This window comes from Echiichthys vipera (genome assembly GCF_963691815.1).
Source record: "Echiichthys vipera genome assembly, chromosome: 16".
NCBI lineage: Eukaryota > Metazoa > Chordata > Actinopteri > Perciformes > Trachinidae > Echiichthys > Echiichthys vipera.
The window spans coordinates 24,419,728-24,563,906 of NC_139841.1; the positions used below are offsets into that span (position 1 = coordinate 24,419,728).

The 144,179-nt window shown below is 42.1% G+C and overlaps 7 protein-coding genes across 14 annotated transcripts; 4 read left to right on the forward strand and 3 right to left on the reverse strand.

Annotated features, from left to right (window-relative positions):
* Positions 1 to 2,462: 2,462 nt before the first annotated feature.
* tnpo1 (transportin 1) lies at positions 2,463 to 29,240 on the reverse strand (the record flags this gene model as incomplete). Of its 5 annotated transcripts, none has more annotated exons than XM_083930460.1 (25): positions 29,123 to 29,240; positions 28,876 to 28,998; positions 25,314 to 25,389; positions 24,585 to 24,734; positions 23,562 to 23,668; positions 18,384 to 18,517; positions 17,570 to 17,651; positions 16,048 to 16,170; positions 15,459 to 15,577; positions 14,870 to 14,930; positions 14,037 to 14,208; positions 13,645 to 13,797; positions 13,321 to 13,546; positions 12,982 to 13,153; positions 12,683 to 12,769; positions 12,440 to 12,547; positions 11,390 to 11,548; positions 11,212 to 11,299; positions 11,027 to 11,125; positions 10,794 to 10,889; positions 8,090 to 8,165; positions 7,137 to 7,236; positions 6,979 to 7,053; positions 6,627 to 6,766; positions 2,463 to 5,611 (listed from the first exon to the last, which is right to left on the reverse strand). In XM_083930460.1, the coding sequence occupies exons 2-24, from the start codon at positions 28,978 to 28,980 to the stop codon at positions 6,659 to 6,661; spliced, it is 2,676 nt and encodes an 891-aa protein (XP_083786586.1). In that variant the 5' UTR covers positions 28,981 to 28,998; positions 29,123 to 29,240. The 5 variants fall into 5 exon arrangements, 4 of the variants coding, with proteins under 4 accessions (XP_083786586.1, XP_083786587.1, XP_083786588.1 ...); XM_083930461.1 differs by having other exon boundaries at positions 28,876 to 28,995; positions 29,123 to 29,144; XR_014593563.1 differs by lacking the exons at positions 2,463 to 5,611; positions 6,627 to 6,766; positions 8,090 to 8,165.
* A 3,533-nt stretch (positions 29,241 to 32,773) lies between these two features.
* Positions 32,774 to 42,380, forward strand: LOC310958536 (MOB kinase activator 1B). Its single transcript, XM_083929513.1, has 6 exons — positions 32,774 to 33,049; positions 34,506 to 34,672; positions 37,601 to 37,694; positions 38,148 to 38,281; positions 39,936 to 40,099; positions 40,224 to 42,380. The coding sequence occupies exons 1-6, from the start codon at positions 33,036 to 33,038 to the stop codon at positions 40,299 to 40,301; spliced, it is 651 nt and encodes a 216-aa protein (XP_083785639.1). The 5' UTR covers positions 32,774 to 33,035; the 3' UTR covers positions 40,302 to 42,380.
* Positions 42,381 to 43,747: 1,367 nt separating this feature from the next.
* dck (deoxycytidine kinase) lies at positions 43,748 to 49,608 on the forward strand. Its single transcript, XM_083929328.1, has 7 exons — positions 43,748 to 43,937; positions 44,194 to 44,309; positions 46,070 to 46,263; positions 47,368 to 47,515; positions 47,668 to 47,783; positions 48,138 to 48,237; positions 49,338 to 49,608. The coding sequence occupies exons 1-7, from the start codon at positions 43,823 to 43,825 to the stop codon at positions 49,362 to 49,364; spliced, it is 816 nt and encodes a 271-aa protein (XP_083785454.1). The 5' UTR covers positions 43,748 to 43,822; the 3' UTR covers positions 49,365 to 49,608.
* Positions 49,609 to 50,619: 1,011 nt separating this feature from the next.
* On the forward strand, positions 50,620 to 82,808 carry LOC310958429 (electrogenic sodium bicarbonate cotransporter 1-like). Of its 4 annotated transcripts, none has more exons than XM_083929361.1 (27): positions 50,620 to 50,906; positions 56,357 to 56,430; positions 57,350 to 57,526; positions 64,264 to 64,396; positions 65,768 to 65,928; positions 66,009 to 66,188; positions 66,424 to 66,522; positions 67,196 to 67,272; positions 68,149 to 68,306; positions 68,390 to 68,477; positions 70,798 to 70,952; positions 71,500 to 71,616; positions 71,899 to 72,073; positions 73,756 to 73,889; positions 74,921 to 75,183; positions 75,675 to 75,727; positions 75,844 to 76,029; positions 76,950 to 77,063; positions 77,718 to 77,879; positions 78,464 to 78,642; positions 79,544 to 79,616; positions 80,436 to 80,504; positions 81,539 to 81,712; positions 81,793 to 81,957; positions 82,080 to 82,173; positions 82,488 to 82,565; positions 82,678 to 82,808. In XM_083929361.1, the coding sequence occupies exons 1-26, from the start codon at positions 50,890 to 50,892 to the stop codon at positions 82,529 to 82,531; spliced, it is 3,321 nt and encodes a 1,106-aa protein (XP_083785487.1). In that variant the 5' UTR covers positions 50,620 to 50,889; the 3' UTR covers positions 82,532 to 82,565; positions 82,678 to 82,808. The 4 variants fall into 4 exon arrangements, with proteins under 4 accessions (XP_083785487.1, XP_083785489.1, XP_083785488.1 ...); XM_083929363.1 differs by having other exon boundaries at positions 82,681 to 82,806; XM_083929362.1 differs by having other exon boundaries at positions 82,488 to 82,561; positions 82,678 to 82,802.
* A 13,910-nt stretch (positions 82,809 to 96,718) lies between these two features.
* Positions 96,719 to 98,405, forward strand: LOC310958462 (neuropeptide FF receptor 2-like; the record flags this gene model as incomplete). Its single annotated transcript, XM_083929419.1, has 3 exons — positions 96,719 to 97,043; positions 97,331 to 97,430; positions 97,517 to 98,405. 3 exons carry the CDS (start codon positions 96,719 to 96,721, stop codon positions 98,403 to 98,405), a joined length of 1,314 nt encoding a protein of 437 aa, XP_083785545.1.
* A 13,563-nt stretch (positions 98,406 to 111,968) lies between these two features.
* Positions 111,969 to 120,565, reverse strand: LOC310959125 (putative global transcription activator SNF2L2). The gene is made up of 6 exons (XM_083930365.1): positions 120,454 to 120,565; positions 118,346 to 118,575; positions 115,676 to 115,781; positions 112,785 to 112,886; positions 112,501 to 112,645; positions 111,969 to 112,323 (listed from the first exon to the last, which is right to left on the reverse strand). Exons 1-6 carry the CDS (start codon positions 120,547 to 120,549, stop codon positions 112,181 to 112,183), a joined length of 822 nt encoding a protein of 273 aa, XP_083786491.1. The 5' UTR covers positions 120,550 to 120,565; the 3' UTR covers positions 111,969 to 112,180.
* A 7,264-nt stretch (positions 120,566 to 127,829) lies between these two features.
* On the reverse strand, positions 127,830 to 137,678 carry LOC310958733 (KN motif and ankyrin repeat domain-containing protein 1-like). The gene is made up of 10 exons (XM_083929812.1): positions 135,227 to 137,678; positions 134,655 to 134,807; positions 134,009 to 134,117; positions 133,733 to 133,909; positions 133,524 to 133,611; positions 132,676 to 132,895; positions 131,186 to 131,328; positions 129,924 to 130,124; positions 129,592 to 129,690; positions 127,830 to 129,499 (listed from the first exon to the last, which is right to left on the reverse strand). The coding sequence occupies exons 1-10, from the start codon at positions 137,550 to 137,552 to the stop codon at positions 129,437 to 129,439; spliced, it is 3,579 nt and encodes a 1,192-aa protein (XP_083785938.1). The 5' UTR covers positions 137,553 to 137,678; the 3' UTR covers positions 127,830 to 129,436.
* Between the last annotated feature and the right edge of the window lie 6,501 nt (positions 137,679 to 144,179).

Consider the following 144,179-nt stretch of genomic DNA (forward strand, 5'->3'; position numbering starts at 1 on the left):
ATTTAAACGTTTTATCTCATAATTTCGACTTAACATGATCTTATTCATTAATAACTATGACTTTTCATCTCATAATTTAACGTTTTATCTCATAATTTCGATTTAACATGAGCTTATTAGATAATATGTCATAACCATGACTTTTATTTTATCATTTTTAATTAACATGATCTTATTAATTAATAATTATGACTTTTTATCTCATAATTTAAACGTTTTATCTCATAATTTCGATTTAAAATGTGCTTATTAATTAATATGTAATGAACATGACTTTTATTTCATAATTCTTAATGAACATGATCTTATTCATGAATAATTATGACTTTTTAATTTCATAATTGTGATCAGAATTCACATCATGGTGTTTATTTCACTGCACCTTTTCTATTTGAGTCTGTCGACTTCTCTTCCATCTCTCAAACGTTAGCATAACATAAGGCCTGGTTTGCATATTTAAACAGAACATTTCAGAAAACTTGTGATACAAAAAATATTTGTCTTAAAACTGGGGACGTGTCATGGATAGTTTACCCTATTGATCCGTAGTGTCTGCAAAATTTATTGAATTTTTGTTTTCTCATAAAAAAGTCTCTCTCCGAGTCAAAAATCTTCCCTTGAGCAGAACTTACATGCATCAAACTTTCCAGTTTGATTCCCATCTATATTCTGAAGGTGTTTTTTACAAAGGGCTTTGTTCATGTATAATTCATAGCCTGATTTACACAACATTGTATTCCTAAAAACGTGGCCCAAATGGATTTTTAACGCTGCTATGAGTGATAACAGGAGATAGCCAAACTCCCCTCTGTAAAACCCTTTGACTCCAATATGTAAACACAATTAAACTTTGAACCTGGCTTTGTCCAATGTTCACTTTTCTCTTGTGAAAACGTATGAAAAATAGCACATGTTTCATATGATAATGCCTCATTTGCATATTAAACATAAAATCTCAGAAAACTTATAATACAAAACATATGTGACTGACTGTAAGTGATCATTTGGGGAAGTTTCATGTTTATCTATCAGTTAAAATTCAACTGTACTGTCTTAGCCTGAAAACCAGATGAACCTGCCAAACTCATGTTCCACTTGTTGTATTTGTGATTAGTCTGGTGAGGCCCGTGTCTCCCTTTAGGCAGCACCGGCGCCTAACAACTAGGAACTAGAGCAGATTCAGTGTTTTATGCCATTTGGGATGTTGTATTGTCAAATACACTCACACTGGAATTTATAGATAGACTATTTAATGCCAGTTAAGTCCTGAATCTACCTGAAATCTACCTCTGTAATTAAAAATGCACCTTAAAATCCACATAGTATATTGTAATATATAGTGTTTTAAATCTGCGATACTGTACTCGGGGATAAATAAAGTTATCTATCTACCTATCTACAGTAAATACATAAGTGGCATTTATCTAATGACACATAAGGGGAAAACATTTTATTAATAAAACTGCCTTTATCCTGTTTTTCCTTAATAAATGCACTGTTAATCAATCAATCAATTATACTTTATACATCCAGAGGGTAAATTATTTTACACGAGGCCTGTGAATGTTCTCTTTCGTCCAGGTCGTCGTTCTCCTCAAAGCAATTTCAGTCAAAAACAACTGGACTTGGTTATTTGTGTAGGAAGACGTTTCACCTCTCATCCAAGAGGCTTCATCAGTTCATGTACGCATCTGACCAGGCTGGGACTGGACCAGGACCAGGATCAGGACCAGGACCAGGCTGGGACTGGTCCAACTAACTGGTGTGGACATCCAGGTATTATAGGTTCCCATTGACATCATCGGCCTTGTGAGAGGTTAAATACCTGGATCTCACACCAGTTAATTGGACCAATCCCAGCCTGGTCCTGGTCCAGTCCCAGCCTGGTCCTGGTCCAGTCCCAGCCTGGTCAGATGCATACATGAACTGATGAAGCCTCTTGGATGAGAGGTGAAACGTCTTCCTAGACAAATAACCAAGTCCAGTTGCTTTTGACTGAAATTGCATTGAGGCTATTTTAGATGAGCTTGATACAAGCTTTTAAAGCCCTGTTATGGAACATTTAATAATAATAATAATAACGTGATAGGTGAATTGATTACTCTAAGAATTGCCCTTAGGTGTGAATGGTTGTCTGTCTCTGTTCGTCTCTATGTGCCCTGTGATAGACTGGCGTCCTGTCCAGGGTGGACCCCGCCTCACGCCCGATGTCAGCTGAGATCGGCTCCAGCCCCCCCGCGACCCCAACCCCGGGATAAGCGTTTGAAGATGAATGAATGAATAATAATAATAACACTAGACCCACAGCACTAACATCTGATAAACCCTCAGCCACGGACTGAGCTGATAAAAGATGCCATGACACCAGGAAGACTGAGCACACGTGTCAACATCCCCGTTTCTACCTCCTCCATGGTTCCTTGCACGTTAACACACACACACACACACACACAACACAAACATAATGTAAACAATTTATTGGAACAATGTACAGATTCAAGCAATGGTAACCAGTCACATCCACTATATCATCTTACAAATATTACAAAATTACTACAGTACAATATAGATTCTTTGCATGATCCAAAATATTTGGTGGCCCCAAAAGTATTACCTTTTTTTTTTTTGTAACTTTTTTTTAAATTCAGCAGCTTATTAAAAAAAAAAAAATCAAATCATGTCTATCAAAATGATGATGCTTTTGCTTTTACCAGCAAAAAGGATGAAGGCAGATCGTCTAAATCGAGTCTGAAGGCTAAATGAGAATACAGGAGTTCTTTGAGCAAACATTCCTCAAGATTGGTGGGTGCTTTATTAAAATACAAATTTCCAGTAAAGCTTCATAGAAAGTTCAACTTATATTTGCAAGTTATGTCTATAACGTTATCTTTTATCCACGTATGTCTTGAGGCTTTACCCGTTTCTTTAGATACTGTGTATCTATTGCAAAACACCGACAAAACCCCAAAGTATTTGCTCTCAAGGCATTGTGTACACATTACACTAAATATTTACCATAATCTGATAACAATCACTTTTGGACAAAAAGTACATGAAGTATGTGCAAGCTACCATTATATTCTTCCCCCCCTGCCTTGCAATTGTAAATCACATTTGACAGCTAGCAGTGCTGCACACATAGAACATTAAGGTCGATTAACACCCATGGTTACCCCATTTCTTATACGAAGGGTGAGAGTTTTTACTAATCATCAGTTGTTGAGAGGAGATGCATAAAAAGGCGTACACGTCGAGGGGAAAATGAGAAAACAAATAACACTGAACACAGACAACCTGAGGTTAACACATAGAAAACACGTATTCAAGTAGTGGAACACGACTACGATGTATAGCAGCAGTCAAGTCAGAAATACAGCACGGTAATGGTGGGGACTGCTTTGCGTGTGTTTTATAGACCTACACTCTCTCGAGGAAAGAATAACAGGACCGTGCACACACACAGACACACACACTCCCCATCGAGCCATGATTACTCCCATTTTTTTGCATGCCAAACAGCTGGAATGTGACAGACAAAAATCACTTCAAAACACAAGGTGATGTGGCACATACGAGCATTTGCCTCTGTATTCCATGATGCATCATATCCTATATCGTTAAATCGAAGAGTTCAGTTATAGATTTCAGATTGCGAAAGCTTATCGGAGACACCGAAGTAGTCCCACGATCTAACCCCGTTGCATCCGGATACTTAGTGCATTAGGTAAATACATTTTTAGCAGCGATACTTAATCATTAATTATCTGTTAACACTAAGGTCATATTCCGAAGGGGTTTGGCTACATCATTCATTTCAAGCACTTGTCATTTGAATTCCAAGTGCACGTCGTATGCGTCGTAAAGGTTTTAAAATACTGCAGTTCTTGCTCTGACCAGCAGAGGAAAATTAACCGGTGGGGCGTTAAAAAAAAACCTAAATAAAATAAAAATTAAAAAAATCTTCTTATCTCTCCAACCCATCATGGAATACATGCAGGCTATCTGTAACTTAAACACGTACACACACTTTATAAAATATAACAGCGCAAAACGACCAGAGAGACAATAACATTGTTGTAGTTTCACAGTATTTAAAAACTATACATCCAGCTATGGGGGTAAACGTTTAGGGAGAACACTCCGGGCAAGATTTACGCGGAGTCAGAAAAGTCCCAGTGTTGCGATACATACATGGTTACTATGTACTTTTTAAACCTTTAAGTGAAGCTCCCCCCTCCCTCCCATAAATCCCCGCTATATGTTTGGGCTGTGAGGGGCCACCAACATGCAAGAGATGAAAGTACCCCACGAAAACACAACCACCCAAAACATTATACAGTCATCCTCAAGATCATGCTTTGAGCACAAGAAGCCAAACAACCAAGAAGAAGAAAACTTCAGTACATCGAGAAAGAAACGTCTTAAACATTCATTTGATGGACTGCGCGGTTCTGAAAAGCCAAAGTCACAAAAATCACTAAGACGGGATTTGCGTCTCCTACGAGTTTCTCCTTCATATTTCCTTCACGAGGCCCCGACTATAAAGGATCTTAAGCGTCTAAAGCTTTGCTGTGCTTGCCGATGAATGTCCGCGTCACATTCACGCCGCAAGACCGAACTGAGAGATCCACTCCGACGTCACACCGCAGCCCGGATTTGACACGTCTCCTAAATTCAGTGTAAACCCAGTCATGCTACGTTACGGCCGTTTGCCGTAAATTTTTCTGATAGAGGAAAAAAAAAAAAAAAAAAAGTGTAAATAGATAAATCACAAGGTCAAAGAAGAACCTTATCACAGGGCAATGACAGCTGTCAAATGCAACACACACCACTAATGTTCCACAGCTTTTCACAATGATACGAGCATGCTACCTATTCCCGGAAAACCCTGCGCTCTCGGGTGACGTAATTAACAGCTTTGCCCTGATAAAGAACGGAAACACGGAAACAAAATCAGATAACTTGATAACTCATTCGTTGTGATATGCGGCGTTGAAAACGTATAGATTCTCCAGAGTCAAATCCAAATCATAGCATCAGCTGCTTTTCCTTAGCTTTAAGCTATCCTCGTATTAAGAGAGAGTACCTCCGGATGAACCTTCAACTTAACTCTTACATTTTTTTAACAACGCTTTCCGACTCCGCTGGTAGAATTCAGTCGTGTTGGGAACTATGACGCGCCATTTACCTGGCCGACATGATGATAAATCTCCTCTGAAGACCCTTTTCTACACCTTTCAATTCAAGAGCAAATGCTTTACAGAGTTTTGCAAAGTGTTGCTTACATTTCTTTTTCAGTAAATCAGGTAACAGATTAGAGGTTTTAAAAAAAAAAAAACAGGTGGTAGAGTTCATTATTTCCGATTGAGATGTGATAACGTGAATTTTCCTCCCATGATAAGGTTGTTCTGGCAGTCCCTTTTCCCCCCTTGCCTGTGCATGGGGGCACTGAGCACTGCAGCTACCACCTCCCTCCCACCCCAGTCCTTCAGGTCGGGGAGGGGTCCGCACCCCTTCCCTCCCCTCAGCAGGCAGACCCTTCCCCCCAGTAAAGGGTAACATGTTCCCTGGGTAAAAGAGGTTCCCTATATTGTCTCCCATAGTATATGACCTGTGCAGAGAAAGAGAGGCCTCATTAGAACGCAACACAAACTTACAGCAACATTTTTATTTTGATTAAATAGAGTTGTTCCGATACCAATACTGAAAATGCTGGATCAGGTATCGGCGAGTACGCGTGTCTCTGCACCAATCTGATACCATGTAATTTAGCCCCGAAAATAATCAACTTTAAAATAGTTTAAACCAAATAAAACAGCCACTTTGCCCATAAAACGTGCTGGTGAGATGATTGTTTTAGAGCAGCAGGGAAGAGCTGATTTCCAGTCTGGTCTGCTGGTGGAGAGTGTAATGTTATTCAGAGCTAATGTTATCAAATTGTCAGCAATTTGGCAATAATTTACACTGTTAAAAAAAACGACCAGTTAAACAGCAACGTGTACAGAATGAAAGGCTTCAGTTTTGAGGCGTGGCACTAGTTGCCAATATCAGTGGCTGTTGCAGTACTGTTTTGTACAGTGACTGTATTCAATTCAATTTTATTTATAGTGCCAAATCATAACAAAAGTTATCTCAGGACACTTTACAGAGTAGGTATAGACCACACTCTATGACTTATTTATGATAAACATAGACCCAACAATTCCCCCGTAGAGTACAGTGGCAACGAAAACCTTCCCTATAGTAAAATGTCTTTTATTTTAGTAAATTAGGGCTGCACTTGAACCGTTTTCTTTAAGGAATTGTAATTTATTCCATTGATTGATTGGTGTTCCTTTACTGTTATGACACACTGTCAAACTATCTAATAAAAGATAATAAAATAAAGTCGTATGGCATTCATGCTCAGTATGTATTTGGTCATGTTTCACAGGGTTTGACCTAAGCCAGGCCGTACACGATGATACAGGGCTGGTAGTTTACAGCTATGACTTTTAATTAGTACTTAGTATTGGACGATATGCAAGTTCAGGTATTGGAATCGGAAACAGCTTTAATAATGAATACTGGAATCGTGTTTCAATGTATTTTCTACGACAGCAAATGATATCAGAGAGGAAACTGACCCCAATGATGAGGCGCACTGCTGTGGAAACGGTTACACCCCGTAAAAGGTTGCCAGCCGTTCCTTCAGTGGCAAAGGGAACTGATCTGAGAAGCGCCTCCAGTTGTCCTCTCCCACCTGGTTCTTAAACCCGTGGAGGATCTGAAATCAAACACCGGGAGAAGTTCAAGTTGTAATGGCGTGCCCGGTTTCAAAATAGATCTTGTGTATGACAGGGTTATTATAACTGTAGACACTGCCATTCCTCCAATTGGCCACTGGAGGACAGACAGGGCAGACTTTGAGAGCAAATGGTCATAAATTATGAATATTTAGCAATTTGTGTGCAGACATTGAGCATTTTCAGCGTTTACCTTGTAGAACATGTCTCTGAGATCGTCTTTTGGATTTACCCAGGAGGCCACTGCGTCACAGAAGAATATAAAATCCTGTTCCAGAGAAGAGAGGTGAGGCAACATTTCAAGTGACGGAGCGACTCACAACATGCTGCATTTGTATTGCTGGAGCTCACCTGCACTACACCGCCTGGATTTACACTGATCATAGTGCAAATTCCTCTGAACGCAGAGTCTTTCTCCTCGTTGTCTCTTATATTTCGCAGAGATGTGCACCTGGCAACAGGGACGGCCACATTTAACATCAGACATGTCAACGAAGCAATTTCACTAACAACTGCAACTATGAATGACACTAACATTATATTTGTGAGAGATAAACAAATGCAGTCTATTCCCTTTTTTAATACAAATGTTATGTTTAGGTGTTTTCTTATCATCATGAATAATTGTCCTCCTTATGTTAGATTTATATATACATACATGTGTCTATAATGATCTGAGAGATAACCACAACAAGTCAAGCATGCACACAAAACAGATTAAAATATAGATTTTTTTACTTTTAACAAAACTATGAGCTCTTCACTTGTATCTATGAGCAGTGTGTTCAGCAAAACATCAAATAGCACCTTGAAAATAACATTACTTTTTGGACTAGAGAAGGTTGGGGGTCATTTTGGGACAGGCACATGCAGCTGGGTTACTACTATACGAGAAAGGGATTTAGGAATGCCCTTTTGCAGCAAAGACTGCATCCTTTCTCTGTTGTTGAACCAGCAGGCATGTGACAAATCTGATCCCATGCATCTTTTAGGTTAGCGACAGTTAACAATGACAAAAAAAACAACTAGAAAATTAAACAAATCAATGTATAATACATGAAGGTGCTACTGAGGCAAAAACAAATCACAAGTAGGACCTAAAAGAGGACAGGGTTAGTCACATGGTTGGCAATGATTACAAACTGATAGGAAAAGAAAAAAAAAACAACTGAAAAGACTTCTTTTGAGAAGGAGAGAGTGAGGAGTGAGGAGAGGAGAGCAACAGGGGAGAACAGGAGACAGACGAGAAGATAGGAGGAAAGCAGAGAGGAGATGAATTAAATAAAAGATTGAATAATACACACCAGGGTCTTATAAACTGCTGTAGCATGGGTGCCACCTCTTGAGGACAAACGTAACCAAGACGACCAATTGTTATTGCTAAGGTAACGCAATCACGGTTACACACCACCAAACGCCAACCAAGACATGAGCAATGAGGAGGGGAGGAGAAAAATAAAGAAAAAACAAACAACTCAGAGACATAAATCAACAGAATCTGTGTATGATAATAAACAGAAGATTTCACTAGTGTTGATTATTACTGCCCCTTCATTCGTGGGGGAGGAATGTAAAATATGACACTCTAAAAAAAACATACAACACGTTTAAGGGAGAACACATTGACAACTTTGACAGGACATTCATAGAAAAAGGCAAACAATGGCATCTGCTTTCACAAATCATATGGATCGAAAAAGCTAAATTCAAATGTGTTATGATTGAAATCCATTAGCTTGATTTAAAAATGTAGGTCTCAATGTAAAGACACAGGCTAGCTAAGGTGTAGCGTGTGCACGTGACTGGCCTAAAACAAGAGCAGTTCACTTGGGCTTTTCAGAGATTTCTCCCTTAAACTCACAAATGTTAATTTTCCATAACAAAACAGAAATGTTGAGGTTTTTTTTTTTTGTTCTTTTGAAAAGAAATGAGAGATTACTCCAAGCCAACTACATGGAGGGAGACTAGAATCCAGCACAGCAGGTTCTTATGAGGCAGAGAAGGAGGGAGGACCTAAGTTTAAGAGACACAAAACTATGCAACATTCTCATTAACAAACAGGCATTTATGAACAGTCCAATGACACATGCAGAAAGCAGATGGTATGCTCATTAGAATAAAGTTCAGTGCAGGATAAGCTGATCAGAGACAAACTGAGAGGGGCCACATCCACCTTTAACTGACTGTGGTGACACATGGTCGATTTCAATTGAGTTGGTTTAGTTAGTTAAAGGTCCCATATTGTGAAAAGAGAGATTTGCGTGTCTTTTTTTAATCATAAAGCAGGTTGAGGTGCTATATAAATACTGTGATGTCAAAATGATAATATACAGAGCTCAATAGTATGGCTCTGAAATGGAAAATCATGCATTTTCTGCATCACTAATAATGTCTTAACCATCAAATACCACGAGCTACGAGATTGTGAAACTATTGATTATGCTCCTGTAGAAGTCACAAGTCTGAATGATATCACTTTTTTAAAGAAAAACCTGTTTTATTAGCGATCTTATGGCGAAGTACTACACTACCCATAATGCTAAGTGATGCTATCAGCGACATTTCTGATTGGTAGAGCTCTCTGTTGCCATGGAAACTAGTGTTGTCAAAACCAATAATTTTGTAATTTCAGTCAAACATTGGCGGTGCATTACTGCAGAATGAAACACGGAGAGAACAAACTGCCAATCAAACTGTGACCCCTGCTGGAATGATTAAGAGTGTAGTATGTTGTATGTGTATGATTTTGCTTAAGAGTGACGCACCCATGAGAGCCAATCAACACGGCCCAACATGCCATAATATGCCTTAATCAACCAGCTGAACCCGACTTTATGCATCACAGTAGCACGAAGTGTCGCTACAGGAGTAATTTCCCGGCTGTCCAATCAGAGCAGACTGGGCTTTTTTCATAAGGGAGCTTAAAAAGAAAGGCGCTAAAATGGAGCGTTTCCGATAGAGGGTGAATACAGGTATACATTTCTGAACATTAACGCATGTAAACATGTTCTAACAGAAATCCAAAATAGAAGTATGAACCTGAAAATGAGCAGAATACGGGACCTTTAAGTAATTGTGTGTCACTGTTGCGTTTTCAATTAACACACTGAAAACATGCAACAAATGTGGAGAAAGTTCACAAACATGAATCGATTCTTATGACACGACGAGTCACAATTATCGTGTATCCTGCATCAAACATTGGCCATTCTTAACAACATTTAACATCTATTGGCAGATATGCATCCACATTTAAAGAACAGTAAATAAAAGCAACAAATAAACCGACAGCAAACAAACAGGAACACATCTACATAGTCCCTAGATGTTCTTTTTGGGCAGGGTACACTTCACACTTGAATGCATCGTTTTGATGAGATGGGTCTCTTTGACTCATCAAATCATCATTTCCAATTTAAACAGTTAAAACAAGAGCGCAGTGTAACCTTTTCTTTTTTTTTTTTTTTTAGAAATGATCTAGGCTAGGTACCTTACATTTAGTCCGATCAGGTGTTCTCTCAATCATTTGTGAGTAGTTATTGTTTAAGTATTCAGAAAATGTTTCTCATACGGTAACAGTTAACTATGTGAGGCTGTGAACACGATCTGTATTTCTATCCCACACACTGCCTGTGCTTTGCATTTGTTCTGCTCCAGTACTCTAATGGTGCAGTTCACGTTAGTTAATTCCAAGACTGGGCACTTACACGATAGAAGAGTTTCAAGAATTTCACACCAGGTCTTGCCCTGGGTTTCATTTTCTTTTATCTCCACTTACTGGTCACACTGCCAGGTTGCAAATCAGTAGCTGAAATATTTTACATACTTTGCTGAAACCAGCCAAACCTGTAAGGGCCCATGGCTTGGGAAGGGTTTTTTTGAATAGCGATTAAGGGGCAGGACAGGCACCCTCCTGAGTGTGGTGAATCCTGGCTGAGTGAAGTGTGTGAGCACCTCCCTGTGTGTGGCGACCTGGCTGGCTGGCTCAGCACTGCCACCGAGTGGTACCTGTATTTTCCAGAAGAGTCTTTGGGGTATTGGGCCTGTTAATGATCTCCACCAGCTGGTGCAGCACCATGGCAATGTACGGCTGCATTTCAGACCCTAAGGGTGTAGGAAGAGTTAGAAACGATGGAAAGATATCCGATGAGGGTTTACTCTGGGGACTGTATTTTGATAACACAATATACAGTGTATGTGCTGACATATTGTGGTAATTTGTTGAAACTTGAGACACTCACCCATTTGTATAGATATCTCTCCAATTGCCCATGTTGCATTGTTGCACACTGATATTAATTCTGGGTTTAAATTTGTACCCAGTATGGGCATAAAATCAGCTGGAAAAAGGAAAGCGAGTCAACTTAGCAACTGATAAAAAAATGATTGCCAGACAGAGTTGAAGAGTGAACTGCACAGAGCATACCGATGCATGGTTTGACGTGCTGGAAACAAGCCTTGGTTAAATCCCCCAGCAGAGCAAAAGAACTCTGACGCACTTCTGGCATTTTGTCCTGAGCAGTTGGAGAAAACAACAAAAGGTGAACAATGCAAGTGACTCTATCAGCTGATGAGATAAACAGGGTGTCGTTCGCTTGCTTCACCTGCATGCACTGATACATGAGGGTGAGGATGTTGCTGCGAGCAACCAGCTCCTCAATAGTGCCTCCCAAACCCTCAGCCAGTCCACTAAGAAGATCCAAAGCCACGATCATGAAGTCTTTGTCAGGGGCCTCATACTGGTCCGGCTGTGACTGATAAAGCTAGAGGAGTGAAGAATAGTAGAAAATAGGATAAGAGTTGAGTTAAATGAACATACATAACTAATAGATAATTAAATTATATAAAACTTAAGATATAAAGTTAAGTCAGCTCTCCATAGTGAAACTACATTCCCCTTCCACTGATTAAAGGTATAAGTTACCCGTTTCTGTGCATTAAACATACATTACTTTATTTCATTTGGCCACTTGGGGGCAGTGCAAGACGCTGTAAATGCAACAATAACACATTATAACGACATAAAGTTATTATAGCCATAAAATCAAAACAATGAGCTGAACCCTCAGGACCCCATAACACGCTGGTGGGTTTGAAAAACATGTTTTCCTTTTTTTAAAGTAATAACAAAATTACACATTTTACCTTTGCAAAAACCTGTTAAAGCAGACATTATCATCAGATTTTCATCTTTTTGACTGTGCTGTAATTAAATTATGTTAAATTAACTTTCGTTTTTCATTTATTTTGATTTATGGCATTATAACTGTGTTATACTGAACAGAGAACATTTGAGCTTTCCCTACTTTTAGCAAGGACTGTGCTGTTGCCATAGTGATGCAGATTTAGATTGAAGTGAAAAATGAGCCCACTGTGAGTGAAACCGACCATAAACGGCTCGAGGTTCAGGGGGTTAAAAGCTCTGTGGAGTCGGCTACTAATTTTCTGCAGCTTTGTCACTGCGAGCAAATCCTTTCATGCAACATCTACTAATTTGATTCAATATTAATCCAAACATATTGATTAAAGCAGTTTAGCCTGGCTGCACGGGAGGTAGCGTCAAGAATGTAGAGGTCCGGTAAGTAGTAAGTAGTTAAAGTGTAGTGAGAAACAGAGTGTGTATGTGTACACAGCTGAGGATCCTACACATTTACCATGGCTTGAGCAAGGGTCTTCTGGACCAGGTTGACACAGCGTTGGTACACGGGTTCACAGTAGGGCAGGAAGCCACTCTGCAGCGCAGTGGCTACAGATGACAGACACTGAGGAGGCAGGGGGGTAGATACAGTCAGTGACCTGTTCAGACACTGTTACCATCACAGAACTGGGACTGACACAATTGACTCACTACCAACTGAATGATTCTTGCAGAAAGTAAGTTCACATCAGAGACTCACCTCTAACAACGGAAAGAGATCTTTGTCCTCATCTTTCAGCTGGTTCCATTTCTGGATCAGTGGAGGCATCAGCATCTGGATGTATTCCTAACAAATAACAGATTGAATTAGTCTCAAATGCAAACACAGCGTGCAACTTAATGCATAAACCCATACATTAAAAAAAATCCAGGATGATTCAGGGATTTGTTGATGTCTATACTATATGAGAAATGAGGAGGAAGACAAAATAGTGTGCTACGTTTATATTCACATGAAAATGTGAAGTGAAACAGAGTATACTTTTCAATTTTTCATACCGGTTTATTCAGATGGTGCCCCACTGAGTCTGCAAGTGTCCCTATGGCGTCGTAAAGAATGAGCAGATTTTTGTGCTGGTACTTGCTGAAAGCGAACACCAGTGTGTCCAGGATGAATGCTAGGTAGGGAACCAGCTCCGTACAAGCCTCCTCCTCCAAAGTGGCAAAGGCACTAAAAAGAAGACAGGGAAGAAAACATCATGCAGTAAGGCCATTACCTCTCAACAGCTGTATTAAATCTGTATGCATCACCCATAGGGACAAAACGAGTGGGCAGCACCACTCCAAATGAAGTGCGGGGTTCCTAATGTGCTGTAAAATGGCTTCATTTCTTCTCACCTGCAAGCAGCCTCCTGCACACGCTTGTTGCTGTCCAGAATGCGCTTGAGCAGCTCCGTCATTAGTGGCTTCAGGTAAGTATCTGGAGGCTGGCTGACAACCCAGTGGGCATAGCGGCTCAGGGTCCAGCAGGTGATGGAACGCACCAGGGCCTTCTTGTCAGACAAACACTGGACGAGATGAGGAATGAGCTCAGGCAGGTATGGGATCATGCCCTGCATACAGCCTGGAGACAGGGATAAGAACAGTGTCATGTTTTCTGATTCCCTATACCAGGGATACCTTACTCCCTATGTTTTGTCTCCACTTCTTCCTATTTCTTACCTTCAGCTATGGCACCCAGCACGAGGATGCCAGACTCTTTAACTACCCACTCTGGATGGAAGAGCAGCTCCTTAAGTAGGGGCAGAATGTGCAGCAACAGATCATCCCTGAACACGTTGGCCAACACGTCCAACGCTGCAGCTGAACACTTACCTAATGTTTGGTGAAAAGTAGGGAGACATACATACAAACATAGAAGTGTGCGGACAAACATCATACAGACATCACGGGTACAGCAGACACAGAGAAAAGACAAGTGATCAATACACTTATGCTCCCTCGACCTTAGTAAAGAGAACAGGAGATGGTGAAAAGGGACCATTTATAATCATGTGGAGGCAAACGTTGAAAGGAGATCTAGACGGCTCCGTTTGCACAGGCACTGAACTCACGCAGGTTCCAATCAGAGATGGTATCATCGTCATCATCCAGGTCGTCGTCCTCATCTTCGTCTTCCTCAATGCCATCACCCTCATGCTGCTGGGCAACTGTGCGGGAACGATGGAAGCGCGGCCTGATGTCTTGCTCGTTGTCCGGAATGGCTTCGTCTTCCTCGATGTCCCCCTGATGATGAACGTATGGGTGAAAGAAAGACATGTATGTCGCGGCTCTATTATTTTTAACAACCAAAAATCGCCAACACATGTCATTGAATCCCCTTATATATTATGACTTAATGGTGGACTATCACACACAATGCCAGTGCAGACAGAGGTCCTTTATTGGTCTAGTAAAACACTTTTGCAGTCCCACAGTTTCTTTCTCCAGTATGTGAAACAGAACTGTTGCACAGTGCAGCAGGAAGTAGTTAAAGCTATATAGTGGCTGTTAAAGAATGTATAAGGGTGTAAAAAGAGAAATATAATCAGTGGCCACACAGTAAGAAGCTTGGTCGTTGGTTTAACTCATCACCATCATCACTGATCCCTCTTTGTTACACACTTATGGTTGAATATAAACATCAGTGGAGTAAGCAAAATAAATGATGTACCCATAATGAGCACCCACTCCAAGATGGGTGTTTATTTAGTGTTATTCACACCGCTTCACTACAGTATGCACTGTAACTGCAAGTTAGCCAAAAATACTTTTTTGGTACAGACTTCCCATGTATTTGTACACCACAGTCACACAAACCACTTAATTTAACTGCATGTCATCCTGAGTGATGGGGCAATTCATCGTCTAGGTACCTAGGTACAAATATTAGGCGATATAAACTGACCTTGAGCAGGATTATGTCAATCTCAGAGTACTTCATCCCGTTGACAAGCACTGGAGTGAGCCTGGAGCAGGGGCCAAAAGAAAAAATGATGAGAACAAAGGGCAAGGACAGGTCGGAGCCCACAAGTAATCACTCACGTGATTCCTGCTGTGGGTGCACTTTAATGTGACAGCGTGGTGACAGATGTTACAGCTGAGGTCAACAGTCAGGGTTCTTAATCAACCGTCTTGAGGTGAGGAAGAAGACTATCATCCTGGTACAAGGTCTTTACCAACTTACAGTCAAGGTTGCTATTAATCAACAGCTTCCAATGTTACCACTGGATTGTCAGTCTGTGTATTGTATGATCATAAACATTTGCGTGCGTGCGTGTGTGTGTGTGTGTGTGTGTGTGTGTGTGTGTGTGTGTGTGTGTGTGTGTGTGTGTGTGTGTGTGTGTGTGTGTGTGTGTGTGTGTGTGTGTGTGTGTGTGTGTGTGTGTGTGTGTGTGTGTGTGTGTGTGTGTGTGTGTGTGTGTGTGTGTGTGTGTGTGTGTGTGTGTGTGTGTGTGTGTGTGTGTGTGTGTGTGTGTGTGTGTGTGTGTTCTTACTGGGCGAGGTGTCCACATAGCACTTCCTTACACACAGGCTGTTCCGCCAGAGTAAGCCAGAACTCACAGGCTTCCAAGGCAACATTTTCATCTTGGTCCTGAGTTCTCTGTAGCATGTACTGAGATTAAATTAAGAGGGATTTAATATTTCATACTTTACATTTTTATAATGTAATATTTCATCCGACAAATACCAATGCAACTACATCTGCGGCATAACACAAGCAGCTTCGACCCAAGATCCACAGATAACATAGTATGGGACCATTAAATTTAAATTTAAGAACAACAACGGAGGTCTACGGCACAGAGGAATAAGCTGCATCAGGCTTTAGCTGGACAGACAACACTTATTAGTAGGATCAAGTCAGAATTGTTTTCTGTGGTTTACGGGAATTGTTGACAATAAGATAAATATCAAAATGTTGTATATAAATAATGTGTATGTATGTATATGTATATAAAAAGTAGTAAATCACCTGACTTATCCTAGAAATTCTTATATTAATTATTCATCTTTACACCAGGATTTAACTAAGCCTTACTCTTCTGCTCTCATTTCTTCAGCAACCCCCACAAACTCACTCACCTCTATGATGTTATGCATGTGCGGCAGGAGACGATCCAGGCGAACTTCCAGCAGCATGACTAAAGCCCTGCACACATTCTTCCTCACTTCTGGCTCCTCATCTGTCGCCAATGCAAACAGGTTCTAAAGAGAAGAGAAGACACCAGCGTCACATGTCTTCTTCGCACTGTGTGGAACAACACAACATTCTCTTGGGTCATAAATATATTAGTATGAATCTTGTTTTGTGGTAATTTGCTTTAACATGGATCCAAGTTTCCATGTTGCATTACTACAGACATCTTATCTCTGTAACCGTTCTGCTATTTTGTACTTCAGCCTCTTCAAATTTTATTACTGCTTGACATTTTAAGGATAGCACATGTTGCTATTAAAAGCACCAGGTATTTTGTTACAATATTATATACAAATGTTACCCTGGACAAAATATTACACTAGCGTTTTATTTTAAGTTAAAGACCACTGTAACCGTGAGCCTGGGAGGAGGGGCCAACTTTGAAAGTTGTGTTCAACTGACAAATCCTACTCATTCTGCCAGTAATGTTCTGTATTTCTCCTCCCAAGCCCTAAAGAGTAATCGCACACAAAACCCATTTAAAAGGCTAGAAAAAGAAATACATCAACTAAAAAGGTACAACCCAATCATCAATGGAACCTTTTACATGGGCTTTTAAATAAAACATGATTTTAAGAAGAGATTTAAAACAAAGGCTGAACAAAGCGACCAGTTGAGAGGTAAACCACAGACAAACTCTCAGTGAGCAGTTAGAGCAGCAGCTAGTATTTAGTGAAGTGAGAGATAGTGGCCTGAGGGAGGGAGGCAATTGTCATTGGGGAGAGACCGTCTGCATTTCTATGTCCCAGTACACGTAGACACACTAAGGGCGCACTCACACTGTCCATCCGTACCGTGGCCAAACAGGTTTTACAGGTTAAGTCTAGTTCGTTTGACCAGTGTGAGTGCAACCGTACCGCGCCTATTTGCGGCACACTTGCCGGCCACGGCCCGTTTGGGAGAGGTGGGCTTTTGCAACGCACGTTTGCACATGTAAGAGCACGAGCATGCGCACGTGTACGAGCACGAGCATGAGGCCTACGCCGGTTCTGACGTCATTTTATGTGCACCTGTTCGGACATTGAAAAAAGGAAGGACCATGCATTGCCATTTAAAACAATGGTGGTCACGTTGGTGTGATGCGGAGCTGGAGCGTTTACTGCAGATTTGGTCAGTTGAAATATTCAAAAACAGTCGGAAAAGACGCACAAAAACACTGAGGTCTATGGAAATATTTGTAAACAAAGCGACACATCACCATGACGTCAATCAATGCGCGTGACGTGTTACGACGTAATGACGTATAGGCAGCAAGAAGCATTCGCGCAAGGCCCAGGCAGTGTGAGTACAAACGGGCCTGGCCCACGGGGGGAGAGAGAGAGAGGGGGGGGGGGCACAGTACGGACAGACAGTGTGAGTGCGCCCAAAGACAAACAAAGTGTAGAGCTGCGGTACAGTCAGACTTGCCTCGATGAAAGGGTCGATGTGCATCATGAGAGCCTGGGTCCTGCTGATGATGAACTGATTAACACAGGCGATGGCATGAGACCTGCAACACAATAACCAGCACTTAAGAATCGCACAAACATGTCCGACTCACGTGTCCCACACGATGAATGCAGCCCCTGTCTTTTTGCTCTGCTCCGTCACCACTGATTTGACCTCCAGATATGAGGAAGTCTTTTCTTCTGTCAACAGGCCCGGCGCATAACCACAGATTGATTCTTCAACTGTACAATTATTTAAACCTCTAGTCTGTCATGTAAATATACTATACGTGGGGAAAGAAATGCATTCGCTGCTTAGAACATACTCAGATTTTAAAAAGGTCATAATTTTATGCAACAAACACATTAAATATTGGAATTTTAATTCATGTCATTAGAAAGCATCAGGCAATAAAATGGTACAATAAACTGTTGATCATGTATCATGGTGGTACAATCTCCTATCCTGATATACAGTAGGTCATTTCTCTAAAACTACATGCATCATGATATAGCATGTTTTCTGGTAATGCTATCAATAGTCTAGTCCTGTCAGTTCGGCTACTGGTTTTCTTCAACACTGCCATAAACACGACATAGAAAAACATAGATGATAGAAACTTTGATAAAGTTGTGATGCTGTATATTGTCACATCAACCAGCACAGATATTCCAAACCAATATATCACTACTACTTCTGTGTTTGTAGAGAAATATGTTTGATGTAGGCATGATTGAAATGTAATTTTATAGTCAATAAAGAAAAATGCGTGTTTAGGAAGACAACGCGTTACCTAATCTTCGGACTGCTGTGCTTAAAAAACTGCAAAAACTTGGGGATCATGATGTTCAGAGGACGATCCAGTATGTCACTGTCCAGGATCTCAGCAGAGTCCTCGCAGATCTTCTGCAGGGCTCCAAAAGCTCCCTGGGGAATAAACAACAGAGAATGTGATTGAAACGTGACTGTTAGGACACCCACCCTAAAGACAGGTCCCACTGCAGCTACACTCAAGGCTCTGTGGGGGTGGAATGGATTTTTTTTTTTACCTCATTTTGTTTTTCTTACATTTTTGCAATATATTCTCAACATATTGTTAATGTTTTTATATTCTATTTGCACAGCAGTGAACAAATGCAATACCATATGTGTTTATATAAGGACAGGCCATATAGAGGGTCTTGTTCCAGTTTTTGCACAGTGTGAGTGCTCAAAAATGTGTTCGACCCCAACCATGATTTTCAATAGAATGCATCCCCTTCTGCTCCAATAACCTTCAAACAGTTGGCAGGCAGTTACACAACAAAACAACACGACACACACACACACACACACACTAGCTGTCTCTCTCGTCTCTTTCTTAATACTAGCTGTGTGACTGATGGTTAGTATGCATGTTCACAATGTGCTGCAGACTCCAGGGTCTCTCACAAAAATGCAGCACGAGAAGCCGTTACTAGAGACAGAACAACGCTGATACCGACGGTGTCTGAAATGTGTTTCCATGGAAACCGCGCCTGTGTCAGCATTCCTTTTAGATGACAGATATAGAACGGTCTCGAAAAGATTTGGAGGAGCCGAAGGGATGAGAAAAAAAGAAGAGGAGGGTGTGAGGAGGAGACTGTGTCAAGGTCATAATCAGGAGGAGACAAAGTGTAGCCAAGGTGAATATGTCATTTGCACTTATTAGTATACAGTATACTTAATTCCATTTTGCAGGGTGGTGTAGAATTAATAGGGTAAAAAATACAACACATGGCATATTATTGAAACAGACGATGGAAACTAATAATGACAGATTCAGCTGACTGAAAAACTGTAGTTGTAAAACATATGTTGTGGAAATTGAGACGACATGAATAATCCAATTAATAGAAAAAAAAATGTTTTTTAAAAACTACAGCTACCAGCTACTAAAAGGTAAACAGTTGCTGCTTTTCTCTATTTAATATCAGTGCACACATGATTTCTGGAGATGTCACGCTGCTTTCTGGGAAGTTATGAACAGCATTTTCACTGCTTTCTAATATTTTATAGACACATCAAGAAATAATTATCTTAATAATCCATATCAATGTTGGTTGGTGGCCCTTGTCAAAGTAACACATTATGTAGCAGCCTTGAATTGTCCGTTCAATCATGAAATGCAGCTTTTCATACATAGCAGAATGCAACAGTAGTCAGAGCCGAGATGCTAATCGGGTGCTCAGAAGAGGAAGTATTGGCCCGGATACCCGCCGGCTACACCGGAAATCCCAAAATATTAGCTGTTACCCCCAGAGATTGTTTTGGTGCCAAATCCGTGCAAAACCGACAAAGACAAGGTCTATTATCATTTCAGATCAAAGATACACATATCAGCTAATCAGCGAATTGTTCATTCATTCATTCATTCATCTTCAACCGCTTGTCCCTGTCGGGGTCGCGGGGGGGCTGGAGCCGATCCCAGCTGACATCGGGCGTGAGGTGGGGTACACCCTGGACAGGACGCCAGTCTATCACAGGGCACATAGAGACGAACAGAGACGGACAACCATTCACACCTACGGGCAATTTTTAGAGTCACCAATTAACCTAACACATGCATGTTTTTGGACTGTGGGAGGAAACTGGAGAACCCGGAGAAAACCCACGCAGACACGGGGAGAACATGCAAACTCCACACAGAAGGGCCCCAGCCTGGATTTGAAACCAGGAACCCTCTCGCTGTGAGGCGACAGTTCTAACCACCACCCCACCGTTTCGCCCATCAGCGAATTGTTCGCCTCCAAAATTTTCAAAATCAGTCAGGCTCTTAAGAGTAGTTATGCTTTGTTTTGTCAAATGAAGGAATGAATGAATGAAACATGCAGCATCAGATTTGCGCTCTGTAAACATAACCTACTGAAACTATAACTCGTCCCATGTGAGAATGTATGGAACCGGACACAAGACCGCTCCCACTGACGTCAAAACATAATTGATGCGTTTGTTTGCCTGTGTGTCAACAGAGAAGGGCAAATAAATGGGTGTGGCCTTCAAGCATTCCAGTGACGCTGGAGCATGTAAAATGTAATACTCGCTTCAAGTCCTGCTGGGGAAGGTCATTAAACGTGAGAATGCAGGGAGAGCACATGCATTTAGTCAACTAAACGGCTCCTTAAGACACCTGCTCTGGAAATGTGAATAATGTCACAAACAAGTGCTGAGGTGACAAAGCATTTTCATATACTCGCACGCTCGCTCGCTCTCTCTCGACTTGATCCTCGCAACTACCTCCTGTCATTAATCACAACAGTAAAACTGCTCTCAGGCAAAACCTATATAAAGCTGTCCACCGACATTACACTCGGCATCCAACACACCTGCTCCTGTCTTTTTATAGAGCTTGTGGAGAGGGGTACAGCGTGGTGGCACAGGGGGTTCTTCCTACAAATGCTGCTCTGAAACCATTAAAAAATGCTATAGCTGCAACGGCTGTTGTTACCAAGGTGATGAGCCGGTGTTGATTTGCTTTTCTATAGAAATGCATGTACGCTGTTGTATACATGAAAATATTTTAAAATATTATATAAATATTTATTTAAGAGTTAACAGCTGCACACCGCAACTATACCTTATACCCAACCCTCAACAACCCCCAGACATCAGCTCAGTGTGGACCTGTTTCAGTAGCAGAGTGATGTGGATCGTCTTGGATACATAAGCTGTACATGCACAACACAGAGGACATGCAGGCTGATCAAATGGGCCAACATGCATCACACGTTTCTTGTTGCTTGGATTACAGAGTGCACACTGCTCTGAAACTGTACACCGGCAGTCACCAAACATATTCCCAAAATAGATATCTGAGTGCTGTCGGCAGTAATGGTGCGGATTATTTAGTCTCTATGCCTCGATGGCAACAGTAGGCACCTTACAAAAATGAGTTTGGCGTAACAGGGATACTTTCTCTTTGTCTCTAGTACATTCACAAGGTCTCCTGGACAGTAGACATAAGATATGTTTCATTAAGAACCACAAACTATTACTACAATACATGTATTAATTCGGTGTTTATCCGACGCCAATCCAAAGCGACATACAATACAAGCCGCGGCGGTTCAAGGAGAAGCCTTTGAGAATGACACTCAGTTCAAGGTGGTTCCACCTGACACAAATACCACAAGGTTGCAGGTGCAGAGCAATGAAACACGTATAGCTTTGTTTATATATAGAAGAAGACATTATGTGATACGATAGTTGCTCCAAATATTTTAAGTCCACTTCCTACATAATACAGCAAGCTCAGCTTCACAAAATACCGTCCTGGTGTGGCAACAGCTGATCTTTATTGTCCCTTTAAAACCTCTCCTCTCGTAATAATTTAAATCGATTTTGAAGTATCGCTCTTGTCATTGACATTACTGAGAACATTCACTCCTTCCATTACCACAGTATGTAGCCACACTGGTGGCTCTGTCAGGCTGTGAAAGTAACGCTTAATAGAAGCAGCAATGCAAAGATCAATAGCAGTGCAAAATACCTCTGCTCCCTTACCACAGGGACGCTGAAGATAAACATGGCGAACAACAAACTTTAGAGTCAATAGCCAAAAGTACTGAGCACTTTTATAGCAAGATTAGAAGACACTTTTTTTTTCACCCAACAGCACAAACATCAGCATCTTCAACATCAGACACTAAGAAGCTTTCCAGCCTCCAAGCTGCTTTTCAAAATCATAGTGAATCTTATGAGCAGTTGCTACATTTGGTCCATGTTCAGTGTTAAGCCTTGCACACACATACACTTCAAGATCCTCTGCAGTAAATAGCTGACCTAAATCTCAGCTTCTGAATGAGCTTTATGAGAGAGGCCGCCCGTGGTGCGACGAGGAGCGGCATTTTTCTGTCAGACATTTCAGACAGCGAAAGATATGGACAGTCCTGCTGTAAGAGGTGATGGGCACTTCTGCCAGGATACATCCAATGTGATATATCCCACCTTCTCTATAATGGCTGATGTCAGAGGCACATGAGGCTGACAACATATAAATGACCAGGAAGTTTATGTGAGACTTAGCATGGGTGAGGGAACCATTACACAGATCAGATGAGCCAGCATCCACTACAGGATAGTGTAACTGAGTATTCATCCACCATTTCAATGTATTAACTGGAGACACACTGGTGTGATCAAGAACTCAGGACATCAGGTACTTCTACTTGATGAAATCAACAACTAATGTAGATAAGTAGAATACCGTAAATCAAGAAGAGGAGTTAAAGATTTGCTTCAAAAACCAAATAATAAAATAGTGACGGACGAAAGAAAACAAAACAACAATTTGCTGTATGAAACAGAACAACCGTGTGTTGTTTTGGCCGATAAGCACATTATAAAAGCTATTCAGGGTGAGGATGTGTGTCAAGTCGGAAAACGGGGTCATAATGGTCGTCGGGTGAAAAGGATAGAAAGAGAATATTTGATGCCATGTTGAATAATCTGCAGTTGTGGCTGCTCCAGCTGTGAGACTGCCTTCAGCTCATCTGGCCAGCAGGATGCGATCCAGATGCTGCTTTATAGTTGACCCAGCTCTCCTCCCTTTCCACAATTACAGACACTTAAATATCTCCCTTTCTCTCCATCGCTCACACTCACGCACAGCTATGACAAGAAGAACTATGTAAGTCAAAAACCAAATTTAACACATTTACATTGCATATCAAAATATATAAGAATAATAATAATAAAGCCAAGAAATCCTGCAGTATCCGTTCAAATGGTTTCAATCTAACATCTCTGATTTATGCTGAGAAAATAAACAGATATATGCAAATAGTTAATCCTATTTACATTGTCCCGTTAGAGCAGAATTCTACATTTTTAGATGCATCAGCATCCTTTAAATCCAGGTATTCCTTTTTTATCCCCCCAGTCTGACCTGACTGATGAGCAGAATATCCCATAATCACAAGATCCAACCTTCGTCTCCCGTGTTCGTCCTCACCTCACACGTGTTGTAGTCCTCAGAATCCAATAGCAGGCAGAGTTTGGGCAGAAGCTCGGGCCAGTTTTGTAGCTCTCCCTTGGAGGCGATGGTGGTGATGAGGATACCTGTTTCAGGTTACAGGAAGAACTTCAAATTAGTTACACTGGTGTGACAAAACTACCAAGAATGCACAAGATTAAAACAAACCCAAGAACACAAGCGAGAATCAATCAAATCCAGACTTTCAACACGTCTTTAATCCATTTCCATAGGCTCCGTATAAATATGCATTCAGTTAGCACTGTCCGAGTAACAAAACAGCAAATAAATAGCTTTGGGTTGAATGGCTGTGTGGTTTAGTTATTAGCTATGCATGCGTGGATATCACCATGTTTCTGCACCGTTAATCACACTTAAAACTGAATGCAGCAATAATAGCGGAGAGTAATTAAGAGCAGATTGACAACAGCTGTGATATAGACTCAAACTCAATCAAAGACTTGTCCTTAACATGCTGATATCTTTTTGGGGCTCTGTGCTAAATTCATGTCCAACAACATTTAATTACATCTAATATCAACAGGAAATGTCATCCGAAGATACATGTAAGGCATCGTTTGGAAGGAAAATAATCTATTTTTATGGCTTAGATAAACTACGATAGTAGTTTAGCATGGCAGCCAATCAGCGGCTATGCCCCCCCCCCCCCCCCCGTCACACACACACACACACACACACACACACACACACACACACACACACACACACACACACACACACACACACACACACACACACACACACACACACACACACACACACACACACACACACACACACACACACACACACACACACACACACACACACACACACACAGTAGTTTTCCAAATAACTGATGCACTCATCCGTAGCAGCAGCGAGCTACACAGATATGAACTTTTGTTGATATGAACATGCACGTTATGATGAGTGATCATTTCATGGAGCATCTCTATGAGCAAGCCGTCACATTCAGTGCACCCAGAGGATGTAACATACCCACGGTGGCCCGGATGAGGGGAGAAGAGTCTCCTATGTTTTGGAGGCACTCGCTCTTGATGAAATCAGACACCCCGTTAGGGAAGTTCTGATAGTGGGCTTTCACATTGTTCTTCAGTATCAGCCCACTCAGGGATCGTGTTGGTTCATCTTGGGGGGGAGTGGAGAAAAGACGGATAAGTGGATCACAGGATCTTACTGCCTTCATATTCTTTTTCATTCAACCAAACATGCAGCAGAACATAAACACAGTATCGCTTTAACTGGGGAAATGAAAAAGGGCCATACTAGATACTGAAATTAACTATTAACTAATTAACACAATATGTTTACCTTGTGAATGGGTAATTAACTAATATCTGGACTTAACACTCTAAACATCTCTAAATGTTTGTCCCTTGTTGCATCTAAACCAAGAGCAACAGTGCAACAGCATCCTAAAATGTCTTAACACCACTTAACATTACGGTCATCTACTGTGCAGACAGTCTAGCCAAGAGTTAAACGGTGTGCCAGGAATTAGGTTTAAAATTAGAGTGACCCATATTCTGAGTGCCACATCATCTGTGGCAAAGATGCCGTCGGATCACCTGAGTCATGGCCAAGCAGACCTGTCACTGGGCAGTTACATAAAAACGACATGTCTGACGTTCACACTGTCCAGTGGCGTCAGACGATCTAGGAACGCAGTACAGATAAGGCAAAAGGACACGCTGAAAGGGACCTTACCTTCTGATTTTAACTTTGTCAAAACAAATATCAAGTAGTTGTTAAAGTCCGGATACTGGTTCAGCTGCTCGAGTCTCTGGGAAAAGTGGTTGAGGAAGACAAGACGCTAGCAGCGCGTATGGCATGTTAAAATGTTATGAGCACATAATCGCTGCAATCTGTTACATAGTAATAATGGGAAAAACAGATTATTTCATATTGAAGATATGAAGATATATTGAAGATTTGAAGAAAAGGGTGAAAGTTAGTGTGATGAAGTGGTGTAATGTAACAGTATAATGGTGTGTGTGTGTGTGTGGGGGGGGGGGGGGTCATAAACATGTCATGTGACGGACTGAATACTGAACACTGTATGTACGCAGACAGATGGCGTATTTAGGGCTATAACATCAGCCAGTCTATGAGTTAATGATGCAGTGCATATGAAGCATTACGTAAGCAAGTCTTTTAGGATCAGCGTGCAACCAGACAAGAAGACACAAGGGCCAGCAGCGGATAAGAACTGCTCTCTAATGCAAAAGTACGTTGTGACCTGTACAACACGCTCTCGCTCAACGTTTGTGACAACAGTGTAAATGTATACTGAACTTTAAACGGTATGCAGATAAAATTACTAAACAACACATCTTCAAAACGACTTTAATTCCTGGTATTTTAAGTCTAAAGCTTGCCGATTAGGGCGATACGGTGGAGTGGTGGTTTGCACTGTCGCCTCACAGCGAGAGGGTTCCTGGTTCAAATCCTGAATGGGGCCCTTCTGTTTGGAGTTTGCATGTTCTCCCCGTGTCTGTGTGGGTTTTCCTCCCACAGTCCAAAGACGTGCACGTGTTAGTTTCATTGATGACTCTAAAAATTACCCGTAGGTGTGAATGGTTGTCTGTCTCTGTTCGTCTCTATGTGCCCTGTGATAGACTGGCGTCCTGTCCAGGGTGGACCCCGCCTAAGGCCCGATGTCAGCTGGGATCGGCTTCAGCAACCCCGACAGGGACAAGCGGTTGAAGATGAACGAATTAGGCTTGTCGGGGTGCCATCGTGCCATAGTGGCGTGTTGAGCATGGACAAATGTTAACAGTTCTCTGTGGCGTGAAATAGAGCAAATGTCACATTGAATGCTTCAATAAACGTAGCAGCATCCAGGTTTTAGTTCATGTTTAATGCTTAACAAATTAGTGTGCTCAGAGGATTTACCCGATTCAGATTTCAGCTGTAATCTAACATCTCTGAGTTGATTTGAGTAGAATTAGTCATGAGAACATTGTGCATTTTTGGATGCTTGATTTGATTTCATGCTTATTATTGTCATTGTGTTTACAATTTCACACCCTGTGTTGTTGATATTTATATCTGTACAGAGTAGTCAATGTCTGCTTACCTTTGTTCTTTTTGTTACCTGTGTTTTAAGCTGTATGTATATATATTTCTATTTCTGTGTATGTCTATTGAAAGTGAAAAAAGCTTGCTTGGCCATTAAAGCGGATTTTAAATCTGATTCTGGGCAGTTTTTTTTGGGATACACCATGGATGTAAGATTTCATCACAATACGTTTACATCGCATAAACGATAATATTGAGCCCTACAGCTTAGTGTAACGCCCTGCCATCTATTTTAGAGACAGATGTTTTGTTGCCCAGTGTAAGCCGATTTATGCCAAAGGGCAGACAATATTTGGTTATTGAGACATTTCTATCGTCATCATTGATACAATCATCATTATAGAAGTAGTGTAATACTCTATATTTTAACTCAACAATACTCTTGTTTGCTTTGGAAACATAATGTCTGACATTTCCCACATAGTTACAATTACATTTTAACATGCAAGCGTAAAAAATGATTATCAGGTTTAGCTGAAAGCTGAACAGCACTTCTCCCAGTGTTGTGAGAGGCTGAGGTTATGAATCATATACAGGAGTGTTGATGTATTTTGTTCTGCTGGAACATAATGCAAAGAGAGGGTGTATATGGAGGCGATTAGCTATGGTGGCTATATGCGACGTTTGCTCGTAGGGTAGTGAATTGTCATAATTCACCAATCTCTAACGTCATGAATGGCCAGCTGGTGAGTAATTCAGCATGGCACAACAGACGGTGATTTTAACATTTACTAACCAGACTGGATATGTATGACAGATGTCTGTAATTCAGTTCTTCACAGTCAAAAAAAACATTTCAGATATCCACAATGACATTCTTACAGAGTACAAATGTCGTCACATCTGCCCTTTGTGTGTATTCGGCTTTTAATTCAAGATATCCCCAATTACACTTTGAATTACACATGTCATTGAATTCTTACTAGGAAGAACTCCCATTTCAGATACCTACAATCTAGTTGTTACTGGTCATAATTTTAATTTCAGATATCCATATTTTCATGTTTACTAGTACAAATGTCGTCACTTTTGCCCTTCATGTGTATTGGGCTTTTAATTCTAGATATCCCCAATTACATTTTAGATATGTATATATGTGATTTAACTCCTACTAGGCAGGACTCCCATTTCAGATTCAGATATCCAAAATGAAAAAACAACCCAGACATCTATAATGTCATTTTTACTATCCAGAATACATTCTAGTAAAAACGTTGAATGTGCAGCTGCAATTTCCCTGGTAATAATTACATCACAGATGTCCAGGATGATCATTCTGGATATTTATATAAATGTAACTGTGGATACCAAGAATAAAAAAAAGCCCAATACACATGAAGGGCGAGAGTGACGTCATTTCTGGATATCTTTAATGGTAACTGTAGATGTCAATGTCATTGTGGATATCTGGAATTATCAGGAATTCAATTTAACTGAGAGAAATGATGTTATTGGCGTGAAAATGTGATTAAAGCTAGGAGTGTGATTCTCTTAAGGGAAGTAAGGGAAAGGGAAGTTTGGGGTCCCCTGCTAAAGCTGCTGCCCCAGCGACCCGACCCCGGATGAGAGGCTGAAGATGAGATGAGATGAGATGAGATATACGTTATTTAACTCCTACTAGGCAGAACTCCCATTTCAGATTCAGATACCCAAATATAAACAACCCAGACATCTATAATATCAGTTTGACTATCCAAAATACATTCTAGTAAAAATGTTATTACGTGCTATGTTACATGTTCAAGTGCAATTTTCCTAGTAATAATTACATTCACATTATTATAATTAAAATGTAATAATGTGAATACCAAGAATTTAAAAAAGCCCAATACACTTGAAGGGCGAGAGTGACGTCATTTCTGGATATCTTTAATGACAACTGTAGATGTCAATGTCATTGTGGATATCTGGAATTATCAGGAATTCAATTTAACTGAGAGAAATAATGTTATTAACGTGAAAAAATGACATTAAAGCTTGATATGTGGTTCTGTTAAAGGTTAAAACGGCTCGTTGAGGGACAAACTGACACCTGCGCACGTTACCTGTTTATAACGGTAAACGTTAACCAACCCGAGGCTAACGTTAGCTACCGTTAGCCTGTTGAGTCTATCCGACGTCTATTCAGCGCTAACGACACCAACTAGCAAAGCATGTTAAATCCGTATCGGTCTACGGGAAAGGATACTTGCTGGACGGATCTCTGCGTGGACGTATCTGGCGACTGAGACTCTTTCAGCAGCTGTAATATCTGTTGGAGTCCTTGCTCGTCTGGCTTCCACTCACACTCCATCTTGCTCTGCTGCTGCTGCTGCGGATAAAGACATAACATCAGAGGATTTGCCTTCAAACGGCTCCGGACTCAACGACACGCTAACGCCACATTATCTACACACGTTAAGTCGTTTTTTTTTAAATACAGGGAGGGGTTTTACCTGTCTTGACTTGGCCGACGTACTCGAGTGAAGCGGACTTTCAGTTGAAATGTGACCGTCCGTCTGGGTTTGCAGACATGGGCCTTGTTACAGCGGGCACATCCGTTTTCGCAACAAGCTGAGAAAAGCTGCGGGCCGTACACACTCCCGACGCATATATGTGGCACGGCGAAGGGAAGGAGGCTGGGACACACGCACACAAAGTTTAGAGGGTAGTGGTGTGACGCATGCGCAGTAACATCTGGTCTCAATGAATAAACAAATGCAGAAATACATGTAAAAATAAATACAGGAATTCATAAATGAATGCATGAATAAATAAATACAGAAATAAATGAATTAATGAATAAATGCTGAGATAAATGCATGAATAAATAATTGGGCTAATGGCCCAATTATTGAAAAACGGATGCTTAAGTGCCCTCTAGGAGACAAAACCCGTGCTAACGTGCCCTCATGGAGACCAAAACGCGTGCTAAAGTGCCCTCTAGGAGACAAAACCCGTGCTAAAGTGCCCTCTGAGAGCCCCAATGCATGCCAAAGTGTCCCCTAAGAGACAAAGCGCGTGCTAAAGTGCTCTCTGTGAGCCAAAACGCGTGCTAAAGTGCCCTCTGTAAACCAAAACGTGTGCTAAAGTGCCCTCTGTAAACCAAGTATGCTAAAGTGTCCTCTAGGAGCCAAAATACGTGCTAAAGGGTCTTCTAGGAGCCAAAACGCGTGCTAAAGTGCCCTCATGGAGACCAAAACGCATGCTAAAGTGTCCTCTAGGAGCCAAAATACATGCTAAAGTGCCCTCATGGAGACCAAAACGCATGCTAAAGTGCCCTCTAGGAGCCAAAATACATGCTAAAGTGCCCTCATGGAGACCAAAACGCATGCTAAAGTGCCCTCTAGGAGCCAAAATACGTGCTAAAGTACCCTCATGGAGACCAAAACGCATGCTAAAGTGCCCTCTGGCAGCCAAAATACGTGCTAAAGTGTCCTCTAGGAGCCAAAATACATGCTAAAGTGCCCTCTAGGAGCCAAAACGCGTGCTAAAGTGCCCTCTTCAGTGGCTAGGACGCTCTTGATGTGCTGTGCTCTTCGTTTTCGCCCCTGCCCTTCAAGTCTGTGCACGCCACTGCTGGAACATGTAAGAAAAGTAATTTATATTGAATGTTTTCAATAATATTTAGAAAGAAAACTATTATAAAAACATGGGAGTGGTTGAAACAGTCAAATCGTATTTGAAAAATGAATACATGTATATGTGTATACAGTCTATCCGCGAGCCATTTGAAAGCTCTGTCAGTGAAACCATCACGTTATTTCTAGCGCCATCTGCTGGAACCCTCCAACAGCGCAACTCAAGTTCCACTGCGCATGTGTCACACCCCGAACCTCTTTTTGGTGTGCCTCCTTTTATTAGCCTTGATATCTTTATATGCTGACACACGGCCGAGTGGTCCTAGTGCGGGACAAACTAAGTCAATTAGTTCAAAAATCGGCATAATGTTTACAATGTAACACCTCCACCTCCAAAGGAATCATCTCGAACAAATCCCGCTCCGTTAGAGACAAAATGGCGACGAGAAAGAAGAGAAACGGTGAAAGATAAGAAAGGTTTGGAGCGTCACGTACAAATATTATAGATTTCCGATAACATTGAACGCAGCATGGCCTCCCAACCCCAGTGATGTCACTGTTGTGTTCAAGAGCATACAGTCTGTGGGGAAATAGTGTCTTCTAGCGGCTGCTGGTGTTATTTTTATTTAACAAATACAGCTATGCAAGATTTACACAAATATAATTGATTTAATTCATTTCCAAAACAACATGAATTATGAAAACAACGTATGATGTAGACAAATTATCACAAAATTCATACAATAGAGATTGAGTAAGGTAAAAGCAGAAGTATCCAGCAGACCCAATTCTCTAAATATAACAATTTCCTTTTTTTAATTTCCTTTTTATTTCTTTTTTTTACGATTGATATTGTTTAGGCATCAGGGCACAACATAGATTTGTGAGGACAATACATAGACTATATTACTACTACATATTATGTTTTATTATTACATTATTACAGAAGTATATAAAATATTATTAAAATATTATATATTATATTACGTTGTAATGTTTGTATTGTCTTCTAGTTTATCACATAAATTCAAAAAGCTAAATATAATGTATTTGTCTAGTCAAAGTGTTGGGGTGAATGTGGTGAAAATAATGTTTTCTAGTCAAATGTTTTGGTTTTGCCCAATATATTTAATATATTTATTTGAAATATTAAGTATTTTTAATGTTGTTATTATTATATATAACTCGAACCTTATGGCGTTAATAATGTGATTAAAAAATAAGCAGTTCAGTCTAATTGTCAAACTAATAAAAAGGTAAAGAATAGAGAAAATGTGCTTGTATATGTCAACAGCTTTATTAAAAAGAGTTGACATAGATAAAAATAGTATACAGGGAACAGTACACAGGGGGAATACAGAGAACACGTGCCAGGGGTGAGTACAAGAACGTTATACATATTACAAAAATCTATGGTAGCAAGCAAGCAATGGGTTTTCTCAGAAAATTTACTTTCATGAATATGAAATTTTGCAAGAAATAAGGCAGATTTATTCAAAAGTAACATTTTCCTTCTTTCTCAGGGTAATTATGGAAACCAAAAACAACCCCTGGTGGGGAGGGGTTGCAGTTCGGTGGGCTGAGGATCTCGTCTCTGCTTTTTGCAGATGATGTGGTCCTGATGGCATCGTCGGTCAGTGACCTTCAGCACTCTCTGGATCGGTTCGCAGCCGAGTGTGAAACAGCTGGGATGAGGATCAGCGCCTCTAAATCTGAGGCCATGGCTCTCAGCAGCAGACCGGTGGATTGCTGACTCCAGGTAGGGAATGAGTCCTTACCCCAAGTGAAGGAGTTCAAGTACCTCGGGATCATGTTCACGAGTGAGGGGACGATGGAGCGTGAGTTTGGGAATGGGAGCAGCGGGGGCGGTGTTGCAGTCGTTTTACCGCACCGTTGTGAAGAAAAGAGAGCTGAGACGGGAACAAAGCTCTCGATCTACCAGTCAATCTTCGTTCCTACCCTCACCTGTGGTCATGAAAGCTGGGCCAGGACCCAAAGAACGAGGTCTCGGGTACAAGTGGCTGAAATGTGTTTTCTCAGGAGGGGGGCTGGAGTCTCCCTTAGAGAGAGGGTGAGAAGTTCAGCCATCTGTGAGGAACTCGGAGTAGAGCCGCTGCTCCTTTGCGTTGAAAGGAGCCAGTTGAGGTGGTTCAGGATCATCTGGTAGGGATGAACCCTGGGCGCCTTCCTAGGGAGGTGTTCCAGGCACGTCCAGCTGGGAGGAGGCCTCTGGGAAGACCCAGGACCAGGTGGAGAGATTAGATCTCCACACTGGCCTGGGAACGCCTCAGGATCCCCCAGTTAGAGCTGGTTAATGTGGCCCGGGAAAGGGAAGTTTGGGGTCCCCTGCTAAAGCTGCTGCCCCCGCGACCCGACCCCGGATAAGAGGCTGAAGATGAGATGAAATGAGATGAGTTGACCCTTTTTCTCCAGTAGGTGGCAGCATAACACAGAAACGCGCCTGATCTGCCTTGAACGTCACATGAAGAAGTTGCGCATTACGTCCAGTACGCTGCTGCCTCTCAGCGTACAGAGGAGCACCCAGTGAACCAGCTTCTCTGTACAAACTCATGCATTTTCTGTCATACGAGCGTGTGGATACAGTTTGTTATTTCTCCTACGGTACCAATATTAATTTTTGGAGATTTTACAAGGAACCGCGCCGCGTACGGAAGCCGGAGAAGGACGTTTGAGAGTTTTAACAAACAACCCCTTTCGGTTCTGCCTCCACTGACTCTGCTCGTTAGCTATTCACCAAGAGAGGGATTTTCTACGGTCCCGAGGAAACATGAGCTTCCTTTTGTGAGTAATAATTGTGTCGTGGATGATTTATTTCTGCCCTGTCGTGTGGCTTTGTATTCGGGTAAATAGCAGTAGCGCTACACCGCCCGTTAACTAGCGATAGCATAATTCGGGCTAAGACTACTTGCTGGAGACACTTCCGAATATCTGATGTGATTCACGTTGCGTTTCTGTAAATTTTAGGAGAATTAACATCGGAATCGACACTAAGTTATCTGTAAAAGTATTATGTGCTGCCCGAAAAGCTTAAGCTACATTGTACCGACCCCAGAGCACAGTTAAACTGAGGGGGGGTTTCAGTCTGGCCTGGGTATTTCCTGGGGTGAAGACTTTGTTGTCATGAGCTAATCCAGCCCCGGTGAGACAGCACAGTCGTCGCTCATCAATATGTGACTCAGAAATTGGGTCAAAGTAACAAGAGTGTGTCTTTGATATTTAGTTGTATTTATACAAAGGATGAAATCAAATGATGCAGGGTAACATTTAATTAAAGGCACCCTATGGTGAGTGTTTTATGTAAACTGGAAGAAGACACAATTATAAGTATGTAGCAATAATATCATGTGCAATATCTCTATTACATTATGGTATGTCATTTGCACTTCACTCCTAAGACAATTTCCTTTTATATTTCACCTTTTTTATGCTCTTTTGTTATTGTAAATGTATCATTTTTGGAGCAATCTGGACTTTCCTTCAGGATTAATACAGTTCTAACTTATCTTATTGCGTTTAAACCCAACATTCAACCTCAGAGAAGCAACTTTACTTTAAGTTTGGCTACCTAACTTATTGAACGCTCACTTTTAAACATTTAGAAATTGCTTAATACGTGTAAATACAGCATGAGCTAAGTTATCCTCACAAATTCCTCCCTTTATGTTTAACTGTGATCGATTAAATCAGGCAACTGAGTGCAGAGACACATTTGATTCCTAATGGTTTAATGCTAAGTTGATCAAAAGCACATTTGCACTGAAGGAGAGGTCGTGGACATTTTACTTAAAGACCTGGGTATTTAGTTCAAACACTCAACACTATAAAAATGATATTTTTCTCCTGCTCTGATCTAGAGAAATGCTCCAGGATGTTGATTTTGGTATAAATTGGTTTTAATAGATGTATATGCTCTAATTAGTGTGTGACCCACCATGCTTTGATGACTCAAATTCTTGTTTAATGGGGCAGTGAGCGGGATTGAACACAATACCTCACCAAATGGCCTCATTACACACACAGAGAGACACACTGTCCCGGCCCCACTCTCCGATTCTGCCAAACGCATCAAGTCAACGAAAAGCTCAACTCTTTTGTCAGCTTTTTATGAGCGTCTTGACTTTTTGTCAGCAAAAGTCCCTCACCTAGGGCCACGGTGAACTCATGATTTGTCATAATACGTGACTACCTCCTTATTAATCACACCTTTTGTCTTCCTCTTTTGAAATGTGACTCACAGTGGAAACCGTTCATCCAGGACGTTCAAACCCAAGAAGAATATCCCGGAGGGTTCTCATCAGTACGAGCTGTTGAAACATGCAGAGGCTACACTAGGAAGTGGAAACCTGCGCATGGCAGTCATGTTGCCCGAGGGGGAAGACTTAAACGAGTGGGTCGCAGTCAACAGTAAGCACCAATTTTCCCCCCTTTCCCCTCTTCCTTGGTACACCCTGGCAGAGTGACTCTACCTTCACACGCCTGTTTTAAGTTTTTACGTTTGCATGCTTCTTAGTAGCGCTGTTCCTGAAATCGCAGTGAATCCACATCAAGAGTCAGTGGAGTGAACTATCAGGGTTTAAGATCCTGGCATTCCCTATAAAGACCATGCTCATTCATGCTGGAAGAACCACTGTGAATGTTAAATAGACTCGATTGTCTGTGCCGTGAGAGCCTTGTTTACCTTCCTCTAAATTGAGACAAATGGATGGGGAGTAGAAGACGAATTTCCTCTCACGCCAGAGGGCCTTTAGGGTTTAAGATGTTCAGTGTCTCAGGGTGTTAAGTCCCTTTACCTCAGCATAAGGTAAAGTGATCAGGATTTGAGCAGTCTTTTTTACACTGGTGTTATTCAGGTCACAAAGTAAATGAGAAATGCTGTCATTTAAGTTCATTGCAGTAGATTTGGATGGACTGCATTTCATCTTTCTTTAAACGTTTTGATGCATTTTGGATCTTTTTATACCACAAGAAAACATAAAGCCTTAAATAGGGCGACTGTGGCTCAGTGACAGAGTGGGTCGTCCTCCATTCAAAAGATTGGCGGTTCGATCCCCGCCTCCCCCGGTCCACATGCCGAAGTGTCCTTGGGCAAGACACTGAACCCAGAATTGCTCCCCGTGCTGCGCATGAGTGTGTAAATGTGGTGAGAATGGTTACATTAGATCATCAGTGTGAATGTCTGTGTGAACGGGTGAACATGACAAACACTGTGTCTTCTGACTACTCAAGGCGCTTTATAAGTACAAGTCCATTTACCAAATATATGACATAGAACGTGCTCTTATGCTGGGTTTCCGGGGTTACCTTACCACTGCCTTTTGCACTACCATCATTCCCACTAAGCCAAAGTTCCTCTAGGTATGTAAGGATATGTAAATTGCAGTTGCAGGGTTCATTTGATTACATTCATTTATATATTTGCATTTATGTGTTCTATGGGTGTGTGCGGTAAGGGGCTACAGCTTACGTTTGTAAAATAGCAAATAAATGAACCTTGTTTCCTTAAGTGTAGCTAAAGCAGGGTGTACTCATCCACTATTTTTACACAATCTCATTGGAGAATCTCAACAGGCTTTAAGTGTGCCAGTGTGATGTCTTGTCTACGTCATTATTGTAATATTTGTATAGTCCTGTTTCATAAAAAGGCCAATTGAGATGGATGGATGTTAGTCAGTGCTGCAACACAGCTGTTTTAAAGTTGCACAATAAAGGGAAGTTAGAACAAAACTGCTGTGAGTAATGACTTCTCCCAACACCAAGTTTATATGACTTTCCTCATGATCGCTGTTCACAAGAGGCAGCTTACTTCATGTTCTTCATTCTTCTTCTTCTTTTTTTTTTTTTGGCATTCATGGTGATATATTTGATAGAAATAGATGGTTAAGACGTTCAGCGGAAGTCTCTGGTCTGAGTCATACTGGGAAGGTTGTTTAGTAGTATGCATCTTAAACACCAGCAGTGCTTTTCATTTTATTTTGATGGAACAACTTTAGCCGTTTACTTTTAACACCTGAGCATCTCTGATGTTCTCTTATGGCCACGATGACTTTGGCACCTGTCTTGGCAGAGCCTTTATGTTTTTCCCATTCTCTCACCAGTGGTTGTGTGTCACTTTATGAATCATCTGGGGTTTTACTCAACATGCATAGACAATAAAATGTTCAATGAGAAAGACCAGCAGGCTATTGCTATGAAATTTACATGTTTCTGTATTGAGAGTACCTCTAAGGGCGCACTCGCACTGTCCATCCGTACCGTGCCCAAGCACGTTTCACAGCTTAAGTCTAGTTCGTTTGACCAGTGTGAGTGTACGCTTGCCAGCCATGGCCCGTTTGGGAGAGGTGGGCTTTTGTAAAGCACGTTTGCACGTGTACGAGCACGAGGCCTACGGCAGCTCTGAAGTCACTTTATGTGCGCCTGTTCGGACATAGAAAAAAGGAGGATGGACCATGCGCGGACATTTAAAACAATGTTGTCGCCTTGCAACGTCGACTAAACGAGGCCGTGCCGCATCACAATGAGTCCAAAAAAACACAAAGCCAAAAAGGTTACCCTGTTTCCTGCTCTGCTTTCTATAATTTGGCCAAAAGACTGCGCGTTTTTGTAAACAAAGCGACGCATCGCTGGGACGTGTAACGGCATGATGACGTATAGGCAGGCAAGAAGCATTCGCACCGCGGTCCAGGTAGTGTGAGTACAAACGGGCCTGGGACACGGGGGGAGGGGGTGGGGACAAGTACCCTAAAGCACGGGGCACGGTACGGACGGACAGTGTGAGTGTGCCCTAATTCTGTTCTCCCTCCCTGGACTGCTTTAGATACATTAACAGTAGTGGGGGGACATTAGTAGTAGTGTCTACAGCAGTGCAGAAGGAACTTAAAGCCACAGCTTTAAATGTGTATTCACATCCTTTTTTAAATGTATTATTGAGCCTTGTCCTTGTTATGAATGTAAACGCTTCTGACAAAAAAACATTTTTTTATTGAAGACAAGTACATCTGATCAACAAACAGTAACTGCTGTCTCCTCAAACCGAACCTCACACATCAGCTGTTCAATATGAATTATTCCTGTGAGATTAGCAAATGGAGCACCGACACTAACGCTGCCAACACTTTAAATGGATCTCTTCAACTGATGGGAAGCCGAAGTTGGCGCTGTGCCCCTGGAAATGAGCGATAACACCATTTGTTCCAGATAACTGGAGTGTGCACTGGTTAACAGTTTGGACTGGGGCAGTGAAGCAGGCTGGGTGAAGGACTGTGGGGGACCTTGATGGCAGCTGTTTCTGCTATTTGCACAGTTGATTTGAATATGTTTTTTGTTTTTTTTCAGCTGTGGATTTCTTCAACCAGATCAACATGCTGTACGGTACCATCACAGATTTTTGCACGGAGGAAAGCTGTCCAGTCATGTCTGCTGGCCCTAAGTGAGTTTCTCATTGTCGCTCTGTGAGTTTGTAGTCTCATAAAACCAACCCACAAGCTTTGCTGCACGCATCTCAGTCTGTTGAGGCTCAACGGGGCTTAGGGGTGGGGTGTTGTTAACAGGGACAAAATAACTTCACTTCACTATAGTTATATTTAAATTCAAAATGCAGAACAATTGTTGTCGTCATTGTGTAAAACTACCATAAACCCCTTAGTCAGTAGTTTTGCTTCCTGCTGCCAGGATCAGTAAATACTCTTCCACGCCAGTATCTCGTGAGCTCACAAGGTTTTTGCTGACTTCTGTCACATTGAAAGGGTCCATATGGGAATGATGGTGTTGTTAAAATGAAATCTGAAATTTTGTTGTACATTAAATGACATCAGTGATGAATAAGTGTGGAAACCATAAATATTTTTAAAAACCTAATGTTTGCCATCTTCATCTCCTGCAGGTATGAGTACCATTGGGCGGATGGAACCAACATCAAGAAGCCCATCAAATGCTCTGCTCCCAAGTATATTGATTACCTCATGACCTGGGTGCAAGACCAGCTTGATGATGAGACACTTTTCCCTTCAAAAATCGGTATGCTGTGTGTTCGTTTTCTCCATCTCTTTCCTTCGGTTTCTGTTAGTGCTCAGCTCTCAATAAGAGCAATTTTCACACACCCGCTGGACGTCTCATTATTAGGTGTGTGTGGATTGTTTTACCCACAGTGTGCCTCAAATGGTTTTTACTAACAAGCAAACATTTTCTGTGAAATTCAACTGCTTTGCAAAATGAACGGATCTGAAATTGCACAGAGTACAGGAGCTAAGACAATGAAATGCAGTGTGCATCTAACCAGATGTGCAAAAAATGCAGTTAAGTGTAGAGTCATTTATACAATTTACAGTCTAAAATATACAATGTGGAATAAACAATATGGGGTATGAATACACTACATACGCCAAGTATGGACAGTATTAACATGGGCATGACTATGCTAGGATATCTACAGGAGAACATAGCAAGCAGTGTAGTTTGATTAAAACTAATCCAGTGCAAATGACGCATGTATATAAAGATTTAAACTCTGGCGATGGACGAAGCATTATATAAATGGATGGATTATTGGTTTAAGTCCTTAGGGGAGATCATCTGAGTTGTCAGCAGTTAAGCAGATGTAAATATTGTCTGTTTGCTTGGTTTCATATTTCATAAATGCCTCCAGATAAACATTAACAATTTTCTCCGGTTCACAATGTGGAGGGGCACATTGAAAAGAGTTAACATACATACCACAGTTCTTAACCTTCCAACTAGCAGGGGCTTGTACTGTGCTAGGGTGGAGCCTTAATAGAGTTGGGTGGCAGCCAGACCAGCACAAATAAATGTCTATCTATCCCCCATTATATCTTTGTGGAAGGAGCCAATGACTAAAGGTGTGAGGAGGGAATTTTCCCCATTTTCCATGAATAGAATATCTATTACCTGTATTCACTTTGTACCAGGAGGACCTCAAAGACTCCTCAGGGTACCTTTGAACATGTTTTACCACGTCAGGGCGACCATCAGCCTCTAAAGTATAATTGAGTTTAGTTTAGTGTCCAAATGAAGAGTGGACCGTGTGCATGTTTAGGTGGTGCTTCTTGTTCTGTCCGTCACCAGCTTCTTTTGTATTAGCGATGTCGAGTTGCACTGCAGCTCTGTGTTCACCGTATGAAAGAAGCTCTCCACCAGGCTTCTGCAGTCACTGCAAAACTGCACAACACATCGAGGTGTGGGCAGCAGGGCTGTCGTAACATCAGATGAGTGTGTTATCACCACGAGGTGGTTCTGTGTTGCACTCATGACTGTTTGCACTTCCCTTATATCGTGCTGTGGCCTGCCTGTAAAGACATTTGTAATCCAGAGAACACACTGGAGCTGCATCTGCCTTCATCTCTATGACCTTGTCAGCCTTATCAAAATGTAGAGAAATAGAAAAAAAGGCAGTGATTGTGTTTTCTTTGTGTCTGTCAGTCCTCCCAATGCTTTAATTGTAATTAAACCTGAAGAAACCAAGCACAGTTTGTAAAAAATAAATAAGATTTTGGCATTTTTAAACTCCAAAGCTCTTAATGATCCCTTTTCCTGAACGTGTTAACATCAAGTCATGTGCACAGCCTGACCACTGACTGTACTATCTATATCTCTGGTTGTATGTGCGATGAAAATCTTTATACTAGTTTTTCTTTCTTCCCCTCTCGTTCCCAAGGTGTCCCCTTTAAGCGAAACTTTATGTCGGTGGCGAAGACCATTCTGAAGCGTCTGTTCAGGGTCTACGCGCATATCTACCACCAGCACTTTGACTCTGTGATGCAGCTGCAAGAAGAGGCCCACCTCAACACATCGTTCAAACACTTTATCTTTTTTGTTCAGGTAAAGAATCTCACGTGAATATTGGCCTTTTCTGTATTGTTATATCGTATATTAGCAATAAAAAATAATATAGCATACAGCCGATAACCTGATCCGTTTGCTCCTTTACCTTTGTCTTTTTCAGGAGTTCAACCTCATTGACAGGAAAGAGCTGGTCCCACTTCACGAGCTGATCGAAAAACTGACAACCAAGGACAGATAAACAGAAATGTAATCCTTATTTTATTGGTCTTCTAGTTTTTGCACAGATACCCACCCCACCCTGGCTGTACGTATGCAGTATATACTATATTTCCATTTGGGGAAATGTTTTTAATAAGGCCGGGAAGACGGAAGGGTCTTGCCAAGTTTAAGGCGCCAGGACTAACGCAATCAGGGATTACACACTCAATTGAACAAAACCGCAGATTAACATATTGGAGAGAATGGTTTTAGCTGTATGGACAGATCCCCCAGTATTCAGTCATGGCTTACATTTAGGATCATATACACACATGCTCATTAGTTTTCTATAATACAGCAAAGAGTTTCACTTGGATTTATGGCGACATGAGGCATTTCCATGCTTAGATGATTTCCATTTCTGTATTTCTCACCTGCAGGGAAGAATAGTGCATAAGACAAGTTGCTATATAATGATGGGAGGGCTTTGTTGGTGTTACGGCAAGAATTTAAGCCGGCCTTTTAATCCAATTTCACTTTAGCGAGTTATTTTATTCATTGATCTACAGAGATGGATCTGGGTTGCGGTCTGCTTCTTTCCACATCAGTACGAGCCCATATCTGTCAATACAAAATAATCCTAAGTGCCTAGCATGGCTCATAATTGCCCTATATCAACAGTGAGAGCTGTCAGAAGATAAAGGCCATATACCACTGACTTGATTGACACGACATTAAATTTTCCACGCCACCTTTCTTTAAGTTCCCGTCGCTCTTAATCCCCTTTTACGCCCCTTTTCTATTTGTACCGTACCTTGGTTCAAAAATAGGTTTCTCTCTTAAACCATACTCCTTATCAACATTCTCCTTATTTAGTAAGAAAGTCTTTTTACCAAGTGTTCTGTGCAGGTTATGATAAATGAATGTGTTTAAGGCCGTAGAAGTGAGGCTAGAATAGCGTCGTGTTGTAGCAGGGACTAAAAATGAACTAAAGTTTTAGCATTTCCTAGTGATTATGTTCCTGTATACTAGTTTTCCCCTCAAAACGTGGAAGTAGAAACAAATTTTTAGGGAAAATAAGGAATCCAAAACCTTAAATTGTACATAAATGTCCTGAAATAGACGTAAAGACGTGCGTTTAAAGCCACAACCTACACTGTTAAGAAATACAAGCATTTTTTAAATTGGATTACGCTGCATCCCTCGTTATCTCATTAGCCATAAAGCACTTTGAACAATTCTCCTGACCTCTTTCGCCTGAATGTTTACTCTGCATAGACTGTGCTTTGTGAGAAGCTGTATCATGTGACTGATCATAGTTCATTTCCTCCCTCACATTTCCCCAAAACGAATGTCGACTCGCCGAAACCTCCTCTGAAAATTGGCTCCGAGGCACAAGTGAGGTTTCTCTACATGCTTTCGTACGGTCTGGATTGTTTGTCGCCGTGCCTCAAACAGCAGACGCGAGTACCCTTCCCGATCTCAAAGTGTAGTTTACTATGCAATAATTGACGCGACACTAAAAAGGGTTTACCAGTCGGCTCACGTATACTTTATCTAATTATCCTTTATAGTGCTTAGAGTCTGGTGTGTGATCGAATTCTTTCAGGTTTGGTTTTAAAAAGAAGAAAAACAGTGAAAGTTTTATATATCTCTATATATAATTTGTCAGAGAGGTGTAATACTTCAATGCACACGTGTAAATACTGAGGGTATTACCTGTCTTAAAGATCCTTTTCAGCGAGCATGGAGTGGTAGCTTTTGGTTTAAAGAATGCATTGAGTCTTTTTAGAGGCTGCACACACCCTTCCCCCCCATTTGGATATTAAAATCTTGTTTGTTTTAATCGTTGAGTATCTTTTTCCACTTCCTTAGCTTACTATTATGAATGTTACCGCTCACCAGAGATCTGACAATGTAAGAGAAAACCAGTCATCCTGAGAGCATCTCATCCTGATGAAATGCCCGTAACATAGCCTATTGCCTACAGTTTTTTTCCCTCCTCGACTGTAATAATTGATGAAATGTTTGTAAATAATGGCTTGGCAGGGGTTTTCAATGCTACTGAATTGATTTATGCTGTTTACAAGGCAAATAAAGGTGGTCTTGACTCTTTGAAGGAATTGTACGTTTCGTTTTGTGCCATGTAGCGTGAGCTCAGGGCGGCCACTGTTACGCACACTACTTCATGTACTTCACAGCTGAAAGAAAGAAAGAAAGCATGACTTTAATAGTCCCACAAGGGGAAATTCCCGTTATACTAAACACACACACACACACAGACCCAAAATAAACACATGCACAAACAGTTCCTATTTACATGAACGAATGGAGAGATGTTGTCAGGCGAGACGGCGAGCGTTGCTTTCCCCAGTACACGTTACAAATACAAAACACAATTCAAAAAACCTGATGCATTGTTTTCAAATCATATAGGTATGTATGGGTACTTGTGTTGCCACTATTTGTGTAGGTTTACAAAAGAAACATTTTCAGTGTGTGCCTTCACATGTGGTAGAGTATTTATAATTTGTGCAGTGGTAGAAAGTAATACATGTGCTCCAATGCAGCATGATTCAGAGATACTTGTACATTATTTCCATTGTACAATAATTCTACTCCGCAACGTATGTCAAAGGGAAATAGTCACATTTAAATCCACAACATTTATTTAACAGCTGTAGGTAAGTTTTCAGATTTGACGTGCAAAATGTCACATTTGAAAACGTCAGTCCAAGTACTTTGGATACTTTGAGCGCATGATGTTAATACTTTTACTAAGAGTTCTTAATGCATGGGGATTTACTTGTAATTTAGTTTTTTTACAGAATGAAATGACTACTTTTTATTAAATAAAGGGGTTTAAGTACTTCTTCCACCCCTGCCTGCAACACCATAAAACACCTGATGATGTAAAGAAATCCTAAATAAAGCATGCCATATTTAGTTCCACAAGGGGAAATCCCTGTCATATTAAACACACACATAAATCATATTAAACACACACACACAGCCATAATACACACATGCACAAACAGTTCCTATTTACATGAATGAATGGAGAGATGTCCGGGCGAGACAGCGAGCGTTGCTTTCCCCAGTACACGTTACAAATACAAAACACAATTTATTAAATGAATACCAATATTTGTGTATGTTTACTAAAGAAACATTTTCAGTGTATGCCTGTGGTACATGTGGTAGAGTATTTATAATCTGTGCTTTTACTCAGAGTTCTTAATGCGTGGGGTTTTACTTGTAATTTAGTATTTTTACAGAATGAAATGACTCATTTTTATTAAGTAAAGGGGTTTTAAGGACTTCTTCCACCCCTGGCTGCAACACCATAAAACACCTGATGATTCAAAACAGAGGACCAGATGGGGGCACAGGGACACGTGACGGGCAGCAGCTGCTTCCGGGGCGGAGTCAGCGGCCAAACCGACACTTCCGGACTTCTGTTGCCGCCAAACCTCAAACAACAACAAGAAGCGTTTCCCCCCCTGAAGCAGCTGCAGAGCCCGCTTTAATTAACAAGCAACACTTATTACTCTGCTGAAAATGGCTTTTACTCCAAAGAGGCCGTGTCCCGATGCAGTGAACGACTCAATGAACGATTCAATGAACGACTCCATGGAGAAAAGGATCCGGCGGATATCAATCGAGGGGAATATCGGTGAGCGCGCATGCATTTGACATTATATACCAACTTTAACCTTAACCGCGAGCAGGTGGCACGTTCACCAAGCTTAACTAACATTGGGAAGTGATTTCAGGCAGTGGTAATTCTCTATTAATGTGTTTTTTTAATATTAAAACTACTATTGCTGCCTCTACGGAGCTGTATGTCAATGCACTCCGTAGCTGAGAACCATGTCCATGACTCTATGTGGTTACACTGAACTTGAGTTTCTGGGTCCTTTTGTGTTCAGCGGCGGGCAAGTCCACCTTTGTGCGCCTTCTGGAGCAGGAGAGCGGGGACTGGGAGGTGGTACCAGAGCCGATCGCCAGGTGGTGCAATGTCCAAACGAAAGGCAGTGACTTTGAGGTATCCACATAATGTGTTACAGCATCCCTGCATTCTGTAATAATGGTCCTAATTCAGCCGGCTGACACTTTAGGGGGGAAATGCTGTGACGTTGCTTTACATTTTGTGCTGACACATGCTTGTTGGAGGCAGAACAGTGTGTTTATGAATATGCATCTTGCACCAACATTATAAATCAGGGGTGGATTTCATTACACACCGTCCTGCAACAACTTCTGATTCAGCATGCACCGTACACGTAAAGACAACTGGGAGAGTCTTCATCGGTATTTAGAGTGCAGCTGTCATCTGTGCACATATCTGCCCTGGTCATCACCACCACACACACCCAGAGGAACAGATGGTCCCACTCCGGACAGATGAACATGCCATAATCAGGGCAAGCATCTCTAACCTCCCACACAGCCTTACCCTCACCCTCAGACTCATTTTTCAGTGGTTAACACGCCCATATACCGCTACTGTGGGTCTGACAGATCCACCTGAATATATAGCACGAATGACACATCATACCATGTTTGTACCATGACTGAGAATATTTAAACGTGTGTGTGTGTGTGTGTGTGTGTTACATACATAGACTCACATCACTTTTATAGCTGGCAGGAAATGACAATTATTTTCATTGTTGATTCATTTCTAAGCTGTAATGTTTGGTCTAAAACGTGTGAAAATAGTGAAAAAAATGCAGATCACAATTTTTATTTGTTGTTCAAAGCCCTGAAATATTTAGCTTATTGTCATAGATGGCAAAGAAAAGCAGCAAATATATGCAATTGTATTTTAGGCAATTTTGCTTCACAAATTATTGTTATTGTAATTATTAATATTGCTGCAGACTATTCCCTTGTCAGTCAATTAATAATGTCCATTTGGAAATGGTTTTTGCTTACTATATCTGTTAACGTGACCCATTTAAAAATGTTTTACAGAACCCCGGCTTTACCAGTTTGAAGAACAGCAACACTTTTATATGTATTTATTTTTCATTTACATGAAAGCTTTAATTCTGAATAATAGTTTAAAGTTTAAAGGCAAACTCATCAGAGAGATACATTTGTGTTACTAAACGATCCAAACTGTACTGAACACTGCACTTACGCTGTGTAGTACAGTGTAAAATGATAGCACAGGGGCATTATCAGTATGCACAACTGTTGAGGAGTCCACTAAAGGATCCTCTGCTGCCATGACTCTGTAACACACGGTGTGCACGGCTACAGTAGTTGGTCAGGCGCCCTCTGCTGATCATGAGACGCACTAAGTTCACTTCAATCATTATGTGTCTTTGGTGTGGAATGAGTGAGTTAAGAAAAGCCTGTCTCAATCATTTGTCTTGGATGTTGTAATTCACTATTTTAGGATATGGAAAAACTTAAATGTTCTTGCTGCATTGATAGAAAACTATGTGTACTAGCATTAATATAATAGAAGTATCTTGTAGCTGATTAATTACTCATGTTAGAGTTTATGATACAAGCAATGCATGCATCACCTGAGAGAATTACACTGGAGAACGATAAATCGAGAAAATAATGATCCTATAAACATTAAACAAGTCAGCGAAGACATCCAACAAGTACTTCAGGTGTCAGCGAAGAGTTTGCTATACTGTCTTTAAATATCAAGCAATGCTGTGCTTGCACAAACACTTGGACGACAGTGCACCAAGCTCTAATTGCAGCAGTTGCATTTACCCCCATAGAGAGGTGTTCACTCGACGCACACTCTTAAATTCACCCTCGCCCTTTATGTCCCAGGAGCTGACCACATCTCAGAGGAGCGGAGGGAATGTATTGCAGATGATGTATGAGAAACCGGAGAGGTGGGCCTACACTTTCCAGAGTTACGCCTGCATCAGCCGGGTGCGTGCTCAGATCAGGTCAGCCAACGGGAAGCTCCAAGAGGCTGAGAACCCTGTGCAGTTCTTTGAGCGCTCCATCTACAGCGACAGGTATCGGTGACAACACTGACGGAGATCTGCATGTAATGAAAATCATGTCATATATATTTTTATATGTATGTGTGTCGTTTTTAAGTTACTTACAAACCACCCACAAAGGTACAGAAATGTATTTGTGAGCACTTAAAACCCTTTGTCATTTATCAAGCTAAAACATAACATTCTCCACTTCCAGCTTCCCTAATTAGCCAGTTTGTTGCGTTTTCCAATTTTGCATGAATGGAAACTCAATATTTCGGGGTTTGGAACATTGGTTTGACAAAACAAGGATATTGGAAATGACACAGGCCCTGAATTTCATTGCGGATATTGAACATAATGTCACGGATTCCTGCAAATTGAGCACTTGTAATGCAGGAAATTCCCATCATGTTTAGCCAATGTTTGCACCGGTGGGGAATGCGGGCCAATCCTTTTTTTTCTTTATCAACTAAGTTATTAAGTGGAAAGAGATGAAGCTGAGGAGACACAGGGCAGGGAATGGATAGAGCATGGAGAGAACAGGGAGCCATCAAAAGAGAGAATTGGACACTGATGCACCTAAAGGAGATGAGCACTAAGGGAGGAGAAGGGGACAACAAATTACAGACACGTGTGTGTAGATCAGAGAATCCCTTAAGTTGGAGGATAGCGGCAAAATGCAATCTGAGGTAAGAATAGGACAAGTAAGGCCTGTAGCTCCTCCACCAAAGTTTATAAATCCCCCTTTTTCAAAGCATTTAAAGGGGGAATTCCCCACTGATGACGCCATGGGCTCTGATACATTGTGATAAACATTTTCACTCTTTTCTGATATTTGATGCGCAAATGTATTAAATGGAATGAGTTATGTAAATATGTTATAAATTAATAAGTAGTTGCAGCCTTTTATGCAATAAATAACCAAATTTGACCCAGTGTGTCATTTACTGTATCTGTTTGGAGAGTAACTTTTACGTCATCGTGGCTCATGATGCAGTCAATCTTTTATTTTATAAATATATATGCTATTGGAAAATAAACAATAATGTGCATATGCAGCTGATACTAAACACCGATCTGGTCCTTTCTTCATTTTAAGAGGCTGGAAACCAATAATTCCCTTTCATCCTCCAGGTACATCTTTGCAGCCAACCTCTACGAGAGCGAGTGCCTGAATGAGACCGAATGGTCTATCTACCAGGACTGGCACGGCTGGCTGCACAGCCAGTTTGGCAAGCACATCGAGCTGGACGGTATCATCTACCTCAGAGCATCCCCAGAGGTACTCCCCAAAGTCCTTAGCTTCGTTTACATTATTCATTTACATCGGAACAGAATGATTTGTTTTGGAAAATGGAGATCAAAAAGCAATTGAAATAACAATGGTGACACTTCCTCTTTGCTGTGTGTGTGTGTGTGTGTGTTTGTGTGTAGAGATGTTTAGAGCGGTTGCACCTGAGAGGCAGAGAAGAAGAGCAAGACATCCCTCTGGAGTATCTGGAGAAACTCCACTTTAAACATGAGAGCTGGCTGCAGCATAAGACCATGAAGTGAGAGCACACATGCAGTGCACACAGACTTTTTTATGGCACAACTATGCAATTATTTGACTGATGGCTAATCTGATCTTAGTCTTGAGAAAAAGCCCCCCCCCCCCTTAATGCAACAAGTTACCTGAGTGCAAAAGACTGAAAGGGGTTTGGAGACACGTGATCTACATCTGTAACATTAATGTTTTAAAGACACCCATGAGGCTGTACAGTGGATCCTTCTTTGGTCCATTGTTTAAAAGATTCAGTATAAAAGATCAACCAAGTTTAAGAGTTCATATCCAGGAAACGGCATCATTTTTCATGTTGCTTAAGCATCACTAACGCGTGTCCCATGTCTCCTCTGCCCCCCAGCATGGAGTTTGAGTATCTCAGTGACGTGCCAGTCTTGACCATGGACGTAAACGAAGACTTTAAGGGGAACGAAATCAAGAGCGCCGACATGATCGAGAAGGTGAGTGACAGCTGAGATTCAAAAGGGTCAAATAATCTTTTCACATTTGTCTCCAACAGGACTTGAGGTGGAATTATAAATGAGTCAAACAGCCATTTGACTTCTACAGTTACTAACCAGCTGCAGCATCAAACATCATCAAACTGACTTCATATGTTATATGAAGATAATAGAGGACACATATAATGTATTGCTTTACATACAACTACCCACCTTTTAAGTTGAACTTGGCTCCAGCTCCCCAGCTTCTTGTTAATGCATCAGTAATTATCTGATGATGTATAAAACGGATCATTGAAAAACTCTCCAATTTTAGTCATTTTTGTTTGTTATTGAGCTGTAAAAGTCTTGATAGTTTTCACTTGAAAATAAAACTTTTAGGACTCGATAATGGACAAAAGAACTTGATAAGATGAGAGATTTTTGCAGCTAGGGGCCATTCTACCCCCATAATGAATATCAAAACGTTAGATTTTTTCCGATAATACTTCTGTACTTGAGTAAAATTTTGAATGTAGGACTTGTAGCTGAGCATTTTTATATTGTGGTATTGTTACTTCCGCTACATTAAAGGCTCTGAATACTTGATCCCTGTGTTATCTGTTCAGGTTTGAAGACGTTGTCACTGTTACCACTTGCAGAAATATGAAATTTCACCCGTTGAAGCTCAAATTTTTGCACAAACAGACCCGGGAATCTTTCCAAACATTTCTACCCCGGGATATTCCAGAGAACAAACACTGAAATCAGACTGAAAGTATTTCAAATGTGTTTTGGGGGGAGGTGATGTGAACTGTCAAGTGTGATCTCTCTGATACTGAGGTACACACCCAGGTGTGGAAATGAGGCCTGAAGAGCTGGTTATGTAGCAGTTTCATGTTGATTGTAAACACTGTTGCTTTTTAGCGATTTCACTACCATTTCCAGTTAGAGACACACACACAATGCTCTGCAGTTTGCACAAGGACAAATAAATGTGTTTTTCAGTGGTTGTGAAGTTGGAACTAAACAAAGAAAATGAAATGTATGATTGTAGTATGATCACTGATATTTGCATTTACAGATTCTAACACTTTGACTCTGTTCTGGTTCTTTTTCAGGTCAAAGAGTTCTTGAGCACGTTGTAAAGATGTAACGATCCCTTGGTGATGGGAAATTCTTCTCGTGTGTAAAGGACAAAAAGCTGATTGGAGTTGTATGTCGTATTAAATGCCTTAACAATGAATTATTTTTCTACACAGTACAATCATCACAAATGATCTGACCTGTAGGACTTTTTTTACCTATTTGCTTTTTTACAGTGTTCTTACATCTGTTGTGTATTTATAAATGTTTTGTGTGCAAATGAGAATGCATTTCTATTAGTCCTCACAAATGACAATAAACTTAAAGTACTTTCATAATTTTGAGTGTGTTGTGGTCTAACATGTGGTGTTTGGGTAGTTGCTGCATGATGGTGGAAATGTATCTCAAATAAAACTATATTAAGTTAAAACCGGAGACCCAGACATTGATTTCCACACATATATAATATCATAACTGGCCTTTATAGCTCAGTCCTTATACAACTCATCCAGAAGATGTCGCCAGTCCCCCATGACAACAGTCCAGTGGGCTATTTTTGACTGCGGAGCTTCTTTACCTGATTTCTCCAATGGGATTTGACTCAAGCAACCTGAAATGGGTGTCTTAAATTTCACTTAACCTTAATATAAATACATATATATATATATATAAATACAAATGGCTAGCTATATATATATATATATATATACATACACAGTATATTTTAATATGCAGAGATCAGAAGGCATAGTAAGGTGTAGTTCCTGGTCTTATGTACAATTTAATAAAGTTTAAAATAGGCACAGACTAGTGTAAGTTAAGATAAAATATATATGTGTGTGTATATATATACACATCCATATAGAGGGTGTGGTCTATACCTAGTTTGTAAAGTGTCCTGAGATAACTTTTATCATTTGGCACTATAGATAAAAGAGTTGAATTGAATATATGTGTGTATATATATCTATATAGATGTATTTAGATATATATAATGAATACACGTGCATTTATTTATAACACTGACTTCAAGTGAATCTGTTTGGAAATCCACAATTATACAGTGATCCGCGCTGTTGGGGTTGTATGGAATCAGACTTTAATGTTTTTGATCTATTTCCCATTATTCGACAAACTTGGTGAAATCAAATTCACTGAAGTAGAGAAAGGATCAAGTTGAAGTGTTGGGAGCGCCACCCAGGCGCAACTTTATGACCTCCGCCCCCCTGTGTGGCGTCACGCAGGAGGAGGGATGGCACTTTAAATATGGAAAAAGACACGCTGCGCTCTCACAGTCTCCGCACGCTTCCAGCCTTTTCTTCTCCAACATGTCACCTGGGAGCGACCTGATCGGCTCCAGCACCATGTGAAGACCGTGCGTTTCCACTTCAACTCGGTTTTTGTAGATTCAAAGAAACCATTCCAGTGAGTTATACCCCGGCTTCTACACTTCTTTGTTACTTCTCTCCACCGGGGGAAGCCCGACAGACAGAGTGGCTGAAGATTTCAACACAAAAACAACCATAAGAGCACCGTGAACGACACTGCCGGACGGCGCACTGATCATCTTTGAAGGAGTTTGTCGCCATGAGTTCCGAGAAGAAGTAAGTTTATGATCTTCCCTTTGTTGAAGTGTGTGTCTATAACCATGCTGGGGGAACTTTTGTAGCATGCAGTCATCACGTTAATGGCATTTCCTGCCCAGGTGTAAAAGCACAAATGAAGCGTCAGGTGAGGTGAAACTGGGGGCGCGTTATCCGGTATCACACCCGACTTTCTGTCCGGAAACCGGCTCTTTTAGTGGCTCGTCTTGTGTTTCGTTGCTCACTGGTGCTGTACATTTTTAGTCAAACTGCTGTGGACTATAGAAGAGGTTACTCATGAAGTGAAAGGCTTTCATTGACACCAGTTAGCCGGGTAAGCCACTGTTGCGGCACCGCTGGGGCTCTGAACGGCCGGTAATCTTTTTTTCCAAGAGCCTGTCACTATCGATTAGTCGCCGGGAGCGCAGGCCGAGTTGCGGAGAGTTGTCTGTTTCCAGTGTGAAGTCACGAATACAAGCTGTGTGTACGCCTCACACACCACGTGGTCCGTGAGTTTACACCCCAAAAAACTCCACAGTCGGCTCGGGCCAATGTGTGCGTCCACGTTGCGCAATGACGCAAGCGCCAGAGCCTTCGCAGATCAGACTCGGGCTCTTCCCATCAAACGTGGAAAAACACTTGTGAGGCTGCAGGCGCTTTTCTGACATGCACCTGGGATTGATCAGCTGTGTTGGTTAATCTCAACTACAGACAGTGTCAGATAGCTATAGATCTGGGATTTACAGTATCCCCTCAGAATAGTTTCCATGCAGGGAGGTTCAAACCCCCTCCAGGTAGCAGAACGTGAACCAAAGCCTGACTTAACCTGGGTTTAGATTCCTCATTCTTCTGCGTCATTTGTTGAGATTGTGAAATCTGTTGCAACAGGGAAATTCTCTCTTATTTTGTTCCATCCTTTCATTCGTGTCACCCTTCTTCTTGGTTGTTTACCGGAATATCCAATGCTCCTTTTGTGCTCTGCTGAGTGATGCTCAGTGCAATTAGATACCCATCCATTTCCTCATCTCCATTTCCTTATCCATTCAAGTGAGGAAATTCCAAAAGTTAAAGGCAGACCTGAGGGCAGACTGACTTCAATTGTTGCGTCAAAGGTGCGTAATGACCTGAGGGCAAGCACTTGTTCTTTGTCACATATGACATCACTTTCATTTGTAGAGCTATAAACCGCTGCCACAACCTTTTTAGGTTCAATAAAAGTCATTTTCAAGCAAAAAGAAATTGGAAAATACTCATCACAGCCATTTATCTCATGTGAGGCGGATGTAAGGTGATGACTGAATATAGTTGCTGACAGTAACTGGCGTTCTCTTTCCAAAACAACTCTCAGCTCATGAAACTCGGGTCAAACCAGGCAACGTGGCCCAAATATGAATCCAGATTCTGTTCCCGTCATGCCTCAGATGTTTTCAGATACTGATTTTATTGTACTGTTTAGCTGTAATCTCAGAGAGTTTGTGAACAGGCCACGGTTTCATCTCCCCAACTTACACGTGTCGCTCAGCTCCACGTTGTTTCGTCGCTCCGGTTGGTTGTAGGCAGAGGTGGATTAATGCACAGGCTGCAGCCTAGGGGCCCCAGGTGTGCAGGGGCCCTGGATTGGCCAGACTGACTTTTAATTTACTACACTAGGGGGAAAAAATGCCCCCTATTAGGACCCTTAGAAACTTAATAAAAAAAGTAGTCTCTGATTGGATAGATACTGGACACATTTACCCAATCATGTGGCCGGGTTCATACGGTCAGTTTTGTTGTCAAATGATACCTCACTCACTGTCATTGGACAATGTAGTGGCAACATGTCGGAAAGCAAATGTGAGAGGGGAGCATGGAAAAGAACAGCGAAAGATCCTAAATTGACAGGATTTTTCAAGGTTAAGGACTCTTCTTCTGTCCTGGGGGGGGGGGGGGGGTCTGATAAAGCATGACTAACAATGCGGTGGGCCCAAACAAACAGTAGCCTAGGGGCCCATGACTACCTTAATCCGCCACTGGCTGTAGGTCATAGACTGTTGTAGGTCTATGCAGTTGTGTCCTGAGGCGTTCTAGTCCGTGCCGTTGATAACACCCTTGGAAAATGAACCGAGAGATTTCAGATGTTTCATGAGGTTCAGTCTGAGGATGCCGGGCTGGGGAATTGCTCCCTCTCTGTTTCTTTAATCAGTGGATATTTGAGTTTTGGATTGTTGGTTTGGAAGAAACGACACTGAAATCCCTTTTTCACGCTAGGGGACTTATATAGCATTTTTCTCCCTGCTACTTTTCATAGATTTTTAATTTGGTAATGAAAATTGTTAGTTGCAGCCCTAAAATTAAACACTAAGTGATCTCTCCCTCCTGTATCACTCACCTCCGGCACATTTGAAAGGCGGCTTTAGAAAGTTTGTTCTTTGAGAAGTTTCTGTGGACTGATGAACTTGGAAAAAGCTCATTTGAATTCATGCGGACAGCTGTCTCTGTTCTCTCCGTCAGAGTTGACTAAATACATTTTATTGCCACCTTTTCAAGCCCGTAGGTTTTTATTGTTTGGCACACAACAGTTAGCTTTTGTGAGGGTTATCACTTTTCAAGCTCATCCGAGATCATCGGTCGTTCTATCGATTGTTGCACTGACTGTGCCAGGGGGGAACCTACCGTCATGGTGAACCTGGTTGGTGGGATTGGGTGCGTCACTCTGTAAAGAGATGGGGATGATCCCTGATCCTGAACAGCTGATCCCAGGCTCCTCACGCACCGGCAGGTTTATCCAGCCTCACGAGGTCACCGGGAACAGAAGCGAAGTGAGAAGTTGCGAGATGAATGCAGCTGTCTGCTCTGAACCTCATCCAGCTTTAAAAAAAAATATACATATATTAATCAGGCAGAGGAAGTCATAGCAGGAAATGAAAAAGAAGATCAAGAAGATTTCCTGTTTACAATGACGTTAATGAGGAGACATATGCTCTTATCTGTTGTCATACTTATACACAAGATATGCAGTGAAGTTCAACTTGATATGACGTCATTTAGACTTAAATGCTGCAGAACAGATCTTGCGGATCCTGATATCTCCTCATTCTTTCCTCTACATTTAATCTCACTTTACATACCACATAATTCACTTTTAGTTCAGCACTCTGTTCACAACAGGAATGCTGAACTATTCCCTTGCATCCTGTCTGTCTGTCTGTCTCCTGTGGTATGTTTCTCATCATGAGGGTCTCCTTGTCTGAGGCCTCAGTTCGAGGTGGTTAACGTGGCCTCTTAGAACAGCCCTAGCCAAAAGTCAACCTGCATTATGAGTTTCCTTCTGCTCTGCTGTGTGGCCAACCTTTTTTCACTGTTGCATGACCTGGTTCCATGCATACACACCATCGCCACCACTTTGGTACTCTGTTACTGTTTTTGTTTTGCTGTATTACGATGACTGGTTAAGTGTAAGTTCTTCAGAAAAGGAAACCGGTGTGACAAAAGTAACTCCCTGAGGTCAGCGCTACTTGTCTGTACGCTCTGTCCCGGAGCAGAACAGAACATGCACAGAGATCTGAAGCTAAACGATAGCTTTTCCAGGGCTGTGCAGAAACCTAACCCCTCGTTCTTTTTCTCTGAGCAACAATGGGCAACAAAGGAGGGGGCAGAGGCTAATCACTGTATTAGTATTGCCTGTGAAGTTGGCACCAAGCCTGGCCACTCCATCTCTTGTTTGATCTGGGAGCTGATGGTCTGTTATCAGCGTTGTGCTTCTATCTCTCTCAAGGACAGATACCATATCCACAGGGGAAGTTCAGATGAGCTCGCGGTGCAATTGGAAGAACAAGTTGTATCCTTCCTGACTTTGTTTATGTACGCTGCTCCCATCCCCTCATTTTATGAACTGTGTCATCCCCAGTTGGGGATTGTCCAGTGGCAAATGGAAACTGTTCATATGTTTATTTACATTCTTGATACACGTCCAAAATCCAATATTTGTTTTTTTGACGTTTTGACAAAACTATTTTCATAAAGCAGCCTGTCGGATTAGCAATGGCAGATGGATTCCTGATTTGATATAGACACGCTTACGCAGTCCCAGAACAGTTTGAAGGAATCTCAACTCTGATCTAAACTGTCTGTGTCCTGAGATTAGGCCTCAGTAGTAATGAGACTAAACGAAAAAATTGGTTCCTTTTCGTAGCTGTTTTGGAAAACGATTACTTTTAAGACTGGGGTTTGCCTAAACCACCTTTCCTTTCCTGGATTACTCCACACTTTGCTGGACTGGACGAACCACATTCCTTCCAACCTTCCAAGAAGGTCGACACTTGACTGTCAAAGGTCACGTAGCCTAGGAAGTAGTATCTGACATGAGATCGTCTTTGTACACCACAAGGTCATTCACAAAAGACCTTTCATGCTAGCCTCACAGTGATTAAAAACATGGTGCAACTTAGGTTTATACATCCACAGGATGTGTCACAGGAAAATAAGATGTTTTGAAAATCTCTACATGCATTGTGGGTGGAAGTGACAGTGTGGTCGCGTGGGTGATTTCCATAGCACTTTGAAGCTCGCCAGGTTGACTGATTTATGAAGCCTTGTTATGCAGCTATTCCTCGTTGGTTTTAAAATCGTTCCACCTACATTTTTGCACAAAATACCACAGTGAGTGCGGTGATGAAGTCCAGACGTGTCTTCATATTGTTCTCACCGTAACACATGACCGTCTCTTGTTGTTGTTGTTATGCCATAGATGGGTAAACGGAAATCCGTTTGCTGTATTGTAGTCAGTTTGAATTGTTGTGGTTGTTTAGTTTTTGTTAGCAGAGAGAGATGGCCAGGCAGACTCTCTCGTGGAGCAGTTTGTAATTTACATAGGCAGTAACATGCAATGGCGACTGGTGTTACTCCTGGCTTACTTACTAAGAAAATTACAGCCAAGTGGGGTCAAGCACGCAAACCTTTGGTATCAGTCGAGGCTGCAACTGTGCCAGTCAAAGTTCACTGCCAAAGTTGAACTCCACACAATGTGCTTTGCCACTGGAAGTGTTAATACATCACCCCTTGGCTTGAAGAGAATGGAAGTGAACGCGTGGGGAATATTGGTCAATGTTAATTCACACGAGGTTGACACGTGTGAAACTAGTGAAATGGCTCGTCAGGTTAATATTCAGCAGCATGACTTTGCTGAGTAAGGAGTTGCTGAACAAGAGTTGAAACTGTTAGCCATAAAAGTGTGATGTGTGTATATATAACACTACATTGGTTTTTGGCCTGAGGGTTAAAATTGACACTCCTTAAACTGTTTGTGGTCTGAATACATTTAAAGATGTTGTTGGGTCGTTTGTTTGTGTTATAACGATAGTGATGAAAGACTGAACTCCGGCAAATTGTTTTGTCGGATTCACATAGTTGTAAGCGTATTTCACTCTGCCCTACAGTGTGTGTGTGCGTGTGTGGTGATCCATAATGATTGTTTCTCTTATTTTGCCTTGCAGAGTGGAGGATGAGGCAGTCTTGGACAGAGGAGCGTCCTTTGTCAAACACGTCTGCGATGAGGAGGAAGTAGAAGGTAAGATCAGTGATGAATGCCAGCATATTGTCTGGCTGACGGGTCATGCACTCCCATGTCTTTCCGCACATACTGTAATGTGAAGGTGAAAACTAGTTTCCCTGTAGCAGCAGCAGCAGCAGCACAGAATGACATATTATATTAGATGAATATTTTACTCTTTAGCTCGACATTTCTCAACAGGAAGACGTTTCCTCAAGTGCTCTAACCCCGTCAGCTAAAGCCACAATAGAATTTTTCTCGAGACGCCCACATGCATTTGCATGTTTCACAAACCAACACTTAAGGGCGCACACAAAGAGAACCGCGTCAGAGCTTTTGGCATTATGTCAAGCCGTTTGTGTGTACTGTAGTAGTTGCAAGACCCCGTGCTTCCTCCATGGGAATGTGGTGGAAGTGCATCGTTTAGCGTGCACCCCGGGTGGTCTTTGGTTCCTTCAAGGACGCAAGAGTGAGAACTGAGGTGTGAAAGATATCATTAAAACCCGCAAGACATGTTTATGGCATCCATGGTTGAATGGAAAAGTACATGGTTGCTTCAACTCTTGAGTCCGTTAATCCCAGTATTTGTTTGAGTTTTCTCTTTCCCTCTCTGTCTCTAATTACTTCCTGGAGACATTAGGTCATAATTTCCTGTATGAGCCGCTGTGATGAAAGTAGTTGACATACATTTGATTTTTGCGGTTTGACAGTCTGTCTCTTCCCGATTGGGAGTTAAGCACCAAAACACCGATATCGCTGAACCTTTACAACCTCAAAAAAAATATTCCTCGAAGCAGCCTTGTTTGATAAGCAAACATTTCACACCAAAACCCAGCGGCAATACGGGTTACCAGCATTCCGGATTAATGTGATTTCCTTGTAATCGTGGGTGTAATCTGACCTGCATTCCCTCTATTGTATTTGTGTTTTGTGGCAGGTCACCACACCGTGTACATTGGTGTGCACGTTCCCAAGAGCTTCCACCGGAGGAGACGCCACAGACGAAAGTCTAGCCACAAGGAGAAGCGGGAACGAGCGGAACACAGCACGGAAGGATACAAGTCAGAGGGGGAGAACGCAGACGAGTCCCCGGCAAGCATCCTCAAACCTCTCAGTGAGTTCTGACAAAACCAAATTCAGTGAAGGCATTTAGAGCCACGTTATCAATAGGTTTTATTCCTCTCGATCAGTCGGGTGAAGTCCTGCAGCGTTCTGCAAATCTCGGCCCACAGGACATCAGTGCTTCTGCAGTTAAGGAGGTAGCGTTGGCTGGCAGCCAAGAAAGCGAAAAAAAAAAAAAATCACCAGGCAGAAACCTACACTCAAGAGAATTAGTGGAGCGAGGGAAGGTGAACACGGTGAATACTAATCTTAAAATGACACCGGATTGGCTTAAAGTGTGTAAAGTAAATACGAGAGGGGTATTATCTGTCTCCTCGATGATTAACACAGTACTTTGTGGGATTTGTAAGGGAGGATTCTGGGAAGATAAAAACCAGGTAGATGGGAAGAAAGAAGTAGAGGCAGCATCCACAGCAGGAATTCTCTTCCACAGTGGGTGAATACACGGCACAAACGAGACATAAAAATGGTGCAAAACAATGGAAAACATAGATAAACACACCGTAGACTGGATATCTAGTAACAGTGTTAAGTGTTTGTGTGACTGTAGGGACAAAACTCTTGTCTTCCTGTAGTCTATACCTGTGTTCAGAAGGAAGGGGAACAAAGTGCTGGTAGAGTGAATAACCTGGGTCGTGTGATTGTGAGTGGTTTGCGGATCGGGGCTGAGGTGACACAATCGGATAGATTGACGGTGGGAATACCAATAAGCTTGCTGGCTAATGGAGCTTCTTCTTATTGGCAGCTGTAAGCATATAGATAAAACAGATGGCACCATACAGGAGGAGGAGGAGGAGAGAATTGGACAGACAGATGTCAAAATGTTTCACAAGCTAGATGAGGATATTGCTGTAACAAGTATTGAGAAGAGCAAACTGTCCAACAGCTGCAAACTGAAGTGGTAAAACAGGATCTACCAACGGCACTAAATGAATGTCAGTCCACAGCGTGTGGAGGGATGCAAAATGCACATGAAGACGACTGTTGTAGGAAAACACACCAGATGTCACTCCTCTTATATGGAAGCTTAGAACAGTGGCATGGTATAACCATTAATCCCAAGATAATTTTCTAGAACAGGAGGAATTATAATTCAGTCTTTAGATAAAGGCCAGTTTTAACCCATTTGTCTCTGGCGTTGGCAGTAAATGAGACATATAGTTGCGTGAAGATCTCTTGTGTTTTACCTCTAAGCGTCGATGAAGGCTCTGAAGCACCACGCAGACCTCTTGGGTGGGTAATTAAGAGAATAGCAAACGTTACACTCTGGTAAAAAGCTTCCCAAGACATGCAATTATCACAATATTGGAATTCACCTTCAAATGAAAAAGCCTGTGATGTGCTGACATAATGGGAGAGTGTTTACTCTCTGATTTTCAGCTGGTGGAGGGTAACCATTAAGGTCTCAAAATGGGTGTGTGTGTGTGTGGGGGGGGGGGGTTGTGTCCTTACTCATCAGGGCATGTGTAGGCTGCTGCACCATGTACCTGAAGGTTGCTTAAGGTAATGCAAATCAAGAATTATAAGATATCACTGAGCTGGTAATTCCAGTTATATCTGAGATACACCATCACAAGTTTAAATAAAGACTGGACAAAATGTGTAGTATAATGTGGTTAAAAGGGGATAACCACAGCAGAGAATTCACACAGTAATTCAGAGACACTATAAAGAAGCTTTAGCTTTCCTAGCGACTTGTGCAGACAAGCGTGCGTTATGCAACACGCTCTCTGTGGACGTACAGGAGAGAAACCCTGGAGGTGATCTGCAGTGGGAGCGTAGTTCTTATGCACCACCCTCAGATAAGGTAAACTGGTCGAGCAGCAGGAAACTGTGCCAAAATAGTTTGGCAAAACGGTGACAGTGAACCACAGAGAAGGACGCTTTTGTGTGTAGCTGTGTGAATCATGCGTTCGATTACAACAGGATATCATTCATTCTTTGGACAATGATACGATATGTGCTGATATCACAGGGTTTTAATATAATTCAGGTGTCTGCGATTGATATGAGACGGTATTAGCTGCCCATTTAACACTGTTACAAAAAGCAACCAAAATACAAATGGACAAGTCTATTACTGAGCTCTTCCATCCATCTATCTTCAACCGCTTGTCCCTATCGGGGTCACGGGGGGGCTGAAGCCGATCCCAGCTGACATCGGGCGTGAGGCGGGGTCCACCCTGGACAGGACGCCAGTCTATCACAGGGCACATAGTGACAAACAGAGACAGACAACCATTCACTCTCACATTCACACCTACGGGCAATTTAGAGTCATCAGTTAACCTAACACATGCATGTCTTTGGGTGTATGAGGAACCCGGAGAACCCGCGCAGACACGGGGAGAACATGCAAACTCCACACTCACACTCTTGCTGTGAGGCGACAGGGCTAACCACCACACCCTCGTGCCATCCTGAGCTCTTCCAGACATTTTAAAAACAAACAAACTATTGTTCTTAATAAAAAAGATAGGTGAAAATAAAGGTGCATCCTACAGCTATGTATCTATATTTTCACTTTATATCGGTGATATTGGATCGGTGCATTATTATACCCCTAGCGTGTAATTGCTTGGCAGAACTGAAACCTGAGGATAAATGGATAAATGATAGAAACACTGTGTGGTACAGATCAGGGTGAGACTGGAGTATCAGGGGTGTCATGAGGGTGTTTCATCATTTTATTTTTTATTTTTTTAATACTCAGCAGCTGATACAGTGGTTTGTGATTCAATTGCTCACTCAACATTTATTCAGGACCCAGCTACAGATAGGTCTGTTTTAACAGATATCAGATCGGTAGAGATGAGAACGTCCTCTACCTCATCAGTTTTAATATCAGTCAAACGAGCAGAACATTGTCCCTACATTCTACCTTGAATGAATTTACCCACCTGCATTACGATCACACCTTTTGTCAGTCATGCCGGCATCGCATTAAGCTGTCAGCTCACAGACTGCACGCGGCGGACACAGCACTTGAGTAATCCTCTAGTGCTGCTCGCTCCTCTGACGCTGTAATCCTTCCTTGTTGCACCTCACACCCAGGTGTTAACCAGACTGTGTGCTTAGTCATGTAAGGTGCCCAGTATGATAAGAGTTTTGCTCACATTAATCACTCTGTCTAGATGTGTCTGATTACTTCTTGAGTTTGGAAAAGTGCATTGTAATGGTACTTTTCCACCGATTACAGCCTTTTCCAATGTTAGAAATCTCCTATGTAAGGTGGCGAAAGAGACGGACTAAAGATTAGATTAACTATTTGTTTTTAATAGCTGCTTTACGACTATCCACAATTTAGTATTATCAGTGTTCTAAAGCTTTTATATATCATAACGTGCGACCTTAATGTCAGTGGCAGTCAGCCTTACAGATATAGTCTGTTTCTTTTTTTTTTTCTTCTAAATATTTATGGTCTTAAATGAATGTCCTTAATTTGCCCTGTAGCATTTTATGTGTGTATGGTTCAAACATGGGCAGCATTCGTTTAAATGCAAACAGTGTTGATGGTTCATCCATAGAATCAGACAGTAAATCAGCAGGCGGGCGGGCGGGCGGGACAGAAGTGGAACCAAACTAAACACTAACGCAGGGTTTGAAGTGTGTGGTACACTTTAAAATGTCCCCTCTAACACACACGCACACACACACACACACACACACACACACACACACACACACACACACACACACACACACACACACACACACACACACACACAGACAGACAGACACAGGCTCCTACTTCTTTCTCACTCTACGGTATCACTGCAGAGGATCTGAGCTGTAAACAGTCTTGTATGGTTGAGTGAGAGGACAGACTCTTCTGTATGAGAGCCACTGTTGAATAAACATTTTTTCTCCTCAAACCACTTCAGTGATCCCCCGCAAAGATTTTAACATTAGACTCTTTGCCCTTTTTGCTGAGTAAGAGGGCACATCGCCACTTGCCGACTTATCCTTCCACCGTCCCTGTTAACTCGCCTGCTTCAACTATGAGCCCCTTATGACTAATTGGCACGTGGCGTCAGGTCTCAGATCAGTTCCCTAAAAGCAGCATGTGTGAAAATGTCGAGGTATGTCGTTCAGGCTGACGAGCGCCTGCCAACAAAAGCCCCAAATCAAAACACACACACGCTGCGAGACAGTGCATACAGAGCCATCCACTTAGATTTTCCGCTGTTTTGCCCTCCATCTGAATCCCCATAATCCTGTTGACTCTGGCAAAGCCTGTGGAGCTGTCCACTTAAAAGTTGTGTGTAACCACAACAAAGGGCTGGTTTTCATTGATAACACCCGTTGTGAGACTCAAGAGGTGAGTGGTGTTGTGTACACCGTGTGGCGTCGATACGTGTTGTGTTTAAAAGTCAGTTTCTGTGAGGCGACCAGATGGCAGAAAAGGCCCTGTGGCCATGAGGACAACTGAAAGAGCTCTCGTGTTTTGTGTTTTGGGCTGTTGGTGGATGACGTCGGCGTTTGCGTCACACAATAATGTTGGTATACAAGATGGAGAGGCAGCATTTCAAGTGTTTCCAAGACATTGATTTTGACCTTCATGTCGCCTAACGTTAGGTTTTTCTAGCTGCAGGAGAAGAGTTCCAGCCGTACTATTTTTATAAACGAGCATCCTAAATTAAGCTCGGGTGCGCCGTGTAGGGATTAAAAGGTTACAGGCACTGTTACGTTGGCGAGGTGTCCACCTGTGGAATCCTGACTGGGCGCAGTATATCAAGAGAAAGCTGCAGGAATAGCTTCTTGTGATTTACCACGTAACCCGCGCAGTCTCATCACTTCAGGTTGCACAACTTTCCCAGAAGTGTTTAAAGGGGAACACCACCTAAATTAAGAATCCCAGTGGGATATTTCCACGTCCTTGGGGAAGTTACATCAATATTTGTGACCATGAGCTACTCCCCCTCAAAGCCAGACACCAGAGTTGGACTCAAACTTGTGATGTCATTAGGTATATAGTCTGAAGCTGCTCCGTAGACAATGAATGGAAGATCTTGTCGACCTACAGAATGTTTTTTTTTTTAATACCCAAATGAGCTTTATTCTATTGTGGTGAAAAGGAAATGTCCCTATTTACTGAATGAATATTCCCCTATTAATGTGTCCTCTCGGGGTTGTTTACTGATATGTCTGGACTGCCTTAGACCACGGGGATCGCATATGAATTTTGACATCTGTCTCCTTACAATAGACAATCACGTAAGTCCCTATAAACACATTGCTTCATCTAAATGCAGATAAATAATAACCAGACCGCTTCTGCTACCCAAATCTTGCGCCGTCACCTACAGATTCTACATATGCGGAATCTGTTTATAGAGATTGTACAATAGATGATCCATTAAATATAACACATGAAACACTAGCGCTCTCCTTATCGTTGTATGATTGGGACTTTATCAGGGAATCTTGAGGTCATTGCTGCTACCTCTTTGTTTATCAGTGAAGGGAAGGATGAACGTCGACCGTATGCAAGGTTATTCTAGTTAAAAGTTGGTGTGAAAGTTCAGTTAATTTCCCTAAAGCCAAGGTTTTTTTTCCCCCCATTTACTAAACTAAAATAAAGAGGAAATGTCTTTATTTTAGCCTGTCAATATGTTAACATTTGTCAATTCAATTAGCACATGGAGGCATTTGGTGCGTATGTATTTTGAGACTGGGATGTCGAGTCACTTTCCTGTTTTCATTTTTAATTTAAGTGTTGTATTTTGTAATGTAATACTTCTTCTAAACGTATTAAATCTCGCCCCTGACAAATATGATTTTATAATTTTAAAACCCTGAAAATGAATAAAAACTAAGCCAACAAGCACACTCTCTGGAAACTTAACTGAAAATGAATTGTAAACATTTAAAACCAAAATAAACTGAAGACAAATGAAAAAACTAGAACAGCTCTGACAGGAAGTGATCAATCAATGGGTTTCGCGTTGACACGGCCCTCGGCGCTCCTTTCTCAGAAGGAAGTAAAGGCAAAGTTCTTTCTCATGAGGGTGTGTTGCTAAAGTCTTTCCTCCTAGTTAAACGTGTGCTTTTCTTTTCACGAGTTCAAGTCGGTCAAGAGGCGTCTGGCATGCTGTAGAGGGGCAGGGCTTTTGGTTTGTTTTGTTTTTTTCAAATTCCTTGTAGATCAATATATCCAGAAACAATCATGGATGCAAATATATACCCCCATTTCCTTTTTCATATGTCTACATCCTTGTTTTTCTCAAAACATACCTTTGCATTTTGATTTGCAGTCTAATGACTCTGATTATTCAACGCGCCTGCAGTTATTTGGAATTCTAATAGTGAATATATTTATATTTCCTGATAACATGACTTCCATGGACCTGTTTTTGTCAATATTTGATCAGTGTCTATTGCATAATCCCTTGAGACACTGCAATTCATTGTTAATACTGCCAGTGAGACTGACTTCCAGGTACTTATTTGCAAAGGTGATGCAACCAAAATGTAATTTATCTCTATCTATGTGTCCTTGGCACCTTGTGTTCAGGTATTATTTGATTATGACTGACATTTATTGCAGCAGTTTAGTAATCGGGGGTGTTTGATGGTATCATAACTTCATGAACAATGCGCATGGCTTAGTTCTTACTTCAGGTTAATCCATGCACAGCCAACTTAACATTACTATGAGTATCCAACCTCGGTACAGGATTGAGGATTGACTTGCTGGTCCCTAAATTGCCTCTTTCTCCCCCACAGTTTCTCCGGCTGAGAGGATCAGGTTTATCCTGGGAGAGGAGGACGATGGTCCCCCGCCTCCTCAGCTCTTCACCGAGCTGGACGAGCTACTGGCTGTGGACGGGCAGGAGATGGAGTGGAAGGAGACAGCCAGGTGAGCTGCTGAGACAAATGTCTTTTTGAGGCCAGGCAAGCAAGCTGTAAACCCCCACCCCTTTCTACAGGTCAGGGGTAGTGTAGTTGAATATTTCCTGCTTCACAATGCGGTCAGCGGAAAACCATTACTTATGAATAATCGTGTTTTGTATATGTAGGGAAATGCCCGTTCTCCAGTGAACTCCCCGTCTGGTCTTATCTGATTTGAGATTTGTCGTACCTGCCTCAGTGTGACCAGGAAAAGGAAGAAACTCCCACATGTCCGGAACAAAACTTAATTTTACAGTTAGCTCTGGAGCACATGCCATTTGGGCATCGAACTCTCCATTGTGATAGAGGAAGCTTTAATCAAATTGAAAGTCGGGCTAGGTAGTAGTGCAAAGGCACAGTCATGCAATACGTTTGGGAAGCAAAATCAGGGTTTTCACGAAGACAGATGAACTCCTTGAGGTCGACAGTGTCTCCGTGGCCAGGCTCTTTTCCTGGTAAGACGGCTGGTCACAGGCGTGTGGACCAAAGCCAGGGAGAGATACTCTATCCCCAGAGGAAACCCCATCCGCAGCCCTTGGGAGAATGGCTCTTTTGTAGTGGTGACATGAGGCATTGTTGTTAAAAAGAACCCTTGTCTTGAGTCTTGCCTTTGAGGCTAAGCTCTTCTGTGGTAGTAACAAAGTCTCTCTTCTCACATTTAGCCATGTGCGGTACAGAAGTCGGGCGTGCACTGTATTTTTCTCACATCCACACTGTCCTGCATCCCCTATTCTTGCGCTGTGAACTGTGGCCAGTTGAAAACACCGTGGGGTTGTTTTGTAAAGAAAAGAGGACCCATCTTGTCTCCTTTTTGTTTTCAGCCCATATTTGTTCTTAAACTCATAAAGCCACTGTTATGTATTTTTAATTATAATGTTCAGTGACCTTTTTACTTTCAGGAACCCGTTTGTGTGTATTCTTTTTTCCCTCTCTCTGAGGGCTAATCCACACGTACTCGGGTATTTTTGTAAGCGTAGCCTTTTTTGAATGTGTTTTGGCCTTTCATCAAGACGCAAATGCCGTTTTAGATCACTGAAAAAGGATGTTTTAGAAAACTGCCTCTTCAGTGTTGTCATGTAGACAGAGAAAACCCAGTGCGTTATCTCCTTTTTTGCAGCGTCACAAATTGGGCAACATTTTAGACAATGGCAGACATGCCCAAAATAGTGCTGGTTCTAAGCGCTAACAGGACTTTTTACACATAAATAAACAGTTGCTCTTTCGCTATAATGAGGAACAGAGGCGTCTGAATGCGCTACGGAGCGATTGACGCGCCATTCCACGCCGGTAGCACAAGCCCAATACCTTAAATCCATCTCAACCCTCTCCTCCTGACCAGATGGATCAAGTTTGAGGAGAAGGTGGAGAAGGGCGGTGAGCGCTGGAGCAAGCCGCACGTGGCCACGCTGTCCTTGCACAGCTTGATGGAACTCAAAACGTGCATCGAGAAAGGCACCATTATGCTGGACCTGGAGGCCTCCTCGCTGCCGCAGATTGTCGGTAAGTGAACCAAATTACCTGCACCCTCCTTTAAAGGTGATGAAGACCCCCAGTGTTTAACTCCAATCCATCCCTAACAGAGGTGATCACCGACAGTCAGATTGACAACGGTCAGCTGAAGGCCGACCTGAAGGAGAAGGTCATGTACACACTGCTACGGAAGCATCGCCACCAGACCAAGAAGTCGAACTTGCGCTCTCTTGCTGACATCGGCAAGAGTGTCTCCAGTGCAAGTAGGCTGTTTACCAACCAGGAGAATGGTAATGCAACCCCCCTTTTCTATCCCTTTTAAGCCAAACAATTGCACTTTTTTTCCTCCTTTGTCATCTGGCGTTTTGTTTCTGACTTACACTAACTACTTCTGTAGGATTTCCGTTTCCTAATCTCATCCTTCTGGTCTTTTCTCTGCTTTTCCTTCCCCACCTTGTTTCCTTGTCTTTCTCCTTCTCTTCGGGTCTATCCTGTGTCTGACCTCCTGCATCTGCGGTGTTAAAGCACGCAGCTCCCTTGAGCACCACCCTGTGCCTTTTTTAAACCCACACGACCCAGAAGAACCATGTGAGGTCTCGAGGAGCTCCAGCATGGGATACCTCTGTAAGTGAGGTCACAGCACTCCTACTGAACACAGCATAGTTCATGGAGAGGGACTGGAGATTCACAGTCGAGCTCTCCTTCAGTCTATTATATTTTTAAAAAAAATAAATAAAAAATAGTTCAATGTGTGTTTGTTCAGTGCTGCAAACTTCAAAAAGGTCAACTTAGAGGCACACAAAGAGAGAATAGCTTCGCTCATTAATTCTCAATGCTCTCAGCTAAATATTTATTTGGCACCGCAAAGCTAAAATGTTGTAGACTCTGATCTCTTCACATTGGCAGTAAATGGACCGTATCAAACTGAGCTCTAAAGTTTACATTCTCACATTTCTGCTGACGCGCAGAAGCAGTGGACCTAAGACGACCGTATATCCAATCTCTCCTCTCTCTCTCTCTCTCTCTCTCTCTCTCTATCTCTTTATCTCTCTTTCTCTTTATCTCTCTGTCTTTCTCTCTCTGGAGCGCCTGAATGAATCTGGCATTAGTCCTAAAGCTTAAGCCTTGCCACATTTAGCTAGGTCCAGAGTTTTCTGGCTCTCTCCGTGTACTTTCCTCGCGCCTTTTATCTTTCTGGGACTCGTCTTCCCTCCTCTGCCAAAAAATGTTTAATTTGAGGCTTTGCATTTTCACCTTGGCCTCTTTCGATCCCAACAGTGTCTTACCTTTTCTACAGGTAGCCCAACTACTACCCACAGAAACCTCACCTCCAACAGCCTGAGCGACTTCTCTGACAAACCAGAGAAGGATCAGGTAATCTGTTTGTGTCTCCTTTGTATTGCCGCACAGAAAGATGCTATTACTATGCAGCCTAATAATAGATCACACATAAGGTCTCCATTCACAAAGCAGCACTGTGCAGTGTCATGTGATGGGCTATGTGCACGCACAAGCTTGTGAGCCTCATGTATTGACAGATAAGACCCCAGGCTCACTCTCTGCTCTGTGCTCCTAACAAAAGCCCACTGTCTCCCGTCTTTGTCCTGTGAGTTTCTATCACCCGCGCGTGTGAGTTTCTCTCACTGTCATGACTCATGATCGAGTAGTGAACTGTCATCTGGCTTTAGTGCGGTCCGCAGAAACACTGCACACAGATAAAAGCTCACAGAGGCGGTTAAACTGTAACAGCAGGAATTGCACTCCTGCATCAGTTAATGAAAGTGTAGATTTGTCAAAAGTGGACGTAACATGAAGGCCTTAGTTAATCATCCCCGTGCAACACAGTGTTTTTCTTTCATCCACAACTTATGTGTTTATTGTCTACCTTGCATGTCAGCTTAGTGTAAGACTGTGGATGCAATTACACAGAAGTGGTAAAGTGTGTTTATTAGGGGGCATAAAGTCAAGCTGCTGTTGCACATAATTCTAGGACAGGACAGGACGGGTACTACCTGTACCAGTAAAACACTACGTCAAGTATCCAACTTGTTACTGCCACATTTTTATCGCCACATTTATTTTAAAATGTCACATCCATCTTTGATCGTGCTGCATGTGACAGAGAAAGGGAGTTTGTGTGTGATCCCCCCCCCCCCTCTTACGTCTGTATCTTTTTAACAAATAACTTGCATTCATTGTTACATTTCGCTAAATATATCTTTTCTTTCCCTGCTCTCTTTGTCCCAACAGCTGAAGAATAAGTTCATGAAAAAATTGCCCCGTGATGCAGAGGCATCAAACGTGCTGGTCGGAGAGGTGGACTTCCTGGAAACTCCCTTCGTGGCGTTTGTGCGTCTGCAGCAGGCTGTCATGCTGGGGGCTCTGACCGAGGTCCCTGTACCCACGAGGTAGAGAACACAGTTTAGTCTGTCATGACATCAATAAAATGTGCCGCCTCAGATTCTGACTTGTCATTTTTTTTGTTACGTAGATTTCTCTTTGTCCTGCTGGGGCCCAAAGGTAAAGCGAAGTCCTATCACGAAATCGGAAGAGCCATTGCCACCCTGATGTCAGACGAGGTACTTTACTTCTATCCTAATTTTGTCTATTTACTTTCGCTGTTTTTAAAGTTTACTCTTGACACTGTGCGTCGAGATTAGTGTGGTTTTGATGCGAGGTAGCAGTGCTCCGTGGCGCTGACAGGATTCTATTTCATAGCACGCACAAGAACTGCCCGTCTGCTTGTAGGCTTCTGCAAACGCCTAGGCAAGCAAGCGAGCAAAAGATGTTTATTTTACACTAACATTTCAGAGTCAACACCGCTATAACACTCTCATTAGCCCACTGCATGCATTTTGAATACACAGTCCTTATTGCAGCTTGTATTTGCAGAAGGCCAAATACACGACACACAGCCAGGAGCAGGACAAACTGGTAGACCAGTGACACACACATAAAACACACTCCCAAAATATTCAATCTTTTCACACATGTTTGAAATAATGCAGTCATAAAGTACCTGTTGTGCCCTTCAACAAAACTACTATATCTTCATAAAACAACTGAGGGTTGAACGGGTGAACTTATTTTGAACTTGTCTTCTGGGCTAAAAGATGAACCAACATCGAGTGCGCTTTATAAATTATTCTTATTCTTATGCACAGTTCTGTTTACATATGCTCACTGTAATGCCAGAGGCAATTTTTTTAAGTTCTCACATCAACCAGTTTATTAAACCACTCAATACAGTCCTGAGAAAACTTACAGATGTGTCGCAGTTAGGGTTGCAAAGTTTTGGGAATATTAAAAGTTTGAAACATTAAATCACCCCAAAATTTCAAGTTTATTCCTGTTAATTCAGACTAACTGCACTTACCATGTAATAAGCAGACATAAATATAGACATTTTGTGTTCTCATAAGCAAAAGTCCCATTCAGATCGTAACATGAAATTAAGACACTATCTGAGACTTATCTGTGAATGTGATGGAGGAATGCACAGTGCTCGGTTAAATGTAGTTATTATTAATAACCCCAAAATGTCCAGTTTATTCCCATGGAAAATGTCCGTCACACATGTACATCTGTGATTATCAGCTTGATGGGAGACGATAGACTGGCTCCACTGATCTGGAACTCCCAAATGTTTCAAATCATTTTTAAAAAATGTACACACTGTCTGTACATGATTACGGCTGTCGGCGCCGCTGAGACTGACGAGTATCATTAGTTGTGCAGGTATTTGTTTATGCAAAACCCCGGGTTATGACCAAAGATGGAAAGATAAGAGACGGTCAGAATTCAGCCTGTGGGGAACATGCATGTCTGTACCAATTTTCAGGATCACCCCAGTTGAGGTGGTTCGGGCATCTAGTAAGGAAGCACCCTGGGCGCCTCCCTAGGGAGGTGTTCCAGGCACGTCCAGCTCGGAGGAGGCTTCTGGGAAGACCCAGGACTAGGTGGAGAGATTAGATCTCCACACTGGCCTGGGAACGCCTCGGGATCCCCCAGTTAGAGCTGGTTAATGTGGCCTGGGAAAGGGACGTTTGGGGTCGCCTGCTAAAGCTCCTGCCCCCGTGACCCGACCCGGATAAGCGGTTAGAGATGAGATGAGATGAGTGACCATTGAATAGATTTTTCAGTCAAAACCACAGACCTCATGGTGGCACTATAGGTGGGACAGGATTACACCTCTGCAGTCCACTTGCCAAATCCCTCAGCTCTCTAGATATTGTCGTATTAATCATCCCAGCAGTCTGCCTGGCCAAGCCTGAACAACTTGTAGCTTAATTGTTAAGCTGTGTGTTGAAGTTGTGGGAGACAAATTTGTTTTGGTGTCGTCAGAATAAATTCAACACAATAAAGCAAACAGTGCAGGCAACGCAGGCTTTTCCCAATATATTTTCAGCTCTGTCTGCTCTGACTTAACCCTCTGTGTCGAACAGCTCATTTCTTTACCCTGAGAGCACCATGCCCACGGATTCCCACAGGCCTCTACTCTTCCCAGTATATCTCATATGTCAACACAGCAGCATAGGAAGTGTTTTTCCAGGATTTCCTCAAGTTAAACTTTAGCCTCTCGGCTCTCCAGTGACAGCGGTGTCGCAGGTTTATCAGATGTTTGTGTGTTTGACTCGTCAGCCCTGTAGTACTCTACCTGCTTGTTTCTGTGACCCCGGGGTGCACTGCACTGCACTGCACACAAATAAGGACTTCTTCTTTGTGTACATTGCGAAAGAGCTTAGAAAACCCTTGTAAACGTAATGGTGGGGCTGGTTTCATGATTTGCATTTTAATGACATACTGCACTCCAAGTAAAAGTGAGAAGGCAGAGTTCTTGCACATTTTGGCCCTGTATACATTTAAGTACATGTTATGTTATTGATTGGCTGATTACAGGTGTTCCATGATATTGCCTATAAAGCGAAGGACAGGCAGGACCTGCTGGCTGGTATCGAGGAGTTCCTGGATGAGGTCATTGTCCTGCCCCCTGGAGAGTGGGACCCTGACATCAGGATAGAGCCACCCAAGTCTCTGCCCTCCTCGGACAAGAGGTCCGTCCTAATCCACACAACCCTAATCCGAATGAATGAAGTCACTGCACATGAATCTGTTATAAATCCATCCTGTAACATGATCTTCTCCACATCACATTATTCTCTTTTTCTTACAGCGATGTTTAGTTTTTAGGGTCTGAAAGTCAGGGAATAGGTTTTCAGTAGTATTTATCTCATGTTTGCTCATGAAAGCTAACATTAGTGACCGTTAACTACTGGTCATACCGAACCACCTAAGGCTGAATAAATACAAAATGTTGACAATGTGACTGAGCATAGGTCTTATATTGTTTTAATATATGTAGTGTACATATGTGTCACAAAGTTCAGAACAATAATCTGCATAGTACATTAAAATGATCATGCCTGTATCGCATCATTTTAAATGGCCATACGTGACATATATTTTCATAACATTAACGTTTCTTGTTAAATGTCTTTTGAAGAAAGTATTTGTAAAAGCAAAATGATTCTATTTGCCCACACAGTTGTTTGTTTTGTCGAAGGCTTGTGGTGTGTGACCGTTTGTCCTGTGTTTTTAAAGGAAGAACATGTATGCTGGATTAGAGGCGCCTCAGATGAACGGCGACACTCCCCACGACGCGGGACACGGAGGGGGCGGAGGACACGAGGTTGGAGAGGAGCTTCAGTGGACGAAAAAGTAATTGAGAGATTGGTGTAAATACAGAAAAGTCAAGAAGAAATCATAATTGCAGTGTGAAGATATGCATCATAAAGTAAAAGTCATAACTTGTAAAATGGTTTCTTAGTTTCCAATGAGGAAATATTGCACGTATGACTCAAGAACAGTTAAAGTGCTCCATTATTGCAGCTTTCCTTTCTTTGGAAACCAAATGCACATCATGTGTAACTCATAAAGCCAAGTTATGCCATGGAAATACAGTGTATTGCACCCACTAACTTGAACGGCTCTGTGTTTAAGGTTCTGTGGAGGTCTTGTCCTGGATGTCAAGCGGAAGCTGCCGTTCTTTGCCAGTGACTTCTACGATGCACTAAATATCCAGTCTCTGTCGGCCATCTTGTTCATCTATCTGGGCACGGTCACCAATGCGATCACATTTGGAGGCTTACTTGGTGACGCCACAGAAAACATGCAGGTAACCCCCCTTTTTTATTACATGAACAACAAGGAAGCTTTGTGTCTGCAGATGTATTTTGGTGCACATGCAAAGGGAAAGCGGTTGTTGTATACAGCTTAGGCAGACAAAACAAGTCTCCCCCTAACCTTGAACCAACATTACTTCCAAGTTGTGTTATGACTCTTGAGAAAGTTCCACTAGGTGCCTAAAACATTAACTCTGACCTAAAAAGTCCTCAGTATAGGTCAAACATTTCCCCTGATACAACTGGATAATATCTTTCATGAGACCCTCCCAGACTCCTAAATGCCCTCTTCTTCCAAACCCCACACCCCCTGCTAGTTACACAGGCTTTCTGTCTTAAGCTCTAGCCAAGATAACCCATCGTGGTTACGTTTTAGAAAGCTCCCTCCAGAGCCAGAGCCACAGACAACATTATATAACTGTTTACACAGTTTAACAAGTAAACTGAACTTCATGTGTAGGAGTGGTGTAGTACTACCTTAATGTACATGAACGGTTAACACAGCACTTCTCTCTGCATCAGAAGCAGCCTATAGCATGTTGTTTCATCACTTCCAGATTCTAGTGATAATAAAGTAGGCTGTGTTTTGCAGAGGTGCCATTCTGAGCCCTTATTTTGGTCCCACAGCGGGAAAGTGACTTGATTTAAGAGATGTTAAGTACTGGTACGGGGCAATGTATTCTAATGAGCCGGCACGTGACATAGGATAATGTTTTCTGATCCAGGCAGCCCACAAAAAACTGTCCGGGATGTCTTATTTCACAGTTGTGCACGAGCACTGAAAAAGAGCATTTTTCACACTGTATTCCCCTTAAGATGATATGGCGTTCTGCGTTAACTAATGAACAACAGAAAAAAAGAGTGCACTTCAGCTGATAAGCCATTCTAATTTGGAGCTCAGAGGCTCATACTGCATCCATCTGTTGGACCTGCTGTTAACAGGACCGCATACGGTTGTGCAATTGTGATATAATAGCATCCAATGCTGCATCCTGGTGTTCCTGGTAGCTGTGTGTATAGGGTTGTCCCTCCTTGGCATTGGCTGCTCCCCTGGCAACCGGCGGCCTCCCGCTGTAGCAGCCCTGCAGAACACCGACCTCAGGGATTTGCCCTGGCTGTAAATAACCACAGATCCAGATTACTCAGCCGCTGCAGCCTTGTCATGCCTGCATTTCCAGTGACACCCCCCCACCACCACCTCTGAGCACTGCAGAGGGAATCCCTGCACTCACCTGACCTTTCTCCGCACAGGGCTCAGAAATACAGTACAGCCAAGTTATCAATTACTCATCTATTTGCTGTAGCATTAGGCCTGTAAAATACTCAGCTGACACAACTGGAAATTAAACAGGCCTGTCCTGATGGGCCAGCCTTGCAGCTGTGTGATGTGTATAGGGAAAACAAAGCTTCCAGCTGAGTAAGCAGTATTATGGTTTTGCTTTTCTGAGGCTCGGAAAGAGTTGGACGGGGGGAAAATTTGAAAAATGTGCCGAATACTGACGAAAGAAACGTGTTTTTGAACAATTTCTTTCCAAGGCAGTTTAATACGGAGTCATGCTCAACGTATGAATGGCCAGTCTCACCTCTTTTGTATATTTTGAAGGCCAAGCATGTGCCATGAGCTGTGTGTGTGTGTGTGTGTGTAAAGGCTGCATGTGTTTTTCCATTTGTGCAGGGTGTGTTGGAAAGTTTCCTGGGTACGGCACTCACAGGAGCAGTGTTCTGTTTGCTGGCTGGTCAGCCCCTGACCATTCTCAGCAGCACGGGCCCGGTGCTCGTCTTTGAACGACTGCTCTTTACCTTCAGCAAGTGAGTAGTTCAATCACACTCATTCAGACACTTTAAAATCAAAGAATGTTACCAAGGTAAAAAAGGGTTGACAGTCACCTGCAGTAGAGTGGCAGATATAGTTTGTTGTCATTCCCCAAAAGTTTTTACAGAGATCTTGTCATTGTGCCCCTTTTTTTTAAGTAAAAAAAAAAAATTAAAGCTTGGAAATCTACGGTACATAGAGAATTCACAAGGCTGGTGAATTTGCATAAATGTTTATTTTAACAGTATCTCAGTGGAACTCTTTGTACTTCCTGTAAATCTGCCAGCTGTTTGTAAAATTTTCCACATGTTTTTTGCTGTCAACTTCCTGTCCCGATTGACTGTGACCACACACACACACACACACGCACGTTGTAAAGAAAAATAGACAAATAAATTGTGCATTCAACAAACACAGGTTTCCCACAGGTCCTGGAAAACGGTACAGTCATGGAAAACACATGGAACAGTGTCCTATAAAGTGTGGAAATTGATTTCAACACTTTCCGACTTCACTTTAGCGGAGTATCGGGAAGATTTACCATGTCTTTTCACAATCCCACCTGACAGGATTAAAGGTGTTTAATGCTGACTGCTCCCTCTTCCACTGTACTCCCTTCCTCTACCAGAGAGACAGCTAGCATTACACAACACCCTGATTATATTCCATTATTAATAATTCACTCTCATTTAGTTTTACTCTGACTGAAGAATGTTGTGCTGTCTGTGTCCGCCAAGTGTTTCCATGCCCCTCTAGTCAACATTTGCTGAGTCAGCAGCAGCTGTTAGCCCGTCCACAGCTGTTGGATATCTATGCCAAAAGTGCATCATTTTTGTGTAGAGGAAAAAGCTGCCGACAGCTCTGGGTGTATATAACATACTGTAAATAATATAACTAATATTTACAACACTTAGACAGAGGTGATTGAAAGAAAATTGCAGGAGGGATTATAAGTGCTTTGAAATAAAACACCAAGGTGTAAGGATACACTTGTAGACAGTTAACCTAAATCTGTTCCTCTCCTCAGAGACAACGGGTTAGACTACCTGGAGTTTCGGCTGTGGATCGGCCTGTGGTCGGCTTTCTTATGTTTGGTGCTGGTCGCCACGGACGCCAGCTTCCTGGTACAGTATTTCACGCGTTTCACAGAGGAAGGCTTCTCTGCGCTCATCAGCTTCATCTTCATCTACGACGCTTTCAAAAAGATGATAAAGCTGGCCCACCACAACCCAATCAACTCTGAGTACGATGCCAACCTCATCACGCTCTACGACTGCAGCTGCATGCCTGGTACGTAGTCTGAACTTTTTCTGCAGCGAATAAAGAGAAATTGATGGAATGGCTGATGTAAGGCGGGCATACAGGAGTGTCAACGTATCTGGTAACATAGGCAGTATCTGATACCACCACTTGTAAACGTGAACCATTCATTGCCTAAAAACTCCTCATTGTCGAGTGCCATGAGAGTCTCAGTATCACCAGAGACGCCAGTGAAAGTTCCACAGTCGTATTTGTTTTTTTCCCATTTGGCAGTGATGTTATGTTTCTATTCTACATTAACCCAAGCTTACTTATTTGAGCAGTGTATACAGTGGTGATAACAAATGATACCAGTATGTGTCAGCGTTTAGATACCACTGTTTACCTCTCAACGGCCGGTTTCTGTGCCACCAGTGACTTGGCAGGATTGTTTGGGAGGGATACTGATCCAAAATGGCAATTGTGAAACTGCAGGTCATGGAGGCATTCTCATTTTTGTCGTTATTGTTTCTCTTTACTAGGCAACTCATCAGATCTCCTTGATGTCCCTGCATGGATCAACAGTACTGATGTGGTATGCAAGTGTCCTTGTTTTTGTGAAATTTAGTAACATGGCGTCAGAATTTAAAGAGATGTTTTTTTTCCAAATATTGTTGGTTAAAAGAACCTCTTTTGGTTTCTTCTCTCAAGCTAGGGAATGCCACCTGGGCGACCCTGACCAAAGAGCAGTGTGTGAAGTATGGAGGTCAGCTGGTCGGAGAGGCCTGTGGCTATGTGCCTGACATCACCCTGATGTCCCTCATCTTGTTCTTTGGGACCTACACGTGCTCCATGGGTCTGAAGAAGTTCAAGACGAGCCGCTTCTTCCCCACCACAGTGAGTGAAAGCACCCATCATGAATATTTGGCTTTTTAAAAATTATATTATTCTGTTCCTGAGTAAAACTGTGAACAGTGATACAGATGTTTGTGGATTTACCCAAACTGTTAGCTGACAACTCTCAGTGTAGTCGACAAGCTCAGATGTTCACGCTATTAACAGTGTTTGAGGCACAGAAAGCATGAGACTCAAGCTCAGATCCATAAATTCTTGTTCCTTAGCCATGTTAGCAACATGAGGCCGCACCCAAGTACAGTGGTGATTTGAGCTAAATGCTAGCATCACCATGCTAACACACATATACTCCGCAATGCTAAGACAATGCTAAACATGCTCAGGTTAAGCAGGTACAATATTTGCAATGTTCACCATCTTCGTTTTTAGCATGCTAACATTTGCTAATTAGCACAAAACGCAATGTACAGCTGAGGCTCATGGTGTCCTTTTAGCTTTCAGGTATTTATTTTCAAATCTAAAGTATAACATTATTACATTTCCGGGGTAACATAAATGTCTACCAAATTTCAGGGCAATCCATCCAATGATTAATTGAAATAATAAAAAGCTACCATTTTGTGGATGTTGCAATATAGAGCACCAAACTGTTTCATTTGCATAACCATCCATTTACATTTTTTTTCTTGCAAATAATGTGTCTCTTTAACAGCCTCTTGTCTGGTTTAAAACCTGTTAGTGAGTAATACATGAACCACAATGTTTACTTACCACAATGGCCGGTCTAAGTGCACTCGCACTACCAGAAGCACACACTCGGCAACGTAACACCTTTATCTACCAACCATGTACTTTGACAGGGTGTAGTTCCTTTTTCAAACACACAAAGAAAAATGTCACTCGAGCTGATATTTCATAAAACAAAACTGTCAAACCTGCTGTAAATGTTTCTCCTCTTCTAGGTGAGGAAGCTCATCAGTGACTTTGCGATCATCTTGACCATTCTTCTCTTCTGTGGCGTGGACGCCTTTGTCGGCGTGGACACTCCGAAGCTCATAGTGCCAAGTGAATTCAAGGTGCATACCACGCGTGGACAAAGTACTTGTAATAGAAAAGTGATGTACATTCACAAAAACAGCTAGCCATTACAAGTTGTGGTGGAACTGTTTTTACCTGAATGACAGCTGCCGGCCAGGTGCAGTTTTCTCTGATTACACTGATAACGATCCCTGTTTCTGCCAGAAAGCCTCTGAAATTCTCTTAAATGCCAGTATAATGCTTTTCTTTGTGGCGTGCCTGGTAAGCGATACATGAAACTAAGGCACAGTCAGTCTTGGAGATCGCTAAGTTCAAATGTTCCTCAGCTGGCATTTAGACCATGTGGATGGGAACGATGGGGTAGAGACGCTGGTAGCTGCATCAAATAACAACTAGATTATTGGTGATGTGAGAGCACACACACCGTCCTGCAGTTGTAAGGACAGAGCTAGCTTTGTTTGACAGATTTGTCATGTAATAATGCACCAGTAATTTCCGACTCTGTTCAGTGTTGAGACTCTCTGTAAGTGTAATGGAGTAATCACCTCGGATTTTGAGTTTCTTTCTGTTCTGTTTGAGATGATACCCATGTCTGAGAGCTACACAGAACTGAGACGATTCACTAGTCAGGTGTGTCCCTGTGTTGGGGTCCAGGTCACTTTAACAGTCTCGCTCTTCTTATTTTTGTCCAGCCCACAAGTCCATTGAGGGGCTGGTTCGTTCCTCCGTTTGGAGGGAACCCTTGGTGGGTGTACCTGGCAGCCATCCTCCCCGCTCTGCTGGTCACCATTCTGATATTTATGGACCAGCAAATCACTGCTGTGATTGTCAACAGGAAAGAGCACAAACTCAAGGTTGGTGCACCACCACAAAGTTTTATACATTTACAACATGAAATAAAATGATTTAGAATTATGAACGGTTAAAAGTCCGAATAACCCGAGTGCAACCTTTAACCCTGTCCGTCCAGAAGTGTAAGAAATGACTAACCAATCGAAAAAGTGTGTGGAAAAAAACCCAAAACATTTTCTTTATTAATTTAACAGCTAGAATATACTTTTCTGCAAATTGTATATCTCTACACAAATGTCTAAATACATTTTCACAGCCTTTCAAATGGTGGGGAATTTATTGTGAAAGAAATGCTAAATCCCATCACATTTAATAATTTCTAATTTATTATATTTCTTTATATTGTAGTATGTAAACAGCTTCTCATTAAAGTCATGACAATCTCCTGAAACACACTTCAAATATGACCTCATTGTCCTCCTTAGTAGCTTTGGCTGTGCTTGCTAAAGGGAGACAGTTGTGTGCACCACCATCAACTATCATAAGACCACATAGAAGTCTGGAAAAATGTTCTTTATTACGAATCGCCTCTTGAAATGCATGCTTCCCTGTGAGTATCTCACTCTTTACTTCTGTCTGCTCTCAGAAAGGAGCAGGGTATCACTTGGACCTGTTCTTGGTGGCCATCCTGATGATCATCTGCTCCTTCATGGGCCTGCCGTGGTACGTGGCGGCCACTGTCATCTCCATCGCCCACATTGACTCTTTAAAAATGGAGACCCAGACGTCGGCCCCCGGGGAGCAGCCCAAATTCCTGGGTGTCAGGTGAGAGAACGCAGCTGCAGCTGCCGGACACAGTAGTGACGTCATTTAAGAGTCAAATTGTCTCTTACGTGGTAGTCCAGGGAGTAGTTTGTATTCTTCTCTCTGTTTTCCCAGAGTATTGTCGTCCTTTGAAAGTGCCAGGTAGTTAATCACATTTATTTTGGATTCCCAGGAGAAAATAAATCTCTTGGCAGGTGGCTAGAGTTTTTATGACAGAGCTGTAATGCTGTGTGTAAAGTTCATAGTAAATGTTTATATGCACACACAACAGTGTGCGCTTCACGCACAGTTTTTCGAAATAACTTTAATAATGTGTGCAAGTGGACAAACCTCGTTTTCTCCTGCTATACTTTCATGATTAACCATAAATGTTCAATGAAGAGCCTTTTTTGGTACATAGAAAAGCATGCAGAAAATCAGCCAGAAATAAGCAATCCAACTTACTTAATCTGGAAACGGAGAAACCGAAGAACACCAAAAGGGAGAAAGCAATCATAGAAAATGGCAGTCGAAGGAGAAAATCTAGGCCTTACATTTACAGATATAGGCTACTTCAATTGTACTCAACAGTCAGTGAAAAGGTAACAAGTTTGTGGATAAGGTAGAGGCCTTGAAATTTTTTTAATTCAATTACGACTGTTCTGCGAGTCTTTAAACATCATGGATTTGTGATGTCGTTGATGAAAAGAAGCTCAAAGTTTGAGACGTTCCTTGTACAAAGGCAAGTTTACTGTGTGTATGTTAATGAAGATGCAATGATCTCTCCAGTGAATTTGGTTCTCCAAATTAAACTGCCATTATATAGAAACATGGTGTTTTCCAGTGATTCCGAGCTACTGCCTTTCATGTGTCTGCGGGTTATGATTAATTCAGTGTTTTTCCACTTTTTCCACCAATCCAGGGAGCAAAGAGTCACGGGTATCTTCGTGTTCCTCCTGACGGGACTCTCTGTCTTCATGGCCCCGATCCTCAAGGTACTGCTCCAACTTCTATAATCGTTCCATGGAAATACGGATTACTGTCTGCCTCTTTTAGGACAAACTCCTGTCACACCACCTCCTTAAATTTGAAGTAATTTCAAATCTTTTATTCATCCGATTAGGAACTCCCATAGTTGAATTAATTTGATGTGAAATAAGCATGTTCATTGGGGCTTAAGCTCAGATTGCAGCTGAGTGCCTTCTCAAGTTTCCATTCCCACATTAAGCTGCCAAACAAAAAAAATGTCAAGTCAATGAGAGATTTTTGGAGCTGGAACTCCCCCTTGTGGATATTAAGAATATTGTTACTCTGCTCCTGTGAATTCGTTTCCCTCTCCTCACTGGCCTTTCATCTAGTATTCAACAGTAACTTTGGAAAAGGAGCATTATGTTTGTATAAATTATGACTTAAGCTGTTTCAAATGTCGCCATTTTTCACGCTTAATCTACTGCTGGTTTAAATATTGTACCGTGTATTTAAATGGCTAATTTTGCACATACTTTTTTCACCTACTGCGTTAAAGCTGCATCGCTAATACTGAGCAAGTAGTTGCCAGACCTGCACCTATGGCAGCCAAGTAGATCACACTGAGGTGTCTACTGAAATAGCATTATTAGAAAAGCTGCTTGTGGACTATTGTTAAACCAAGCAATGCTGCTAAATATAAACACACATTACCTGTAGCATGCTATAACGTCTTTAGTGTCTCTTAAACTTTCCATGTCTTTAGAACGTATTGAACCCACAGTGAGGTTACTACAGTCAGCCGCATGTCACGTGAATAACTTTCCACTGTGCCCTGTGTCATCCAGTTCATCCCGATGCCTGTGCTCTACGGCGTGTTCCTCTACATGGGTGTGGCGTCGCTCAATGGTGTCCAGGTGAGTGAGTCTGACCTGTTCAGCCTGCTAACCGGTGTCAGGCGAGTTACTTGACAGATCTAATTTATGGCACGTTACATTTTACTCATTGTTAAAATAATGACAATAGTTAAAAGAATTACAGGAACAAGACATTGTAGTTTTAAAATAAGCAGCCAGCTTACGGTCAGGAAGTATTCACTCCGTTAATGTCAGCATTCCTGTTCACACACCCTCCACCTCTGAACAAAACCTACCTCAGTGTAGCCTTGCCAATCAAATATGAGCAAAACTAATGGTGGCTAGCTAGCAGCTAAGCACAGCATGTAAGCAATTCTACTGGTGGCTAGCTAGCTAGCACATAAGACACGACATTTGAGAAAATCTAGTGGTGACCGAGGGTTATTGAATGTAGGCTCAGTCACCCTCTCTGACACTATGGGAGCTATGGGGTATGACACATGCGCAGCGTAGGCTAACTGGAGAGGAATACAGCAGACAGGGCTAGAAATAATGTAGTGGTCTCCGTTCAGGTGCTCGGCCTGACAGAACCTTTTTGTGTACGTTCAAATGTGGTTTTATATAAAAATAAAATATTTTCTGACCTATGACCGACTGCGAAAACCTCAGTGAAACAAATCTGTCATCCCCATGTTCTACGATAGAGCGAAGATGTTACTGCGAGTGTGACGCTGTGACGTTTCTTTTTTCCCCACCTTAGTGGTGGCTAGCTAGCTGGCAGCTAAGACGCATTGCACAACTTTTGAGTTAGCAAGAGGTGTATTTGTCCTCTTTTGTACCCTACCTCTAAATACAGAATTTCCAATAAAAATCCCATGACTAGAAAAAGTAACAATGCTACCATAGCTAAATACACCTTGAAAACATTCTGTAGAGGCCTCTCATTCACTTACACTATACATTAAAGAGGTAATGAGCTGAAGTGAAATAGAAGGCGTCTGCTGCATCCGATACTACAAAAATGGTAATCTTCTGACTGCAGCATGTCTATCCCCGTGACCCGACTGATCTGTTTATCTGTTCGCTTGTGTCAGTTCATGGACCGACTGCTGCTGCTCCTGATGCCAGCCAAGCACCAGCCCGACCTGATCTACCTGCGGCACGTCCCCCAGAGACGCATCCACCTCTTCACCTTCATCCAGGTCCTGTGTTTGGCCCTCCTTTGGATCCTCAAGTCAACCGTGGCTGCCATCATCTTCCCTGTCATGGTGAGGAACGGCTGCGATCGCCGACGTAGCTGAGCACAATCGCACAGCGTGAAAGTTAATCCAAGCATTCCTGTCTACAGATCTTGGCATTGGTGGCCGTGCGTAAGGCGATGGACTACGTGTTCTCCCAGCACGACCTCAGCTACCTGGACGACGTCATCCCAGAGAAAGACAAGAAGAAGAAAGAGGATGAGAAGAAAAAGAAACACAAGAAGAAGGGAAGCATAGACAGCGAAATTGAATTTGTAAGTAAACCATTCTTTCGACCTAAACGTTTAAATGGCATGTGTACATAAAGATTGTTGTCACGGGACTGTCTGCAGCCTCCCGTCTACAGTTCATAAGTGTTAATGTTCTCCTCCCGCAGTCTGACTACCCCTACCATGAAACTGTACCCAGTGTAAAAATCTCAATGGATATCATGGAGCAGGAGCCCATGTTGGGTGATAAATCTTTGGATAGTGAGTACGAGTCAGGGCTTTGCTTTGCCATAGCTCCAAGGGCGGCTCCAACTTTGTTTCAAAAGACTTCATGCTCGCATTTCCTTCTGACTTATTAGCCCTCCTGCATGCAATAACAAATTTAAAAGCTTCACGCATCAGTATTTTTTATCTTCCTGCCTGTTCTTTAACACTGCTCTAACCTGCCACTTTGCACAGATTTTTCTCTCAACATTATAACCCTGAAGGCAGCTTTCTCTCATCTCTTCTGCTGGTCCATTTGAAATCTCCGAGTGTTTGAGTTTGTTTTTTAAAGTTATTTTCTCCCCCCCCAGGAGATCAATCCAAGGCTCTCCTTAACCCGCATTCATCGTGCTGAGCACTACTTCGACTCTTCCACAGTGGCAGAGTGAGTGAGTACCAGCTGACTTGCACCACATTTACTCTGAAGATGAATTCATGAGGCACCATATTTACATTACTCTATATCTCTCTCTCTTTTTCCCCCCCCCCCACTCCGGACAGAAGTTCATACACAAAATGTTTGCCTCAGATTCGAATAGACAGGGGCTCTGAGGATAACACGTTCATCTGGAGGAAGGGCTCGGAGACAGATCTGTGAAGGAATTACCCAAAGACGCAGCAGGAACCAGCACAACATATCAAACGTCCTCTTATGTACTATAGTACAGTATAAATATATATATATTTTAAATATTCCCTTTGCGAGGATTCAAATCAGAACGGGTGGAAGCATTTGTCTTAAACTTTGGTACTGAATTTTAAAGAGGGCTGACACAGGATACGGTTGAGCATCCTTCATCCGTGTGAGTTCTCGCAGACAACAAAAGGTCTTCCTCAAGGTCCTCTGGGACTGTGACATTAATATTTAATGAATGGCTACCCTAATCATTTACAATAAGCGTCCAACTATATATAAATTATCATAAAAGATGTCCGGGATACAGTAAGTTTGTGGAATACAGACGGATCAGGAGGAGTTTCTTGATGATTTTTTTTAAAAAATAGGCTTCTTCCAAATGATACCAAACATAACCCGCCTCTCTTCTGATTTCCTTTATTTCCTTGTGGAGTTTAAATCCATAACTGCTGCAATCCTAACATTAAAACGTAGTAAAGTTACTGCATTTGGACGCAGGTAAAAGGGGATACACAGGAGAAATTGCGTGACAAAAGGTCATTTGTGCACAGTCACGAGCAAGCACTAATTTGTGTTTATGGGCATCTAAATTATTAATCAAGAGTCCACATTCAAAAACCGCATCCAGAAGATCACGTACCATGTTTGTGTCAGTGCGGTAAGAAGTAAATGGTTCAACGCCACACAGGTCGGAACCTCTGTTTGTCTAATTTCTTTACTTTTTCTATATTTATTATATTTAAACTCTATGCAAATGAATTTGCTGTCTGGACTTTGAGTATGGCTTTACCATTTAACTTCCCCATTCATGCAAATTTGAAGCTATTCTTCCTGTTGTGTGTATCCACTCAGCTGTCACGTCCCTGTCATAGGGAGATATAGATGTATTATACCTGTATGTAGCTCTACCTCTTATATTCCTGTAGGTGCCAGGTATTATATATATTTTAAAAAAACCCTCTGTTGTACAATAATTTGTGATCAAACACTGATTTTATTTCTTTTCAACTGGACCTGCATCGGATCTCAGAAGCTTCACTTTGAGCTCCTCTTTGCTCCGTGACACTTAAGATATTGTATTTTTCCGTTTGTCCACATGAAAATAATTATGTATGATTTTTGCCGTGTTTTTAAACGTTAATCCCTCCAAAATTCAGTTTTTAGGTTTTTCCATCCCAAACACAAAAAAGCAAAAACAACTTAAGATTCAATGTTTGTTTGTTTGTTTTTACGTTTCACCTGCTGACGTCAGGGAAAAGGTGTTGGCCTGTAGCGTCCTACCACGCCTGACTGTGAACTCCACCCTAAAAGCCTGTTTGAGTTGAATTTTCCTTTTTAAAATGTGATCATATTTAAAAACAGTTTTCAATCTTTGAGTATTTTTTTTTAAATTATGTCATGTGTTTTTTGTTGTTGTTTTTTTTTAATGCAAATCAACAATCGCTCACTGTGAGACAATGCAATGTTGTGACTTCCGGTCAACACACTGCTTCATAGCATAGTGTACAGGGTTAAAAGTGTTTGTGTCAGCTTCACTTGGAAATAGACATTTTTGATCATTATCTCAATTCTAATCAAATTTGACGTCTTAAATTTTCTATATTATGCAAATGACTTGATCGTGCGTCTATTGCTGATTGAAGTACACTTATACGGTTTGAGTCGATTTAGGATTTTAATGCATTTCTGAATGTAATACATCTCAATCATTTGAAATGCACATATACAGGTATACTCACCGGCCACTTTATTAAGCACACCTTGCTAGTACCGGGTTGGACCCCCTTTTGCCTTCAGAACTGCTTTAATCCTTCCTGGCATAGATTCAACAATGCACCGGAGTTTGGTCCATATTGACATAATAGCATCACGCAGTTGCTGCAGATTTGTCTGCCGCACATCCACGATGCGAGTCTCCCGCTCCACCACATCCCAAAGGTGCTCTATTGGATTCAGATTGAGATCATTACACCACCCCCACCAGCCTGAACCGTTGATACAAGGCAGGATGGATCCATGCTTTCGTGCTGTTGACGCCAAATTCTGACCCTACCATCCGAGTGTCGCAGCAGAAATCGAAACTCATCACACCAGGCAACGTTTTCCCAATCTTCTAATGTCCAATTTTGGTCGAATTGTAGCCTCAGTTTCCTGTTCTTTAGCTGACAGGAGTGGCACCCGGTGTGGTCTTCTGCTGCTGTAGCCCATCCGCCTCAAGGTTCGACGTGTTGTGCGTTCAGAGATGCTCTTAGGTTATTTGAGTAACTGTTGCCTTTCTATCAGCTCGAACCGGTCGGGCCATTCTCCTCTGACCTCTTGCACCAACGAGGAGTTTGTGCCCACAGAACTGCTGCTCACTGGATCTTTTCTCTTTTTCGGACCATTCTCTGCAAACCCTAGAGACTGTTGTGCGTGAAAATCCCAGTAGATCATCAGTTTCTGAAATACTCAGACCAGCCCGTCTGGCACAAACAACCCTGCCACGTTCAAAGTCACTTAAATCACCTTTCTGCCCCATTCTGATGCTCGCTTTGAACTGCAGCACATCCTCTTGACCATGTCTACATGCCTAAATGCATTGAGTTACTGCCATGTGAGTGGCTGGTTAGAAATTTGCGTTAAAGAGCAGTTGCACAGGTGTACCTAATAAAGTGGCCAATGAGGGTAAATTTATATACACACACAGTATCTTGAAGAAAAAGCACATGCACAATCAGCGCTGCTTCTGATCTGATTTGTAATAAGGGCTTTAATCAATGACAATCACATCAGTATGCTGCCAAGATGTGATGCACAAGGCTGTCGAAGTTGCTTTGAACCAAAAATCAAAAAACGACATCGTCTTCCACTTTATTCTGTGATCTGTATAGCTTGACTTTTTTTTTTGTTGGACTTTCTGGTTCTGATTCCACAACATTTTTGAACTCTGAAACTAATTTTATACCACAAATCGTATGTGTTTAATAACCAGAGGTTACTCAGAAGGAAGCAGATGTCTGTTTTTTTTATGGAGTATTGTTTTGAATGAGAACAATAAAACAGTCCAAATGATTCTTAAACACGTAGTTGTGTTTTTCTTTTATCCTTCTAAGGGTCTGGTGTCAGCAGTGCCGAGAGACGGGTTTCAATTGATCAGAGTAGATCCATCTAGAGTAGAGACAGCTGGTGTTTGTGTAGGTGTGTGTGTCTGTGTGTCAGCATGGCTGTGAGTGTATGTGTGTATGAACGTATACATATTTGTGTATGTCTCTGTGCATGACTGGGGGTGTGGGAGGGTTGGGTTCTTTTAACTTTCTTCTCCTGGTTTTATTTGATGTTTCTCTTCTTCTGTACATCTCTGTGAGGCACTTTGCGATACTTTTCTGTATGAAAAGCGCCGTTTAAATAAAGGTTGATTTGATTTAATCAGCACAACATAAAGAGTTTACTTTTGGCTGTATACTTTATGCAGAGTACCTGCGGCAAAGTTGATCTGAAGTTCGTAAAGAAAAGATATGTGACAAGGACATGTATTAGGAGATGCAGACACGTGGAGCGCACGTGTGCTTTTAAGTGGATGAGTTGAGTCGAAGCTCAAAGCTAAGCCGAGCTCAGTCTCACAGCAAAGATAAGAAAGGATGGCTGCATAGTTTCCATGATCACAGGACTTGGGTCGGCTAATGAAACTAATTGGCTCATTACCATGAGTCACTGTGTTCTTGTCATTGCCAAGAGGGAAAAAATGTGTAATAATTAACTCATCTGCTTTGGGAGAGAACATCAATGGGTTTTTCCCTGGCATTTACTCAGTTTAATGTTAATTGGATATCACACCTTGACTGAATATGACTGATGGTGTGACTGGAGGGGATTACCTCACTGCTTGTCCTTAAAAACATCCTGATCTCTGTATTTGTTCATCACGTAACACTTCTCACAAGTGTCAAATCTATCAGGTTTGTCCCCGTGTAACAAAAAATGTAGCAGCAGATACAATTAAGTGCGTGATGTTTTGGCTCACGGGGACAGAAGTGATACTATTCAAAAAGGCACATGCACAATCAGGTGTGTTCTACAGGTAATAAAATGTACTTTCAACACCTGTAATTCATAGGTCTTGCAGTATCTGCTACTCTTTTGAAGATAGGGTAGCATGCTTATGTAGTTGCTATGATATTTCCTGTGCAGGAAATCAGCGGCAGACTTACGTCAGGTCGTTTCTGCATGTCTAATGTACACTAGTTTGAAATGAAGAAAGGATTTGGGGTGTACCCCACCTCACGCCCAATGCCTCACGCCCAATTTCAGCTGGGATCGGCTCCACAGCCCCCCAACGACCACAATAGGGACAAGCGGTTGATGATCGATGGATATTAATTCAATTCAATTACATTTTATGTATAGTGCCAAATCATAACAGAAGTTATCTCAGGACACTTTACAGACTAGGTTAAGACCACACTCTGATAAACAAAGATCCAACAATTCCCCCGTAGAGTACGGTGGCAACGAAAACCTTCCCTATAACAGACAGGAACGTCAGACAGACCCAGCTCTGTGGAGGACGGACATCTGTCTGCACCGGTTGGGGAGGAAGAGAAGGAGAGAGAGAGAGAGAGAGAGAGACAGAGGAAAGACGGACAGATGGACAGAGAGAGACAAAGACAGACACAAAGACAAAGACAGACACACTTCCAGTAACTATAATAATAACTATAGTAATGTGAATATGACTTATTAATACAGCAGAATAGTAGAAACAAGCACAGCTAAGGTGATAGATTATAATAGTATTATCATGCTCTATATTAGAGTCCAATGTTTCAGCAGAGGGGAGTTTGGATCTCTCTCTTTTTATCACTCCATATTCAGAAAATACTGGCCTTAAAAAAAATCAATTTCTGCCATGTAAAAATGTAATTGCTATCACCGTGGAACTTTCCCAGCTGACTACTGACATTAAGACCAATATTTTTTGTATGTTTTCTGAAATTTAGAGAAAATTCAATATGCAAATGAGGTGTTATCGTATGACACATGTATGACTTAGGACGAAGCCGGGGTCAAAATTCTTGTTTTATTTTGTTCATTCATATTAGAGTCCAGGGCGGCACTGGCGCTGATGTGGTGGTTAGCACTGTCGCCTCACAGCAAGAGGGTTCCTGGTTCTAATCCTGGCTAGGACCTTTCTCTGTGGAGTTTGCATGTTCTCCCTGTGTCTGTGTGGTGTTTCTCCGGGTTCTCTGGCTTCCTCCCACAGTCCAAAGTGATGCATGTGTTAAGTTAATTGATGACTCTAAAATTGCCCGTAGGCGTGACTGTGTGTGGTTGTCTGTCTCTGTCTGTCTCTATGTGACCGGCGTCCTGTCCAGGTTGTACCCCGCCTCACGCCCCCAGCTGGGATTGGCTCCAGCACCCCCTGCGACCCCATTAGGGACAAGCGGTAGAAGATGGATGGATGGATGGATGGATATTAGAGTCCTATGTTTTTAACAGAGGGGAGTTTGGATATCTCTTTTTTTATCACCTCATATTCAGAAAATACTGGCCTTAAAAAATCAATTTCTGCCATGTTTTTAGGAAAAAAGGTGTTAGGTGGCATAAATCAGGCTATGAATTATAAATGAACTGAGCTCTCTGTAAAAACCCTCAGAATATTGATAGGAATGAAACTGGAAAGCTTCGGTGTGCAAGTGTAAGATATATGGATATGGATAACCAAAGGAATGTGTGAGGAGGAAAAGGAGAGATAAATAAATAAATACAGGCAAAAAAATGGTTTTAATAATGTTATAAAAGTTCAATAACTGCATGAATGAATAAATAAAAAGAATAATAGTAATGGAAAAATAATGAAGTCAATGAATTCTGAGTGGTTACCACGGAGGCAGCTGGGGAGAGCTAACCTCTCCCACCTTTTTTTGTGTTGTTCCTCCGCTTATTTATTTCACTTTTCTTATATTTTCCTTTCCTCGTGGGTGTTGGTGCCTTGGGCTGCCCCCAAACTCTGAGGAAGAAGCTGGCCCCCGGCAGGTCATCCCTTCTCTGATTGGACTGCTCCCAGACCCTCAGGGAGCCGGCCCATCGTGAGCGAGTTATTATGGTTTGGTATTTTTCTTTTCTTTCTACTTTTTGTGATGTTTCGGTGACCTAGCGCTCACCGCAGTGCCAGTCTGACCCGATAAAGACCCCCAAAAGATCTAATTCAAATAGAGAGGTATGGGAAACAACACATACTGTAGAAGGGAAGAGTTGGGACAATGGAAAACGATCAAATAAATAGCAATAAACCAATACAATAACATGACAATTAAAGTGTTTGAACAATGACTTGATCATGTAATATGTTGTATTGGTTGCGGAGGGATGTAATGACTGCAGAAGGTGATGGTGAGTGTAATGACGAGGCTTTATAGATCAGTTATCATGATCATTACTTTTTCTGTACATTGTCTTTGATAAATAACTTCAACTAACACAGCACTAGGGGACACAGTGATGTGGTGGTTAGCACTGTCGCCCTCACAGCAAGATGGTTGCTGGTTCAAATCCTGGCTGGGGGCCCTTCTGTGTGGAGTTTGCATGTTCTCCCCGTGTCTGCGTCCCAAAGTCCAAAGACGTGCACGTGTTAGGTTCATTAATGACTCTAAATTGCCCATAGGTGCGAATGGTTGTCTGTCTCTGTTCGTCTCTATGTGCCCTGAGATAGACTGGCGTCCTGTCCAGGGTGGACCCCGCCTCACGCCCGATGTCAGCTGGGATCTGCTCCAGCCCCCCGTGACCCCGACAGGGAATGAATGAATGAATGAATAACACAGCACTTACCTGGAGTCAGAAGAAAGCACAGGTGAAGGTGAAGCTCTCCAGGCAGTAGTGCTTGTTTTGCTCCTTCTCTGCCAGAGGTGCAGTGTGATCAGTATGATACACAACACATTAGCAGCAGGTTACAGTCAGGTCAGATTAGTGGTGGAAGAAAACTATATCATTGTGCCAGGGGTAGAAATAGATCTTCTGCACAGTAGCTTCTTCTCCCAACAGTTTTAACACTCTTAAGAAACTGACAGTGCACCCGCTGGCTCTTGACACACTGTACATCCCTCCCGTGACACGGTCCGCAAGGTTCATAACAGTGATCGTCTGTCCAGATTCTGCACACTGGGTCCTTTCTTAGTTGCAGGAAGCCATTAGTGTGTTTTCCCTGCGGGTGTTTGACAGGAAATGTCTTTTACTTTGCCAGCCGAGGCAATCAAGGATTTGTTATCTGTGCCACAGTTGATAAATCCAGTCTATATTCATGAGTTAATTGTGCTGTCTGCCACTTATTCTGCACTTTATGATGGCGTGTGCCTGTAAATGAATAATTATTTTCACTTTCATGCAAGGGAACAGAATGTGGTCCTGCAGGAGTGATGTCTGAAGACATGATAAAGATTCACGCAGTGTATCTCTCGCATAATTGCGTCGCATTGTTGACAACAGGAATGCTATGTAATTATACTAAAGCAAAAAGGTTGCAAAAAAGGGTTACAAGTGGTTGTCAGGGGTGGATAATATAAGACAAGGAGTGTGACTGTAGTATTGAGGAACAGAATAGAAAGCCAGATTTTCATAGCGGGTTAAAGTTAGTGTGTGAGTTCAACCTCCTTAAATGAGTCTCTCTACCTCTAGGAAACAAAATGAGGTTTTTATTTTGAATTATTATTATTATTACTGTTTTGGTTTGTAACCTAACAGTGATTATAGCTAATACAGCATTATTTGTACTAAATTATTAATTATTGTACTTTTTACTCCACCACATTACTGGCTCTGTTGTCGCTGAGTCAACACATAAGGCCCTTTTAAAACATCAACATTCATTCATCTTCAACCGCTTGTCCCTGTCGGGGTCGCGGGGTCTGGAGCCGATCTCAGCTGACATCGGGCATGAGGCGGGGTCCACCCTGGACAGGACGCCAGTCTATCACAGGGCACATAGAGACGTACAGAGACAGACAACCACTCACACCTACGGGTGATTTAGAGTCATCAATGAACCGAACACCTGCACGTCTTTGGACTGTGGGAGGAAACCGGAGAACCCGGAGAAAACCCACGCAGACACGGGGAGAACATGCAAACTCCACACAGAAGGGCCCCAGCCGGGATGACGAACCAGGAACCCTCTCGCTAACCACCACACCACCGTGTTGCCCCTTTTAAAACATGCTGATGCTAATGTTAATGTGATGGCAGTTTTCCCACTTTTACATTAAAGCCAAAACCACAAGGTATGGAAGCATGTCTGCGCCAGGAGAAGGGAAAACAGGATGAATAGTTATTAAAACCCTCATGATGAGTCAAAAGGTTAACTTTTTGACTTGTTGTTCATTTCTCTCTCCAGATGCTACAGAAAGGCTGATGCTTTTTTCATGAGGGGGAGGTGATAAAGTCCTTTGTCATTGCTGTAAAATGAGCTCAGGACTTTTTTAAAACGCCGCTATGAAATTTTAAAACAGGAACAAGATGAAGAGGATGATAATTACTTCATGTTTTGAAATCCCCTGATATCCTCCTGTGAGTTTTGAATTGATTCAGTCCCTGTGTCTCTTGTCCTGTTCTGATGTACACCTTAAGAGTGACAGAACTTATGCCCCCTGATGACTTATCATCGATCTGCACTCTGACATTTATGTAGATTACAGCTTTTTTTGCGTTGCACAAAGTACAAATGTATTCGGTTTACTGTGAAAAAAGATGGTATTGTAGTGGGATTCAACTGAATTCATTAGTAATGTGTGTGTTATCTGCAATGCTAATGTTACCCTTGACTGAATATCATGCATGAATTAAGTTCATACAATATTGGGTTTCTTTCCCAAGTCCAAATGCAGCATTGTGAGTTATTGCCGTTGTGTTGTGCAGTGGTCGTGAGGATACTTCTATAATTAATAATAATAACCGATTGACAGTGGTGTTAAAATAAGTGTGTTTGTAACGTAACTACAGTGACGCACGGTAGAGCTTTGATTCTCCACCTGAACCCAACCGGGCCCGACCCGAACCTGGCAGGTTGATGCCAAGCGGCTTGTGAGCTGGTCACGGGAAGCGAGAGCTCTGGCCTGGAGGTAAATCCACAACACAACAAATGTTGTATTCACCCAGGGAAGTCCAGGTCATATCTTTAAAATAAAGTATTTAGTTATGCGAGAGATAACAGGTGACATGTTTCATGTCTAATGCAACACATTATGGTCTCTTCCTGTGTGTCTTCCTAGACCAGGGGTGGGCAGTTCCAGTCCTGCAGAGCCACTGTCCTGCATGTTTTAGGTTTCTCTCTGCTCTAACACACCTGAGTCTAATGATTTGCTCGTCATCAAGCAGCTGAAGCTTGTCACAGTTTGATTATTGTTAGACTCAGGTGTGTTAGGGTAGGGAGAAACCTAAAACATGCAGGACAGTGGCTCTCCAGGACCGGAATTGCCCACCCCTGTCCTAGACTGTATAATAAAATGGACGTAGCCTCTCCGTCGGGGTCTGTTCTCTCAATTGTACTCGACTCTGGGAGCCGCCATCTTGTCAGACTTTGCGGGGGTGGGCTGACTACGTCCATCTGGCTGACGTATACTGAATTAGCAACATTAGCACCACCGCCTGCATGTTGAGAGTTTCCGTCTTTATGTTTTTTTATGTTCTTTGTCTCTGCGGAGATTACACCGGCTCTGCCAGTCAAGTAGACGCTCCCGTGTCAGTCTAGTGGAAAACACGCCGGCAAGATAATACTCACAGATGAACACCGCTTTTAATACGTTTTGAAGTTTAAACGTAATCGGCAGAAGTTAAAAGCTATCACGTTAGGATATGAGCAAACTACACTACCCACTCACTTTCATTTCGCCTGTAAGGCATGATGACGTTTGTTGTCCCATTTAGCCACTAAAGACGCGTACAAGCTTCAAAATTCCTGTTTTGGGTATTGACCGGTGCATTTTATTTCGTACAACAAAATGTTAAAACACCACAGATCTTATTTAAGGCACTTAACCAAAAATCCAATCGAAAATCCCATTAACTTTGAGACGAGGGAACTGGAAGTGCAGAAATGCTAACTCACTTCTGGGTTTTAGGACTCTTTCCTGCAGCACTCTATAGTAGCTTGACTCTTTTTTGTGCCACTGTTTAGCTGCCATCTTGTTCAGTTCTCCCTTGGAAAAGGGGTTTCCAACCTTAATAGGACTTACCTGTTTAAATAAGGATTAAATGGATTAAATGTGAAAACAAATATTTAGAAAACAACTTGTTGGAATAGCTTTACGTTGATGACTCTATAGGCGTGCGTATGAAAGGAGATTTCTGATTATAGGTTACCATTTAATAGGGGAGTCTACAACGTAATTAATTGAACAATGAACCGGAAAATGCAAAAGACGGGAAAAGCTGAGCACGCTGAGAGAATGTTTTGATGAGACCTATCTATTTTGCATTTCCTGACACAAAATAGTCACCCGCACACACACGCATGAGTCTCTGCCATCACGACTTGTCGACAGCGTCCTTTGTATTGTTTTTAACAGAATTATCATAACTTAATGAGGCAGCAGAAGTTCAATGCAAACTATTTCTGAAGTGCCCCGTCTACCAAACTTTACACAAATTCTAGCTCACGGTATGTTTCATGCATCTCACTTCCCTACCCCCAAAGTTTTGACAGGATTTATGCTAAAGGGCTTTCAACGTGTTCATTAAGCATTCTGAAGCAGCTGCAGTTCCAGTGGCTTAAAGGAATCTCACTGAGAACACTGACAGTAACAAACTTGTTTGTGATGCAACCATGCCAGCAGCCTTGCTACTTTGTATTATTTACCCTCAAGCCAAGTATCAGCCATCCACTCATCAAGCATTAACCCACCTCCTCAACCTGCTCCACGTCGGTCAGGTCATGCACCATCGGTCCTGACCTCTTCCTCTCACCTCTCGTTCCTGCAAAAATCAGTTGTTGACCCATCATAATTTAAATCTCACCTCCGCTTTTCACCCCTTAAACCCATCATCTCTCTGTTTTTGCCATCTAACTATGTAATTATAAAGCAAATAATCTGTGTCCATCCGATCTGCTTTACACTTGGTGGGTGTATTGCAGTGCTGAATTTGGTGAAATTTGGCCAGATGATGACGTTTTTGCCCGAAACTGTTGAACCAACAAGTTACGGAAGTCACAGAAGCAAAATGTTGTTTTCCTGGATTCAGTTGGTCCAGATTAATCTATATATGTTAGCTGCCTAGATCGTTTTTCCGCCATTGTGAATCGTTTTCAAGTCTGCTCTTCTGTTACTCCTCCTACCAAATTGGTCCAGAACATCTCTGGACCAAACTGTAAAAAGATTACTTTCAGATTGTTGATGTGACATAAAGTTTTGCTACAGTAGTACAGTAGATTTTTGCTGTAGGCTGGCCTTATATTACAAGAAGCACATATTGTGAATGGTCTCACACCCCCGACAACAGCGTCAGCAGCAATACCAGGAGGCTAGCAATCAGTCGGTACGTAATGGGAACACCCAAAACAGGCACTGCTGTAGTCAATCAACTGCTGTAGACGTTTGCAATATTGCGTGTACTTGTTTTTGCAGGTCTTCACCCTATGATCCCTTGTGGGATATGCTGCAGCTTGCATTAATGAAAATACTTTAGCCAACACGTACCATAACTACATTTAAATACTGCACTGTGAGTCAGGTTCAGTTGCAGAGGCTTCTGTGCAGCAATTACACTTTGCGTTTTCTTCACTTATGCAGTGCAAGTGTGAGGTGTAAACGGTGAGCTGAAAAGTGCAGGGGTGAGCACGGAGGACGGACGCTTAAAGACTGGAGGGTGATCCAAGATCAGCAATGATATTCCTCAACACTTTATGCCTGATGCCAAAAAAAAGTCTGAGTCTCTTCAGACCTCCTAACCTCCCACATTGATAAGGAGTTGGTGCATATAGTGCAGCATATATGACAGCTATATATATAGTATATATAGTATATATACTATATATATATATATATAGTATATATCAAATTCAATTCACACATAGCCTCTGGATACTGTGTAACGCCTGTTGCTGACAGCAACTGCACCGCCTAGCCCCTCTCTCCCGAGTGAATCCCATCTCTTCCTTGTCATCTATAAGCACCACAGCAGTCTTTGCCTGGCAGGCGGACTGAGCAGATGCAGAGTCTTACATAGGGATGAGCTCACGCTGCTTTGTGCTCTGAATGAGTGGAATTTCTGGAGGAAGGAATACAACTCATATCTGGTTTTCCTCAAAGGTAAGAAAATAAGTGTTTTTGGGGAATTATTTGGGAAACTTCATATTTTTTTATCTGGAAGAAATTGCAAAAAACAAAAAAGAAGAAAGAATGCTGTTTTTACCAGTTAGTTAGTTATAAGTTATCAGTAAGTATCAAAGCTCGATGTTGACACACTGATTTGAAATAAAGACTTTTATCGTGACATTTAAACAACTTTTTCCTTCAGTTATCACGAGACACTGAAAAGACGGACGAGGACAAAATACCGGAAAGGAATGACTTTTGAGAGCATAATTGTACCATAACTTCTATTTTATCTGTATCTTATATGCATATTGTATCTTAGTTAAACGATAAATCTCCAGGGTAGCATTTTTGGTCCCAGATGTATTTGTATCACTTTAGAAATGAGCTCCAACATCTTCTCAATCATCCATTTAACTGTATCAAGAGCAGCAGACCAAAGAGTTTTCAAGAAAACAATCTAATATAATATCATTTCTTCTTAAAGCTCTGCTGTGAAAGGACAAACACACGCTGATCTCAGCTCACCCATACAAGGGTATGCTGTACTTGTACTTGCTGGACTTGGTTAAATGATTATATTCAGTTCTTGTTTGGTGTATGCTGCTGTATAGTTAGCCGCACGGTTAATGTGATTGTGTGAGCAAACCCCTGGCAGCGCAGCTTTCGTCCAATATTTTCTTTTCCCCGGATGATCTTTTTGAAGACTGAGAAGCACAAAGGATATGGAGAGAATCTGAGTTTCCGAAAATTATTTCAAGAAGATTAGAGAACAAAAGGTTCAGCAGCTCACTCTTCGGCAAATTCTATTCAAATGTATTAGGTGTTATTACACTTTTTTTCAAACTCAAATGTGTGAAAATGGAATTAGCTGGACTGCCTGATGTTACATCTTACTTAACATTAACATAAATCAATCAAATATTTATCACTGAGTTACCCTGGCCTACTTTGGCCTGGTTATAACAATACAAAAAAAAAAACAGTCCACACTTTGATTTGGCAGTCCTTTAGTTCCACAGTGGATGCTGAGCTGCCAGGAGTGAACACATGGAATAAAAACTTTGGATTCAAGTTATCTTTCTGCAGAAGGCACAAGCTTAATCCTGCAGACAATTTTAGACTGAACCGTTTCCTAAATCCATCAAGATGTGTGAATCAAAAATAGTCAATAATAACCTCATTCCATCCCCGAATGCTAGATGCGGATGATTGATGTAACCAATTGGCAAGCCATCATCCATACTCTCTCACTGCTCTCCGAACAGATTGGTCGTTTTGGTTGGGACGTTGAAATTGCAGAGTGTGGGAGAGCATGCACTTGACTGAATCAACTCACCCATAATAATCAGACGACAGAATTGGGCTATTGATTTCCGGATAGGTTCGATGTATGTAAGTGTTCTATGTAATTACCAATTGATTCCTTCTTCTGGTCTGCAGGTTTGCACTCCCACTGGGAGAGACATGTGTAATGGTGTTTCGCTTCATAATTGGTTGATTTTGTTAATGGAGGGCATCAGATATTTAACCTAGAACACACTCACTAACACCAACACATGAGCACATAATAGGTTATCCATAACCTGTTTCTATTTCTCTGTTGTTCTTACGCCCAGATATCGCCATGACCAAGAATCTAGCTCTCAACGCCACCTGGGAGGGCTTAAACCTTTCCAGTCCTCCACAGCTGGAAAACCCTTTGACCCACCAGAACATCACATATGTTGATTTCTACCTCCACAAACCCTCGGTGGCTGCAGTCTTCACCGTCTCCTACCTGCTCATCTTCCTGGTGTGCATGGTGGGCAACGGGTTGGTGTGTTTCACCGTGCTACGCAGCAAGAAAATGCGCACGGTTACCAACCTGTTTATTCTCAACCTCGCCATCAGTGACCTGCTGGTTGGCATCTTTTGCATGCCAACTACCCTGGTGGACAACATAATAACAGGTCAGGGTTTCTTCTTGTAGTTCAGCTTGTTCTCGCTTTAATAATATACCTCAGAGCATGTGCCAAAAGTATCTGTTTCCACACTTGCAATTCATTGTCTACATACGTAAGCAGCCTTACAATGCATTCTGGTAGTGCGTTTCGAGAGATGGATGATTTGGATGGACATCATTTGCAGAAATATATAAATTTTTAATTTAACTTCTGTAAGTGGCCTTGATTTTGAATCTTTTTGGCACATTTTATCATTTAAATTATTCATGCAGTCTTTTCTCCTTTCTTTGCAGGATGGCCATTTGGTAGCGTGGTGTGTAAGCTAAGCGGCATGGTTCAAGGGATATCCGTGTCAGCATCTGTGTTCACTCTCGTGGCAATAGCGGTTGACAGGTGAGGATTGAAATCGTATTACTGGTTATTATGTGCTTGTAAGAGACTTTGATTTTTAGATTTTTCTCCCGTCCCGTTTGTGTCAGGTTCCGCTGCATTGTCTTCCCTTTCAAGCAGAAGATGACCATCCCCACTTCAAAGCTAGTTATCGTCATCATATGGGTTCTGGCTGTGTCCATAATGTGTCCCTCTGGGGTCATGCTACAGGTCACAAAGGAGCAGAGGGTGCGAATAGTCCTCGACAGCAACAACGTCACCCAGCCCTTATACTGGTGCCGGGAAAGTTGGCCCACTCAGGAGATGCGAAAAATCTACACCACCGTCCTTTTTGTTAACATCTACCTCGCTCCTCTCAGCCTTATCGTCTTCATGTACGCACGTATAGGCTTCACCCTCTCCAAGACCACTATTGCTCAGATGAGGGGCAGTGGAAGTGTGTCTGCGGAGGGTGGTGGAAACAACAAATCTAGCTTTGGGGGTCGTCACACTGTTCTGAAGAAGAAGAATCGCGTCATAATGATGCTGCTGGTTGTTGCGTTGCTCTTCATCTTATCCTGGCTTCCTCTATGGACGCTGATGATGCTGAGCGACTACGCCAGCCTGACAGAGCACCAGTACCGTGTCATCAACATCTACGTGTATCCCTTAGCTCACTGGCTGGCCTTCTTCAACAGCAGCGTCAACCCCATCATCTATGGGTTCTTCAACCAGAACTTTCGCAGAGGCTTTCAGGCGGCTTTCAAGTTCCAGCTGTGCTCTGAGGGTATTGGACACCAGAAGACCTTCTCCCATCGGATCCGAGGGAACGCTGTGCTCCCAGCCCAGCCTGCAGCCCTCAGTAGATCGGGTTCAGGAGTCAGATCAGTGGGGAATGGGAAGTGGCCATGCCAGGAAGGTGTTAGCTTGCCCGTGAGAAGTAATACCAAAGAGCAGGACCTGATAATGGAGGACCTGGAAAAGGTGTCCCAGATTTAGCGTGGAACTGTTCACTGTAATGCACACTTTCATAGGATCTGAGGTCTCTAGAGAACCATGCAGTGCATTTCAAGGACAGTGAAAACAAGTGTCAGAAAAATGTGATTAAACTACATTTGGTCCAAGTGAATGTATTTGCAAGCCCTGCATCATTTGTCATCATGAATCATTTGACTATCCATTGTTAATGTTGGTGTATACAGCAAAGAAGTGTATCAACAAAGAGACTTTAAAGGCCCTGATATCTTGGTTTTAAAAAACGTAGATATTGTTTTGTAGTTGCATTTTTAAAGAACAGTCATGGTTAGAACCTCTGTGACGGATAACAACATGCTCTCATCCCATCGTCACACACTGTTTCTTTGTCTGGACCCCTTTGCGTCACTTGTCAAAGCACTGGGAAGCAAAACGGATGTTGTTGTAAACACCTTATCTCTATGAACAGATTCTGCATAGGAATGTAGAATCTGTAGGCAAGAGGACAATATTTGGGTAGTGGGAGTGGTCTGGTTTCCATTTGTAATCCAGCAGACTTTGGTTGCAAGCAGGTAAACATCCCATGCAGAGCGAGACTGATGGGTAATGCATTAGTCATCATGCATCACCGAACCCACCCGCTATCATCTGATGAATATTTAGCTTTTCATTTGTTTTTTTAATATTGGTCTGCATTCATATGAGGATAACTTTTTATAGAGATGCCGTCTCTCAATTCCAACTTCACTGTCATGTTTCAAGTTGTTAATCACACTGTAAACATTGACGTCACTGCTGCTCAGAGAGGAAAGCACGAAATATTAGCCATTGCATTTTATAGTCAATGAAACTACTTGGTTAGATCGAGGCAAAGAAAAAAAATCACTTGGTTAGAGTTTGGAAAAGATCGGGGGTGGGGTAAAAGTAATGTGATGTAACTAAGAGTGAGCCGCAGGACATGAACTCTGTTAACTCTAACTAAAAATTCTCTTTGCAGGTGAAGTGATACCTGTGAGATTCAATGAATGGCACAATCTTTTATTCAGAAGGGCTCTCAACTTTACTCTCACTTGCTGGAAGTTTTGAATGTTTCACGGAGAATGAAGCCCTGGAATGGCACACCTCTCAAGGGTGATGTGCAAGGCAGTGCGATGAGGATGTTGTCAGTTTACCCTAGTCAAAGTACATGTTCTAGTGCCTCGAGGCAATTACGCTGGGCCGACGGCTGTGACAAGCAGTAGCAGGGGAAGGGCAGGCCCTCCCGTTTTTCTGCTTCCTCAAGAGGCACTATGAAATTTGAAGCCTTGAAGCGCTGCTTGTCAAAGATAATAAAGTAACACACAATAGCATACTCATCTATTAGAATTTATGATTAAGGATTCTGGAGAAGGAAAAAGTTTGTAAAGTAGAACCTCACCTGAAAGCAAAGCGGATGGAATTAACTATACATCAGGTGTTTAAAGCACTGTCAGAAAACCTTAAGATCTAAACCATCACAACCATGGTCTGTACAGTAGCTACAGTGATTGGATGGAAGCATCATTATTATTATTAAACATCATTATTTTCTAGAGTTTAGGCCCTTTTCCTACGTGCAGTGTTAAACCTCATTGTTAGCGCAACATGAACAGTGCTGGTGTTGTACAGTTAAAAGAGCATATTTAATAGATATTTATTAGGATTGTAAAATATTGAATGTAATGGAAAGCCTTGTATAAACTCATTATATGATCCTTTCATTGTTTTTGTATATACTTATGTGTTATTTTTTATACTACTATTGCTAAAAGATGATTGTTGTTTCCTTTTTGGGTCAATATTTTGCAAGCTGGAGTACATGATGTTTGTGCCAAAATCTTAAAAAGGTATCCTGTGGAGTTTTTGGCCACTAGTTTTGATGAAGTTTCAAAACACATTCATGTTGTTGTGCTGATCAGCAGTTTCAAATGTATTTTTAAAATGTGTTCTGTGAGGAAGAAAAATCATTCAACAAAGTTATCAGGCCTCCCGGATACTTATATTTACTTGATACTTGTATTTTGGTGGGAAACACTGGACAAAAAAACCCCAAAACATCTTTAAGTCAATTATCAAAGCGCTCTCAATGACACTGGAGCAGCCAAATAACCAGCCTCAGGGATAGGACAAGAAAAGTATCTCACTGATAGAGCCATGATGTGTATGCTGCACATTCAGTGTATACCCGATGTATTCTGTATTTATTATATTTCTTTCTTAGCTCATCTGCACATAGATTGCACTGAACAGGCTTGTTTAAGTAAATATGACAAAATGTTCCTCAGAAGATAGAACTGAATGTGTGTGCATGCAATTTCATGTGTGAACCTGCCAGTCTTCAGACAGGATATATGTTTAGAGTTGTGTTTATTGCCCGATGTTTGGCTTATTACATACTCATTGAGTTATATTTGTATTTGAAAAAAATATGGATTGTAACGCTGATGGGAAAAATGACTATCTGACAGTGTGTTAATGAAAAATAAAAACGAGCAGCTCCGAGACAGAATGTTATTAGAATGTGTCAAATCTGTTTAGCGATTATTATTCTTTCTTCACAGAAAGGCTACACCAGGTTTTGGGAGAGAAATGGCTTGTTGTTCATGTTCAAGTCAATATCAGGTTTTTAAAAGAAATATAGTGGTTAGCACTGTCGCCTCACAGCGAGAAGGTTCCAGGTTCGCATCCCGGCCTGGGCCTTTCTGTGTGGAGTTTGCATGTTCTCCCTGTGTCTGCGTGGGTTTTCCCCGGGTTCTCCGGTTTCCTCCCACAGTCCAAAGACGTGCAGGTGTTCGGTTCATTGATGACTCTAAAAAAATTGCGTAGGTGTGAATGGTTGTCTCTCTGTTCGTCTCTATGTGCCCTGCGATAGACTGGCGTCCTGTCCAGGGTGGACCCCCCCTCACGCTTGATGTCAGCTGGGATCGGCTTCAGCATCCCCGCGACCCCGACCCCGGGATAAGCGGTTGAAGATGAATAAATTAATGAATGAATGAATAACACAAATACACAATATCGAAGATAACACAATATTTAGTGGAACTGTAATGGTTCCACTAAAGATCCAAATGAACCTACACAGACAAAGAAACCCCTGGACATAGTTTTATATATTTTTTAGCTCGTTATTTCAGTCAGTATTAAATGTTATTATGTGATTCAAGGGAAGCTACCATTTCTTTCTGGGGCAGTGTAAAGTCACCATGAAGAATGAACTTTGTGTGAACTGTGGCCGAGAGGAAACCAGGCAGGTAACACGCGGCTGAAACATCACTGTGTCCAGTATAGACAAAGTAAACTTCATGTTTTTCTTTTTGTTAAAAGCTCAAACTACTTTGATGTAGCATCCAGTTCTAAAAAAAGCAGCAACTCTTCCACTCGTTTACTTTTCCGAGACCTTTAAAAGCTTAAACGTTTATTAAATCATGGCGATGGAGAGACATTTGTAATGCTGTATGAAGAGATCTCCCTGACGGTGTTTGAAAAAATATGTATCTTTGTCTCTCTGTGGTATATAACTCACTTTCATTATCGCCTCACACCTCAATATACACCCATATTAATATATTATGTTAACTCTCTAAAGCAGAAACATCTCGACAAGCCTTTAGCCATCTACACTGCCACTTCTGCCATAAATCTACATTTTATGGGGATGCATACTCCTGTGTGCATCTTTTTATTGGTTCTGTGCTTCTCTTATTCTTGCTGTATTGCAGTGCGAGGAGTAGAGGAGTGTGTTGAGGTCTTTTTGGGTAGACATCACTAGAAATTGTGGAAGATCACAGTGAGACTGAACGACAAAGGAGAGGGGAGACCACTCATAAGTTAGAGTAAAAACATGGTTTTTTTAGTTGTTTTTGGGGTTTTTTTGTACAAAAAGAGAAATTAACATAAAGACAAACTAGCAAAAACAAACAGGAGAGAGCAGGAGTCTGGCTTACTGCTGCCAGCTACACCGGGTGAGTTGAATCTCCCTAACGACATGACTCACACACCAGGCTCTTGGAGGGATTTGTTTAGAAGGCCTTTTTTTTATGTTTTTTTGCAGCCATAGAAGTCGAAATCTGATACTGAGCTACAAAAATATACCTGCATGACAGCTGGGCTCAGAGAGGGCTTGTCTATAAGCAGAAAAGTCGATTTACACTGGAGATCAAAATTAGAGAACAAATGATTAATACTTGATTTATTCTGAAATAGTGTTTTTTTATTGTTCAGAACTTGATAGCATATCTCATGTGGCTATACAACTGCTGCACTAACATGCTTTTTTATTAAATAACCAAGGCACTTCAACAAAAACCTTTATTTTCCTAAAAAAAAACAACAATGAGCAAAAATAGAGAACACTTTCAGATACCTCCAGTTATTGGTGTTAATCTGGCACCGGGTGACAATTTACTTAACTGTTGGACACACCCTATTCATCAGCAGCTCTCCTGGTTACTTACTAAAGGCAGCCGCTCTAAGGAGACTGAAACCCTGAGACAGCAGGTTGTCCGGATGAAGGCCGAAGGGAAGACCTTCTCAGCGATCAGAGAGACGTTGGGTGTTCCAGGTCTGTGATTTCAAGAATATTGAAACTTTACATGGACATAAATTAATTTAAGTGCCTCAAAACGGTCATCCACCTAAAACAAGTGCAAGACAAGGCTGGAGGAGAGAACTATGCTAAGACTCCATGGTGAATCAGTTCAGCACTGAACTGGAGTTGCTCTCAATCACTCGTCGTTTAAGACAATTTGGACTGAAAGCCCAATCTGCAGTGACCAAACCTCTCATCAGCAGAAAGAATAAAAAGGCTAGGCTTGCCTTTGCCGAGGAGCATGTTGTGAGAACTGGTCCAGAGTGACTTCAGTGATGAGAGTACGTTCAATTTATTTGTGTCTGATGGGAAACTTTACTTTCGGTGTAGGACTGGGGAAAGGCTGAACCCAAGTTATGTAAAGAAGTCAGTTCAATTTGGAGGAGGAAGTGTCACGGTTGAGCAGTTCCTTGAAGCTAAGAATATTGAACCAATGAAATGGCCAGCCCAGATAGATAAACCCCATAGAGAATATCTGGAAAATCCTTGGCGTTAAAGTAATGTCTAGAAACCCACTACAGTTACTGAACTGTGGAAGAGACTGCAAGAAGAATGGACCAAGGTCAAACCAGAGAAACTAGTGATGTCCTGTGGGCGCAGATGTGCTCAAGTCATTCAAAGCAAGGGCCTCTACACTTCCTATTGATTCTTTTTTAATCTGTTCCCTAATTTTGATCTTCAGTGAAGACGAGTCTATAGTAAGCATGGATTTCTGGAACTTCCTCTGGGGTCAGGTGCTCTCTGGTCATTTTTTGAAAGGTGCTCTATATAAACTCAGCGAAGCAGAGAGCAACAACACGAGCAGAATAAATACAGTAATTGAATTATTGACTTAGTACCATCATTATTCCTCAAGCTGCTGTATCCAATAATGTTGTTTACTTTTTTCATGTCATTTCCCAGAGTCCTATGTTCTGAAGGGCCTACTCTGGCCTTGTGTTGAGATTTGTAAGAAATTGGTAAGGGCTACACAGAGTTCAAATGACAAAAAACAAAAACGAAGGGAGAGGGACATTTCAAATGCATTTGTATTGGTTCAAATCTATTCAGCCACTGTGGAGAGATCAATGCCTTCTATCAAGAACAGTCTTGCCCGCAAATTTGAGGGCAAAGGTTTCAAAGTTTCTACCATCAGTAGGTTGTTCAATTTTTAATGATGATGTTTTAAACATATTGACCCCGGGACACACAGATTTAGCATTGGACCAAGGGCAGAAGCAATGCTGGGAACATCAAACCCTTTGAAAAGTCTCTTTAATGTGTCATATAAAGAAGACATTGAGCCGGGGAACATAGGAGCCTTGGAACACTTTGTTTAGCACAGTTTTCGTGTGTTTTAATGTTCCTAACTTGTCAGCACACTGTCACCAACTTGTTTTTCAAAAAATAGCTGGCAGCTATCCTCGGGGAGGGATTGCATTTTTAAATGTCATACAAATGGTGAGAAATTCAAAATGACCCTCCTTGCCTGGCAATTGAAGCATTAAAATTTAAAGATAAAATGTTGGTGTTGACATTTTCTTACCAAGACAGACAGTGAAAGAGCATGGGTTTAAATGTGATCAACTGATATTACAGGTGATTAGTGAAAGCCATGATAAACTATCTATTAACTCTGTGTCCTATGGGTAAAGAGAAAATGGATTGTTATCTCAACAGATTAAAGTCACCCTCTGTGCCCACTAATCTCCAAAAGCCATTAGTACATCTACCTTCAGCAATATCGCTATCCCTGCTCTTCCATTAGGTTTACGTGTCATTTTATGTGCCATTTTCATCAAAAAGACACATGAGCCGCTTTGTTTCCCCGAGCTATTTGCTGTGAGAGCCCACGCCTTTTAGCTACCCCCCACTTAGGGTGCTGTTAATCTCACAACATCTGTGAGGAGCTTTACTTTCAACACTACACTTCATTAAATGTTAAGGGCCATATCGCAATACGTTAAATTGATTTATTTAGTTTTCATTATCTTCTTCTACCTGGGGAGCAAAGCAGAAAAGGAACTTTGATTGAACAAGATGATGGACACTTATATTAGATCTGGAATATTGAGATGTGTTGATGAGGAATATTCTCATGAGCTTTCTGGTGATTGATGTGGGATTTACAGATAACAATTGGACGGCAGTTCATATATAATAATATCACATACTAGGAAGGCAAAGACTCCATATATTGTTATTTCACAAGCCATGAACCCTATCAACAAGATGCAAACAATGTGTTAGAGAAAAACATAATTGATGTGTAAGGATTGAAATGTGTGGAGCTTGTCTGCTTTACCAAATGTGTTGTGGGATAGCTTCGGTAGGGAATCCGCCATAGCACCCGGGCATAACAGACCGCCTCAGAACCTATAGAGGAAAGGACGGGAGCGGGAGGGTACAGGGTGCAGAATAAAGGAAAATGAAGGAAGAGAAGTTGTTGAGGTGTGGTCCTGCTCCTGTAATTCTGCTTGCTAGCAAGCTTCAATTTGGAGCGTACCTATGTTCCCCGGGTCCTATGTTCCCCGCTTTGTATGTTCCCCAGCTTTTCACAGAAAGGGTCCTCTGTTCCCCGGGTCCTATGTTCCCCGGGTCCTATGTTCCCCGGGTCCTATGTTCCCCGCTTTTCACAGAAAGGGTCCAATGTTTCCTGGTCTGTTATTTTTTCCACAATCAGTGCAGAATTCCCTGGCAAATAGGCCTATGAAGACCCTAACACTACCCCTTAACCCTATAAAACCATTTGTATCATATTTGCTACGCTAGTTTCTGAGAGCTCTATTTTATCACCATTATCAAAACTTTCCTTAAAAACCTGTTGTATACGACTTGATACCTGCACTCTGCCCCCTACTGGATTATCATTCCAATGCAGTCATTGGAGGGGCTTTTTTTGACCTTTTCAAAATGGCTGCCTTCATCAGATCAGCCACACACCATTTTCAGGAAAACATTTACTCATTTTCAAGAACTTACAGTAAGAATAAAAACATTTTTGTTACTCATTTTTCATGATAAATATCTTTTGTATTGAAATAATGCATAATTATTTAATAGTTCATTATTTTTATTAGAGTTAAATCGTGTTAAAAATGAGTGTATCAAATTTGATACTGTAGGTATATAAGGTGATTTATCCCTGAACACTCATGTCAGAATTTTGTAATATAATCTACATCAACACATGTATTACAATACACAGACTATCTTGATGATTTTATTATTCTAATTAATGGCTGAAATGCCATCTTAAAATTACATTTGATTTGGAGAAAAATAAATATCAATCAGTCGATTTCATTGCATGTGTTGAGTAAGGCAACAATGAGAGGTGTGACGAGAGACCGTACATGTGTTTCAAACAGTTTGTCACTGATGAAAACTACAGAACAAACAAACCTGTACAGACTACAAAAATAGGGCAGGTCAGTGAACACAACTTTCAAAGAGATAGAGCAGGTTCTAGGCATGTACATGCATATGGGATGGAGACAAAGCTCCCTACAGTTTGTAATGTGATGTCTGGAGATCGGTTTTTGAAATTGCTTACACTGATTGACTTTCTGGACCACCTCAGTGTGTCTGATGATGCAAAGAAAGATAATTTGTGGAAGCTCAGGCCATGAAAGAACAGTTTCTCTGCATACCACCAGAAGAATTCCATGCAGTTGATGAAATTATGGTACCAATCAAGGGAAATCTCATCTATGTGTCTAGATGCCTGCAAAACCTCACAAATGGGGTATTAAGATGTGGGGACATGCTGGACAAACTTTCTTTATGACTTTGATGTTTGTCAAGGTGCAGAAAATCCAGCCAGAGAGATTCTCTGAAGTAGGTGTTACAGGAGAAGTTGTGCGACAATATGACATCAACACTTCCAGCAGGAAAAGAATCACAAGGTCTTTGCAGACAACTACTTTACATCAGTTCCCCTGGTGCAACACCTCAAAGAGAGAGGAATCCACCATGTTGGCACAATCTGAATGAACAGGATGAAAGGCTGCACCATGAAGGATGAAAAAAATTGACGAAAACAGTGCCTCTCAATTCCTCTTTTGGTGGCATTGAACTTGTGGGAAATGTGAAACGCTGGGATTGCAATTCCAAAACCTACATAATGGTTCCCAGACCAGCCACTGTTGAAACATACAACAAGTTCATAGGAGATGCTGATCTCCTTGATATGCTGTCTGCACTTTACACGTTCAGCTACAGATGACGAAGATGGTACATGTACATCTGGTGGCACACTGTTACAGTGGCTGTCATCAATGCATGGAAACTCTACAGAAGTGACCAGAAAGTGGTAAAGCCCCAGATGAAACCAATGGCACTGTCAAAGTTTCAGGCTTTGGTTGGCACTTGGTCTCACAAGTGCAGGAAAGGCCAAACTCAGACCACTATCTTCTCCAGAAGAGACTCCAACACCACCCCGTAAAAGGCCAGGCTGCAGTGTGCCTCTTGATGTGAGAAGGGATGGCATTGATCATTTTCCAACATGAGAAACCCGTCAGAGATGCAAGCACTGCACCGGCAATCATTTCTCACATGTCTACTGTGAGAAGTGTAAGGTGCATCTTTGCCAGAACAAGGACCGTAAATGTATTTGTGCCTACCACAACATGAAATAAAAAGGCTATAAAAAGTTTAATGTAAACAAAACAATAAGAAAAACTACCTGACGTGTTCTATATTGTCAAAATGGTGTGGGAAAGATCTGTTTTTGTATCTAAAATTAACATAAGTTGGGAACAAAAAGTTGCCAAAACAACCCCATGTATCAAATTTGATACAAAAAATATATCATAAACAAAATGATGTGGCAAAAAAAAAAATTGGGATTTTGTTTTAGGGCATAATAAACATTTCAGTCTCAAAAAATTAGAATTTTCTGACTATTTTTTCATGGGTCAGGCTTTATAGGGTTAACCCTGCCCCTCACCGTAATCCTAACCTTAAACCCTAACCGCAACCCCTAACCCTAACCCTGACAAAATGCTGAATTACATGCGCGAAGGCAGAGGCGTATGCGACCATGGAACATAGGATATTTGGGGAAAACGGTCGGGGAACACTGGACCCGGGGAACATAGGGATGACCCCCTTCAATTGGATGATCGTTGTAAAGAAGGTATAATTTTTCAGTCATTCAACACTCGTTTGACGGAGCAGATATGCTGCGGTGCTAGAGCGCTTTGAAATATATATGCTAATGTAAGCATGCTAGCAGGTATGTTTATCATGTTCACCATCTTTGTTTTGAGCATTATCATGCTATCATTTGCTAATTAGCACTAAAAACAAAGTACGACTGATGCTAGTTTTGCAGGCTAGGTCTAATTCAGAATACTGGACAAATGGAAATTTGACCAGATGATGGTGCTACATGAGGAGTCAGGTCACCTAAGAGAGATATGAAAGTATGAGCCACATTTCATGGCGATCCAGCTAATAGCTGTCGAGGCATTTCACTCAGAATCATCGCGCTATCATCATTGTGGTACTAAAATGAAAGTCAGGGTATCACCGAAGTCAGTGGATTTCTTCCTTGTGGACCCATGAATGTGTGCACCATATGGCTCTTTATGTTTTTTCTTCTTTAATTCATTGATCTTTGGTTGAAGTGACCGTATTGACTCCTCGCTGCCTTATTTGGTAACTGTGGTTAGTTTAAGGAAAATATAAAATATTATTTAATCTGGGTAATTGGGTTGTTTTGGTTCTGTTTGGATAAAACATGGCATTACCACACAATGTTTAACACTTTGTATGGTTTAACCCATTGATCATAACTTGCACATTCTTCATGTTCGGTTAATTGGTGACTCTAAATTGTAGGTGTGTATGTTAGCATGAATGGTGGTTTGTCTCTGTATGTCCAGGGTGAACCCCACCTCCTGCCCAATGTCAGCTGGGATCTAGTCCAATTCCCTGAGCCCCTGAATGGGATAAGCGGTTACAGATAATAGATTGACATTCCTCATCGCGAAAAATAAAATTTTAACTAACCGTAATTTCCTAGGTCCTGTGTCTTAGCCAACCATTCGATTGCATGTATTTTACTGAGCTACAGAAATCTACTCACATAACAGCTACCTTCATGGTGCTCTGGCCTACAGACTTGTGAAGCGATAAGAAAGCACTGTAACAATGAGCTATATAAGCTATGTCAAGTATACAGGCTGGTGACTAAAACATTAGTTTGTATGTAAGGTCACACTGCGTTTGTGTAGCCTCACCTTTATATAATTTATTCATATATTCAGTCATATCCTAGCAATGACATCAGTCATGTTCTACTCAAGCTGTCATCACATTTAATCTGAATGCTATGACACAATGCTATAACCCTGGCCACTCACCCCTGTTTACAGATGCCCACCTTTGCCCTCTCTGCATACTGATATTTGTCTGCATTGTGTGCTCGCAGAGAACATTTTTTAAAAACCCAGTCCCAGCTGAAACAACAGCTGTTGTGTTGAATATCTAGTGAGGAAAAGAGATCCATATGTTGTTCTCAGGAGCTCCATGACCAAACAGGGCCTACAATCCATGCTGAATATATTAGAGAATGTATTTTTCCCCCCATCAGTCTACACTCAATATCCCAGAATGACAAAAATAGGATTTTAGAAAGTTTTGCAAAATTAATTAGAAAAGAAAAAGAACTATGAAGACCTTTTACCACGAAACTTGAAATTGAACTCAGCTGCATCCCATTTTTCTTGATTATCTTTGAGGTGTTTCAACACCTTGACTGGAGTCCACCTGTTGTAAATTGAAGTGATTGGGCATGATTTGCAAAAGCACACACAACTGGCTATATAAGGCGAACGTGGACAATAAATGTAGTGATTCTTTGCTTTCAAATTCTTCCGCAGAAGACCTAAAAACTTCTCTTGCAAGTTTAAAGCATCTGAATTGGTGAAGGCTTCCGTTGTCCAACACTTATGTTTTGATTGGCGTCGTATAGCCTCTTCAACTGAAACTGCCTTCAAGAGGTTGGCGGCTTGGCTGTGACATTGCTACAGACGGACCCTTATGAAGTGACAAGCAGTTGGAGAGAGAAAGAGTAATCAACAATTGCACGCATGAGCTCAAACGACGGTGGTTCTAGCAGCTTTTTGGATTAGTTTTGGATTCAGTTCATGGATGCTCATATCTTTCATGGACTTGCATGTCCACCTCAGGATTGGTTGTGAAATGACTGTCTCCTTATATTGAAGTGTGCTATTAAAGAGCTGGGGACGCTGTAACGACAGAATGAGCAGGACACTTGGTCACAGCGCTGTTAAAAATTATAACAAATGTTAAAATTGAGTGCTGTATCTTTATTTCTCAGTAGTTTGTGTTTATTAAAGTGTAACATCCCTTGCATTTTGTGCGTTATTTGTGGCAAAGGCGGCTGTAGCTCAGGTTGTAGAGCATTATGTCCTTTAATCACAAGACATTGAACCTGAAGAGCCTTGCATGGAGTATGAATATGGGTGCAAATTCAAAAATGAGGCAAATTGTAGTGCTTTGTCTAGTGAAGTAGAAAGCATATAAATGCAGTCAGTTTACCATTATTAAACCCAGATAAAAGGCAACACTGTTACACAAGCGTGCTCAGAAAAACACTTGACAACCAGAAAAAAACAAGTTATTTTGCACCACCTGTTGGCACATTGTCATAAATACATTTCCCATTCAACATTTACACTCTGAAGGAAATATTAATAACCCCTGACTGTCCCCTTTGTCTCAAATTAAGAATTGAATTGCTGTATTTGTAAACTTCAACTTACTTCACATTTCTTGAGTGATTATAAATGATTAGAAGAACTACAAATAATGGTAAATAACCACAAAACCCTCAGACTTTTGGTAAAATTTATTTTGCAAGTGTTTAAGTGATACATGTTTCCAGGGATTGTCTTAACAATGATGTCACCCCCCCCCCCCCATCCCCCCCCCCACCCGCACCCGAACAACCAGGAGAGTAAAGGAACACAAACTGTACAATATGTGAATATACTGTAGCACAAGGGATAAAAATGCTCATCTTGAGTACCCTTGGTTAGACCCAAACTTCTTCCGTCAGGAATCAGAAACAGACAAAAGTTTTACTACCAGTACGTACTAGTATTTTTCAAGTCTCTTTGACTTCACACTTCCACTGTGGTTTTTTTATCGAAGACGTATCTCTAAAAAATCACATTCGGAGATTTTACAGTGTTCTTATGTTCTTTAAAAACCACCATCCATCCTGTGTGTGTGCTTCTCGAGCCCTGAACACATCAACTGTCATCGGCAGGTGCCACTCTGGAGGACCCAGCTTCGGGAGAGACATATCAATGATTACAACAACTATAAATAATAATGGTAATAACCACAAAACCCTCAGACTTTTGGTAAAATTTATTTTGCAAGTGTTTAAGTGATACATGTTTCCAGGGATTGTCTTAACAATGATGTCAACCCCCCCCCCACCCCCCACCCGCACAACCAGGAGAGTAAAGGAACACAAACTGTACAATATGTGAATATACTGTAGCACAAGGGATAAAAATGTTCAACTTGAGTACCCTTGATTAGACCCAAACTTCTTCTGTCAGGAATCAGAAACAGACAAAAGTTTTACTACCAGTACGTAAGTCAAGTCTCTTTGACTTCACACTTCCACTGTGGTTTTTTATCGAAGACGTATCTTTAAAAATCACATTCGGAGATTTTACAGTGTTCTCATGTTCTTTAAAAACCACCATCCATCCTGTGTGTGTGCTTCTCGAGCCCTGAACACATCAACTGTCATCGGCAGGTGCTACTCTGGAGGAGCCAGCTTCGGGAGAGACATATCATGCTCCAAGACGTATGAAGGCATTTTTAATACAATCAAATATACTGATTAAAAACAGTGAAACTGGTGTTTTACATAATATCTGCAGAAGCAATCACAGAGACTAAGGCAGATCAAAGTGAAGTTATGATAAAAAAAATCAACCAGCTAAATGATAAGGACAGCAACTATGTGCAGCAAGACATGTTTGGGTGGAATGAGTCATCTAACGGGGGGAAAGCATTGTTCCATAAGTGGCTCTCTTTGAGTGATCCTTACTGTTTTAACTCTCCTTTCTTTTGTTAGAAAACAAAGAAACCAATGATAAGGGACGTGGTAGGGAATAGACATGAACCAGCATACAAAAAAAACGGAGGGCCCTTCAGTTCAACCTTCATCTTTTGTGGTGTTGTCCTCTAGATCCTCATCGCTGTCTAAATCGCTGTGGTGCCTCTTGGCTATGGTATTTCTGCTTCTTCCCTCCTTCTTCCCTTTCTTTAGCTGGACTGGTAAGGGTTTCACTGGCCTCACTGGTCGAGAACAACAGAGAACAAAAACGAGTCTGCTTTCAATTCAGAAGTCAAACAAACAAACATTTTAACCATAGAGAGTGTGTGTGTGTGTGTCCTCGTCATCTTTTTCTTGCTTTCAATTGTTCACTTGTAAAAAACACCACCCCCTCCTGATGTTTGTGGTTTACCTCTCACCTGCTGATGGGACAAATTGGTCTTCAGCTCCACCGCCATTATCACTGTGACCGGCGCCGACCGTCTCTTTCTGTTCCTCGTCTGTGACAATTCGCTGTCTCGCGCTCTCGAAAACAGACTTAATGACGATGGAATCCTCGTAGATCTGCAGTGGTAAACAAGAGACACATAAAGAGCATGGGTTGTTCCTCACCACATCGAGATCCAAACCCGCGGTACACGACGGACAGACTGTGAAAAATGATTTTGTTGTGTTGACACAAAATCATTTCTTGGGCGTTCACCTGAGATCCCTCCAGGTTGTAGGTCTGAGCGTTGTGACACAGGAGGAAAATATCCTTCTCCAAATCCCCCACACTTCTGTACTTGTGATTACGCACACGTTCCTGTGGAGCAGAGGGTCAGTGTCAAAACCTCAACCTTAATTGCAATAAATAATAAACTAAGTAGCAATCCAAGGGACTTTTATGAGGGAAAAAATGAAATACATTCAAATGAGTCTCATCTTTAAGGAACAGCTGCTGTCATCAGAGTCCGAACATGATTTTCAGGCAGAGAAAGGTACGAACTACATCAAAATCCTTTACCATGTCATTTCAGGGTGTCAGACAATAGAATGATCTGGGTGAGGAGGTCTTAAAAAAGAAGTATGTAAATATAACTATTGAGTCTCCCTTAGAGAGAGGGTGAGAAGTTCAGTCATCCGTGAGGAACTCGGAGTAGAGCCGCTGCTCCTTTGCGTTGAAAGGAGCCAGTTGAGGTGGTTCAGGATCATCTAGTAAGGATAAACCCTGCGTGCCTCTCTAGGGAGGTGTTCCAGGCACGTCCAGCTGGGAGGAGGCCTCTGGGAAGACCCAGGACCAGGTGGAGAGATTATATCTCCACACTGGCCTGGGAACGCCTCTGGATCCCCCAGTTAGAGCTGGTTAATGTGGCCCGGGAAAGGGAAGTTTGGGGTCCCCTGCTAAAGCTGCTGCCCCCGCGACCCGAGCCCGGATAAGAGGCTGAAGATGAGATGAGATGACAACGACCCAGGATGAGGGTAGATAAAGGTCAAAGGCACGAGTCAGCAGACACTGTGTTGAGACGGTATAGGAGAAAAAACAAAAAACACTTCTACCCAAACAGTAGCAGACACACACGTGGTCTGTAGACTGCAGCTCTGATTACTACCTGCTGTTGAAACATGTTGTGTCAAATGTCATAAGAAAAATAATATGATGTATGTATGATGATGTATTCTGTGGTAACCAGAGGTATCCAGTTCTGATCTTATGTTTATCTGACATTTTCAGTCCCAGGTCTTGACCGTAGCTGCCACTTAGGGTGGTGAGTATAATAAGATTTATTTAGGAGAAGGAAATGTCCGGCAACACTCTGGCTCTAGAGATAGCGATGTAGGTGGATTGATCAGCCCACCACTTTGATCTCCAGACAGAAATTTCTCAGCAAATATAACATGTCTCAAACTCTGTTAGGGAGGAGGTTGGGGTTTTGATGGTTGGGTCAAACACACACACCAGACCTTCAAACAGGAGCCCGCGCTTCATGTCACGTCCCAATATCAAAGTGAAACTTACTTCGATAGCAGACGTACCTTTTCTGATCCCTAACACCAAACTTTTTGTGAAAAGGCTGCTTTTTCCACCCTTTTCCACCTGGTCCGGTTCCTAGCTTTTACAGTGTTTTGGTGTCGAGTTAATCGTTGTGTTCAGTGTAATGTTTCTGTTTATTTTGATAGATGATTAACTGATTTGTATAGATACATAGTCCTATAGTTATGGGTTTATACAGTAGTTTTGTCATTTAGTTCTACCTGTGGGCTTGGATCAGCTGCTCACCAGCTGCTCATCAAGTTGATTGCATGCAGGTTTGTCTCAGCAGGGAGGGGGCTGGGCACTCTTAATGTGAACAAGGGGAGGGGTGATAGTTCTGCTAAAAATCACATTTATGTGAGATTTGGGGTTTCTTCTCGTTTGATGTGCCCATAAAATGTATAGAATAGAAATATCAGCAGTTATTGATCCGTGTGGATGACTTGATTCTTCTGGTTAAAGTGTTAAATTGTGATTGGTCAGCTTGGCTCACCCTATACTTACCTGGGCAGGTGGTAGGTTCCGGTTAGGTGAGGCTGAAATGTTCGTGTGTTCACGAGTGGAAAAGCCGTGTTATTAATTTGCCTCAGGTTCATTTTGTGCATTTCTGTCAAAGTTTTCTTCTGTTTCTGTAAATAAATCCCACCTTTCTGCACGCATCCTGTTTCCAGTCCGGCTTCTTAAAGATCCGTTTTCTTAAAAAAGGGTTTTGGTGCACCACCTTTTCATCCTTTGAACGAGTTGGTGACACCCCACTTTTCCTAAACCTAACCCAGTAGTTTTGATTCCTAACCCTGATTAATGTTAACAGTTTTTGTTTGAATCCACAACGTTACGCATGTGTTGAAAACTGTAACAATGGAGCATTTAAAAGTGTTGGTATGTGACAAGTAGGGAATGAGAACAGGTTACAGCCGTTTAGAAACTTTGATATTCATCATAAATGGGGTCTCTAGAAATGTACAATGCATTTAAATATTTTATTGTGGCCACTGGCTTGTTGTTGCCTAAACCTGACCAAACTGTGAAAATAACTAATTTCCTGGTCTCCCATTGGGCTTGAACCCACGTCTCTTTTGTGCAAGTCCTGTGCTAAATCACTCGTCCATCCAAACCATCTCCTGTTCCGTACTGTGTCCCTCTTTATGCTATAGAAAGGGATAAAGGGGTGGGTGGAAAGAGCTGGATGACTGCTGTGTGACTATTCTCATCCAGGTGAAAATAGACACTCCGTTTGAAGCAATAACATGTAGCCTAATATATGAAAAATACATCAAAGCCTCAGTGCCAACTAGTTACTTTGAAGGGTTTTTCTTCTTCAAACTGATACATATTTCAGAAGCATGCGATCCATTTGGCACCAAAATGTACCTATGCACTATTTATGTCATTTTCACAATCAGTATTTTCTGAAGCAAGTGTTTGAATATTCAAAACAAACACTTGTGTCTCTTTTGATGTATGATCTCTCTGTCGGGAGTTTCTCTCGGCAGATAAGATAGCGGCGATGTGTGCGTGTGTGTGCGTGTGTGTGTGTGTGTGTGTGTGTGTGAGTGCTGAGGGTGTTCAGTGACACGTACCCTGATCCTTCTGAAGTCGACAGGCTTTCGGATCAGCTCGTAGTACTCGGGTACCTCTTTCTTAGAGGGAAGCTGCACAAAGCCTTTGCTGATCTGTCGACCCAACCTGGAATCACAATGTGACAGTGAAACTCATCTCTATCCAGAAACGGTTCGACGTCTATCGCATATGTAGACTTGAGTGTTAACCCTCAGAGAGTTGATGATTTCCACATCCAACCACACAGATTATTAGACACTCGGCATTTCATGTGACTACATTATTAACTATGTTTTACTGGCATTAAAGGGCTTAAAACAAATATAAGAATGAAAAAAACTACAGATTTTCTTCAGTGTATTGGGATAATGAAATACTTGAGACATGTTCACGAGGAGCAGTTTGATATCTTCACATAATGAGAGCATTATGTTGTAATTGTGTGTTCATAGCTGGTCCAAACAATTAGTGGCAAGGGCCCTGAGTTTCTATAAACACCACTGTTGGAACATTTCTGTGAGAGCAGCTAGTTCATGACCTGACTCGTCAGATGGTTTGTTACACAGAACCATCTGAAAAGCCGTCATTGGAAAGGGATTGGGAAAGGACGGGCGCTTTAAAAAGTAACTTGGCAGGTGATTTGATGAACCATCCGTCTGTCAAACTCGTCGAAGCCAGCTGGGATTTCCATCGAGGAAAGCCTTCAAGGCCTTTTTTAAAGATTTCTTTTTGGCAGTTTTAAAGCCTTTTATTACATAGAACAGAGAGGAAATGGGGTGAGAGAGAGAGAGAGAGAGGGGGAGACGCAGCAACGGGCTGCAGGTTGGAGTCGAACCTTTGGCAGCTGCCTCGAGGACCTTCAGCCTCTTTACATGGGGCGACTGCCCTGACCACTCAGCCACCGGCCGCCCCTCGGTGCTGTTCTTTGCTCTTCTTTCACTGAAGAAATGTGTTGTTTAGAACCAACAGTTGCGTCGCCACACACCCCTAAACCACGCCTGTAGCTGCCAGTAGCTCCTCACAGGACGCTGATGGGTCAGAACTGCTGGTGGTTCGGACACAAACGCATTACTTGAAGCCTGACGAGATGGATTTTCGCGTGACTTTGTGATCCCATGATTCTGGCCTGACGTGATCTTATAGTATCGCAACAATCTAAGGGGCGGATGGAGATCTGATTGGTCACCACAGTAAGAGACCTGCGGGACCACCAAGGTTTACTATCTTCAAGAGGCTGCAACAGGTTCTGTTTTAAAGCCAAAGGCATGATGTTGCTAAGGGATCTATTGGTACCAATCATGTCTTGTTAGTGTGTCGTAAAGGGAAAGCTCCAAATGCTCCTAAATTTTAGCGAGGGGAAACTGGCATGGCCATGGCGAGGGTCGCTTGACCTCTCACCTCAAGATATCTGAATACATTGGGTTCTATGGGTAACCACAGTTCTCCATTTTACATTCACGCCACCTTCATGAGAACCCCGTGCATTTTGGGGCAAAAACCCTGCCGTTTTTCTCATGCACTACAAATGTACTGAGACTCTTGTCGATTAAATGAGCCCAACTGTATTCATGTGTGATGATGTTAGTCACCATAGTAACCATTTCATTGAAGTGAGAGCTTATTTGGAAACTTCACCTCATTGTCTAAAATGGGCTGTTGTGACCTCTAGGATAATCACAGCTTCATGAAACTTTATAACCACAAACGAGAGAACTAGGGTATTCAGAGGACGGATGGTGTCCCTGTGTATATTGACAGTAAGGGGATTTCTGAGCAATTTCCAGAACAGAAGTCAATTCATCCATCCAATTGCCAAAAAAATGCAATTCTGGAGCAACCGGTGGCTGAGTGGTTAGAGCAGCAGCCCCACGTAAAGAGGCTGAAGGTCCTCGATGCAGCGGCCGTGGGTTTCGACTCCGACCTGCGGCTCTTTGCTGGATGTCTCCCCCTCTCTCTCTTTCACCCCATGTCCTGTCTGTCCTGTGTAATAAACGTTTGGAAAACTGCAAAAAAAGATTCATTCATTCATTCATTCATTCATCTATCTTCAACCGCCTATCCCGGGGTCGGGGTCGCGGGGGTGCTGGAGCCGATCCCAGCTGACATCGGGCTTGAGGGGGGGTCCACCCTGGACAGGACGCCAGTCTATCACAGGGCACATAGAGACGTACAGAGACAGACAACCATTCACACCTACGGGTGATTTAGAGTCATCAATTAACCGAACACCTGCACGTCTTTGGACTGTGGGAGGAAACCGGAGAACCAGGAGAAAACCCACGCAGACACGGGGAGAACATGCAAACTCAACACAGACAGGCCGGGATGCGAACCTGTAATCTTCTTGCTGTGAGGCGACAGTGCTAACCACTATAAACAGTTTTTGATACAAAATCTAGTTTTTTTAATGGTGTTCCTCAAGTCTGACATTTTTAACAGTTCTCAGGTGGTAAAACAAAAGAGTGTTGATTTTTGCACCACTTAAAAGGACCTAAATAGGTCTATGGCGGGTCTCTACAGGTTAAAGTAGATATGAGTAGTGCAGACAGAAATGGTAAATGAATGTTATTCTGATCTGGAGACTGGAAACAAGTGAGTGAGTGAAAAGGTAATGTAGTTCATGGACATATATTACATATAGCTGCATCACAGGGTCATGACACGATCCACACACAACCGAGGGCCCTCACCCGTCCTTGTAGTTGATCACCATATCTACCAATGTGCTCAGTGTTCTGGTGAGTTCGGGTGGGTTCGGGGGCAGTTTCTCAGCCGGTGGGCGTCCTCGCTTCCTTTTGACCTTTTCGCCAGTTTCCTGCCCGGCCTGCAGTTCTTTCTCCCCATGGTGATCACTTTTACGCGTCTTAAGACTGATGTCCTCTTCCATCTCCTCCAGGGAACCGTTCTGTCCTGCCTCGGGCTGCAGGAACAGGGAACGACATCGAACAATCTCAAGCAAACTTACAGCAAGAGAGTAAGGCGAATGAAACATACTGCATACATTGTACACACAAAGTCTATCGTGTCCTCCCTTTGTTGTTCAGTTCATACCTCAGCATTGCAAGAGTTATAACAGCTGTTGAACGGGAGCAAAGAAGGTGAACTCTGACCAATTCATCTGAACTCTTCCTCTGACTTTCATGCCACAGTCAGGATGCACAGAAACTGCTACACATACGGATACTGCTACGAATATATTTCACACATTCATTTAACCCCTAAGACAGAAACCTGAAGACACTCCACACACACCAGTCTACAGAATCTAACTCTAAAACCCCTGAAATTAAACACTCTCAGCTAATGAGCGGTACTGGCTAGTGTTTAAGCATTCAGAATCGCAGAGTATGGTGTTGTATTCAAATGAAAGAGCACTTATTTATTTATTTATTACAATAGAATATGAATTTACATGGACTGGAGCGACCCGACTGCTGTGCTGTCTCTGCAAATTTAGGACAGATTGTTTTATCTGGAGGCTTTGATTGTGATTGAGTGATTATGAGGGGAGTCGGCGTTTTTTTCAAAAAATGCACAATGAATGTGAATACATTTGAAGCGGCCGTGTTACACCAGAGTCTTAAAACGCTAATAATGCAATGAATATTAATTCATATCTTCCGGGTTTTGCACAAACACCATTTTTTAGGTGCATGGTGTTTTGAAGAGAAGGGTGCCGGCTGCATCCCGAGTTATTTTTCACCCATTTTTATCGCTCCTCTTCAAATATCTGCTGCAACCACTGTATTTTCAACAAAGGCAATTAGAGGCCAGAAACATGAGTATGCATGCAGCAAGAGCAGCTCTGGCAGCAGCAGCAACAGCAGCAACAGCAGCAGCAGCACCCAGGCTGGAGAGGAGAGGGAGGGAATAGAGAAGGCATGCTGTCAAATCCGAACAGAATATTGATCATTGATCAGCCACACGGGCTCATACAGTGCACACACCAGCATTCAAATGCATACAGCCGGATAAAGCACGCACGGGTGGACATGTATTTCTCAAGGACACATGAAAGCATGCTGAAATATTGTTGTTTTTTTGCACACACTGGTCAGATGCAAGGGAACAGCACCATGCAGACTGATAACTGAAAACAATATCATAACCCAAGCCTCAAACAATAACACTGATGCTGACACACGCTGCAAAAAAACCCAAAACACCAAATGCATGCCACATGCGACCAAACAAAAAAAAATACATGGCAGAGAAATGAGTCAGAGACAACACTACAGGGGTAACAATAGAGCTCCTGTGCATCATCGCCGGGCTCAAATGAAGGCTTTAAAAGCCCCGCTGCTCCCTCTGAGGGGGCTGCGATCGTTCCAGCGGAATACTGGAGGGATACAGGGTGATCCTCCAAGATGTACAACACAGCTGAGAGCCGCCAGTACATGTGTGCGTGTGTGTGAGTGTGTGAGTGGACGGCTGTCAGCGTGTGTGTGTGCGTGTGGTGCTCCATGCCCGTGCCATCTCCTAACAAGCCTGCCTCTTCCCTGACTAATCTGGCAAAGATTCCCCTCTCATCTATTACAACACACACCTACACACACACACAGACCCCCCTCCCCCCCTCACTGCCCCCCCTCTGCGCTCCCTCACACACTCACAGACAGACAGGAATAAAACTCGCAGACTCGCTCTCTTTACGCGGCGCGCGCGCACACACACACACATTCAAACACACACACACACACACACACACATTTGATCCATCTCTTCCTCTCTTTCCCATGCGATGTAGCCCGGCTGAATCCCGAGGCTGTGGAGAAAAGACACGGAGGAGGATATTTACCTGGCTGCAGTCTGCACGGTGGCTATCGGGATCGGCTGCAGCTGTGGGGGAGAGAATTAGCAAGCCAGCATAGCGGCGAGCTGCTAGTCTCTTCATCAGCTGATCACTCAGAAGCAGAGCCCAGAAGGGGGGAGAAGAAAAGCGCTATGTTTTTCATATACAAATCAATGGGCTGGGGGGGAACAGCAATGCCATACTCATCTCCCGTCCGCAGCTCTCCGAAGTCTTTTTCCTGACTCTGGAAGGCCCCGAGCTTCTCTCCCTCTGCATGGTTTTAATATCGACTGCTGCCACACCGGGGTTTTTTTCCCCCTCTTCCTACCCTGCTGTTAAAGTTATCGGGTCCATTTTTCTTTCTTTTTTTTTTCTTTTTGAAATTTAATTTTTTGCATTGTATTTAAAAAAAAGAAGGGTACGTGATGTCAACTAGGCTACTGCGGGGATTTTTTAGAAACAGTCGAGTCTGCTGCAGCAACACGAGACATGCACGTTTCATACGGTGCGTGTGCACGTTTGTGCAAGCGCGCAATCCCCCGCTGGGGACCAGGGGTGGCCTCTTCTCCGAGATGGAATAGGGAATAAACTTTATTTCTTAAAGACCCCTTCAGTGCAAAGCAAGTTTTGAGCTTGTTAACATGTTAAGTTTTTTTCTCCTGAGCTGCAGGACATATGAGCGAAGTTAGTAGGCAAGTCACCGCCGTGGTTAAGCTTTTCTGCTTAGCTTTGTACAAATGGCTGCCTGTAAATCTCCTGATAGATAGCCAGGGGTTTCATACATCACATACTTCAGGAACCAATCCGGTCACCCGGCAGTGGGCGGGGTGTGAAGCCAGATCCAGAATGAGGGAGAAAGAGCAGCCTACCCAGCTGGCATTTTCATTTGGCGAATAACCATTGAATTTTGTTTTGACTTTGAATTCAATTCAGTTTTTCATTCATCTTCAACCGCTTGTCCCTGTTGAGGTCGCGGTGGGCTGGAGCCGATCCCAGCTGACATCTGGCGTGAGGCGGGGTCCACCCTGGACAGGACGCCAGTCTATCGCAGGGCACATAGAGACGAACAGACATGCATGTCTTTGGACTGTGAGAGGAAACCGGAGAAACCCACGCAGACACAGGGAGATCATGCAAACTCCACACAGGACCCCAGCCGGGATTCAAACCAGGAACCAACTCGCTGTGAGGCGACAGTGCTAACCACCACATCACCGTGTTAAATTCAATTTTATTTAAAGTGCCAAATCATAACAAAAGTTATTTCAGGACACTTTACAGAGTAGGTAAAGACCACACTCTATGACTTATTTATGATTTACATAGACCCAACAATTCCCCCGTAGAGTACGGTGGCAACGAAAACCTTCACTATAACAGACAGGAACGTCAGACAGACCCAGCTCTGTGGAGGACGGACATCTGTCTGCACTGGAGAGAGGAAGAGAAGGAGAGAGAAAGTGAGAAAAGACAGACACAAAGACAGAGAGAGACAGATATATTTCCAGAGATGCAAGCAACCAAAGAGTAGACTTTGCAAATCTAATTATCTATTCCTATATCAGGTCTATCAACATAGGTGAATTCGCCAGCATTGAATCGATTTGACTGAAGTTTGCAAATCCAATCAACGATGACATTTCCACGTCACTGTAAAGTCCTGCTTTTGGTCATAGTTTGACACACTATATTTTTGTTACACTGGGCCTCATTTATCAATCTTGCGTGAAAACGGGCGCATATCTGAGCGCAGAATTGGTCGTATGACAGGACAGACGTGTGATTTATGAAACATTTGTATCTGACCAATCTCAGCGTATGAATGAGCGGGCCTTGATAAATGCGGCCCAAATGTCCGAACTGGACCGGTCAGGTGTTTGCAGCTGTTTCTTCCCCATTTATTGTGAAAAAAACCTTCTTGTTAAACGAACAGGCTGTTCTCCTTCACAGTTCCTATACGAAAAGTTATGCACTATAATTTATGTATAATCCCTGTATAATATTTATTATCGTAGAAATAACATCCGGAGCAAAGAAGTAAATCTGGTGTCTGCTAAACTCCACGTATAGGGTTCGGGTTGGGGTGGTGGATGGATGCCAAAAAACAGGACTTTCACAGGGAGGACCGGTGTTCCTGTTCTGGCTGTTTTCGGGTCCCAGTTGTGTTCAAGTCCTGGAAGTACGATGCCTAACCAAGTGGTTTTGATGCCTTTCACAGCATTAAACAGAACGTCATATTAGTATCACACACATTTGTGCATAACTTTCCGTAAGATGTCATACGAGCCTGTTGAGGAGAATACGTTAAAACACAAACATGAATCCTAAAGTATTTTTAAACATGTCTGGAAGAGGACTTTCATTTCCGCGCCAAGACAGCATGAACACATCTCCACAACACTGAGCTGCTGACGGTGGATTTTTCCTAGTTAGGGGGGCGATACTCCAACACATCTGGTTTCTGTGAATCAATTCGTTTTTTTTTTTGTTTTTTTTCCCCCCAACATGTGCACAAAATGCTGCTGGAAGACAGCAAACAATGTCAGAACTCACACCACAGGAAATGAAAGAGAGCCTACGCAGGAAAACGGGATCGAAATAAAAGCGCTTGTTGCATGTTCTTCAAATAAGGTCAGACTAAAAATGACAGAGCTTTGCCCTTTTGTGTATCGCTGAGACTTGTGTGTCTGGGTCTGGAATTCAACAGAACCAGAGGGAATGATGCACATGAGTCGAACAGGCTCCACAACAGTGCTGTCATGCCACGCAGTTAAGCTGATTTTCTAGCAGCTGGCCGAGGCCAATTCTCGTACTTAACTTATGCAGAATGTATTTCTTACTCTTCCTGTAGCTGTAGCCTAAAGGCCTGCATGTCAAAGTAAAACGCCTTTAGCAAACCTATTAAAAACAACTTTATTATGCCCCTTTTCCCCTTTGTGTGTAACGGCCGTGTGTATCAGCCATACAGTCTATGGTATCAGCTCAACTCGCCTCGACTCTCCTCGCCTTTTTTGCCTTTCCATTACCAAAACTCGGTACCTGGTACTATTTTTGGTATCACCTCTGTTGAGGTTCCAAGCGAGCTGAGCCGATACTAAAGGGGCGAGGTCAACAGACTTCCGGCCACTGAGAAAACCACGTCCCAGCAGTTTCGTGCAGCCATGCTATGAGGACCCTGCACATGTTGCTGAATCCTGATTGGTGCACAGAAATATGCAACATAAGTCCAATCCAACTATGCCCCGCCCACCTCAAACCAGCGGGAGGAGTAATGACAAAAACATAAACACACAAATCTCTCATGTGAAATAACCAAAACTGTTTCCGCCTCAGCAGTAGGTAGCGTGTTCACATCATATACGGTGTTTTCACGGCTACATCAACATCTTTGACTACATCCATTTGTAACTTACTGTACATTTTTGGAGGTTTTACGGCACGGTTACAGTACATGCAAATGTAATGGAAGAGAAAGTCTATGAATCATTTTTGCAGTTTCAGCTCAAGGATATGGCTTATTTAAAAAAAGATGCGATAAAAACTTTTGATTGGTTGGATTCCCTCCAGTCGCTGTGATAAACATTTTATTACTAGACCATCCTGCATTTTATGATGTAAGATGAAGCCCAACTGAACTCACATTTAGTCATCCCTTTTTTGCAGTCAAAAACAACGTCAAGGTCATTTTTTGTCCAAGCTATTGTTAAAAGTTTTTATTATTAGAAGGAAGCATGAAAAGGTACGGGGGTAATATTATAAAACATCCCTTTTACTTTTAGCTACCGGAGGGTTGTGTCAGCGTGTGATCGGCAGCAGCTGGGCAGGCTGAGCCCCAGCAGGGGAAGAGAGACAAATGGTACTTTTCAACTGCTTGACTCACTCTTTTTTTGGTTTTCCATTAGCAAAAGTTGTGGCTAGTACCGGGTACATTTCTAGTACTACCTTGGTCGAGGTTCCAAGCGATCTGAGCCGTTACTAAAGTGAAGTCAAGCATGTGTTGAGATATTCAATTCATGTCTGTGCAGTTTTAATTTACTGCTGAGGAAAACCCAACAGTTCCTGATTTAGGCGACACGGTGGTTTGGTGGTCAGCACTGTCACCGCACAACAAGAGGGTTCCTGGTTTGAATCCCACCTTCTGTGTGGAGTTTGCATGTTCTCCCTGTGTCTGCGTGGGGCCACAATCAAAGACGTGCAGGTGTTCGGTTCATTGATGACTCTAAAATTGCCCGTAGGTGTGAATGGTTGTCTGTCTCTGTTCGTCTCTATGTGCCCTGTGATAGACTGGCGTCCTGTCCAGGGATCGGCTCCAGCCCCCCCGCGACCCCGACAGGGACAAGCGGTTGAAGATGAATGAATGATATTAAAAGCTTTTAAATAACAAAATAACGGGGTCTTTCGTGTGAAGATCTGACAGGAAATTAAATGTTTATTTGTTATTTAACAGCCACTCCTAAAGCTCGCTGGCTTCTAAATGGCAACAGCAATCATTGTGACATAACAATAGGAATGTTTGTATATTCTACATATTCGGAAATTCAGGTACATTTGATGAAACTAAAAATAAGGTTGGGACCTAGAGGACCTCCTTGCTGACACTGCTACCTTTTCCCAACAGTGGCACATGGAGCTCCAGACAGCCGCTGATAAGAGCAGGAACACCTGAACGAACACACCACACTGCTCATGGTGTGATTTACATACATAACGCAAGATTCACTCTCAGTGGTTTATGTGACAGGAGAAATACTTTCACAGTACTGATGTTTAAAAATACAAAAACAGCCAAGAAAAGACAGAGCTACCAGAGCCGTGGACCCACAAAGCCACGCCACTGAAGACACACCTTCAAGCAGATAGCCACTGCAGTGGAAAAGCACCAAAAGTAAACTTAAATATGTGCTGTAGTTTACAATCCACTGGTATGCTGTTAGGGGTGATATTGGAAAGAAAGGACCTTCATCTGAAGGACTGAAGTCATATTTGCATGTAAGACGCTGTTTAGCGTGCTGCGGCTGACAAGATAATTAGCCGTCTAGCCTGCAAACTGACATTAGTAGTGCACTTTCATTTGCAGAGATAGGGGGAGTGAAATGCAAATTTCTCCCTTAAAAAGGAGAAGACACGGCATGTGATTCACAGGGCAGATGTATGATGTTGCAGACAAAATATGCAATTTATATAAGTTGGACTGCAATATACAGTAAGCTGTAACGGGATATGATAGGAGGGTACATTGTGTCTTGTGTTTACAGATTATAGAGGCACGTGTTGTGAAGCAGAGGAATAAGTCCACTATTTAACTGTAGACAGGGAGCACCACTCGCAGGCTTAAAGAGTAATAAGCCAGCAAATGAATCATTAGCCAGCAGATGTCAAAAACACGGAACATAATGTACCGAAAACACTGATACAACGGTCTGTTGATGGCGTTTTTCTTGGCTCAGTGTGCAGGGAGATTTCCCCTGCATGTCAGTTTCATAAGACGTGTATTATTGTTTTGAAAAAAGATGCCAGCTCTGTTATTTTCTCTTTACTGTGTTAAGGTGGAGTGAGAGTATGCCATTGTAAAATGACTGGTATATAAATAATGACTGAAGCTAACCCACACTAAATAGAGATATCATTTCAGTATTATGTTCCCATGAACCACTTGCACAAAACCGCTGATTGTTACCATGGCAACTGCAAATTTTGATGGTGGACCTTGTATATCATTGTATTTTATTGCAGTCGCTGAGAAATGACTCCAGAGTGCTCTCACTCACACACACGCACTCGGTGAGGGGACACGCGGCAACACGCTGCGAGGAGGAATGACATCGTTATTCCATAGGTCTATGCCATCTTTTCATGTGCAGGCACGTTCAAAACCTTTGCAAATAGGCAAAATATAAATCATGCAGAAAACAACAGATAAACACACTATGTCAAACCATGTTTACTTACATCATAAATATATGTATGGTTACATTGGAATAAATACAGAGGAAATCCACACTTGAGCACAATTGAGCTACGTCTCGTATGATTTCCTTTAATTTATACCCTATCACATATTCATTCCACATCAGCTGTCTTATGTAAAATTAAACATAGCGATAGTCACGCGTGTTGAAGCAGAATTTAATTGTGCAACCTCTTTTCTTGTCCTATGGAATATTCATTCAAACTGCCTGAACTGAACTGCACCAGAGCTCAGGTTACTGTGAATGTTTGATAAGTTCTTAATAGCTTATTCAAAGCGGAAATCCAGTTTTAATTGGCAGTGGTACGAGCATGGATTGAGTCAACGTACTGTTATCAGGCTGGGAATTGCACTGCCAGGTCACAGTAGCCAACTTACAATGAGTGTGTTCTTTATATGTGAAAAGATGTTTAACATTTATAGCATCTTGCTGCCCTGTCCGCATGAAATAGTCAATAAAAGCCTAGAAATAAAATAACGTGTGGACAGGATGGACACAGAGGACAATGATACTTAACACAAAAGTAGCTCGGTCCATAGGTGACTTGGCTGGGAACAGGAGGGTTGCTGGTGCGAGTCCCTGTGTGGACCATGAATGGAGCGTGGACTGGTGGCTGGAGAGCTGCTAGTTCATCTCCTGGGCAGTGCTGAGGTGCTGTTAAGCAAGTCACCATTCCCCCAACTGCTCGAGGCGCCGGTCACTGGCAGCCCCTTCGCTCTAACATCTCTCCATTAGTTGCATGTATATAGGTCCTGTCTGTGCATGTGTGTGTATTTCGGGCCTGTGTGTGTGTAAAAATGAAAAAGTAGAGTGAAAATTGAATTTCTCCATTGCTGGACGAATAAAGGAATTCTTCTTCTTTCCAAAAGGATAATAAATAAACTAACTTAATACTAATAGGAGATGAGTAGTTTGCGTGTGAGGACTAGGGAGCTATGTGTCAGGCGATGAATCAAACTAATGTGTGCCAGACTGGAAATAGAGGGAGGAGGTGTTGATGACCCACTGAAGATCCAATAGGCTTTTTTCCCCCTAACTGGTTGATTCAAATGTGAGAAAACATTCATCCAAGACGCCCACTGAAACCTGCTGAAACCAGTTGAATATTGAATGAAAACCAAAAAGGCTCCATACAAAGCTCTTACACACTTTATCCTCCTCCTCATCATCAGAGTCTCTGTGTACCTGTTTCATCAGCCAACAGCAGAAAAGGTAAATGGACCGGAGAAAACTATTCTAAGTTAACCTGAACAACTCGTTAATTCACTTCCTGTGTGAATCACACAATAATTACTGTATTTGTGGCATTTAAAGTCAACAGTCAACTATTAAAGATTGTTTTAAATTCAGTTCATGTCTAACAGTCATGACGACAGGAGAGTGTTGCAGTTAACGATAAGAAGTGACTTTATTCACAGATGAGAGAACATTGGGTATCCCAGCCTTCATCAGTGTCAGAGCTATCCATTATAATGTAGACACCGCTCAAAGGAGTCATTTTGGGAACTACACATGTTTGCTTTCTTGCCAAGAGTTAGATGAGAAGATGAGATTGATATCAGCAGCTGATTAGCTTAGCATGAAGACTGGAAACGGGCAAACAACGAGTCTGGCTCTGTCCACAGTTAGGGAACCTGAATCCTGCTTGAGTCCTGTTTGTCCCGAAAATCAGACTGAACCAGAGTTTTGATGGTTACAGCCTAAAAAAACAACATACTGAAAAAAAATGTTTTGGTGCTGCCCACAGACGGGCACGCTTATGTCAGTAGCCCACATGAAATAGGGTGTTTTTAAGGCGTGTACAGTAGTGCCGCAAATTGATAGGTATAGTGAGGATGCATTGCAATGACCTTGTTAAATTAAAACATTTACATAACAGTTGGCTTCATGTTCATCAACAAAGATGTGACCACGCCCACTTCCAACTCCCCCTGTTCCAATTTTCACCAATTCTCATCTGGTCACCCTCGTCCAAAGGAAAGAAGAAATCCACTTAGGTACTAAAAACCAAGCTGGCTTCACGGTTAAACAGACCTATATGACAATGGTATGAATCACCTTCACCTTAGCAAGAAAGTAAAGCCATATATTTTCCAAAATGTTGGAATCTTCCTTTACAGTAGCTCAATCAACAACACCTCGTCCCATCCACCTCCGATCATTTTCTTTAGTGAAGCAGTACAGACAGCGCAAACGTATCAACTCATAAATACAAATACACTTTTTTCAACATAAGGATAAAAATGATGGATGTACAAAGTTAACCTAGTTTAAGATTTTAGTAACTGACAAAATCACAGTGGTGTAGTGGTTAGCACTGTCGCCTCACAGCGAGAAGGGAGTTTGCATGTTCTTCCCGTGTCTGCGTGGGTTTTCTCCGGTTTCCTCCCACAGTCCAAAGACGTGCACGTGTTTGGTTCATTGATGACTCTAAAATCACCCGTAGGTGTGAATGGTTGTCTGTCTCTGTTCGTCTCTATGTGTCCTGCGATAGACTGGCGTCCTGTCCAGGGTGTACCCCGCCTCAAGCCCAATGTCAGCGTCAGGGATCGGCTCCAGCCCCCCCGCGACCCCGACAGGGACAAGCGGTTGAAGATGAATGAATGATGAAATCAACATTTAACTTATTTTTCCTCTATTTGTAGCTATTTAGTTATTTCTTTTGCTTTTTCTATTTATAAAAACAGAATCAAAGGAGTGATTGTATACAACAGAAGTCAGCAGGATACATTAACTCTCATTAACATAGAATAATAATATATAATAATATACTCTGTCATGCATACAGTATGTGTTGAGCTATAATATACAGATACAGACTATAAATGTTAAGCAAATGCCACACTAGAATAATGAGCATTCATTTAATGGTGAAAACAACGCTCTCACTAACTTGGTCTTTAACTATAAGTTTGAAACTGACCCTGTTAAAATCCCCCCATACGTTGTGGGAGCTTTGATACTGGGTCACCTCACGAAGAAGAATCGAGAAGAATCCCTTTATCCTTTGTGGCATCACCTCATTCAAAGATATTTCTGCCACCGGAGGAGGAGAGAGACCTGCCGCTGTGGCGAGCGGCTGCCTGTTGAGACACAAACACAAGAAAACTGTTTTTTCGAAAAACTACCTTCGTATGTAATTAGTTTCAACGTTAGTGTGAAAAAGTCGACCAACCCCTGTCGGTCCTTTGGAGAAGTTGGCATGTGCATAAAGGAGCACTGCGATGTCATTGTGTCCTGCCTCCAGAGCAATGGACAGGGCTGTGCTTTCATCCTGTAAACACACAAACTCAAATGCATTATGAGAGGTTTATGCTGCTTATTGAACATCTACAGACGGAAAAAGCACACTGTATATATTTAATTACATACAACTTCTATTCCTTGTTTTTCTGACATATTCAATGGTTCACTCTCTGCCTTTGTGAGACGTTGGAGCGCTTCAGCCTCACAGCTAGAAGCCACATTTACAGAAGCAGCACGCAGTGGCAGTAATGACTCACATACACTATCAGTCAGGGTGGCGTCACAGTCCGGCTGTGCCAGCAGAAGTTTCACAATGTCGGCGTGGCCGTGCTCACTCGAACACATGAGCGCCGTGGAACCCTCGTCATCCTGGAGATTCACCAGGGCCCCCTGTGCCAGGAGTGCCTGCACCATGTCCATCCTGCCATGGCTCACAGCCAGCATCAGAGCCGTCTGACCAGCCTGGATGGCAGATGGCAGAGTCAAGTACAGAAAATAATGTTAATGGTGTCAAATCTTAAACACTGCAAATACACAATCAAAGAGATCAAACAGATAACACTTTTTCTATTCTATTTCTATGTAATTTGGTGCTAATTAGGGCGGCTCTGGCTTAGTGGGAGAGTGGGTCGTCCTCCATTCGAGAGATTGGCAGTTCGATCCCTAGCTCCCCCGGTCCACATGTCGAAGTGTCCTTGGGCAAGACACTGAACCCCGAACGGCTCCCCGTGCTGCGCATGGGTGTGTAAATGTGGTGTGAATGATTAGATTAGATGGTATGTAGATGTCCACTGCCATCAGTGTGAATGTCTGTGTGAATGGGTGAATGTGACAAGTAGTGTGAAAGCGCCTTGAGTAGTCAGAAGACTAGAAAGGCGCTATAGAAGTACAAGTCCATTTACCATTTAATTATATGTAAAATAGAGACAGTGTTTAATTGTATTTATATTTGTGTAGGCAATTTCAAGTAGTTGTGGTTGTATTGTTGTCGATGGTTTAGTATATTTACATGATTTTACTGTTGTCTGTCTGTTTCTATATAAAGTCCCTTTTAAGTGCCTTGTAAAGGGGTGTCAAATATATGAACAGGTGGCCAGAACCGAACTGCCAAAGGGTCCGATCAGGCCCACTGGACGACTTTGCAAAGTGTGAAAGTTGCAGAAAAGTAATTCATTCCATATTTTAAATAAAATGCACTGCAAAAGCATCAAAGCCAAACTCTGAGGGTGAGTTTGTGAAGGTTTTGCTGAAAGCAGCCGAAATCGTGTACCCCGACAATCAACAGGCACCGGCCAACACCAGCCTGATGAAAAACTCTGTGGCAGATGGGCTTTTGGATCTCGCTTGAGTGGTTTGACTGGTCTGGCTCACTTGAGATCAAATTGAGTTTGACACCCTTGAATAATATAGTAAAGAATCAACAACAAGCTGTGTTGAGTAGCACCCACGGCGGCATATGGAGACAATTCAGAGAAACAGCAGACAACATCACACCTACTACCATTACGTGATAACAGACTGACCTGGCTGGCCTTGGCATTAACGTCTCCTTTTGTGAAGAGTCGCTCCACAACTCTCATGTCCTCTGGACTTTCCACGGCTGCGAGTGCAGCCAGCATGATGGGCGTGTAACCTGCTTTGTTCTGCTGATTGACGTTACACACCTCTGTAGTGATGGTGGTCAGTTGGGTGGAAGTGGAAAACACAAAGGAGAAAAAAGCAGAACGAAGTAAGGAAGAGAGAGGTTCATATCTTCATTTATTTATTGCTGACTTTAAGTTTCATATGGAAATATCTGCACAGAAAATGTTCAAATACCAAAATGTCATAGTGTAGATCCACAGACATGGAGAAATGATTGCACTCTCAAAAGCTATGCTTTAATTGTACAGCAGCTCTGATACAAACCCATTTAAGCCCAAGTGTCCTCAGATAACTGTGGCTTTATTGCTGCTGTGCAATTAAAAGTAAAACTGTGAGTGCTTAAACCCGACATAGGTTATATTCTAGCTTGACTCAATACAATAAGAATGAGCATCCTGTGAAGCATCAAACTATCACTTGCTCTTTGTAATGCGGTTTAATTATTGTAATTATTGTCTAATTCTCAGCGTACATGGACGTTTTGGATGTAGTTGCCTTTAGGACCAGGTCATATGTGACCAAAGTCTGGATTCTTCTAGCAACACATTTAAAAGCGTCAGTCATGCCATCCCCATCGGGAACATTGCAGACATAACTTTGTTGATACATTTCTGTGATACAGTGGCGTAGGATACTTTTGTGCTGATTATTCCACCCGGCCTTGAACCAGACAGAGGTTGGCTCAATCTCCTCTGAAAGCAGTAGAAAAGCTTTTAGATTAAAAAAATATATATAAATAAATTAGATATCCTCCATTAGGACACTTCTTCTTTACCTAGGTTGCCTGTTCAAGTGATATTGATTAAAGTCTCTGAATAGCCGGGCCCTGACTTATATTTCTAAACATTTGATCCCTTTAAGACCTGTACACAGCTGCATACAAGGGTGGAACATACAGTATTATGGTTTTAAAAGTGGATTTCTAAAGTACATCATTTCTAATGTTGACATCACCAGTTATACCAGCTGGGCTAAAGGTTAGTGGATACAGGCACTTCAGGAGTACAGAACTTTTGAGGATAAATAACATATTTTAACAACTACTTTGTGTGCAGTGTAATTATTGTTTTATCATAACAGCTCTGACAATAACAAAAAAAACATTTTGGGTTGGTTAGGCAGCAGCATTAAGATGTATGTGACAAAAAGTGCCCTTTTTTAAGTCAATGTTGTGGAAATAACAGGGCATTTAATTTTAATTTTTGGGTACAAGAGGACCACAAATGGTCCACAAAGTATCTTTCTCCATCCCTCAATGTTGCCCCCTAGTGGCTGATGGGGAGCATGGTAATGTCTGAATCAGAGCCCGAAGCCAGAATGTTGTTAGAAAACATAGTGACCTCTAGTTTCCCTGTGAGTATTACTGTACCTGCATCCAGCAATTTCTTGACAATGCCGAAGTTGGAGTGAGAAACACTGTAGTGCAGAGCCGTGTTTCCATTGCCGTCAGCCATATTAACAACATGCTGCAATACTGAAGGTGAAATGACTCGTAGTGTAGACAGGTAATCCCCCATTGTGTCGGCAGCAACGGACTTGTGGTTGACCACAGAGAACCACTCTTCCTGGAGGGCTTGAAAACAGTCATGCTGCAGGGGACAAAAGACTGTAGTGGGTTTGTAAGCATCCATAAATGCCTCGCAAGTTGTTCATAATGCAGTGTGCAATTTCCACTTTGAATAGAAAGGAGCATGTCATTACAAAGAGTACAACACAATAACAACTCATTGTTCAAATGTTGAAAACATATCATAAAAGGACAAGTCTTAGGAATCTGTCTTTATGTTATCCATGACAGATGTGTGGCATGTTGAGTTTTGTTTGTCTGTATCATCACAGCCATTGTTTAGTAGTCTTATTATGAAATATGTCTTCATTTTCTTTTTCCAATACAATTCTCTTGAACGCCCCATCTTTATATTTGTTTACCAAATTACTGTGAAAGAGAGGAGTCTCTTTCACTCACAAATATCATTGTTTTCAAGTTCAAGACGAAATGCAAAGACAGAAGATTACAGAGCTGACACATTCCTGCGCTTCTCCTATCTGATGCCAAAAGCCATTTCAAACCAAATGGCATACTTGAATACACACTGCCTCAGCATCTCTCCACACCCATCCAGTGACATACCATTACATTTGCACACACACGCACACGCGCAGACGCGCACACACGCAGAGGTTCTCAAAGGCTATAGTGAACAGAAGAAGACATACCAATTCCCTGCTGGATGAAGCTGTGGCGTCACTCAGGTGCATCTTTAAGGTTTGACAAGCATGAAACATCTTTTCACTTAACTTACACCTGAAAGGAAAAAATGCTTAAGGTTACAAGGTTGCACTCTCAAAAGTTTGACTTGCTTGGTAAAATATCAAGATGTTTTTAATTCAGTAATCTAAAAAAACAACCTTCTGGACTACATTACCTTTGTGTCTTTGATTTGTCAGACCCCTTTGACCACTTGTTAGAGCCACCTTTGCCCTTTCTTCCTTGAGTTCCCTCTTGTGAAGCTTCCTTTGATTTCTTGTTTCCTCCTCTTTCCACCTCCTCAGAGTTTACCTTCTCACTTGCAGACAGCTCGTACGATGACATAGGGTCCAATCTAAGGACGAAACACAGGATTTAGTGCACTGAAAATATGTTTAGATACTAAATTCTCAAGTCTCGCTGTAAAATACTAGGGTAGACATGAGAGGATTACCCTGCGGTCGCCCTCATGAACTTCATGCTCTTCCTGTTGCTGCTACAGCCTTGGCCACCATTTTGTTTCTTCATTACAGGCCGGAGCACACCCGCATTAGTTGACCTGTCTGGAGAAAACAATGCAGTACATGCATCTGAATCTTAACATGCACCACATTTAATTAATTAAGCATTGTGTCATCTGCAGTGAATTTAATTATACACATGTAAAGGAACAGAAATAACCCTGCCAAGATCAATCTGGGCAGGACTCTGTGAGGATATATTCATGATGCTTTATGTATTCTTACAAAGAAGGCCGCATTTAAAAAAAAAAAGTTTTCTCTGACACCAGCTCCTCCTACGAAGCCATTCAATTTTTAGACCCTCAGCCACAAACTGGTATGTGGTATGAGACGCCCTCCAAAACCAGATATCATTCCAAACATTACAAGTGTATCCCTCAGAAATTCCACTTGCCAAGCCAAAGGCAGCCACTTCCTCTAAACTTAACGCAGTTTAGAGTGGGCCTCAGGAGTGGTCTGAAAATGAAATATTTTTAAACTAGACTACATTCTCAAAGAGAGTATTCTTACCCATCTAAAGTTTACCGAATTTCTCATGAAGATATACTTCATAACACATTGACACATGCACATGTTTACCTTGCAGGGCTGAGGATGCTTGTTGTTCCAGCATCTGTATCATTCGTTTCACCTCTGAATCATTGCCATCCTGTTGGCAGATTTCTGGGTATGCTTTGTCAAACTTAGAAGAGTCAAATAAGAGCTGAGATGGGGACTGAAACTCTTGGCTGACTGCAACACGGAAAGCAGATCTTAGTGAAGCTTTTGAATAGTACCAGTATGACATTACAAACATTGCATGCAGTGCATTATAAATTAATAATCCAACATTAAAGGTACCTAAAGGAGTTTTTGACCAGTAGTGTCACTATTGAGCAATGTTTTGATCAGTGGGTTCCCATCTTGTTTGCAAGCTCGTGGTTAATATGATACACATTTATGGTCAGCATTCCAGTAAAGTAAAGGTTTAGCAAGCTATGTATATTGTGGACCTTTGTTTCATGTTATTTCATTGACCTGGTAGTGGTAAGATGCCAATAAATGAGGAGGATATACACACACTTTTTGGTGAGATACACTGTATGTAAATATGATATTTATAGTAAAACTCCACAGGGTACCTTTAACTTTAACTAAACCTACAGCATTACCTGGTGGCTGAGAATCCAAAGGATGGACATCAGTTCCTCTTTGTGTTGCAGCTCTGTTATTGCAGGTCAGCTCGGAGCTGGGCTTGCCTTGCCTGCTGCGCTGCTGGACAAACCCTTCTCTCTGCTGAGTGTGGTCCTCTGTGAGCAAGTCCCCGTGCTCCCTGAGTAGCCACTGCATCTTCTCTATGTAATGGTTCAGCTCGGGGTCCCACTGGGACTGAGAAGATTGCTGGGTCATCTGGCCAGGTGTGTTGGATGAAACTGACAAATCCTGTATCCTCCCCTCCCCCACACCAATGCTCCTCGTCTTGATGGGGTCAGGTAGGTGGGAGGGTCCAGAGGCCATATTTCGTGTTTTCAGTCCAACCAGGAAATTCTCATTAATGTTTGTGAATCCAACACCAGCGTCTCGGGTTACCTTGGAGACTGTCCCTGGTGTTTGTTTTAAGGCACTTCCTGGCTGATTTACAGTTCCTACACCAATCGTGCAGGTCTCCGGGGTGCATTTGACTCTGCTGCCTACTGACACTGTCCTAGTAAGAGTCTGAGTGGTGTTGGTGTGCTTGTATTGGGTACTTAGGACCGTATTAGTGCTGGAGTCTGTGCTGAAGGCATGTCTGGTGTTGGTAAAGCGAGACACTGAGCTAGATACGGTATTGGTACGCTGCGAAGCTGTCTGGGGTGATGCCATGATTCCCATATCCACTCCTCTGACTTGATCTGTGGCAACACCTCGAGAAACCATTTCCTTTGCCTCGCAGATGATCACATTCACAGAACAATCCCCACAACCCACTGAATGATACTTAATCTTTTTTTTCTTAGACCCAAGATTCTCCACTGGTACGTCTGTGTTGGTTTCTGCATCACATAACTTTATATCCATCCCAACTCCTTGTGTGTTCATAAAAACTTGGATCCCCACACCCTTTTCCATGGTCTCCACTCGCTCCCTGACCTCCCATTGGCTCATGGGTACATCTGGTCCTGTGCAAACATTCTTCAGCTCAGGCCTCAAACAAGATACCCCCACAGTCTTCACCTCTATTGCTTCCCCTGTGCTGGCATCTTGAAGCTCAGTGTGATTACCCACTCCCTTGCTTGTGGTGTGAGGCCTTGCCTCAGTGCCTGTGCTCACCGTGGATGGTCTAGCAAAGGAGGATTTATCAGCTCGGTTCCTAACTCCTGCAGCCTGAAGCTCCAGTTTCAGACGGCTCATCTCTGTCTGGAGAGCTGATTCTTTCAACTCTGCTTCTAAGTGACAAATTCTCTCCTTCAAGGCACCAATTATTAGTTGTTGGGCATCAATCTCTGCGTCCCGTTCTGCGTAAATCCCAAGATTACTTTCGGACACTTCTGTTGCAATGGACCTCGTCTCAACCTCATCAGTGTACACATATTTGTTTTCTTTTGTAGGTTTAGACAAAGTGATTTCGTTATCAGTTCCAACTGCGACTGACTTGCTAGCCTTGTCACGCAGAAGGCTATGGCCTTGTCGATGCCATGCTTGCAAATGTTCTCCCTTGATGGTTCTTTCCAGTGCCTGCATCTCTTCAGTCAGTTGCCGGAACTCCCTGAGGTCTGTGAACTCAGTCACTATGCCCTCAAGTCCTTCCTTGGTATTCACCTTGTTGTCAATATCAGACTTTTCCTTGCTATATGCTCTCTTCCAGATCACATCATTTATGTCCTCATTTTCATTATGGTTTTTAAGCTGAGAGACCAGTTGCCTTTTTTCCTCCTGAAGGACTGAGATTTTTACCTGGAGGATAGGGATAGTTGTCACCTGCTCCTCCAGCTCTTTCAGCCTCTGCAAAGCTACCACCATCTGGTCACGCACATGCTGCAGGTGAATAGGGCCAAGACCTGTAACTGGGGTGGTTCTACCAGAGCTCTGTGGGCTCTGTCTAAGGCATCCTGTGCTGCCTCTACTGCCCAGGGATGAGCTAAGGTGGACATGCATATCACCTCCTGTGCCAGTAGGCTGGTTCCCATTGTTGTTCTGATTGAATGCTCTCAGGCCAGTGAAGGGGGAGAGCGATCCATGGGAGCTTACTCCTCCAAAGCTGGCCAGCCGACGACGGGGATGGGGCTGAGGTGGAGGCTGGCTTGTCACATCCTGATCCAAGTGTTTGAGGGTCTCTATTAAGGTCTTTTCAATCACTGGACTTTGTCTTTGTAATGCCAGAGATCTTGCAGCAGGCTGAGGCTTTGACTCATTAAGTTTCTGAGAGGTTACTGGTGCTTCATTCCTGGAGGGTTTGTTATCCATTGAGAAACCATGTGGTGGAGGAAGAGGAGGTCGACCCCTGGTTGTAGAAGACATGCCCAGTAGTCTTGTATCATCACTGCTAGATGGGGTCAAAGATTCTGCAGAATGCCAATGGCTGGATGACACGCCACTCTGTGTTTTTTCCACATTATTGACGGCCACTCTGGGCCTCCTCTTAAGGCTTAGCCGCTTAATGGTGGCAATCTTTTGGTAGTTGTCCACACACTTGAGGTAGTCCACGTCCGACTGATTACTGTAGTTTGTCCCCAGGTAGCTAGGAACACACTCTTCAGTGCTCTGATCTGTTAGACCAAAAGTGGAATAACCATAGTTTATTACTGTTGCAAAAAAGTCCAAACCCAACTAACCTAACTGCAAGGGATAACACGTCTTTTAGAATTTTTTCTTCATTGTGAGTTTAAGTTTAAAACTAACTATAAAACTTGATATTCAATTTACACCAGCAAATCATTAATACTTAAGATAGAAATTGTTTTTAAATCTTATGACAAAAAAATATCACTGGCAAAACCACAATATGCTATGGAAAATACAATCTCAAAGGCTTCATACAGCTATATGCTATATACTTTCTGCTTTTAGTTTCCTTACCTCAGTATAAAACGCTCTATTCGGGTCTCAAGCCTTCCTTCTATCACTTCAAAATGTTTTTCACTATAAACTCTGAGCCCGTCCCATCAGAAGAGGAGGGACAGAGGAGGATTTACCAATTGTGTAGACACTGTTTTCAGGAGTCACTTCTCTCCAAATGGCACGTCTCTCTACATAGACTGAACCCACTCTATAATTACTATGCAACTCTCCCTGAAAAATGTCCGACCACGCTACTGGCAGGTTTTCTCAACCACAGACATCTTCGGAGTATTTCAGCTAGGGAACACAGAAAAACAGTACCAGAGATCTTTTTTATTTATCAAATATTTGACATGATGAAACTGTTATTCGTGAAACAGGTATAACTGTATTTAATTGAGAGGAATATGTGTTTAAGTTAATTAACAAATCCCGGTCTTTGCGAATTTAATGTAACCCCTATAAAGGCTGGACATATTTTGTGCATTACACATAACACACACATTATGAAATCCACATCAAGCAAAACAATTAGCATTTCAGTTATTTAGAAAGTTATAATAATAGTTACCTGACACATTTCTCAAGATGTAACTGCCTTGAGCCATCAATATATCCAGTTAGACCATTTAATAAGTCTGTAAATAGAAGACAAATGTAGCTAGGTAACAATACTACACTTTTTGATTAGTAGCTCTTACTGTAGGCTACATGTATTGTCCTACTGCATCTCTCTCTCTCTCTCTCTCTCTCTCTCTCTCTCTCTCTCTCTCTCTCTCTCTCTCTCTCTCTCTCTCTCTCTCTCTCTCTCTCTCTCTCTCTCTCTCTCTCTCTCTCTCTCTCTCTCTCTCTCTCTCTCTCTCTCTCTCTCTCTCTCTCTCTCTCTCTCTCTCTCTCTCTCTCTCTCTCTCTCTCTCTCTCTCTCTCTTTCCCCATGCCAGGTCCAGCAGTCAATAACAGCTAACCTTACTGCTTACATAAAGGAAATGCAATACCAGGCCGTGACATATTACAGTTAATTCTGCAAAAAGTACAGTGAGCAAAAGGCTGAGCGTCAGTGACTCACTGCATTACAACGCTGTATCACTTTCGTATCAGTAAGCACCTTCTGTTTTCAGTACAAAGAGGTTTTAAGGAGAGCAAAAAATGAGTTTGAGCTTTAGTTCTGTCAGGGCCTTGTACATTTTCTCCCTTCAGAGAGAGTCGTTTCATTTGCAAGTCAAGTGAATAGTCGAGAAGTGTTTTATGGAGGCTATATAATAAGATTATATGAGATCGATAGGCAGAAATGAGGTTGCTCCAGCAGAAAACGCATCAGGACTCAACAGAGAAGAGAACATTTAATGTGCAAAAGAGGGAAAGTATAAGAAAAAAGCATGGGAATATAGTTAAAATGCCAAAGAATATAAAGAAATTGCAGAACTATGTAAACATGCACTGCTGCCAACATCAATATGGTTTCACTTGCAGCTGGTACACTCAGGTGTAACGGCCATTCTTCTTCACTGTACTAAATTAAAGGATTACTAACGTATGTAACATTTCATCATTCAAAAATCAAATCACATCAAAATTAGGCTGTCTCCATCAGGCTGACGTTTTCATCTGAAGCCTGAGACATCAAGCCTCAGGCAATAAATCCACTGAGTTTAGCAGGCTCTCTTTAGAGTCAGCCACAGTGACCGAAAGTGCTATTTCTGCTGCTACAGAGTGACTTGGGAAAACTCATTGCGGCGAAGTGGAGTAAAGTTTGCAGACAGAAGAAATGCTTTAAAAACAGGAATGAGAAATGAAGAGATAAAAGCAGGAATGGGTAGGGGAGGTGGTAAGGAACATACACAAAAAAAGTCAGATTTAAATATGTGGTTTGAGGTGTATATGCTTCAATGGGTTGCTTTGGTGACCATAACTACGATCACTATTTGTGACTCATAGTGACTTAGGGAGGCCTGACCTTACCCTACCATACCTGCTGCTATGAATGTACTGTATATGCTGCAGCTCTAAAAACCGCAATAAGAACATATACAACAAAATAAAACCATGGAAAGGAGTTTTCTTAGGGTCGATGTAAAGCTGAAGGCGTAGGTGATTTTGAATTTTCCTGTGTATGTGTGTGTATGTATGTTTGTATGTATGTATGTGTGTGTATTTGACATTGAAATGATTTTGAATTTTCCTGTGTATGTGTGTATGTATGTGTGTGTGTGTGTGTGTGTGTGTGTGTATTTGACATTGAAATGATTTTAACTGTAATAAAAACTTAAGTGTGCATCTCTCTTGTACAGTTTGGTGACGTCTATATTCCTTTTTATATATTGACTTTTATACTTTCTTTTGTTATGTGTGATATTGTAGTTTCATGTATGAATATAACAGGTGAAAATTATCATTTTACGGTGTGATCAAATTAAATGTATATTTCTTGTGTATGTATTGTTACATTTGAAATATCAATAAAAACATAAAGAAGGAGAGAGGTCAGTAAGAGGTCAAGGCGGTCAAAGCGACATTTCTCTGGGTTCAGTTGCCAGAATGGTTGGGTCTTGGACGGGTGTTGGACTGGTGTTTTCCGGTGTTGTGCCATGTTCAGCCCTCCTGCCATGAAATGCACCCCCTCGCATTATAGGTGATATTCTGGATCAGAAGGCTGTTGTTTCCACCTATAGGATTAGTTTATATACAGGTATATATATTGACAGGTAACCCAATTAAAAGCACACACTTTTGAAGCTATGAATTGCAAGAAAAACTGGGATTATATTTAGGAAACGCAAAGTAAAATACATTCAACTTGCTCAAAAGATCCATTTAAATCATTTTGTAATTATGGCTGCAGTTTATTTCCACAGAACATACAAAAAGGTGTTGTTTTGTGTTCGCTATTACCAAAGTTTGTGATTTTAAACTCTTTAAAATAGATTAAAGACTGTAAGTAACCAATGTTCTGACCATTGTGGGTCACCTGTATACACACATATATATATATACATATATATATACATATATATATATATATATATATATATATATATATATATATATATATATGTATATATATAAACTACCCCTATAGGTGGAAACAGCAGCCTTCTGATCCAGAATGTCCCCTATAATGTGAGGGGTGCATTTCACAGCAGGGGTGCTGAACACGGCACAACACCGGTTTGGTGGACGAGTCCAAACGTTTCCCCCCATTTTCTCTCCTTTGCAGGTGTTTTGGGAAGTCCTCATTATCAGTTAGTTTGACCCATTTACTCCTCACCTGTTGACACTCTCGGACCCTGCAGAAACAGGTGTGTATCCCCGAAATATGAGCTATTCTGTTCGTCTGAAAGTATGAAAATGTCTCAAAAAAAGGACCCAAATTTACTCTGGAGCACCCGAAACCATAGTTAACGAGGCTGGAGGCTGCTTAAGCCTGACGCCTTGTGGTCACACTGAGAGAAGAGAAACTGAACCTATGAGAAGATGCTGGTGCCAAACTCTTAACTCTTAAATGGTGAACACAAGGTTTAATTGTGTGTCTGTTAAAACTGAGCTCAGAGTCGGTGCGCGTTCACCTGCTAGCCTCCGTTAGCATTGTGACGGGGTGCTACTCACCTGTGCAGGACAACAGGTTGGTGTGAAGTTAAAGTAATGTCACGGAGTACCAGTTGGTAAAAGTCGAATAATATATAATGTAATTTTTTAGACCTACATGCCAAGGCGAGTGTACATTTTCTCCTCTTTGCTCCTTTATTTCACTTTTGACTGTGAAACGCCATTCCTGCACTCTGCAGCAGTGGGACATCTGCTGCGCATGCGCGGAGAGCTGTCACCACGCAGGGCAGGTGCCTGTGGGAGTCAGTCAGGTGATGAGTGGCCCTCAGTGAAATATTGATGATGGCTTTTCTGCTATTGAGTCGATAACACAACATAAAGACTACGTGTTTATTTGTCACTATTGTATCCCCCACAATCCAAAAGACATGCACGTGTGAGGTTAATTGCAGCCCAACTCAGTTTAGCTGGTGCTGTCTGGGAAGGAGGGTGACACGGTGTTGTGGTGGTTAGCACTGTTGCCTCACAGTGAGAGGGTTCCTGGTTTGAATCCCGGCTGGGGCCCTTCCGTGTGGAGTTTGCATGTTCTCCCTGTGTCTGCGTGGGTTTTCTCCTGGTTCTCCGGTCTCTGCCACAGTCCAGTTGTCGGTTCATTGATGACTCTAAATTGCCCTTACTATAAAAGTAAAATTGATTCTCTGTTCGTCTCTATGTGCCCTGTGATAGACTGGCGTCCTGTTTCAGGGTGTACCCCTCCTAACGCCTAATGTAAGCTGGGATCGGCTCCAGCCCCCCGCGACCCCGACAGGGACAAGCGGTTGAAGATGAATTAATGATTGAACTATTGTATCTGAGGCATACTATCTGCAGACTTCCAACCGAAAGAGGAGCTGTTTTTTTCACCAGTACTAGTCTAAATCTTCAATTATGTTAAAAAAACTATTTTATATCTTAAGGCAAGGCAAGGCAACTTTATTTGTATAGCACTTTTCATACACAAGGCAGACTCAAAGTGCTTCACCGCACAACGTGTCATGAATTAAAATGCATTACAGAAAGACAAAGAGAATAAAAACATAGACAATAATCAAAACAGTGCGGACGTTAGAAGTGCAAAGATTTAGCAGAAAGCCAAGGTGAACATAATTGTTTTCAGTCTAGTTTTAAAAGTGGTCAGAGTCGATGAAAGTCTCACATGTTCAGGGAGTTTATTCCAGCTGTTTGTTGCATAATGACTGAAAGATGCTTTCCCTTGATTTGAGTTTACTCTGCGAACCACTAACAGATTGGCCTCAGAGGATCTCAGTGATCTAGAAGGCTTATGTAGTGGGAAAACAAACAAACTCCAAGTGTATATATACAGTAAAACCTAATTAAACATTATATAAAATATCATTTAGAGTCACTTTACCCTTGTCTAAAGCCAAATCAAACTACTCTGCATGGATTTAATATAATTCCACTAATGTAATAAATGACAAATGGCAAAAAAGTCGGTTTAAGTGAAGAAGAAAGTGTCTGTTTTAATCTGCAGAGAACTATAAAACTAAAATTGATTCGGAGCACAGCGGTTACCAGCGGGAAACGGAAAGTTGAGTCAGTGCCCAGACTTCATTTAGATCCAACAGTTTATAAACTGCACAGCGACATCATGTGGATACAGTCGAGAAACACATTTATACTCAGTGCTACATTTGTTCTTTCAGGGTTTGAATGGGGTCACCAGGAAAAATAATAAATTTTTGGTGTATAACGTATGCCAATTAACAAAAAATGAATTATACATGATGTTGTTTTAAGTGTGTATGTGTGTGTTTAAAGCAAAATCAGCTGTGTACTTGTCGTAGCTCTCACATGGCGCTCTGCGTTTGCAACTACGTTATCATTAACCTGAAAAAGGCTTTGAATGGTGTGTGATTAACCATCATACATTACCTTACGGTGGTGCTGTTATCACGCCTGGCATCTCCTTAAGTTCAAGGTTCAACTGTAGCTGTGTGTTGTGAAACTGTTGTGTCCTAAGTTACGTGAACAGGGGTCGTGTTCTGTAACTTTTCCATGTTTGTGTCACATACAGAGACAGCCGTAAACTAATCACACACATGCAGAGACACACTGACGCAGAGACGACGTGCACCATCGCTTCCTCTGAATGTTGCCCTGCAAATACTGTTTACTCAGCACGTCTTATTAATGATGGTATATAAAATCAGGTAGACGAGGACAATGTGTCCAATGATCTGAACTTTACACTTCTTCAGGAACATGCAGGGAAGGAATGTTGAAGCACTTAAAGTAGTGTATCCAGAGAAATGCTGAGTTAGTCATATGTAGTAAAAGCTGTGCACCAGTTCTGTCTCAAAACAGTTTTATGATGGCGAGTAAGGGAAGTAATTCCAAGGGAAAATACGAGTGTTAATAACTGTATATAAGTAAATCTCATGTTGCTTACCACTTTTAAAACTCAACAAACTCCTTTTGTTCTATTTGAAAAGCATAAAGCATTTGTTGATGAACTGTAAGGGGACATGAATCAGGCTAGGT

Bases quoted from the DNA above. Each gene is read 5' to 3' on its own strand.
- LOC310959125 (XM_083930365.1), bottom strand. From the start codon at position 120,549: ATGAAGAGACTAGCAGCTCGCCGCTATGCTGGCTTGCTAATTCTCTCC. The intron at 118,576-120,453 runs GTAAATATCCTC...CTGTTCCTGCAG, and splicing joins ACCGTGCAGACTGCAGCCAG to CCCGAGGCAGGACAGAACGG. The intron at 115,782-118,345 runs GTGAGGGCCCTC...TTGTGATTCCAG, and splicing joins GTGATCAACTACAAGGACGG to GTTGGGTCGACAGATCAGCA.
- dck (XM_083929328.1), top strand. From the start codon at position 43,823: ATGGCTTTTACTCCAAAGAGGCCGTGTCCCGATGCAGTGAACGACTCA. The intron at 44,310-46,069 runs GTATCCACATAA...TTTATGTCCCAG, and splicing joins CGAAAGGCAGTGACTTTGAG to GAGCTGACCACATCTCAGAG. The intron at 47,516-47,667 runs GTACTCCCCAAA...GTTTGTGTGTAG, and splicing joins ACCTCAGAGCATCCCCAGAG to AGATGTTTAGAGCGGTTGCA.
- LOC310958536 (XM_083929513.1), top strand. The intron at 34,673-37,600 runs GTAAGCACCAAT...GTTTTTTTTCAG, and splicing joins CGAGTGGGTCGCAGTCAACA to CTGTGGATTTCTTCAACCAG. The intron at 37,695-38,147 runs GTGAGTTTCTCA...CATCTCCTGCAG, and splicing joins GTCATGTCTGCTGGCCCTAA to GTATGAGTACCATTGGGCGG.
- LOC310958733 (XM_083929812.1), bottom strand. From the start codon at position 137,552: ATGTCTTCTACAACCAGGGGTCGACCTCCTCTTCCTCCACCACATGGT. The intron at 133,910-134,008 runs GTAATCCTCTCA...TTTCGTCCTTAG, and splicing joins TTCATGAGGGCGACCGCAGG to ATTGGACCCTATGTCATCGT. The intron at 129,500-129,591 runs GTTGGTCGACTT...GTGTCTCAACAG, and splicing joins TCTCCAAAGGACCGACAGGG to GCAGCCGCTCGCCACAGCGG.
- LOC310958429 (XM_083929361.1), top strand. The intron at 56,431-57,349 runs GTAAGATCAGTG...GTTTTGTGGCAG, and splicing joins CGATGAGGAGGAAGTAGAAG to GTCACCACACCGTGTACATT. The intron at 68,478-70,797 runs GTACTTTACTTC...GGCTGATTACAG, and splicing joins CCACCCTGATGTCAGACGAG to GTGTTCCATGATATTGCCTA.